Below are 116,628 nucleotides of genomic sequence, written 5' to 3' on the forward strand. Positions count from 1 at the left end.
CTGTCTTCCTTGCATATCGTGCAATCGTTGTTCATTTGCTTGAGTGAAAAGAACGAGGGGCAGTCAGGAAAGAAACCTAAAGATGTGCTCCAGATGAGCTTCACACACACCACAGCTGTACTAACAATGCTTTAAGCAACAGGGCAGCTCGTCGTTAACGCCAAGCACCACTCCGGAAGCGCTCTGTCAAACCCCCTCCTTCCTCTCTCCACCCCCAGCGGAGTCTGCATCCCATCATGCCTCCTTAAACTTCCTCAAATTCATCAGCTCGGGGTTATGAGGCCTGCAGCCTGAGTACCACATTCCAGGGACGTGATGCGAAACAGAGAATGCAATAAATTCCCCCTCTGATCTGGAATCCATTGTGTGTGTGTGTGTGTGTGTGTGTGTGTGTGTGTGTGTGTGTGTGTGTGTGTGTGTGTGTGTGTGTGTGTGTGTGTGTGTGTGTGTGTGTGTGTGTGTGTGTGTGTGTGTGTGTGTGTGTGTGTGTGTGTGTGTGTGTGTGTGTGTGTCTCTCAGTGTATCCACAAAGATGGAATCCATTGGGGGTGTGTGTGTGTGAGAGAGAGTGTCTCAGTGTATCCACAAAGATGGAATCCATTGGGGGTGTGTGTGTGTGAGAGAGAGTGTCTCAGTGTATCCACAAAGATGGAATCCATTGGGGGGGTGTGAACTCGTGTCTCAGTGTATCCGCAGAGCAAGATACGCAGGGGTGCCTGCAAAAAAAGCCTGCAAATACAGACAATTTGGAAAGAGAAAGGAATTTCAGGTATTTGCTTTGAAGGGGTACTCCAAGTTAAGGAGCCTCGAGTCTCTCTGGACCTGCTCTGGCTGTTTGGAGCGTAGGATATGCAAATAGATGGCTATATACTGTCTTACTCCATCAAATCAAATCTTATTTGTCACATGCGCCGAGTACAAGAAGTGTAATGCTTTCTTACAAGCCCTTAACAAACAATGCAGTTCAAGAAATAGAATTAAGAAAATATTGACTAAATAAACTAAAGTAAAAAATGTAATAAAAAGTAACACAGTAAAATAACAATACAGAGGCTATATACAGGGGATACCGGTACCGAGTCAATGTAAGAGGGTACAGGTTAGTTGAGGTAGTTTGTACATGTAAGTAGGGGTAAAGTGACTATGCATAGATAACCAACAGTGAGTAGCAGCAGTGTAAAAGCGAAGGGGGGGTGTCAGTGTAAATAGTCTGGGTGACCATTTCATTAATTGTTCAGCATTCTTATGGCTTGGGGTTAGAAGCTGTTAAGAAGCCTTTTGGACCTAGACTTGGTGCTCCGGTACCGCTTGCCGTGTGATAGCAGAGAGAACAGTCTATGACTTGGGTGACTGGAGTTTTGGGCAATTTTTTGGGGTGTTCCTCTGACACTGCCTAGTATCTAGGCCCTGGATGGCAGGAAGCTTGGCCCCAGTGATGTACTGGGCCATACGCACTACCCTCTGTAGCGCCTTATGGTCAGATGCCGAGCAGGTGTCATACCAGGCAGTGATGCAACCGGTCAGGATTCTCTTGATGGTGCAGCTATAGAACTTTTTGAGGATCTGGGGACCCATGCCAAATCTTTTCAGTATCCTGAGGGGGAAAAGGTGTTGTTGTGCCCTCTTCACGACTGTCTTGGTGTGTTTAGACCATGATAGTTTGTTGGTGATGTGGATACCAAGGAACTTGAAACTCTCGACCCGCTGCACTACAGCCCGTCGATGTGAATGGGGGCCTCTTCGGCCCTCCTTTTCTTGTAGCCCACAATCAGCTCCTTTGTCATGCTCACATTGAGGGAGAGGTTGTTGTCCTGGCAGTGTGACCTCCTCCCTATAGGCTGTCTCATTGTTGTGTCATCAGCAAACTTAATGATGGTGTTGGAGTTGTGCTTGGCCACGCAGTCACAGGTGAACAGGGAGTACAGGAGGGAACAAAGCACGAACCCCTGAGGGGCCCCGTGTTGTGGCAGATGTGTTGTTGCCTACCCTTACCACCTGGGGGCGGCCCGTCAGGAAGTCCAGGATCCAGTTGCAGAGGTAGGTGTTTAGTCCCAGGGTCCGTAGCTTAGTGATGAGCTTTGTGAGCACTATGGTGTTGAACGCTGAGCTGTAGTCAATGAACAGCATTCTCACATAGGTGTTCCTTTCGTCCAGGTGGGAAAGGGCAGTGTGGAGTGCAATAGAGCGGTATGCAAATCGGAGTGAGTCTAGGGTTTCTGGGATAATGGTGTTGATGTGAGTCATGACCAGCCTTTCAAATCATCATGACTACCAACATGAGTGCTATGGGGCGGTATTCATTTAGCCAAGTTAGCCTCGCTTTCTTGGGCACAGGGACTATGGTGGTCTGCTTGAAACATGTAGGTATTACAGAGTCGGTCAGGGAGAGGTTGAAAATGTCAGTGAAGACACTTGCCAGTTGGTCCGCGCATGCTCTGAGTACCCGTCCTGGTAATCCATCTGGCCCCGCGGCCTTGTGAATGTTGACCTGTTTAAAGGTAATGGTCACATCGGTTATGGATAGCGTGATCACACAGTCGTCTGGAACAGCTGGTGCTCTCATGCATGCTTCAGTGTTGCTTGCCTCGAAGTGAGCATAAACGGCATTTAGCTCGTCTGGTAGGCTCGCGTCATTGGGCAGCTCGTGGCTGGATTTCCCTTTCTAGTCCGTAATAGTTTGCAAGCCCTGCTACATATAACGAGCATCAGAGCCGGTGTAGTAGGATTGAATCGTAGTCCTGTATTGACGCCTTGCCTGTTTGATGGTTCAGCTGAGGGCATAGCGGGATTTATTATAAGTGTCCAGATTAGTGTCCCGCTTCTAGAAAGCGGTAGCTCTAGCCATTAGCTCGGTGCGGATGTTTCCTGTAATCCATGGCTTCTGGTTTGGATATGTACGTATGGTCACTGTGGGGACGACGTCATCGATGCGATTATTGATGAAGCCGGTGACTGAACAATGCCATTGGATGAATCCCAGAACATATTTGCCAAATTAGATTTGCCAAATGGAGGGGCGAGGGAGAGGTTTGTATGCATCTCTGGGTGTGGAGTAAAGGTGGTCTAGAGTTTTTTCTCCTCTGGTTCGACATGTGACATGCTGGTAGAAATGAGGTAAAACGGATTTAAGTTTGCCCACATTAAAGTCCCCAGCCACTAGTAGCGCCGCTTCTGGATGAGCATTTTATTTTTTGCTTATGGCCTTATACAGCTCGTTGAGTGCGGTCTTAGTGCCAGGATCGGTTTGTGGTGGTAGATAGACGGCAATGAAAAACATATATGAAAACCCTCTTGGCAGAGAGTGTGGTCTACAGCTTATCATGAGGTACTCTAAATCAGGCGAGCAATGCCTCGAGACCTCCTTAATATTAGACATCACACACTAGCTGTTATGGACAAATAGACATACACCACCACCTCTCATCTTACCAGACGTAGTAGCTTTTCTGTCCTGCCAATGCATGTAAAACCCAGCCAACTGTATATTATCAGTGTCGTTGTTCAGCCTCGACTCGGTAGTCTCGAATGGAGATCATCGAGTTTATTCTCAAGTGATTGCACGTTGGCCAATAGAACAGATGGTAGAGGCGGGTTACCCACTCGCCGACAAATTCTCACAAGGCAGCCCGATCTCCGCCCCCTGTATTTCCATGCGAATGATGGGGATTTGGACCTTGTCTCGTAGAAGCAGTATATCCTTTGCGTCGGACTCATTAAAGAAAAAATGTTTGTCCAGGTCGAGGTGAATAATTGCTGTTCTGATGCCCAGAAGCTCTTTTCGGACATAAGAGACGGTAGCAGTAACATTATGTAAAAATAAGTTATAAACAATGTGTAAAAACACACAAAATACCACCGTTGGATAGGAGCCCGTAAAACGGCAGCCATCTCCACTTTTGCCATTATAGTGTCCTAGGAGACAATGAATGAATCTCGAAGGCCCCCAGCAAAGTCTCCAGTGTTAAATCAACACCGACAGTGTTAAATTTAACATTGGGCCAGTGCCTATAAGGGTCCAAACTTTTCAGTGTTAAATTAACACTGTGCTTAATGGTGACGCTGTTACACTTTGTCAGTGTTAGGGACCTAACACTTTTAGTGTTATGCAATAACACCTCATAAAGTATTTTTAACCATTACACAAAGAAGTCCGTGTCGCAGTTCACTTAGTGATTAAGTGTCACGAATCCCACCGAAGGTGGCTCCCCTGCCTGCTCGGGCGGCGCTCGGCGGTCGTCGTCACCGACCTACTAGCCGCCGCTGATCCCTTTTTCCTTTTCATTTGGTATGTCTTATTGTTTGCACCTGTTCCTCATTTGGTCTTTTGATTTTGGTTATTTAAGCCTGGTTAGCCCGCCCAGTGTTGTGCGGGATTATTTTAGCGTCAGGTTGTACTTTTGTCGTTGGATGTGCTGGCGATTTATTACTTAATATTATATGCATGCTGTGCACCTGTTTTGGGCACTTGGCAATTTTCCCACGCCGTTTGTGTTGGCGTTGATCGTGTTGTTTTTTTGTTCAAATAAACACGAAGTTCCGTACCTCTGCTCTCTGCGCCTGACTCCTACCACCACTCCTAGCAACACTGTGACAGAATCCCGCACCAGCCATGCAGTCAGCAGGAGCAGCCTCCCCTCCTCTCCCATCGATGGAGGAACGGGTCCTTCACCATACCACCATCCTCCACCGAATCGGCTCAGCGATGGAGCAGATGATGGAAAGGATGGACCGATGGGAGAGGAGTGGCCTCCCTACCGCATCCCCAGCACCAAATCCCCCTCCACCATCTACCCCTCCACCGACGTCCGGACCCGGAGCCCTACGCCTGGCTCTCCCCAGGGAGTACGATGGAGCGGCGGCTGGGTGCCAGGGGTTCCTGCTACAGTTGGATTTGTACCTGGCTACCGTTCATCCAGCTCCCTCGGGAGAGGAGAGCGTAAGCGTCCTCGTCTCCTGCTTAACGGGACGTGCCCTGGAGTGGGCCAACGCAGTGTGGTATGGCCCAGACTCGGCAAGGGATCACTACCCCGAGTTCACCCGCCGTTTCCGGGCCGTGTTCGACCACCCAGCAGAAGGCCGGGCGGCGGGTGAACGGCTGTTCCACCTGCGTCAGGAGACGAGGAGCACACAGGACTTTGCTCTGGAGTTCCGGACCTTGGCTGCTGGAGCGGGGTGGAACGACAGGGCCCTGATGGACCACTATCGGTGTAGCCACCGGGAGGACGTCCGCCGTGAGCTAGCATGTCGGGACACTACCCTGTCACTAGATGAACTGATCGACATGTCCATTCGTCTCGACAATCTGCTGGCTGCGCGCGGGCGTCCAGACGGGGCCCTGTTGGTTCCACCTCCAGGTCCTCCAGCTCCCATACCTATGGAGCTAGGGGGGGCCGCGTCCAGGGGAACCGGAGGAGGAGGCTCCCCTTGTCCCCAGTGTGGTCGGAGAGGACACACTACCGACCGGTGCTGGGGGAGCTCCTCTGGGAATCGGGATGGCAGGCGGAGCACTCCTCGTCCATCTCAGGTGAGTAAGCACCAACCTCACCCAGAGCCCCCTGTTGGTCACATGTTCGTTTTAGTAACTTTCCCCTTGTTTTCTCCCTCTTTCCAGCATAAGGCGCTAGTCGATTCAGGCGCAGCTGGAAACTTTATGGATCGTGGGCTCGCATTAAGGCTAGGGATTCCCCTGGTGTCGTTGGACCAACCTTTCCCCGTGCACTCCTTAGATAGCCGACCATTAGGGTCAGGACTGGTCAGGGAGGCCACGGTGCCACTGGACATGGTAACGCAGGGGGATCATGGGGAACGGATTAGTCTCTTCCTCATTGATTCTCCTGCGTTTCCAGTGGTGCTGGGGATTCCCTGGCTGGCCAATCACAATCCCAATATTTCGTGGAGACAGGGGGCTCTCAGAGGGTGGTCAGAGGAGTGCTCAGGCAGGTGTAAGGGAGTTTCCATCGGTGCGACGACGGTGGAGAGTCCAGACCAGGTTTCCACAGTGCGCATTCCCTCAGAATATGCCGATTTGGCTATCGCCTTCTGTAAAAAGAGGGCGACCCGATTACCACCTCATCGACGAGGGGATTGCGTGATAAATCTCCAGGTAAACGCTGCACTTCCCAGGAGTCATGTGTACCCATTGTCACAGGAGGAGACGTTGGCTATGGAGACATATGTCACGGAATCTCTGAGACAGGGGTATATACGGCCCTCCATGTCACCCGTCTCCTCGAGTTTCTTTTTCGTGAAGAAAAAGGATGGAGGTTTGCGCCCGTGCATTGATTATCGAGGTCTAAATTCCATCACAGTAGGGTTCAGTTACCCACTACCTCTCATCGCTACGGCGGTGGAATCATTTCACGGCGCGCGTTTTTTCACGAAACTGGACCTCAGGAGCGCTTACAATCTGGTGCGTATCCGGGGAGGGGACGAGTGGAAAACCGCATTCAGTACCACATCGGGCCACTATGAGTACCTCGTCATGCCGTACGGGTTAAAGAATGCTCCAGCCGTCTTTCAATCCTTTGTTGACGAGATTCTCAGGGACCTGCACGGGCAGGGGGTGGTGGTGTATATTGACGACATCCTGATTTATTCCGCCACCCGCGCCGCGCATGTCTCCCTGGTGCGCAAGGTGCTTGGGCGACTGCTGGAGAATGACCTGTACGTCAAGGCTGAGAAATGTGAGTTTTTCAAACGAGCCGTTTCCTTCCTGGGGTATTGCATTTCCACCTCGGGGGTGGTGATGGAGGATGACCGCGTTAAAGCAGTGCGTAATTGGCCGACTCTGACCACGGTAAAGGAGGTGCAGCGGTTTTTAGGGTTTGCCAATTACTACCGGAGGTTTATCCGGGGCTTTGGTCAAGTTGCGGCTCCCATTACCTCACTGCTGAAGGGGGGTCCGGCGCGCTTGCGCTGGTCAGCAGAGGCGAACAGAGCGTTCAGTCGCCTGAAGGAGCTGTTTACCGTCGCTCCAGTGCTGGCTCATCCGGATCCCTCTTTGGCATTCATAGTGGAGATGGACGCGTCCGAGACTGGGGTGGGGGCCGTGCTATCACAGCGCTCGGGCACGCCACCCAAACTCCGCCCGTGCGCTTTCTTTTCTAGGAAGCTAGGGCCGGCGGAGCAGAACTATGACGTGGGGGACAGGGAGTTGTTAGCTGTGGTCAAGGCTCTGAATGTGTGGAGACATTGGCTTGAGGGGGCTAAGCACCCTTTCCTCATCTGGACTGACCACCGTAATCTCGAGTACATCCGGGCAGCTAGGAGACTGAATCCGCGTCAGGCAAGGTGGGCCATGTTCTTTACCCGTTTCCGGTTCACTATCTCTTATCGGCCAGGTTCACAGAACGCGAAGGCCGACGCACTGTCCCGCCTATATGACACCGAGGAGAGGGCCATCGATCCGGCTCCCATTCTTCCGGCGTCGTGTTTGGTAGCTCCGGTGGTATGGGAGCTGGACGCGGAGATCGAGCGGGCGTTACGGTCGGAACCTGCACCATCTCAGTGTCCGGCAGGTGTTCAGTACGTACCGCTTGGTCTCCGTGATCGATTGATTCGATGGGCCCATAATCTCCCCTCTTCGGGTCACCCTGGGATCGAGAGGACAGTGCGGAACCTGAGGGGAAAGTACTGGTGGCCCACCTTGGGTAAGGACGTGCGGTTTTATGTTTCCTCCTGCTCGGTGTGCGCTCAGAGCAAGGCTCCTCGACACCTGCCTAGAGGGAAATTACACCCCCTCCCCGTTCCACAGCGGCCGTGGTCACACTTGTCAGTGGACTTCCTCACTGACCTTCCCGTATCTCAGGGGAACACCACTATCCTGGTCGTTGTGGATCGGTTCTCGAAGTCCTGTCGTCTCATCCCGTTGCCCGGTCTCCCTACGGCTCTGCAGACTGCGGAGGCACTGTTTACCCATGTCTTCCGGCACTACGGGGTGCCCGAGGACATCGTTTCTGATCGGGGTCCCCAGTTCAAGTCCAGAGTTTGGAGGGCGTTCATGGAACGTTTGGGGGTCTCGGTCAGCCTGACCTCGGGTTTCCACCCCGAGAGTAATGGGCAGGTGGAGAGGGTGAACCAAGAGGTGGGTAGGTTTCTAAGGACGTATTGCCAGGACCGGCCCAGAGAATGGGCGAGATACGTGCCATTGGCAGAAATAGCCCAAAATTCTCTACGGCACTCATCAACCAACATGTCACCGTTCCAGTGCGTGTTGGGCTACCAGCCGGTCCTGGCTCCATGGCACCAGAGCCAGACCGAGGCTCCTGCGGTGGAGGATTGGCTGCAGCGCTCGAAGGACACCTGGAGAGCCGTCCAAGACGCACTCACAAAGGCGAGTGGACGGCAGAAGAAGAGCGCTGACCAGCACCGCAGTGAGACCCCTGTGTTTGCACCAGGGGATCGAGTCTGGCTCTCGGCTAGAAACCTGCCCCTCCGCTTGCCCTGCCGGAAGCTGGGCCCGCAGTGTGTAGGGCCGTTTAAAGTCCTGAGGAGGATAAACGAGGTGTGTTACCGGTTACAACTTCCATCTTACTATCGTATTAACCCCTCGTTTCATGTGTCTCTCCTCAGGCCGGTGGTGGCTGGTCCCATGCAGGAAGGTGAGGTGCCGGAGGTTCCTCCCCCCCGCTGGACATTGGGGGGTCCCCGGCGTATAGGATACGCGCCATTCTGGACTCCAGACTTCGGGGGGGGCCTACAGTACCTCGTCGACTGGGAGGGGTACGGCGCGGAGGAGAGGTGCTGGGTACCCAGGAGGGACATTTTGGACCCCCCACTACTGAGGGAGTTCCACCGCCTTCATGGGGATCGCCCTGCGCCTCGTCCTCCGGGTCGCCCTCGAGGTCGGTGGCGGCGCGCTGCGGGACCCGCGCGTCAGGAGGGGGGTACTGTCACGAATCCCACCGAAGGTGGCTCCCCTGCCTGCTCGGGCGGCGCTCGGCGGTCGTCGTCACCGACCTACTAGCCGCCGCTGATCCCTTTTTCATTTTCGTTTGGTATGTCTTATTGTTTGCACCTGTTCCTCATTTGGTCTTTTGATTTTGGTTATTTAAGCCTGGTTAGCCCGCCCAGTGTTGTGCGGGATTATTTTAGCGTCAGGTTGTACTTTTGTCGTTGGATGTGCTGGCGATTTATTACTTAATATTATATGCATGCTGTGCACCTGTTTTGGGCACTTGGCAATTTTCCCACGCCGTTTGTGTTGGCGTTGATCGTGTTGTTTTTTTGTTCAAATAAACACGAAGTTCCGTACCTCTGCTCTCTGCGCCTGACTCCTACCACCACTCCTAGCAACACTGTGACATTAAGGACATTACAATATTATTAGTCTTTAATGCCACATGTTCTGCCTTTACAAAGACTTCAGGACTGGCAGCGGATGTGTTTCAACTTTGACTTACAGTACATAACCATAGACCACTTATCGTCAGGTGGGGGTTGGAATGGTGTTGGTTCTGGCCTGGTCTTGGTGTTGGTGTTGTCTGGTCTGGTCTGGTCATTGATCTGCTCTGGTCCTGCAGGGGGAGGAAGGACAACCTCAGAGCGAGCAGACACACCTGGAAGCTCGTGAACCAAAGGTCAATGGAGGCACTCCCCAGTGGTCTGCTCGCTCCGAGCGTGGGTTGGTATCTTTAAAGGGCTTTATTCCTCCGTGCCCTGGTTGTGATGGTGTTCTCTGCATCTGGTCTGGCCTGGTGTCTCCTTCTGGTGAAACTGCTCTGGGTGGTTGGCGGTCAGCTGGTCCTTATCTGGTCAGTTGTGGCCTGAGGAAGGCAGATGGGGAGACAGAAAGCAGGGGAGGAGGCCTGCAGAATATGGTAATTGAAGACCACAATTCGGGCCGTTTCATGCTGTGGGTGTTCTCTGATATCAGGAAACGGCCATTGATACCAGCCATTGGTCACTTCCAGTGTTATGAGACACAGATTATTTGTTTACATAGTAGGTTAGGATAACTAACGTGGCAGGTTAGGATAAATAACATGTCAGGTTAGGTGACACATCACATCTACTGCATCTTGCCATCTTGATGTAATGTATCACTAGCCACTTTAAACAATGCCACTTTATATGTTTTCATACCCTACATTACTTATCTCAGATGTATATACTGTACTCTATACCATCTACTGCATCTTGCCTATGCCGTTCGGCCATCACTCATTCATATATTTTTATGTACATATTCTTATTCATTCCTTTACACTTATAAGGTAGTTGTTGTGAAATTGTTAGGTTATATTACTTGTTAGATATTACTGCATGGTCGGAACTAGAAGCACAAGCATTTCGCTATACTTGCATTAACACCTGCTAACCATGTGTATGTGACAAATAAATTTGATTTGATTTGATTAGCATGGCAGGTTAGGAGGCTGAGGTTAAGGTTAGGAAAAGGGTTCTAGTTTGGCTTAGCTACAATGCTACAGTTGTTAACAACTGTTGTCCCCGATGCGAAAGAAACAGCCACTGACCAATGGCGAGTATCAATGTGTGTGACTTGATATCAAGAAATGCCTATATCAGAAAACGCCCCCTAATTGCTGTCTGCAATTACATCCTTCTCAGGCTGCTGGCCAGGGGGTAGAGGGAGTAAAGGCTTGCCACGGCAGGGCTTCTACTCGCCTCAAGGCCTGCAGTCTGTCGTCTCCTCATCAGATAGCTGATCCGGTTCTGGATGCTGGGGGTCTGGGGTGGTCTGTGTACTGGGGAGTCCGGTCGGGCTGCATTCAAGCCACTGTTACATTCCTTCTTCCCCAGTCTTTCAGGTGTTAGGGTGCTCCGTGGACTAAGGGAACAAAACCAGCCGCAGTCAAGCCACTGTTACAAGCACTGTCCCCTAGCCTATCGAAATAAATGAAAAATAGAGACACAACTCCAAGAACTCCTCAGTGCAGGTGTGTGCGTAATGAAGCAAAACCAGAGTCCGACTTTTTATTCCCTTGCAACCTGCATTCAGATGTAGTAAAAGCTGAGTGACCTTAAACAAGCATCTGGCGAGATGGAAACAGTATATATCATAGTATCTGTACTGCGTTTGTCTCTACGGTAGGCTTATGTTAAAATGTCCACAGAAATGTTTTGTTCAGGTCAGTGATTCAAACAGATGTCCTCCCTCAGCTCATAAACAGAGATAAAGATACGTTAAAATACAAAAACATTATCTAAAAGACCAATGTATCAAAATAAATTACTTTTGCCAAGTAATGCACTTGATAAAAAGCAACATTGTGCTGCTTTGTTTGTGGATTTATCAAAGGCCTTTGATTCAAAATTGTTGCTAGCTAGACTTGTTGCTAGCTTGGTCTCAGTGAAGGGGCAGTAAATTGGTTTAGGAACTATCTTTCTGACAGAACACAACGTGTATATACTGACAATCACAAGTCTAGCTTTCTTGAGATAAATAGAGGTGTGCCCCAGGGTTCCATTTTAGCTCCTGTGTTGTTCTCAATTTTTATTAATGTTTTGGGAAATGGGATGCAACCAGCAAAGTTACATCTATATGCAGATGATACAGTTATATATTCATGTGCTCCTTCTCTGGTTCAGGCTGTTGAAGAGCTCCAGACTGCGTTTCAGTTACTGCAGGCCTCCCTTTATGGTCTCAAACTGGTCTTGAATGTACAAAAAACTAAATTCATGATCTTTACTAGAACTAGAACTCTGCCAGGGAACGTTAGCATTGTGACATCTGGTGGCTTATTCACTGAAAAAGTGTCATCATATAAATACCTAGGTGTTTGGTTGGACGACAAGTTATCCTTTAAAGTTCATATGGATAATCTTGTGACAAAGCTTAAATTGAAATTGGGTTTTTATTTTCGTAATAAGGCTTGCTTCCCGCTTATGGCTAGAAAGAAGCTTGTTCAGGCCACTTTTCTCTCTGTAATTGATTATGGTGACTTGTTGTATATGCATGCAGCCTCCTCGGTCTTACAGAGACTGGACTCTGTTTATCATGCAACCTCATCCGTCTTACAGAGACTGGACTCCTGTTTATCATGCATCCTTGCGCTTTATTACAAATGCCAAGTCACTCACCCACCATTGCACATTGTACCAAATGATAGGCTGGACCTCACTTTATATGAGCAGAAAGATACACATGTATGTTTTCATCTACGAAGCCCTTTTGGGTAAACTCCCTCTTTGCCTCTGTAGTCTGGTCTCCTTCACCACCAGCAGTTACCATACCTGGTCTGCTAGGTGGTTGCTACTCAAAGTCCCCAGGACATTCACAGTATTAGGCAAGACTGCCTTCTCTTCTTGTGCACCAGACGCATGGAATAGTCTACAATACATGCTTCATCTAGATATGTTAGTGCCAAAATATTGATTGGAGACTGTTACAGAAGAGTGCAAATGCTTTTTTTAGGCTGGATCATGTTGTTGTATTGTATTGTTGTATGTTTTAATTCTGTAATGTATTGATTGTTTCGGACTTCTTGGCCAGGTCTCCCTTGAAAAAGAGACTCTGGGTCTCAATGGGCTTTTCCTGGTTAAATAAAGGTAAAAAATAAATAAATAAATACATGTTTTTAATTAAATATAAATATATTTGGTAGTAGACCCCTTAACGACAACACATTTTTTTAAATACAATTTTTGTTAATTTAATAGACCCCATAGTGCCATCAGACTTCTGATACCAATGCAGTAAATGTGTGGTGATAGGGGGCCACAAAATTGTAAACAGCTATAAAAAACTGGAATAGTGTATTTCAAACACATGTAACACATCCTCTCATAAAGTGACAAACCATGAAATATAGGCAGAGAGCATACAGAATTAAGGGGTCATATAGACACTACTATCACCTGTCCTGTTGCATCACAATGGCACATGTGTGTTCAGTTATCACTGGCTTTATGTAACAATGGTAATACAACAACAAGGTTATAGCATTGTGTTGGATTCTGTGAGAGGGCAAAGATTCTGAGTTTGAGACAAAGGAATCTGGATCCAATCAGAGTTTCTAACTTCAGTCTGCCCTGCTCTCTCACAGGAAGGCCAGGCTTGAGGCCATTGCAGGGAAATCAAACCCATCCAGTTATAAATATCCCTGAACAATAGAAATAGCCAAGTTAAAGGTGAGTGGTTTGCCATTCTGCCTTCTACAGCAGGATTTATATTAGGTCAGAGGTTACACATGCACACAAACATAGGGTAAGCCCCCCCCCCCCACCACTCTGTTTGTAGCCTGAAGTGGACTTGGAATGGGAGGGGGGGTACTCTGTTTGCTGCGAAGCTATCTGCGTGTGGAATGTTGTATACATGACAAGACGCAAGGCTTTAGAAGCGAGAATATCTCTCCTCCTCATTCTCCCCCACCAACACAGAAGAATGTGTTCAAATGGAGTAAATATAAAACACAAGTGTCTCAGCAAAAACGTTCCTTACCAGCACCCCACATGGACTGTACTGCACTCCAGCCAGCCAGGACATCCATTTATGCTTCTCTCTTGATTTCTTCTGGCTGAGGCTGAATGAGCCAAGGTTCGAGTTGGCCTCTGACCAACGCATTGTATACCGGCATCATTTATAGAAGCAGACTCTGTCTAAAAATACCTCAATATCTGAAAACAGCATACATAAAGGAGAAGAGGTAGAAGTGAACGGTTAAGGAGGGCTCTCTTTTAATAGGTGAAAGGCCATAAGCTTGATGTGGCGAAGCCTAAAGGTTTGAATTATCTGCGCGCTACCGTATCCTCATCCATTTCCTGGCTAGCACACCCACTGTGCCCCCTTGGAGGAGTGTGTCATACTGGCCCAGTGATTAACAATGTCCCCCGATCCCCCTTCTATCCATGGACACCGGCCCAGTCCTTAACAATGTCCCCAGATCCCCCTTCTATCCATGGACACCGGCCCAGTGCTTAACAATGTCCCCCGATCGCCCTTCTATCCATGGACACCAGCCCAGTCCTTAACAATGTCCCCCTATCCCCCTTCTATCCATGGACACTGGCCCAGTGCTTAACAATGCCCTCTGATTTGCCACTGTCAAATTAACAGGATTGATCTGCTACCACTCTTTCATTCAACTTAAGGGTCATTTCATGCTTTGTATGGAAGGTTTTTTGCCTTTGGGTTATTAGCTCACACGTTGAAAACGCTCCAGCCACCTCTGTACCTGTAAAAGCAGAAAGGTGAAGACTTGCTTGTCTTTTTACAGCAACACTGGCATAAACAACATTGCCTCAATAAAATGTATTTTTATTTTATTATCTGCCACGTCTCTTAATTTCTTAAGAAGTGATAAAACATGTTTTTTTCCTTCTTTCGGTGCAGTTACTCTGAAGTCATAACGAGGACAATGTGACAGTCGTCCCTTAGCTCAGACAGCTCGGGTGAATGATTCAATTCTAATGAACCGTTATACAACAGCCGTACAGCGTGCCAGGGTCACATTTCATATGGCCTACATCACCCCTCTTTCCCTGCATGGAGACTGAGGAGAGTGTTGGCAAGGCACCATAGAGGAAAGGCTTGCAGCACAACACTATCACAGGCAAATCAAGCATCGAATGCTGGCACTTGTTCCACAATGACACCTCTATGACAGTTACCCCTGGAGATTGAGTGAGATGCAGCGAGACATTAAGCCAATGTGCGATCCTATTGTTAACCGTAAGTCTTAGATGTCGAAAACTGATAGCAGACTTGCTATTTCAGTACATTTTTATGACCCAATGGAGACAAATCCATCAGCAGCTGCAGATTGGAGACAAGAACACGGAGTCAAGACCCAAATATCTGGGAAATGTGACTCATTTGTGTCGCTTCTTGTCTTAGCACAATAAGTACTAAGTACACAGCAAATTGGCCAGTGTTGATTTTTCATTGTAACATTTCTAGTGTTGATTTTTCAGTGTTATATTTCTAGTGTTGATTCAGGAGTTAAATTAACTCTGTTGGAGGGAAATTAACACTTAGTGGTGTCGTACAATGTAGAAAATAGTAAAAATAAAGAAAAACCCTTGAATAAGTAGGTGTGTCCACACTTTTGACTGGTACTGAATATATATATATATATATATAATATATATATCACAGGAGGCTCATAAAAATGGCTCATAATAATGACCAGAATGGAGCAAATCCATTCCTCTCCAGCCATTACCACAAGCCTGTTCTCTCCAATTAAGGTGCCACCAACCTCCTGTGATATATATATACATTAGATTACAAAAACAAATAAAACATCACAAATCACTGAGAAAAACAGTTACATTGATCCCCAAATAAATCCCCAATCAATACTTTAAATTGTCCAAATGGCGCCAGAACATCAAGATTAAATGTATTATTCCAGCAATACGGTGCATTAAAACTAAAAGCAGATTTACCTAGCTCGGTTGAGACCCTAGGAACCTCAAGAGTTAACCAATCCTGTGAAAGGGTTAGGCCACTCAGGTGTCTATACTTCAACAGCAAAATTAGAAGTAGGGCCTTGTAAACAAGTAGGGCCTTGTATGAAGTAGGGCCTTGTAAACAAAAAGGGAGTAATGTAGAGCTCTACAGGGCTTTAGCGAAGACCAGACAACCTTTTGATACAGGATGCAGGGATGAGTATCAAAACCGTCACCTGTAACAAAGCTAAGGGCACTATGGTAGAGGGCAACCAAAGGTTTAAGAGTAGTAGCAGCTGCACTTTGATAAATAATACCACCATAATAAAGAACAGATAAAAAGGTTGACTGAATAATCTGCTTCCTAGTGTTTAGAGAAAGGTACGATCTCTTTCTGTAGAAAAAGCCAACATTAAATCTTAGCTTCTTAACTAGCTCATCTATGTATTTTTCAAACGTCAAATCCATATCAATCCAAATGCCTAAGAATTGTGGGAACACCATTCAATCTAATGAGTGAACATTAATCTGAAATATTTTTACGAGAGTCTAAAAACAAAATGCATGTAGTTTTGCCTATATTAAGCACAAGTTTTAAATCAGCAAGGGACTCTTACATAGCTATAAAATCTGACTGTAGTTTTGACACAGCCAGATCAACAGTCGGGGCAATAACATACTTTACATAGTAGTATCAACCACATATAGATGAAGTTTACCATTTTTAACAGATTGACCAATGGTGTTTATATATATATAGTGAAGAGAACAGGTCCCAAAACCGATCCATGTGGAACACATTTATATACTTCAAGAAATACTGACTTAACCCCATCTATCACTAAGATAATCATGAAACCAATAACAAGCGTCAGAGCTCAGGCCTATCGAGGACAACTTATTCAATAAACAGCATGATCAATAATGTCAAAAGCTTTTGACAGGTCCACAAACAAAGCAGCACATTTAATTGTAGTTTCCAAAGCATTGACAAGATCCACCCATTGCCCGATGACAGCTTTGCACATTCTTGGCATTGTCTCAACCAGCTTCATGAGGTAGTCATCTGGAATGCATTTCAATTAACAGGTTTGCCTTGTTAAAATTTTATTTGTGGAATTTCTTTCCTTCTTAATGCATTTGAGCCAATCAATTGTGTTGTGACAAGGTAGGGGTGGTATACAGAATATAGCCCTATTTGGTAAAAGACCAAGTCCATGTTATGGCAAGAACAGCTCAAATAAGCAAAGAGAAACAGCAGTTCGTAATTACTTTAAGACATGAAGGTCAGTCATGATGAAAATGGCTCTAATGAGGATCGCCACAGGAAAGGAAGACCCAGAGTTACCTCTGCTGCAGAGGATAAGTTCATTAAAGTTACCAGCCTCAGAAATTGCAGCCCAAATAAATGCTGGGATGCAGGATCGATAACCGTGGCATCCACCATCTCCTCATAAAGCCTCCTTGCTCCTTTATTCTCCAAAGGGGGGGATGGGAGGTCGGGGTAGAATGGGAAGAGCGGGTGAGATGGGAGGATAGTGGTGACTTCACTAGGGAGGGGTCTCTGCAGGTCAACCCTGGCCAGTCAGAGTGGCAACATGGTGGCGAGGCAGTGGCACAACGACCAGGCTGAGGAGTAGTAAAGGAAAAGGTCTTAGAGTTCGACCTATCCAGGACACACTGCAATGTCTCAATGTGCTTACTCTGGACCTCCAGCTCAGAAATACAGTACATTCCTCAAGAAATGGACAGTTTCCACATTGGAAATTTGGCCGGACAATAGTATCCCGGAAATGTGCTAAATAGGTGTAGCTCCTACATGGGATGAAACATTCACCGTAGTCTCTGAAGGTGGTTGCTGCCAATCTGGAAAAAGTCTGTTTCCCTGTATGGTGGAATGTGGTAGATGCTATTTTGGAAAAATTCTGTTACAGTTTTTGACAATTGCTTACACATGATTTCTGAAACTCTGGCTCCTTTTCTCTAGACTCTGCACACAAAACACCAAAACACACAACATGCAAAACATCACACACCTCTTGCAAAACCAAACACTTCATTCAAAACGATTTGAACTCTTCTCAAAGTTGTGTTTTTGCATCAAAACTCTACACACAAACCATCAAATGATTAGCTCTTATACACTCCACCGACACACAGATGTGATAAATGTAAAACACTACTAACTTGTGTCTTTTGCATGTTCAGTGTGCAGTGGAGTCCACGGCAGTTTGTCATATCAAATCAAATCAAATGTATTTATATAGTCCTTCTTACAACAGCTGATATCTCAAAGTGCTGTACAGAAACCCAGCCTAAAACCCCAAACAGCAAGCAATGCAGGTGTAGAAGCACGGTGGCTAGGAAAAACTCCCTAGAAAGGCCAAAACCTAGGAAGAAACCGAAAGAGGAACCAGGCTATGAGGGGTGGCCAGTCCTCTTCTGGCTGTGCCGGGTGGAGACTTTAACAGAACATGGTCAAGATGTTCAAATGTTCATAAATGACCAGCATGGTCAAATAATAATAATCACAGTAGTTGTCGAGGGTGCAACAGGTCAGCACCTCATGAGTAAATGCCAGTTGGCTTTTCATAGCCGATCATTGAGAGTATCTGTACCACTCCTGCTCTCTCTAGAGAGTTGAAAACAGCAGGTCTGGGACAGGTAGCACGTCCGGTGAATAGGTCAGGGTTCCATAGCCGCAGGCAGAACAGTTGAAATTGGAGCAGCAGCACGGCCAGGTGGACTAGGGATGTTAGAAGGAGCGGACCAAGATGCAGCATTTTCGTAGCTCTACATCTTTTTTTCAATCTAGAAACTGAATGCAGTACATCAATTACTTGAAACACCATAACAACAAACCGTGACGCAGGAGGAACAAACACTCTCACAAAATATAATCACCCACAAAACAGGTGGGACAAACATCAACTTAAATAGGACCTCCAATTAGAGACAACGACAACCGGCTGCCTCTAATTGGAGGTCATGCCAAACAAAAACCAACATAGAAATCCAAAACTAGAAACTGAACATAGAAATAGAAAAAGACACACACCCACTGTCACGCCCTGACCTACTCTACCATAGAAAATAACAACTTACTATGTATGGTCAGGATGTGACAGTACCCCCCCCTAAAAACCACAAAGGGAGGGTAGGGTGGGTGACCAATGTCTAAGGCGGCGGCTCTGGTTCCGGGCGTAGTACCCCCACCGCCCACTGATCTCCCCGCTTCTGTATGTCCGGAGGAACCAGACCATGGATCATCGCCGAGGCTTCGGACCGCCAACCGCCGCTGAAGACTCCGGGCCGCGGCCCACCGCTGGAGGCTCCGGGCCGAGGAGCGTCGCTGGAGGCTCCGGGCCGAGGGGCGTCGCTGGAGGCTCCGGACTGGGCAGGCGCACTGGAGGCCTGATGCGTGGGGCTGGCATAGGAGGCGCCAGACTAGTAACACGCACCTCAGGGCAAGTGCGAGGAGCAGGCACAGGACGTACTGGGCTATGGAGGCGCACTAAGGGCCGAGTGCTCACAGCAGGCACTGGCTGTACCGGGTTATGTATGCACACTGCAGGAAGAGTGCAAGGAGCATGAATCGGTCTCACCGGACTGGGGAGACGCACTAAGGACCGAGTGCTCACAGCAGGCACTGGCTGTACCGGGTTATGGATGCACACTGGAGGGAGAGTGCGAGGAGCAGGAATTGGTCTCACCGAACTGGGGAGATGCACTAAGGGCCGAGTGCTCACAGCAGGCACAGGCTGTACCGGGTTATGGATGCGCACTGGAGGGAGAGTGCGAGGAGCAGGAACAGGACACCCCGGACTGGGCAGGCGCACTGGAGGCCTGATGTGTGGGTCTGGCATAGGAGGCGCCAGACTAGTAACACACACCTCAGGGCAAGTGTGAGGAGCAGTCACAGGACGTACTGGGCAATGGAGGCGCACTGGAGGGAGAGTGCGAGGAGAAGGCACAGGATGCACTGGGCTGCGGATGTGCACTGGAGGTCTGGAGAGTATGGCTGGCACAACCCGCCCTGGCTGGATGCTCAACTCAGCTCGACAACTGCAGGGTGCGGGCACAGATCGCACCGGCCTGTGAATGCGCCCTGACGACACAGTGCACATCACGGCACAACCCGGTGCCTGCCCCTTTGCTTGCTCCCCACAGTAAACACGGGAAGCTGGCTCAGGGCTCCACCCTGACTCTGCCCAACTCCCCGTGTGCCCCTCCCCCCAATTTTTTGGGGGGGCTGCCTCTCGCACTTGCCTCTTCGTTGGTATCGTGCCTCCCCTCGTTTCCGCTCTGCTCTCGCTGCCTCCACCAGTTCCCATGAAAGGCAATCTCATCCCGCCTGGATCTCCTCCCATGTCCAGGATCCCTTGCCGTCTAATATCTAATATCTCCCCAAGTCCACTTTTCCTGCTGCTCCCTTCCACACTGCTTGGTCCTTCGGTGGTGGGTGATTCTGTCAGGGCTGTTAGAAGGAGCGGACCAAGATGCAGCGTTTTCGTTGTTCCACATCTTTATTTCAATCGTGAAACTGAATGCAGTACATACATTACTTGAAACACCAAAACAACAAACCGTGACGCAGGAGGAACAAACACACTCACAAAATATAATCACCCACAAAAACAGGTGGGACAAACATCAACTTAAATAGGACCTCCAATTAGAGTCAACGACAACTGGCTGCCTCTAATTGGAGGTCATGCCAAACAAAAACCAACATAGAAATCCAAATCTAGAAACTGAACATAGAAATAGAAAAAGACACACACCCCCTGTCACACCCTGACCTACTCTACCATAGAAAATAACAACTTACTATGGTCAGGACGTGACAATGCCAGGTAGTCCTGAGGCATGGTCCTAGGGCTCAGGTCCCCCGAGAGAGAGAAGGAAAGAAAGAGAGAATTAGAGAGAGCATACTTAAATTTACACAGGACACTGGAGAAATACTCCAGATATAACAGACTGACCCTAGCCCCCCGACACATAAACTACTGCAGCATAAATACTGGAGGCTGAGACAGGAGGGGTCAGGAGTCACTGTGGCCCCATCCGATGATACCCCCGGACAGGGCCAAACAGGCAGGATATAACCCCACCCACTTTGCCAAAGCACAGCCCCCACATCACTACAGGGATATTTTCAACCACCAACTTACCATCCTGAGACAAGGCCGAGAATATCCCACAAAGATCTCCGCCACGGCACAACCCAAGGGGGGTGCCAACCCAGACAGGAAGACCATGTCAGTGACTCAACCCACTCAAGTGACGTTCCCATCTTAGTGATGGCATGGAAGAGCACCCGTCAGCCAGTGACTCGGCCCCTGTAATAGGGTTAGAGGCAGAGAATCCCAGTGGAGAGAGGGGAACCGGCTAGGCAGAGACAGCAAGGGCGGTTCGTTGCTCCAGTGCCTTTCCGTTCGCCTTCACACTCCTGGGCCAGACTACACTCAATCATAGGACCTACTGAAGAGATGAGTCTTCAATAAAGACTTAAAGGTTGAGACCGAGTCTGCGTCTCTCACATGGGTAGGCAGACCATTCCATAAAAAGGAAGCTCTATAGGTGAAAGCCCTACCTCCAGCTGTTTGCTTAGAAATTCTAGGGACAATTAGGAGGCCTGCATCTTGTGACCGTAGCGTACGTGTAGGTATGTACGGCAGGACCAAATCAGAAAGATAGGTAGGAGCAAGCCCATGTAATGCTTTGTAGGTTAGCAGTAAAACCTTGAAATCAGCCTTTGCCTTAACAGGAAGCCAGTGTAGGGAGGCTAGCACTGGAGTAATATGATCAAATATTTTGGTTCTAGTCAGGATTCTAGCAGCCGTATTTAGCACTAACTGAAGTTTATTTAGTGCTTTATCCGGGTAGCCGGAAAGTAGAGCATTGCAGTAGTCTAATCAAGAAGTAACAAAAGCATGGATTAATTTTTCTGCATCAATTTTGGACAGAAAATGTCTGATCTTTGCAATGTTACGCAGGTGGAAAAAAGCTGTCCTTGAAACAATCTTGATATGTTCGTCAAAAGAGAGATCAGGGTCCAGAGTAACGCCGAGGTCCTTCACAGTTTTATTTGAGAGGACTTTACAACCATCAAGATTAATTGTCAGAATCAACAGAAGATCTCTTTGATTCTTGGGACCTAGAACAAGCATCTCTGTTTTGTCCGAGTTTAAAAGTAGAAAGTTTGCAGCCATCCACTTCCTTATGTCTGAAACACAGTCTTCCAGCGAGGGCAATTTTGGGGCTTCACCATGTTTTATTGAAATGTACAGCTGTGTGTCATCCACATAGCAGTGAAAGTTAAAGTTAAAATCATAGCACTCACACGTACATGTATGTGCACAAATATACACAGTATGTATGCATATTCAGTATATACAGTTGAAGTCGGAAGTTTTACATACCCCTTAGCCAAATACATTTAAACTGTTTTTCACAATTCCTGACATTTTAATCCTAGTAAAAATTCCCTGTCTTAGGTCAGTTAGGATCACCACTTTATTTTAAGAATGTGAAATGTCAGAATAATAGTAGAGAGAATGATTTATTTCAGCTTATATTTCTTTCATCACATTCCCAGTGGGTCAGAAGTTTACATACACTCAGTTAGTATTTGGTAGCATTGCCTTTAAATTGTTTAACTTGGGTCAAACGTTTCGGGTAGCCTTCCACAAGCTTCCCACAATAAGTTGGGTGAATTTTGGTCCATTCCTCCTGACAGAGCTGGTGTAACTGAGTCCGGTTTGTAGGCCTCCTTGCTCGCACACGCTTTTTCAGTTCTGCCCACAAGTTTTCTATAGGATTGAGGTCAGGGCTTTGTGATGGCCACTCCAATACCTTGACTTTGTTGTCCTTAAGCCATTTTGCCACAACTTTGGAAGTATGCTTGGGGTCATTGTCCATTTGGAAGACCTATTTGCGACCAAGCTTTAACTTCCTGACTGATGTCTTGAGATGTTGCTTCAATATGTCCACATAATTTTATTTCCTCATGATGCAATCTATTTTGTGTAGTGCACCAGTCCCTCCTGCAGCAAAGCACCCCCACAACATGATGCTGCCACCTCTGTGCTTCATGGTTGGGATGGTGTTCTTCGGCTTGCAAGCCTCCCCCTTTTTCCTCCAAACATAATGATGGTCATTAAGACCAAACAGTTCTATTTTTGTTTCATCAGACCAGAGGACATTTCTCCAAAAAGTAGAGACCTAAGACCGAAATTGCTTGTGTCAACTTGAGAAGTAGGCCAGTTAGCAAACTTTACCCAGCTAGGTTAGCAAAGAAAACATAAAGTCATTTAAAGTTGGCTAGCAATAAAGATTAGGCCTAGTTATAGTATTAATGTACAGTATATATATATTCTATCTATTAGATTAAACAGTAACACATAGACATAAATCGGCATTTAACAATTTCGATTACAGTTTTGATTAGTTAATAACAATTTTTTCAGCATATTACCCATAAGGCAGTGCAATCTACACCATATTTAAGGTATTATACTGTGCATTCTACAGTGTTTTACTGTTGAAATTACAGAAGAGTCTTACAGTGTAGGCTGAACACACAACAAAATCAAAGGTGTACCTTTAATTCGAAAAGTGTCCCACTGAACTGGTGTTAAAATAACACTTTTGAACGTGTTAAAGATTTTACTATGTTGCAGTGTTTCTCATTTAACTCTGGAAAGAGCCAAGAACTTGAGAGGAATGTATACACTACATGACCAAAAGTAGGTGGACACCTGCTCATCGAACATGGAGGCATTGTCATGCTGAAACAGGAAAGGGCCTTCCCCAAACTGTTGCCACAAAGTTGGAAGAACAGAATCGTCTAGAGTGCCATTGTATGCTGTAGCGTTCCTCCACTGGAACTAAGGGGCCTAGCCTGAACAATGGAAAACAGTCCATGGCCAATATTTCTCCTCCACCAAACTTTACAGTTGGCACTATGCATTCAGGCCGGTAGTGTTCTCCTGGCATCCGCCAAACCCAGATTTGTCTGTCAGACTACCAGATGGTGAAGCGCGTATGTACACTAGACACATTACATATACAAAAGTAGAGTCCGGAGTCCAATGGCGGCGAGCTTTACACAACTCCAGCAGACGCTTTCTATTGCGCATGTTGATCTCAGGCTTGTGTGCGGCTGCTCGGCCATGGAAACCCATTTCATAAATCTCCCGACAAACAGTTCTTGTGCTGACGTTGCTTCCAGAGGCAGTTTGGAACTCGGTAGTGAGTGTTGCAACCGAGGACAGACGATTTTTAAACGCTATGCGCTTCAGCAGTCCCGTTCTGTGAACTACCACTTCACTGCTTAGACGTTGTTGCTTAGACATTTCCACTTCATTAGACATTTCCACAGACATTAGACATTTCCACAGGCTTAGACATTTCCACAGACATTAGACATTTCCACTTCACAATAATAGCACTTACAGTTGATCGGGGCAGCACTAGAAGGGCAGAAATTTGACAAATTGACTTGTTGGAAAGGTGGTATCCTATGACGGTGCCACGTTGAAAGTCACTGAGCTCTTCATTAAGGCCATTCTACTGCCAATGTTTGACTAACATGTCAGCAACTGGCGTGGCTGAAATAGCTGAATCCACTCATTTGAAGGGGTGTCCACATACTTTTGCATATATAGTGTATCTTCCTCAATGAGGACAAGACTGAAGCTATACGCAAGAAGAGCAAAGAACTTATCCCAGCCATGAAAGCTGCCAGAGCGTGTGGGGACATCTGCTATGACAGGCTCATTGACCATCCTCCCTCCCAATAGCCTGGAAGGGATGAGAGAGCCAAGCCTATGGGTTTGTAGCTTCAACCACGCAGCACACACACACCCTTACACACACCAGTTGATTAATGGACTGCTGAATGTATATTTTTTTCTCTTGCTTTATTTGCTCTTTTCCATATTATGTCTATCTCTGATAAGCTACCCAAAAAGGGTTGAAAATAGTCCATATTAATATGTACCCTTAGAAATAAGGTTAATGAAATCAATAACTTGCTAACATCGGATAACATTCATGTATTAGCCATTTCTGAGTCTCACTTAGACAATTCATTTGATGATACAGCAGTAGCAATACAAGGATATAACATCTATAGAAGAGACAGGAATGCTTATGGGTGAGGTGTTGTTGAATATATTCAGACCTAGAGTGGCTTGCGAAAGTATTCACCACCTTTGGCATTTTTCCTATTTTGTTGCCTTACAACCTGGAAATAATATTGCTTTTTGGGGGGGTTGTATCATTTGATTTACACATTTGATTTACATGCCTACCACTTTAAAGATGCAAAATATGTTTTATTGTGAAACAAACAATATTGAAAACTTGAGCGTGCATGACTATTCACCCCCCCAAAGTAAATACTTTGTAGAGCCCCCTTTTGCAGCAATTACAGCTGCAAGTCTCTTGGGGTGTGTCTCTATACGCTAGGCACATCTAGCCACTGGGATTTTTGCCTATTCTTCAAGGCAAAACTGCTCCAGCTCCTTCAAGCTGGATGGGTTCCACTGGTGTACAGCAATCTCTAAGTCATACCACAGATTCTCAATTGGATTGAGGTCTGGGATTTGACCAGGCCATTCCAAGGCATTTAAATGTTTCCCCTTAAACCACCCGAGTGTTACTTTAGCAGTATGCTTAGGGTCATTGTCCTGCTGGAAGGTGAACCTCCATCCCATTCTCAAATCTCTGGAAGACTGAAACAGGTTTCCCTCAAGAATTTCCCTGTATTTAGCGTTATCCATCATTCCTTCAATTCTGACCAATTTCCCAGTCCCTCCCGATGAAAAACATCCCCACAGCATGATGCTGCCACCACCATGCTTCAATATGGGGATGGTGATCTCAGGGTGATGAGAGGTGTTGGGTTTGGGCCAGACAAAGCGTTTTCCTTGATGGCCATAAAGCTCAATTTTAGTCTCATCTCAACACCTACAGTGTAAAACACCACACTTGATTGAGAGTAAACTGGACTCACTTTCTTAGTGCTGATGCTGTTACACTTTCTCAGTGTAAGAAATTAACACCTCTAGTGTTACAGTAACTCATTCTGGGGTGTTGTTTTAACACTGTATGGTGTAAAGCCTAATATATATAGATATTTCCCAGGATGCCTTGCCTTTTCGAGTAAAACCTAGAGTTACCACCCAAGACTGTATTTGTTAGTGACAGAGACATGGTTGTTGAATTAAATCTCATTTGAGTCTCTGGCCTTCACCAAGTGAGGTTTTAGGCAAATCTAAACTGTTTAGGACAATACATATATAGTAAGGACGTACTTTGATGGCTTAGTTTTACCTGAACCACAGTGATGTTAGAGAAACTCTTTATTTACAGGCCACATCAGGCCTGCAAGTCACATTATGCTGGCATGCAAAGTGATATTTAATTCCTATAGGAATCCAGCCCAAGTTAGGATATCCTACAGTTGTAACAAAAAACAGAAGCGTTTCGGCCATCCAGGACCAGAATTGAACAGCCCTGTTATAGGGTAAGCATTTGAATAAGCCTCATGATGTGCTTAACATTTTTAAGTGTTACATTTCTAGTGTTGATTCAGGAGTTTAATTAACTCTGTAATAGTTAAACACTCAGTGGTGTAAAAGAATCCCAGTGTTGGTGTTAATAACCAAAGTTGAGTGTGAGAGTGTGATGTGTTAGTTTTACTCAATGGAGAGTAAAAACGTTCCCATCAAAACCACACCCATCATTATCACATTTCCCAGCATGCTCTACAGCAGTGGTTCCCAAACTTTTTATAGTCCCGTACCCCTTCAAACATTCAACCTCCAGCTGTGTACCCCCTCTAGCACCAGGGACAGTGCACTCTGAAATATTGTTTTTTGCCATCATTGTAAGCCTGCCACACACAAACTATACGATACATTTATTAAACATAAGAATGAATGTGAGTTTTTTTGTCACAACCCAGCTCGTGGGAAGAGACAAAGAGCTCTTATAGGACCAGGGCACAAATAATGATAATGATCGATAATTTTGCTCTTTATTTAGCCATCTTACATATAAAACCTTATTTGTTCATCAAAAATTGTGAATAACTCACCACAGGTTAATGAGAAGGGTGTGCTTAAAAGGATGCACATAACTCTGCAATGTTGTATTGGAGAGTCTCAGTCTTAAATGATTTTCCACACACAGTCTGTGCCTGTATTTTGTTTTCATGCTAGTGAGGGCTGAGAATCCACTCTCACATAGGTACGTGGTTGCAAAGGGCACCAGTGTCTTAACAGCACGATTTGCCAAGGCAGGATACTCTGAGCACAGCCCAATCCAGAAATCTGGCAGTGGCTTCTGATTAAATTCAATTTTCACAGAACTGCTTGTTCCAATTTTGATGAGGCTCTCTTGTTCAGATATCGGTAAGTGGACTGGAGGCAGGGCATGAAAGGGATAATGAATCTAGTTGTTCGTGTCATCCTTTTCGGGAAAGTACCTGTGTAATTTCGCACCCAGCTCACTCAGGTGCTTCGCTATATCACATTAGACATTGTCCGTAAACTTGAGTTCATTTGCACACAAAAAAACATACAATCATGGAAAGACCTGTGTGTTGTCCTTGTTAATGCAGACAGAGAAGAGCTGCAACTTCTTAAGTATAGCCTCAATTTTGTCCCCCGCACATTGAATATAGTTGCGGAGAGTCCCTGTAATCCTAGATTCAGATTATTCAGGCGTGTGAGAAACTAGCCATCATGCAAGCGGTCAGACAAGTGAAAATTATGGTCAGTAAAGAAAACAATAAGCTTGTTTCTCAATTTAAAAAAAGTGTCAATACTTTGCCCCTTGATAACCAGCGCACTTTCGTATGTTGTAAAAGCACTACATAGTCGCTGCCCATATCATTGCACAGTGCAGAATATACACAAGAGTTCAGGGGCCATGCTTAAACAAAGTTAACAACTTTCACTGTAGTGTCCAAAATATCTTTCAAGCTGTCAGGCATTCCCTTGGCAGCAAGAGCCTCTCAGTGGATGCTGCAGTGCACCCAAGTGGCGTCGGGAGAAACTGCTTGCACTCCACTATGTCTCCCTGTTATAGCTTTTGCACCATCAGTACTGATACCAACATGAGCAGCAGCTACGTTTAGCTACATACGGACCGTTAGTGGAATTCCCGCGAGAGAGTAACGGTTAATGTGATTGGATGTTAATTATTTCACTAGGCTACCTGTATTTGACATTGTGTTGTTATTTCACTGAACACTAGATGCTTTAATTTCATTTTTGGCACTGAAACGAGGCTACTCAGTCAAGAAAAAAAAACTCACCCAAATGTATAGCCCCGATGTGAAGATTTATATATATATATATACATACAGTGGGGGAATTTAATCCCCTGCTGATTTTGTACGTTTGCCCACTGACAAAAAGGATCAGTCTATAATTTTAATGGTAGGTTTATTTGAACAGTGAGAGACAGAATAAAAAATATCCAGAAAAATGCATGTCAAAAATGTTATAAATTGATTTGCATTTTAATGAGGGAAACAAGTGTTTGACCCCCTCTCAATCAGAAAGATTTCTGGCTCCCAGGTGTCTTTTATACAGGTAATGAGCTGAGATTAGGAGCACACTCTTAAAGGGAGTGCTCCTAACCTCAGCTTGTTACCTGTAAAAAAGACACCTGTCCACAGAAGCAATCAATCAATCAGATTCCAAACTCTCCACCATGGCCAAGACCAAAGAGCTCTCCAAGGATGTCAGGGACAAGATTGTAGACCTACACAAGGCTGGAATGGGCTACAAGACCATCGCCAAGCAGCTTGGTGAGAAGGTGACATTTGGTGCGATTATTCGCAAATTGAAGAAACACAAACGAACTGTCAATATCCCTCGGCCTGGGGCTCCATGCAAGATCTCACCTCGTGGAGTTGCAATGATCATGAGAACGGTGAGGAATCAGCCCAGAACTACACGGGAGGATCTTGTCAATGATCTCAAGGCAGCTGGGACCATAGTCACCAAGAAAACAATTAGTAACACACTACGCCGTGAAGGACTGAAATCCTGCAGCGCCCGCAAGGTCCCCCTGCTCAAGAATACATATGCATGCCCATCTGAAGTTTGCCAATGAACATCTGAATGACTCAGAGGACAACTGGTGAAAGTGTTGTGGTCAGACGAGACCAAAATGGAGCTCTTTGACATCAACTCAACTCACCGTGTTTGGAGGAGGAGGAATGCTGCCTATGACCCCAAGAACACCATCTCCACCGTCAAACATGGTGGAAATATTATGCTTTGGGGGTGTTTTTCTGCTAAGGGGACAGGACAACTTCACCCCATCAAAGGGACGATGGACGGGGCCATGTACCGTCAAATCTTGGGTGAGAACTTCCTTCCCTCAGCCAGGGCATTGAAAATGGGTTGTGGATGGGTATTCCAGCATGACAATGACCTTAAACACATGGCCAAGGCAACAAAGGAGTGGCTCAAGAAGAAGCACATTAAGGTCCTGGAGTGGCCTAGCCAGTCTCCAGACCTTAATCCCATAGAACATTTGTGGAGGGAGCTGAAGGTTCGAGTTGCCAAACGTCAGCCTCGAAACCTTAATGACTTAATGATCTGCAAAGAGGAGTGGGACAAAATCCCTCCTGAGATGTGTGCAAACCTGGTGGCCAACTACAAGAAATGTCTGACCTCTGTGATTGCCAACAAGGGTTTTGCCATCAAGTACTAAGTCATGTTTTGCAGAGGGGTCAAATACTTATTTCCCTCATTAAAATGCAAATAATTTTATAACATTTTTGACATGTGTTTTCTGGATTTTTTTGTTGTTATTCTGTCTCTCACTGTTCAAATAAACCTACTATTAAAATTATAGACTGATCATTTCTTTGTAAGTGAGCAAACGTACAAAATCAGCAGGGGATCAAATACTTTTTCCCCCCACTGTATATATATAAAAAAATATGTGAATCACATTTTTATTTGGCGTACCCCCGACAGCATTGAGTGTACCCGTACCCCAGTTTGGGAAAACCTGCTCTACTGCATTTAAACAAATTATTGTTACTCTAAACGTTTATGGAATTGTGTTAAGATGGTGATACCATGGATCATTTAGATATTTGATTTTGAATTTTAGGACCCCTTTAGGTATCTCCCCCCCCCCCACAATTATTTTTACAAAGTTATTTGATAAAATATAGAATTTGGCCTGTATTACTATAGCCCATAGAAATGCATTATATAACACATTAATAAAAAGCAAAAAAACTGTAAAAAATAAAATCTTAAGAAATAAGGTTTTGAAGTGTCTGTCCTATGTTTAGGAGATAAAAGAAGGCTCAGCAAATATTTTTGTTTTTTTTTGGACACATATTTAACCTCTTATTTTTGTTTGCGCAAAACTACCTCCATACTTCCATTTGCTTGTATGGGTTACCTTCAAACGAGTCTTGTGACACTTGTGGGGGTCGTAAAGCAAAATGGAGAACACCATTGTTTTCACGAGAGTCATAATAGTTTGTAGCTCAAATGGTCCGGACTCTACAGACAGAAGTTGGCACATCAGTGTTACTGACTTTAGACGAGTCCCGTAACACTTGTGCAAATTTTAAACTGTTCGGACGTTACATATGTTTTTGTGAGAAGACGGATTTTCGGGACGTCTCATGGTTTGACAAACACACTGTAAATCAACCACTTTCCTCCATACATGCGGGAGATGACATAGACAGATGTGGTCGATTGAGATAAAGCCCATGCAAAAAAAATGGATATCTCTAGTTAAAACTGACGGATTTTGATGGGGATTTTTTTTATTACGTGCGTCAATCAACACTAGGTAACACTGGCCAATTTGCTGTGTAGTTATGTAATCTGAAGTTATGGGCCAGTGTCGTACCACTTTTCATAGGTTTGTGTGTTCACACAATGTAATTTGCGTGCAGGGGGACAGATATACAGAGATGTACAAGGTTAATATGTAAAAAAATAAATGATTAATAAATAAACTAAAGGTTTAAAGGTTCTGTTTTGACTCAGGCTTGCCTCAAAAGTTTTCAATTACAGTGTTTGTACTCTTATGCAACTTTGCACATATGCTTTACTTTAAGAACACATTTTAGGCACGTCGGCCGGGTTGAGGGGTGGTAGTGGTGGTGTCTGAATTAGATAAGGTTTGTGGGGGGTAGAAGTGATAAATAGCAAAAGGCATGTGGCGTGTTGAATACCATGCTGCAGTTCAGAGGGTTGACAGCATCACAGTGAGCACCATTTATAAGAGACAGAGCTAAAAGACGTTGTTTACAATAATTGGTCATTCAATGACTAATGTTGCTCAGTTCGCTATTATGTTCTGCCAGGTTCATCATTTTTAATTGTCCCGCCAAAATTCTCTCAATTTGGGGTTTATGCTTTTGTAAAAAATATATATAAACACCACCATAGTGCGCAAACATGAAATTTAAAACATGTGTGCCTCACCACTTGATAGCAATAAACATTTTGATAAAAAGCAAAATAAACATTCCTGTTGCACCTGTGACTTTGTTTTGTGTAATTGAGAACAAATAAATGTAGTATGCTAAAAGTCCATATAATATATAGAAAATACATATTAATAAGATAGTTCACCCAAAAATGACAAAATGACAGCGGGTACATTTACATGCACACAATAATACGAAGATTCATATAATAGTTTGATTAAAACATTGACATACTTTGCAAGATGAACCATGTCCCTAATAATCCTGTTTACATGGACACATCTGAAATCAGGCTACCTGATGGGACTTTGAAAATGCAGAAAATCAGCAATCAATCAAAACGTACTATCACAGCAACTTTATTATTTTGGGGAAACATATTAGATTCTGAGTTTGAACATATATAACATTTTTATGTGAAAAATTTCTAGGATCCATACTTTCACGCTCTTCTCAATTTACATTAACAACATAGCTCAGACAGTAGGAAGCTCTCTCACCCATTTATATGCAGATGATACAGTCTCCCCGGATTTTGTGTTAAACACTACAACAAAGGTTTGTGTCCAACAAGCTTTCTCTGCCCTTAACCTTGTTCTGAACACCTCCAAAACAAAGGTCATGTGGTTTGGTAAGAAGAATGCCCCTCTCCCCACAGGTGTGATTACTACCTCTGAGGGTTTAGAGCTTTGAGGTAGTCACCTCATACAAGTAGTTGGGAGTATGGCTAGATGGTACACTGTCTGTCTCTTAGCACATAAGCAAGCTGCAGGCTAAGGTTAAATCTAGACTTCGTTTCCTCTATCATAATCGCTACTCTTTCAGCCTAGTTGCCAATGAACCCTGATTCTGATGACCATCATATCCATGCCAGGTTATGGAGATGTAATTTATAGATCGGCCGGTAAGGGTGCTCTCGATCGTCTAGATGTTATTTACCATTCGGCCATCAGATTTACCACCAATGCTCCTTATAGGACACATAACTGCACTCTATTCTCCTCTGTAAACTGGTCATCTCTGTATGCCCGTCGCAAGACCCACTGGTTGATGATTATTTATAAAACCCTCTTTGACCTCACTCCCCCCTATCTGAGATATTTACTGCAGCCGTCATCCTCCACATACAACACCCGTTCTGCTAGTCACATTCTGTTAAAGGTCCCCAAAGCACACACCTCTCTGGGTCGCTCCTCTTTTCAGTTCGCTGCAGCTAGCGACTGGAACGAGCTGCAAAAAACACACAAACTGGACAGTTTTATCTCAATCTCGTCATTTAAAGACTCAATCATGGACACTCTTACTGACACTTGTGGCTGCTTTGCGTGATGTATTGTTGTCTCTACCTTCTTGCCCTTTGTGCTGTTGTCTGTGCCCTATAATGTTTGTACCATGTTTTGTGCTGCTACCATGTTGTGCTGCTGCCATGTTGTGTTGCTATGGTGTTGTTGTCATGTTGTGTTGCTGCCATGCTGTGCTGTTGTCTTAGGACTCTCTTTATGTAGTGTTGTGGTGTCTCTCTTGTCATGATGTTTGTTTTGTCCTACATTTTTTGTTTTAATCCCAGCCTCCGTCCCAGCTGGAAGCCTTTTGCCTTTTTGTAGGCAGCCATTGTAAATAAGAATTTGTTTTCAACCTACCCTCCTTAGTTAAATAAAGGTTAAATAAAAGATAAATAAATGTACGATTTTCCGAACTCACTTCACTCATGCAAAAGGCTTGCGCTGCTCGTGCTAGCACATGCACACATCAAATACACTGCTGGAACTCCGATTAAGGCGTTCCAATCTAGGTGTTTTAATCAGCTTATGCTTACTTTGATTATAGCCTTATGCTGATTAAGAAAATCAGAGTACGGTGAAACATAAAACAATCTCTAAGAGTTGCTGAAGAAGCTGGTAAGGCCAGATTTTTGATAACTGGCTTTGTCAGGTGGGTAAGTGTGTTCTCTTGACCTTTCCAAAAAGTCAATGGATCAGAATCCTATGGGGCACATGGTTCACTCAAGTATTTTGCGATTTCAACAGCAGCGTTGTTGGCGGCCATGAACATGGATTTACTACTGGAACGGTCAAGAGTATAGAGCGTGACTGTGTTGGAGGGGTTGCAGGTACGGTACCTCTGCATATCCAGAAGAGGGGTGAACTTTGCAAGGAGAAGATCCTTCATACTATTTGCCTCATCCCCAGAACACCAATCCACTTTGAAGCGTGGATCCAGGCATGTTGCCAACTGAAACACTCCATCACTTCGACAGCCGTTTTTCTCCGAGAGCTTCATGGTTTTAAGCATTTTGTTGTAGGGACATTTGCAAGGCATTTGTGAGGCGAGGACCTTTGGCACATGTTATGGAATTAGCTGCTGGTTACAACCTGGTCCCCTGGACCATTTCAGTGGCATCTGTAAAATGGCTCCAGAGTTTCACAAAGCTTTCAGATGTTTTTCCATGTCAGTGGCAGTGAGCTTGCATGAGTCATGGAGCCGACTGAGGACTTCTGGTGTAACTCTCAGAATTGACCTGAGCATCTTCAGCTAGCTATTCCATCTTGTCGCATTTTAAATCTTTAGTTTGTTGTGGGCCTCCAGTAGCTCTGTATGGTTTCGGACAATATTCTAGACACCTTGCCTAGCACTTGTCTAAATGAGCCAGCCTGCTCTGGGGCATCACAGACAACCAGTTGGATAGTGAGAGCAAAGCATGAACTACGTTCAGGTGGAAAGTTCTTCAGTTTGCCACATACAGACACAACTTCCAACTCAACATCATCATGAAAGAAAATGGGCCCAATTTAAGCACAAATGTAACAAAATAACACATTTAAAATGTTTTAGTGCATTATCCTTGTGCAGATGCCATCATCATCAGTCTCCTTTGATAAGATGGTGCCGACAGAGTAGGGCATTATCTTACGAGTTCCAACCCAACTTTGCTATTTAGTGGCTTTTTTCGTGTTTATCTTAATTTTTTTTGTACAGAAAGTTTGGTCCCGCTTTATTTGAAGTGCATCTTATGAAGGCTTTATAAAGCGTCTAAAGCACTGCATAAATGGATCACAAATCATCTATAACTGTATTTCATGCACTGTAAAATATAAATAGATGTGAAAAAATATATTGATGGTTATGTCATACATATGAATCTGTATAAAGCATAATATACGGTTATAGATTATTTGTGAATTGAAGCCTTCATAAGATGCATTTATATTAAAGCGGGACAGAAAGTTCATACCGCAAAGCACTTCTGGACATCAGATCGACAGTTACTAACCTCCATTTCGACTTCAAATACAACCCTTGTCAGTGATGTGTATTTATGGATGCCAAGGGAAGCCAGGCTTCCCCCAAAAATGTACCAATCATTTTTTTGGTTTAACATGAAATAATTTAACTTTTGTCTCTGTGTTTCATAATTTTCCTTCAATTCACAAGAGGCTGAATGTACAGTTGAAGTCGGAAGTTCACATACAATTAGGTTGGAGTCATTAAAACTCGTATTTCAACCACTCCACAAATGTCTTGTTAACAAACTATAGTTTTGGCAAGTCAGTTAGGACATCTACTTTGTGCATGACACAAGTCATTTTTACAACAATTGTTTACAGACAAATTATTTCACTTATAATTCACTGTATCACAATTCCAGCGGGTCAGAGGTTTACATACACTAAGTTGCCTTTACAGAGCTTGGAAAATTCCAGAAAATGATGTCATGGCTTTAGAAGCTTCTGATAGGCTAATTGACGTCATATGAGTCAATTGGAGGTGTACCTGTGGATGTATTTCAAGGCCTAACTTCAAACTCAGTGACTCTTTGCCTGACATCATGGGAAAATCAAAAGAAATCAGCCAAGACCTCCACAAGTCTGGTTCATCCTTAGGAGCAATTTCCAAATGCCTGAAGGTACCACGTTCATCTGTACAAACAATAGAACACAAGTATAAACACCATGGGACCACACAGCCGTCATACTGCTCAGGAAGGAGACGCGTTCTGTCTCATAGAGGGGAATGTACTTTGATGTGAAAAGTGTAAAAAAAATCCCAGAACAACAGCAAAGGACCTTGTGAAGATGCTGGAGGAAACAGATAAAATGAGTCCTATATCGACATAACCTGAAAGGCCGCTCAGCAAGGAAGAAGCCACTGCTACAAAACCGCCATAAAAAAGCCAGACTACGGTTTGCAACTGCACATGGGGACAAAGGTCATACTTTTTGGAGAAATGTCCTCTTGTCTGATGAAACAACAATAGAACTATTTGGCCATAATGGCCATCATTATGTTTGGAGGAAAAAGGGGGATGCTTGCAAGCAGAAGAACACCATCCCAACCGTGAAGCACGGGGGTGGCAGCATTATGTTGTGGGGGTGCTTTGCTGCAGGAGGGACTGATGCACTTCAAAAAATTATGGCATCATGAGGAAATGAAATGATGTTGATAAATTGAAGCAACATCTCAAGACATTAGTCAGGAAGTTAAAGCTTGGTCGCAAATTGGTCTTCCAAATGGACAATGACCCCAAGCACTCCAAAGTTGTGGCAAAATGGCTTAAGGACAACAAAGTCAAGGTATTGGAGTGGCCATCACAAAACCCTGACCTCAATCCTATAGAACATTTGTGGGCAGAACTAAAAAAGCATGTGCGAGCAAGAAGGCCTACATACCTGCCTGAATTACACCAGTTCTGTCAGGAGGAATGGGCCAAAATTCACCCAACTTATTGTGGGAAGCTTGTGGAAGGCTACCCGAAACGTTTGACATAAGTTAAACAATTTAAAGGCAATGCTATCAAATACTAATTGAGTGTATGTCAACTTCTGATTTTTACTAGAATTAAATGTCAGGAATCGTGAAAAACTGAGTTCAAATGTATTTGGTGTATGTAAACTTCCGTCTTCAACTGTATCTCACTGGAGAAAGCATCCACACACACACACACGCGCAAACACACACACACACAATCAGAAATCAGGTCCATGGACAGCCACATAATATTTAGATTGGGCCAAATTATTTTTGGTATATTTTAGTGATCACTGTATTAGACTAAGCAGAGGTGTATTGATGATGTTGAAATGTTGAAGTTGAAATGGTGCTGGAATAGTGGAGGCAGTCCTTATCAGTCTTGACACCACAGCAAAAATCCTCTGAATTTTTCTGACTTAATCACACAGACTAACTCTTGGTACCACTGGATGCGGAAGACAAAGACAAATCTGAATAGTTCAACCAATAGTTCAACCAATATGTTCTGAGTGGATGGTAACCATGCACAATAAAATCCACTGAAATGTCCTCCAAATCCTTATCGTTAATAAAATAAATCCTATTGAATCAGTCCTTATACCCCAGCAAAAATCTTTTCAGTTTTCTCACTTTCATTTATCTCCATGTCCAGCCTTTATATTTAGCTTCACAATGAGGTGTTTTACCATTTTCCTTTCAGGACAACCTTTGACCTTTCTTTGATCTTCTACATAGAATAACGCCATATGTTCTAACAACTCTTGTATAGCTTGTGAGCATCATAGAGCAAAACATGTTACATGTGCATATTCGTTAGTGTCTCAGCTTTTCATAGATAGCTTTTAGGGGTTTGTAATTCAAACCATTCTGACTCTACAGATGTTTTTGTAAAAAAAGACCCGGACCTGGGCCCCTTCGGGATCCGTCTTTGTCTCACAAACACAGCTCTATCTCAGCCCCCGTTAATCACACAGACTAACTCTTGGTACCACTGGATGCGGAAGACAAAGACAGATCTGATGGTACAACCCATACGTCTATAGCTAATACAGACAATGTTTAAAAGGGGGTAGAATTCCACAAAAATAATTTGCTTTGAAATATGGATGGATGTCCACCAACATTAGGTAATATTGTACCTGTTGGCAACCAGCATCGCTGACCATCTTTCTCAATTGTGGAACCTAGCAATTCCCCATAATTAACATAATTTGATTGCAACAACTGTTGATGCTGAGAATGCAACACAAACCGCTGGTGCAAATGCTCTTTTCAAGATGCTCCACCTTAATCACAACTACTTATACAGCAAGACTATACTTTCAGGGATCATTTCTATAGTTCTTTACTTGAGAACTGTGTGTTTAAAGTGGTAGGTCTCGCTATCCATGATGACTATTCAAGATATTCCCGTTCAGAGCATGAATCTGGTGGCTAGAAATGACTTTGTTCATTTTTCTTCCATCTTTGATGATCTTTCCTTGTTCTTCAATGAACATGGATGAAGGGAATATGTTCTGAGTGGATGTTAACCATGTACAATACAATCTACTGAAACATATCCCAAATACTTATAGTTAATAGTATAAATCCTATTGAATCAGTCCTGATACCCCAGCAAAAATCTTTTCAGTTATCTGACTTTCATTTATCTCCATGTCCAGCCCTTATATTTAGCTTCACAATGAGGTGTTTTACCATTTTCCTTTCAGGACAACCTTTGACCTTCCTTTGATCTTCTACATAGAATAACCCCATAACTTCTAACAACTCTTGTGTAGCTTGTGAGCGTCATAGAGCAAATCATGTCACATGTGCATGTTCGTTAGAGTCTCAGCTTTTCATAGATAGCTTTTAGGGGTTTGTAATTCAAACCATTCTGACTCTACAGATGTTTTTGTAAAAAAAAGCCCCGGGCCTGGGCCCATTTGAGATACGTCTTTGTCTCACGAACACAGGTCTATCTCAGCCCCCGTTAATCACACAGACTAACTCTTGGTACCACTGGATGCGGAAGACAAAGACAGATCTGATGTTACAACCCATACGTCTACAGCTAAAACAGACAATGTTTAAAAGGGGGTAGAATTCCACAAAAATAACTTGCTTTGAAATATGGATGGATGTCCACCAACATTAGGTCATACTTCACCTGTTGGCAACCAGCATCGTTGACCATCTTTCTCATTAGTGGAACATGGCAATTCTCCATAATTAACATAATTTGATTGCAACAACTGTTGATGCTGAGAATGCAACACAAACCGCTGGTGCAAATGCTCTTTTCAAGATGCTCCACCTTGATCACAACTACTTATACACTAAGGCTATACTTTCAGGGATCATTTCTATAGTTCTTTACTTGAGAAATGTGTGTCTAAAGTGGTAGGTCTCGCTATCCATGATGACGATTCAAGATATTCCCGTTCAGAGCATGAATCTGGTGGCTAGAAATGACTTTGCTCATTTATCTTCCACCTTTGATGATCTTTCCTTGTTCTTCAATGAACATGGATGAAGGGAATATGTTCTGAGTGGATGTTAACCATGTGCAATAAAATCTACTGAAACATATCCCATATACTTATCGTTAATAAAATAAATCTTATTGAATTAGTCCTGATACCCCAGCAAAAATCTTTTCAGTTATCTGACTTTCATTTATCTCCATGTCCAGCCCTTATATTTAGCTTCACAATGAGGTGTTTTACCATTTTCCTTTCAGGACAACCTTTGACCTTCCTTTGATCTTCTACATAGAATAACGCCATACCTTCTACAACTCTTGTGTAGCTTGTGAGCATCATAGAGCAAAACATGTTACATGTGCATATTCGTTAGTGTCTCAGCTTTTCATAGATAGCTTTTAGGGGTTTGTAATTCAAACCATTCTGACTCTACAGATGTTTTTGTAAAAAAAGACCCGGACCTGGGCCCCTTCGGGATCCGTCTTTGTCTCACGAACACAGGTCTATCTCAGCCCCCGTTAATCACACAGACTAACTCTTGGTACCACTGGATGTGGAAGACAAAGACAGATCTGATGGTACAACCCATACGTCTACAGCTAAAACAGACAATGTTTAAAAGGGGGTAGAATTCCACAAAAATAACTTGCTTTGAAATATGGATGGATGTCCACCAACATTAGGTCATACTTTACCTGTTGGCAACCAGCATCGCTGACCATCTTTCTCATTTGTGGAACATGGCAATTCTCCATAATTAACATAATTTGATTGCAACAACTGTTGATGCTGCGAATGCAACACAAACCGCTGGTGCAAATGCTCTTTTCAAGATGCTCCACCTTGATCACAACTGCTTATACACCAAGACTATACTTTCAGGGATCATTTCTATAGTTCGTTACTTGAGAAATGTGTGTCTAAATTGGTAGGTCTTGCTATCCATGATGACGATTCAAGATATTCCCGTTCAGAGCATGAATCTGGTGGCTCGAAATGACTTTACTCATTTTTCTTCCACCTTTGATGATCTTTCCTTGTTCTTCAATGAACATGGATGAAGGGAATATGTTCTGAGTGGATGTTAACCATGTACAATAAAATCTACTGAAACATGTCCCAAATGCTTATCGTTAATAAAATAAATCTTATTGAATCAGTCCTGATACCCCAGCAAAAATCTTTTCAGTTATCTGACTTTCATTTATCTCCATGTCCAGCCCTTATATTTAGCTTCACAATGAGGTGTTTTACCATTTTCCTTTCAGGACAACCTTTGACCTTCCTTTGATCTTCTACATAGAATAACGCCATACCTTCTACAACTCTTGTGTAGCTTGTGAGCATCATAGAGCAAAACATGTTACATGTGCATATTCGTTAGTGTCTCAGCTTTTCATAGATAGCTTTTAGGGGTTTGTAATTCAAACCATTCTGACTCTACAGATGTTTTTGTAAAAAAAGACCCGGACCTGGGCCCCTTCGGGATCCGTCTTTGTCTCACGAACACAGGTCTATCTCAGCCCCCGTTAATCACACAGACTAACTCTTGGTACCACTGGATGCGGAAGACAAAGACAGATCTGATGGTACAACCATACGTCTACAGCTAAAACAGACAATGTTTAAAAGGGGGTAGAATTCCACAAAAATAACTTGCTTTGAAATATGGATGGATGTCCACCAACATTAGGTCATACTTTACCTGTTGGCAACCAGCATCGTTGACCATCTTTCTCATTTGTGGAACATGGCAATTCTCCATAATTAACATAATTTGATTGCAACAACTGTTGATGCTGAGAATGCAACACAAACCGCTGGTGCAAATGCTCTTTTCAAGATGCTCCACCTTGATCACAACTACTTATACACTAAGGCTATACTTTCAGGGAGCATTTCTATAGTTTGTTACTTGAGAAATGTCTGTCTAAAGTGTTAGGTCTCGCTATCCATGATGACGATTCAAGATATTCCCGTTCAGAGCATGAATCTGGTGGCTAGAAGTGACTTTGCTCATTTTTCTTCTACCTTTGATGATCTTTCCTTGTTTTTCAATGAACATGGATGAAGGGAATATGTTTTGAGTGGATGTTAACCATGTACAATAAAATCACCTGAAACATCTCCCTAATACTTATCGTTAATAAAATAAATCCTATTGAATCAGTCCTGATACCCCATCAAGAATATTTTCAGTTATCTGACTTTTATTATCTTCATGTCCAGCCCTTATATTTAGCTTCACAATGAGGTGTTTTACCATTTTCCTTTCAGGACAACCTTTGACCTTCCTTTGATCTTCTACATAGAATAACCCCATAACTTCTAACAACTCTTGTGTAGCTTGTGAGCGTCATAGAGCAAATCATGTCACATGTGCATGTTCGTTAGAGTCTCAGCTTTTCATAGATAGCTTTTAGGGGTTTGTAATTCAAACCATTCTGACTCTACAGATGTTTTTGTAAAAAAAAGCCCCGGGCCTGGGCCCCTTTGAGATACGTCTTTGTCTCACGAACACAGGTCTATCTCAGCCCCCGTTAATCACACAGACTAACTCTTGGTACCACTGGATGCGGAAGACAAAGACAGATCTGATGGTACAACCCATACGTCTACAGCTAAAACAGACAATGTTTAAAAGGGGGTAGAATTCCACAAAAATAACTTGCTTTGAAATATGGATGGATGTCCACCAACATTAGGTCATACTTTACCTGTTGGCAACCAGCATCGCTGACCATCTTTCTCATTTGTGGAACATGGCAATTCTCCATAATTAACATAATTTGATTGCAACAACTGTTGATGCTGCGAATGCAACACAAACCGCTGGTGCAAATGCTCTTTTCAAGATGCTCCACCTTGATCACAACTACTTATACACTAAGGCTATACTTTCAGGGAGTCATTTCTATAGTTTGTTACTTGAGAAATGTCTGTCTAAAGTGTTAGGTCTCGCTATCCATGATGACGATTCAAGATATTCCCGTTCAGAGCATGAATCTGGTGGCTAGAAGTGAATTTGCTCATTTTTCTTCTACCTTTGATGATCTTTCCTTGTTCTTCAATGAACATGGATGAAGGGAATATGTTCTGAGTGGATGTTAACCATGTGCAATAAAATCTACTGAAACATATCCCAAATACTTATAGTTAATAGTATAAATCCTATTGAATCAGTCCTGATACCCTAGCAAAAATCTTTTCAGTTATCTGACTTTCATTTATCTCCATGTCCAGCCCTTATATTTAGCTTCACAATGAGGTGTTTTGCCATTTTCCTTTCAGGACAACCTTTGACCTTCCTTTGATCTTCTACATAGAATAACCCCATAACTTCTAACAACTCTTGTGTAGCTTGTGAGCGTCATAGAGCAAATCATGTCACATGTGCATGTTCGTTAGAGTCTCAGCTTTTCATAGATAGCTTTTAGGGGTTTGTAATTCAAACCATTCTGACTCTACAGATGTTTTTGTAAAAAAAAGCCCCGGGCCTGGGCCCCTTTGAGATACGTCTTTGTCTCACGAACACAGGTCTATCTCAGCCCCCGTTAATCACACAGACTAACTCTTGGTACCACTGGATGCGGAAGACAAAGACAGATCTGATGGTACAACCCATACGTCTACAGCTAAAACAGACAATGTTTAAAAGGGGGTAGAATTCCACAAAAATAACTTGCTTTGAAATATGGATGGATGTCCACCAACATTAGGTCATACTTTACCTGTTGGCAACCAGCATCGCTGACCATCTTTCTCATTTGTGGAACATGGCAATTCTCCATAATTAACATAATTTGATTGCAACAACTGTTGATGCTGCGAATGCAACACAAACCGCTGGTGCAAATGCTCTTTTCAAGATGCTCCACCTTGATCACAACTACTTATACACCAAGACTATACTTTCAGGGATCATTTCTATAGTTCGTCACTTGAGAAATGTGTGTCTAAAGTGGTAGGTCTTGCTATCCATGATGACGATTCAAGATATTCCCGTTCAGAGCATGAATCTGGTGGCTAGAAATGACTTTACTCATTTTTCTTCCACCTTTGATGATCTTTCCTTGTTCTTCAATGAACATGGATGAAGGGAGTATGTTCTGAGTGGATGTTAACCATGTACAATAAAATCTACTGAAACATATCCCAAATACTTATAGTTAATAGTGTAAATCCTATTGAATCAGTCCTGATACCCCAGCAAAAATCTTTTCAGTTATCTGACTTTCATTTATCTCCATGTCCAGCCCTTATATTTAGCTTCACAATGAGGTGTTTTACCATTTTCCTTTCAGGACAACCTTTGACCTTCCTTTGATCTTCTACATAGAATAACCCCATAACTTCTAACAACTCTTGTGTAGCTTGTGAGCGTCATAGAGCAAATCATGTCACATGTGCATATTCGTTAGTGTCTCAGCTTTTCATAGATAGCTTTTAGGGGTTTGTAATTCAAACCATTCTGACTCTACAGATGTTTTTGTAAAAAAAAGCCCCGGGCCTGGGCCCCTTTGAGATACGTCTTTGTCTCACGAACACAGGTCTATCTCAGCCCCCGTTAATCACACAGACTAACTCTTGGTACCACTGGATGCGGAAGACAAAGACAGATCTGATGGTACAACCCATACGTCTACAGCTAAAACAGACAATGTTGAAAAGGGGGTAGAATTCCACAAAAATAACTTGCTTTGAAATATGGATGGATGTCCACCAACATTAGGTCATACTTTACCTGTTGGCAACCAGCATCGCTGACCATCTTTCTCATTTGTGGAACATGGCAATTCTCCATAATTAACATAATTTGATTGCAACAACTGTTGATGCTGAGAATGCAACACAAACCGCTGGTGCAAATGCTCTTTTCAAGATGCTCCACCTTGATCACAACTACTTATACACTAAGGCTATACTTTCAGGGAGCATTTCTATAGTTTGTTACTTGAGAAATGTCTGTCTAAAGTGGTAGGTCTCGCTATCCATGATGACGATTCAAGATATTCCCGTTCAGAGCAGGAATCTGGTGGCTAGAAGTGACTTTGCTCATTTTTCTTCCACCTTTGATGATCTTTCCTTGTTTTTCAATGAACATGGATGAAGGGAATATGTTCTGAGTGGATGTTAACCATGTACAATAAAATCTACTGAAACATCTCCCAAATACTTATCGTTAATAAAATAAATCCTATTGAATCAGTCCTGATACCCCATCAAGAATATTTTCAGTTATCTGACTTTTATTATCTTCATGTCCAGCCCTTATATTTAGCTTCACAATGAGGTGTTTTACCATTTTCCTTTCAGGACAACCTTTGACCTTCCTTTGATCTTCTACATAGAATAACCCCATAACTTCTAACAACTCTTGTGTAGCTTGTGAGCGTCATAGAGCAAATCATGTCACATGTGCATGTTCGTTAGAGTCTCAGCTTTTCATAGATAGCTTTTAGGGGTTTGTAATTCAAACCATTCTGACTCTACAGATGTTTTTGTAAAAAAAAGCCCCGGGCCTGGGCCCCTTTGAGATACGTCTTTGTCTCACGAACACAGGTCTATCTCAGCCCCCGTTAATCACACAGACTAACTCTTGGTACCACTGGATGCGGAAGACAAAGACAGATCTGATGGTACAACCCATACGTCTACAGCTAAAACAGACAATGTTTAAAAGGGGGTAGAATTCCACAAAAATAACTTGCTTTGAAATATGGATGGATGTCCACCAACATTAGGTCATACTTTACCTGTTGGCAACCAGCATCGCTGACCATCTTTCTCATTTGTGGAACATGGCAATTCTCCATAATTAACATAATTTGATTGCAACAACTGTTGATGCTGCGAATGCAACACAAACCGCTGGTTCAAATGCTCTTTTCAAGATGCTCCACCTTGATCACAACTACTTATACACTAAGGCTATACTTTCAGGGATCATTTCTATAGTTCGTCACTTGAGGAATGTGTGTCTGAAGTGGTAGGTCTCGCTTTCCATGATGATGATTCAAGATATTCCCGTTCAGAGCATGAATCTGGTGTCTAGAAATGACTTTACTCATTTTTCTTCCACCTTTGATGATCTTTCCTTGTTCTTCAATGAACATGGATGAAGGGAGTATGTCCTTAGTGGATGTTAACCATGTACAATAAAATCTACTGAAACATGTCCCAAATGCTTATCGTTAATAAAATAAATCCTATTGAATCAGTCCTGATACCCCAGCAAAAATCTTTTCAGTTATCTGACTTTCATTTATCTTCATGTCCAGCCCTTATATTTAGCTTCACAATGAGGTGTTTTACCATTTTCCTTTCAGGATAACCTTTGACCTTCCTTTGATCTTCTACATAGAATAACCCCATAACTTCTAACAACTCTTGTGTAGCTTGTGAGCGTCATAGAGCAAATCATGTCACATGTGCATGTTCGTTAGAGTCTCAGCTTTTCATAGATAGCTTTTAGGGGTTTGTAATTCAAACCATTCTGACTCTACAGATGTTTTTGTAAAAAAAGCCCCGGGCCTGGGCCCATTTGAGATACGTCTTTGTCTCACGAACACAGGTCTATCTCAGCCCCCGTTAATCACACAGACTAACTCTTGGTACCACTGGATGCGGAAGACAAAGACAGATCTGATGTTACAACCCATACGTCTACAGCTAAAACAGACAATGTTTAAAAGGGGGTAGAATTCCACAAAAATAACTTGCTTTGAAATATGGATGGATGTCCACCAACATTAGGTCATACTTTACCTGTTGGCAACCAGCATCGTTGACCATCTTTCTCATTAGTGGAACATGGCAATTCTCCATAATTAACATAATTTGATTGCAACAACTGTTGATGCTGAGAATGCAACACAAACCGCTGGTGCAAATGCTCTTTTCAAGATGCTCCACCTTGATCACAACTACTTATACACTAAGGCTATACTTTCAGGGATCATTTCTATAGTTTGTTACTTGAGAAATGTGTGTCTAAAGTGGTAGGTCTCGCTATCCATGATGACGATTCAAGATATTCCCGTTCAGAGCATGAATCTGGTGGCTAGAAATGACTTTGCTCATTTATCTTCCACCTTTGATGATCTTTCCTTGTTCTTCAATGAACATGGATGAAGGGAATATGTTCTGAGTGGATGTTAACCATGTGCAATAAAATCTACTGAAACATATCCCAAATACTTATAGTTAATAGTATAAATCGTATTGAATCAGTCCTGATACCCCAGCAAAAATCTTTTCAGTTATCTGACTTTCATTTATCTCCATGTCCAGCCCTTATATTTAGCTTCACAATGAGGTGTTTTGCCATTTTCCTTTCAGGACAACCTTTGACCTTCCTTTGATCTTCTACATAGAATAACCCCATAACTTCTAACAACTCTTGTGTAGCTTGTGAGCGTCATAGAGCAAATCATGTCACATGTGCATGTTCGTTAGAGTCTCAGCTTTTCATAGATAGCTTTTAGGGGTTTGTAATTCAAACCATTCTGACTCTACAGATGTTTTTGTAAAAAAAAGCCCCGGGCCTGGGCCCCTTTGAGATACGTCTTTGTCTCACGAACACAGGTCTATCTCAGCCCCCGTTAATCACACAGACTAACTCTTGGTACCACTGGATGCGGAAGACAAAGACAGATCTGATGTTACAACCCATACGTCTACAGCTAAAACAGACAATGTTTAAAAGGGGGTAGAATTCCACAAAAATAACTTGCTTTGAAATATGGATGGATGTCCACCAACATTAGGTCATACTTTACCTGTTGGCAACCAGCATCGCTAACCATCTTTCTCATTTGTGGAACATGGCAATTCTCCATAATTAACATAATTTGATTGCAACAACTGTTGATGCTGAGAATGCAACACAAACCGCTGGTGCAAATGCTCTTTTCAAGATGCTTCACCTTGATCACAACTACTTATACACTAAGACTATACTTTCAGGGATCATTTCTATAGTTTGTCACTTGAGAAATGTGTGTCTAAAGTGGTAGGTCTCGCTATCCATGATGACGATTCAAGATATTCCCGTTCAGAGCATGAATCTGGTGGCTAGAAATGACTTTACTCATTTTTTTTTCCACCTTTGATGATCTTTCCTTGTTCTTCAATGAACATGGATGAAGGGAGTATGTTCTGAGTGGATGTTAACCATGTACAATAAAATCTACTGAAACATGTCCCAAATGCTTATCGTTAATAAAATAAATCCTATTGAATCAGTCCTGATACCCCAGCAAAAATCTTTTCAGTTATCTGACTTTCATTTATCTCCATGTCCAGCCCTTATATTTAGCTTCACAATGAGGTGTTTTACCATTTTCCTTTCAGGACAACCTTTGACCTTCCTTTGATCTTCTACATAGAATAACCCCATAACTTCTAACAACTCTTGTGTAGCTTGTGAGCATCATAGAGCAAAACATGTTACATGTGCATATTCGTTAGTGTCTCAGCTTTTCATAGATAGCTTTTAGGGGTTTGTAATTCAAACCATTCTGACTCTACAGATGTTTTTGTAAAAAAAGACCCGGACCTGGGCCCCTTTGAGATACGTCTTTGTCTCACGAACACAGGTCTATCTCAGCCCCCGTTAATCACACAGACTAACTCTTGGTACCACTGGATGCGGAAGACAAAGACAGATCTGATGGTACAACCCATACGTCGACAGCTAAAACAGACAATATTTAAAAGGGGGTAGAATTCCACAAAAATAACTTGCTTTGAAATATGGATGGATGTCCACCAACATTAGGTCATACTTTACCTGTTGGCAACCAGCATCGTTGACCATCTTTCTCATTTGTGGAACATGGCAATTCTCCATAATTAACATAATTTGATTGCAACAACTGTTGATGCTGAGAATGCAACACAAACCGCTGGTGCAAATGCTCTTTTCAAGATGCTTCACCTTGATCACAACTACTTATACACTAAGACTATACTTTCAGGGGTCATTTCTATAGTTTGTGCCTTGAGAAATGTGTGTCTAAAGTGGTAGGTCTCGCTATCCATGATGACGATTCAAGATATTCCCGTTCAGAGCATGAATCTGGTGGCTAGAAATGACTTTGCTCATTTTTCTTCCACCTTTGATGATCTTTCCTTGTTCTTCAATGAACATGGATGAAGGGAATATGTTCTGAGTGGATGTTAACCATGTACAATAAAATCTACTGAAACATATCCCAAATACTTATAGTTAATAGTATAAATCCTATTGAATCAGTCCTGATACCCCAGCAAAAATCTTTTCAGTTATCTGACTTTCATTTATCTCCATGTCCAGCCCTTATATTTAGCTTCACAATGAGGTGTTTTACCATTTTCCTTTCAGGACAACCTTTGACCTTCCTTTGATCTTCTACATAGAATAACCCCATAACTTCTAACAACTCTTGTGTAGCTTGTGAGCGTCATAGAGCAAATCATGTCACATGTGCATGTTCGTTAGAGTCTCAGCTTTTCATAGATAGCTTTTAGGGGTTTGTAATTCAAACCATTCTGACTCTACAGATGTTTTTGTAAAAAAAAGCCCCGGGCCTGGGCCCCTTTGAGATATGTCTTTGTCTCACGAACACAGGTCTATCTCAGCCCCCGTTAATCACACAGACTAACTCTTGGTACCACTGGATGCGGAAGACAAAGACAGATCTGATGGTACAACCCATACGTCTACAGCTAAAACAGACAATGTTTAAAAGGGGGTAGAATTCCACAAAAATAACTTGCTTTGAAATATGGATGGATGTCCACCAACATTAGGTCATATTTTACCTGTTGGCAACCAGCATCGCTGACCATCTTTCTCATTTGTGGAACATGGCAATTCTCCATAATTAACATAATTTGATTGCAACAACTGTTGATGCTGAGAATGCAACACAAACCGCTGGTGCAAATGCTCTTTTCAAGATGCTCCACCTTGATCACAACTACTTATACACCAAGACTATACTTTCAGGGATCATTTCTATAGTTTGTTACTTGAGAAATGTGTGTCTAAAGTGGTAGGTCTCGCTATCCATGATGACGATTCAAGATATTCCCGTTCAGAGCATGAATCTGGTGGCTAGAAATGACTTTACTCATTTTTCTTCCACCTTTGATGATCTTTCCTTGTTCTTCAATGAACATGGATGAAGGGAGTATGTTCTGAGTGGATGTTAACCATGTACAATAAAATCTACTGAAACATGTCCCAAATGCTTATCGTTAATAAAATAAATCCTATTGAATCAGTCCTGATACCCCATCAAGAATATTTTCAGTTATCTGACTTTTATTATCTCCATGTCCAGCCCTTATATTTAGCTTCACAATGAGGTGTTTTACCATTTTCCTTTCAGGACAACCTTTGACCTTCCTTTGATCTTCTACATAGAATAACCCCATACCTTCTAACAACTCTTGTGTAGCTTGTGAGCATCATAGAGCAAATCATGTCACATGTGCATATTCGTTAGTGTCTCAGCTTTTCATAGATAGCTTTTAGGGGTTTGTAATTCAAACCATTCTGACTCTACAGATGTTTTTGTAAAAAAAAGACCCGGACCTGGGCCCCTTTGAGATACGTCTTTGTCTCACGAACACAGGTCTATCTCAGCCCCCGTTAATCACACAGACTAACTCTTGGTACCACTGGATGCGGAAGACAAAGACAGATCTGATGGTACAACCCATACGTCTACAGCTAAAACAGACAATGTTTAAAAGGGGGTAGAATTCCACAAAAATAACTTGCTTTGAAATATGGATGGATGTCCACCAACATTAGGTCATACTTTACCTGTTGGCAACCAGCATCGTTGACCATCTTTCTCATTTGTGGAACATGGCAATTCTCCATAATTAACATAATTTGATTGCAACAACTGTTGATGCTGAGAATGCAACACAAACCGCTGGTGCAAATGCTCTTTTCAAGATGCTTCACCTTGATCACAACTACTTATACACTAGGACTATACTTTCAGGGGTCATTTCTATAGTTTGTGCCTTGAGAAATGTCTGTCTAAAGTGGTAGGTCTCGCTATCCATGATGACGATTCAAGATATTCCCGTTCAGAGCATGAATCTGGTGGCTAGAAATGACTTTGCTCATTTTTCTTCCACCTTTGATGATCTTTCCTTGTTCTTCAATGAACATGGATGAAGGGAATATGTTCTGAGTGGATGTTAACCATGTACAAAAAAATCTACTGAAACATATCCCAAATACTTATAGTTAATAGTATAAATCCTATTGAATCAGTCCTGATACCCCAGCAAAAATCTTTTCAGTTATCTGACTTTCATTTATCTCCATGTCCAGCCCTTATATTTAGCTTCACAATGAGGTGTTTTACCATTTTCCTTTCAGGACAACCTTTGACCTTCCTTTGATCTTCTACATAGAATAACCCCATAACTTCTAACAACTCTTGTGTAGCTTGTGAGCGTCATAGAGCAAATCATGTCACATGTGCATGTTCGTTAGAGTCTCAGCTTTTCATAGATAGCTTTTAGGGGTTTGTAATTCAAACCATTCTGACTCTACAGATGTTTTTGTAAAAAAAAGCCCCGGGCCTGGGCCCCTTTGAGATACGTCTTTGTCTCACGAACACAGGTCTATCTCAGCCCCCGTTAATCACACAGACTAACTCTTGGTACCACTGGATGCGGAAGACAAAGACAGATCTGATGGTACAACCCATACGTCTACAGCTAAAACAGACAATGTTTAAAAGGGGGTAGAATTCCACAAAAATAACTTGCTTTGAAATATGGATGGATGTCCACCAACATTAGGTCATACTTTACCTGTTGGCAACCAGCATCGTTGACCATCTTTCTCATTTGTGGAACATGGCAATTCTCCATAATTAACATAATTTGATTGCAACAACTGTTGATGCTGAGAATGCAACACAAACCGCTGGTGCAAATGCTCTTTTCAAGATGCTCCACCTTGATCACAACTACTTATACACCAAGACTATACTTTCAGGGATCGTTTCTATAGTTTGTTACTTGAGAAATGTGTGTCTAAAGTGGTAGGTCTCGCTATCCATGATGACGATTCAAGATATTCCCGTTCAGAGCATGAATCTGGTGGCTAGAAATGACTTTACTCATTTTTCTTCCACCTTTGATGATCTTTCCTTGTTCTTCAATGAACATGGATGAAGGGAGTATGTTCTGAGTGGATGTTAACCATGTACAATAAAATCTACTGAAACATATCCCAAATACTTATAGTTAATAGTATAAATCCTATTGAATCAGTCCTGATACCCCAGCAAAAATCTTTTCAGTTATCTGACTTTCATTTATCTCCATGTCCAGCCCTTATATTTAGCTTCACAATGAGGTGTTTTACCATTTTCCTTTCAGGACAACCTTTGACCTTCCTTTGATCTTCTACATAGAATAACCCCATAACTTCTAACAACTCTTGTGTAGCTTGTGAGCGTCATAGAGCAAATCATGTCACATGTGCATGTTCGTTAGAGTCTCAGCTTTTCATAGATAGCTTTTAGGGGTTTGTAATTCAAACCATTCTGACTCTACAGATGTTTTTGTAAAAAAAAGCCCCGGGCCTGGGCCCCTTTGAGATACGTCTTTGTCTCACGAACACAGGTCTATCTCAGCCCCCGTTAATCACACAGACTAACTCTTGGTACCACTGGATGCGGAAGACAAAGACAGATCTGATGGTACAACCCATACGTCTACAGCTAAAACAGACAATGTTTAAAAGGGGGTAGAATTCCACAAAAATAACTTGCTTTGAAATATGGATGGATGTCCACCAACATTAGGTCATACTTTACCTGTTGGCAACCAGCATCGTTGACCATCTTTCTCATTTGTGGAACATGGCAATTCTCCATAATTAACATAATTTGATTGCAACAACTGTTGATGCTGAGAATGCAACACAAACCGCTGGTGCAAATGCTCTTTTCAAGATGCTTCACCTTGATCACAACTACTTATACACTAGGACTATACTTTCAGGGGTCATTTCTATAGTTTGTGCCTTGAGAAATGTCTGTCTAAAGTGGTAGGTCTCGCTATCCATGATGACGATTCAAGATATTCCCGTTCAGAGCATGAATCTGGTGGCTAGAAATGACTTTGCTCATTTTTCTTCCACCTTTGATGATCTTTCCTTGTTCTTCAATGAACATGGATGAAGGGAATATGTTCTGAGTGGATGTTAACCATGTACAAAAAAATCTACTGAAACATATCCCAAATACTTATAGTTAATAGTATAAATCCTATTGAATCAGTCCTGATACCCCAGCAAAAATATTTTCAGTTATCTGACTTTCATTTATCTCCATGTCCAGCCCTTATATTTAGCTTCACAATGAGGTGTTTTACCATTTTCCTTTCAGGACAACCTTTGACCTTCCTTTGATCTTCTACATAGAATAACCCCATAACTTCTAACAACTCTTGTGTAGCTTGTGAGCGTCATAGAGCAAATCATGTCACATGTGCATATTCGTTAGTGTCTCAGCTTTTCATAGATAGCTTTTAGGGGTTTGTAATTCAAACCATTCTGACTCTACAGATGTTTTTGTAAAAAAAAGCCCCGGGCCTGGGCCCCTTTGAGATATGTCTTTGTCTCACGAACACAGGTCTATCTCAGCCCCCGTTAATCACACAGACTAACTCTTGGTACCACTGGATGCGGAAGACAAAGACAGATCTGATGGTACAACCCATACGTCTACAGCTAAAACAGACAATGTTTAAAAGGGGGTAGAATTCCACAAAAATAACTTGCTTTGAAATATGGATGGATGTCCACCAACATTAGGTCATACTTTACCTGTTGGCAACCAGCATCGCTGACCATCTTTCTCATTTGTGGAACATGGCAATTCTCCATAATTAACATAATTTGATTGCAACAACTGTTGATGCTGCGAATGCAACACAAACCGCTGGTGCAAATGCTCTTTTCAAGATGCTCCACCTTGATCACAACTACTTATACACCAAGACTATACTTTCAGGGATCATTTCTATAGTTTGTGACTTGAGAAATGTGTGTCTAAAGTGGTAGGTCTTGCTATCCATGATGACGATTCAAGATATTCCCGTTCAGAGCATGAATCTGGTGGCTAGAAGTGACTTTACTCATTTTTCTTCCACCTTTGATGATCTTTCCTTGTTCTTCAATGAACATGGATGAAGGGAGTATGTTCTGAGTGGATGTTAACCATGTACAATAAAATCTACTGAAACATATCCCAAATACTTATAGTTAATAGTATAAATCCTATTGAATCAGTCCTGATACCCCAGCAAAAATCTTTTCAGTTATCTGACTTTCATTTATCTCCATGTCCAGCCCTTATATTTAGCTTCACAATGAGGTGTTTTACCATTTTCCTTTCAGGACAACCTTTGACCTTCCTTTGATCTTCTACATAGAATAACCCCATAACTTCTAACAACTCTTGTGTAGCTTGTGAGCGTCATAGAGCAAATCATGTCACATGTGCATATTCGTTAGTGTCTCAGCTTTTCATAGATAGCTTTTAGGGGTTTGTAATTCAAACCATTCTGACTCTACAGATGTTTTTGTAAAAAAAAGCCCCGGGCCTGGGCCCCTTTGAGATATGTCTTTGTCTCACGAACACAGGTCTATCTCAGCCCCCGTTAATCACACAGACTAACTCTTGGTACCACTGGATGCGGAAGACAAAGACAGATCTGATGGTACAACCCATACGTCTACAGCTAAAACAGACAATGTTTAAAAGGGGGTAGAATTCCACAAAAATAACTTGCTTTGAAATATGGATGGATGTCCACCAACATTAGGTCATACTTTACCTGTTGGCAACCAGCATCGTTGACCATCTTTCTCATTTGTGGAACATGGCAATTCTCCATAATTAACATAATTTGATTGCAACAACTGTTGATGCTGAGAATGCAACACAAACCGCTGGTGCAAATGCTCTTTTCAAGATGCTTCACCTTGATCACAACTACTTATACACTAAGACTATACTTTCAGGGGTCATTTCTATAGTTTGTGACTTGAGAAATGTGTGTCTAAAGTGGTAGGTCTCGCTATCCATGATGACGATTCAAGATATTCCCGTTCAGAGCATGAATCTGGTGGCTAGAAATGACTTTACTCATTTTTCTTCCACCTTTGATGATCTTTCCTTGTTCTTCAATGAACATGGATGAAGGGAATATGTTCTGAGTGGATGTTAACCATGTACAATAAAATCTACTGAAACATATCCCAAATACTTATAGTTAATAGTATAAATCCTATTGAATCAGTCCTGATACCCCAGCAAAAATCTTTTCAGTTATCTGACTTTCATTTATCTCCATGTCCAGCCCTTATATTTAGCTTCACAATGAGGTGTTTTACCAGTTTTCCTTTCAGGACAACCTTTGACCTTCCTTTGATCTTCTACATAGATTAACCCCATAACTTCTAACAACTCTTGTGTAGCTTGTGAGCGTCATAGAGCAAATCATGTCACATGTGCATAGTTCGTTAGAGTCTCAGCTTTTCATAGATAGCTTTTAGGGGTTTGTAATTCAAACCATTCTGACTCTACAGATGTTTTTGTAAAAAAAAGCCCCGGGCCTGGGCCCCTTTGAGATACGTCTTTGTCTCACGAACACAGGTCTATCTCAGCCCCCGTTAATCACACAGACTAACTCTTGGTACCACTGGATGCGGAAGACAAAGACAGATCTGATGGTACAACCCATACGTCTACAGCTAAAACAGACAATGTTTAAAAGGGGGTAGAATTCCACAAAAATAACTTGCTTTGAAATATGGATGGATGTCCACCAACATTAGGTCATACTTTACCTGTTGGCAACCAGCATCGCTAACCATCTTTCTCATTTGTGGAACATGGCAATTCTCCATAATTAACATAATTTGATTGCAACAACTGTTGATGCTGCGAATGCAACACAAACCGCTGGTGCAAATGCTCTTTTCAAGATGCTCCACCTTGATCACAACTACTTATACACCAAGACTATACTTTCAGGGATCATTTCTATAGTTTGTTACTTGAGAAATGTGTGTCTAAAGTGGTAGGTCTCGCTATCCATGATGACGATTCAAGATATTCCCGTTCAGAGCATGAATCTGGTGGCTAGAAATGACTTTACTCATTTTTCTTCCACCTTTGATGATCTTTCCTTGTTCTTCAATGAACATGGATGAAGGGAGTATGTTCTGAGTGGATGTTAACCATGTACAATAAAATCTACTGAAACATATCCCAAATACTTATAGTTAATAGTATAAATCCTATTGAATCAGTCCTGATACCCCAGCAAAAATCTTTTCAGTTATCTGACTTTCATTTATCTCCATGTCCAGCCCTTATATTTAGCTTCACAATGAGGTGTTTTACCATTTTCCTTTCAGGACAACCTTTGACCTTCCTTTGATCTTCTACATAGAATAACCCCATAACTTCTAACAACTCTTGTGTAGCTTGTGAGCGTCATAGAGCAAATCATGTCACATGTGCATATTCGTTAGTGTCTCAGCTTTTCATAGATAGCTTTTAGGGGTTTGTAATTCAAACCATTCTGACTCTACAGATGTTTTTGTAAAAAAAAGCCCCGGGCCTGGGCCCCTTTGAGATACGTCTTTGTCTCACGAACACAGGTCTATCTCAGCCCCCGTTAATCACACAGACTAACTCTTGGTACCACTGGATGCGGAAGACAAAGACAGATCTGATGGTACAACCCATACGTCTACAGCTAAAACAGACAATGTTTAAAAGGGGGTAGAATTCCACAAAAATAACTTGCTTTGAAATATGGATGGATGTCCACCAACATTAGGTCATACTTTACCTGTTGGCAACCAGCATCGCTGACCATCTTTCTCATTTGTGGAACATGGCAATTCTCCATAATTAACATAATTTGATTGCAACAACTGTTGATGCTGAGAATGCAACACAAACCGCTGGTGCAAATGCTCTTTTCAAGATGCTTCACCTTGATCACAACTACTTATACACTAGGACTATACTTTCAGGGGTCATTTCTATAGTTTGTGACTTGAGAAATGTCTGTCTAAAGTGGTAGGTCTCGCTATCCATGATGACGATTCAAGATATTCCCGTTCAGAGCATGAATCTGGTGGCTAGAAATGACTTTGCTCATTTTTCTTCCACCTTTGATGATCTTTCCTTGTTCTTCAATGAACATGGATGAAGGGAATATGTTCTGAGTGGATGTTAACCATGTACAATAAAATCTACTGAAACATATCCCAAATACTTATAGTTAATAAATAAATCCTATTGAATCAGTCCTGATACCCCAGCAAAAATCTTTTCAGTTATCTGACTTTTATTATCTTCATGTCCAGCCCTTATATTTAGCTTCACAATGAGGTGTTTTACCATTTTCCTTTCAGGACAACCTTTGACCTTCCTTTGATCTTCTACATAGAATAACCCCATAACTTCTAACAACTCTTGTGTAGCTTGTGAGCATCATAGAGCAAAACATGTTACATGTGCATATTCGTTAGTGTCTCAGCTTTTCATAGATAGCTTTTAGGGGTTTGTAATTCAAACCATTCTGACTCTACAGATGTTTTTGTAAAAAAAAAACCTGTGCCTCGGCCCTTTTGTTATACGTCTTTGTCTCACAAACATAGCTCTATCTCAGCCCCCGTTAATCACACAGACTAACTCTTGGTACCACTGGATGCGGAAGACAAAGACAGATCTGATGGTACAACCCATACGTCTACAGCTAAAACAGACAATGTTTAAAAGGGGGTAGAATTCCACAAAAATAACTTGCTTTGAAATATGGATGGATGTCCACCAACATTAGGTCATACTTTACCTGTTGGCAACCAGCATCGCTGACCATCTTTCTCATTTGTGGAACATGGCAATTCTCCATAATTAACATAATTTGATTGCAACAACTGTTGATGCTGAGAATGCAACACAAACCGCTGGTGCAAATGCTCTTTTCAAGATGCTCCACCTTGATCACAACTACTTATACAATAAGGCTATACTTTCAGGGGTCATTTCTATAGTTTGTGACTTGAGAAATGTCTGTCTAAAGTGGTAGGTCTCGCTATCCATGATGACGATTCAAGATATTCCCGTTCAGAGCATGAATCTGGTGGCTAGAAATGACTTTGCTCATTTTTCTTCCACCTTTGATGATCTTTCCTTGTTCTTCAATGAACATGGATGAAGGGAATATGTTCTGAGTGGATGTTAACCATGTGCAATAAAATCTACTGAAACATATCCCAAATACTTATAGTTAATAAATAAATACTATTGAATCAGTCCTGATACCCCAGCAAAAATCTTTTCAGTTATCTGACTTTCATTTATCTCCATGTCCAGCCCTTATATTTAGCTTCACAATGAGGTGTTTTACCATTTTCCTTTCAGGACAACCTTTGACCTTCCTTTGATCTTCTACATAGAATAACCCCATAACTTCTAACAACTCTTGTGTAGCTTGTGAGCGTCATAGAGCAAATCATGTCACATGTGCATGTTCGTTAGAGTCTCAGCTTTTCATAGATAGCTTTTAGGGGTTTGTAATTCAAACCATTCTGACTCTACAGATGTTTTTGTAAAAAAAAGCCCCGGGCCTGGGCCCCTTTGAGATACGTCTTTGTCTCACGAACACAGGTCTATCTCAGCCCCCGTTAATCACACAGACTAACTCTTGGTACCACTGGATGCGGAAGACAAAGACAGATCTGATGGTACAACCCATACGTCTACAGCTAAAACAGACAATGTTTAAAAGGGGGTAGAATTCCACAAAAATAACTTGCTTTGAAATATGGATGGATGTCCACCAACATTAGGTCATACTTTACCTGTTGGCAACCAGCATCGCTGACCATCTTTCTCATTTGTGGAACATGGCAATTCTCCACAATTAACATAATTTGATTGCAACAACTGTTGATGCTGAGAATGCAACACAAACCGCTGGTGCAAATGCTCTTTTCAAGATGCTTCCACCTTGATCACAACTACTTATACACTAAGACTATACTTTCAGGGGTCATTTCTATAGTTTGTGCCTTGAGAAATGTCTGTCTAAAGTGGTAGGTCTCGCTATCCATGATGACGATTCAAGATATTCCCGTTCAGAGCATGAATCTGGTGGCTAGAAATGACTTTGCTCATTTTTCTTCCACCTTTGATGATCTTTCCTTGTTCTTCAATGAACATGGATGAAGGGAATATGTTCTGAGTGGATGTTAACCATGTACAATAAAATCTACTGAAACATATCCCAAATACTTATAGTTAATAAGTATAAATCCTATTGAATCAGTCCTGATACCCCAGCAAAAATCTTTTCAGTTATCTGACTTTCATTTATCTCCATGTCCAGCCCTTATATTTAGCTTCACAATGAGGTGTTTTACCATTTTCCTTTCAGGACAACCTTTGACCTTCCTTTGATCTTCTACATAGAATAACCCCATAACTTCTAACAACTCTTGTGTAGCTTGTGAGCGTCATAGAGCAAATCATGTCACATGTGCATATTCGTTAGTGTCTCAGCTTTTCATAGATAGCTTTTAGGGGTTTGTAATTCAAACCATTCTGACTCTACAGATGTTTTTGTAAAAAAAAGCCCCGGGCCTGGGCCCCTTTGAGATATGTCTTTGTCTCACGAACACAGGTCTATCTCAGCCCCCGTTAATCACACAGACTAACTCTTGGTACCACTGGATGCGGAAGACAAAGACAGATCTGATGGTACAACCCATACGTCTACAGCTAAAACAGACAATGTTTAAAAGGGGGTAGAATTCCACAAAAATAACTTGCTTTGAAATATGGATGGATGTCCACCAACATTAGGTCATACTTTACCTGTTGGCAACCAGCATCGCTGACCATCTTTCTCATTTGTGGAACATGGCAATTCTCCATAATTAACATAATTTGATTGCAACAACTGTTGATGCTGAGAATGCAACACAAACCGCTGGTGCAAATGCTCTTTTCAAGATGCTCCACCTTGATCACAACTACTTATACATCAAGACTATACTTTCAGGGGTCATTTCTATAGTTTGTTACTTGAGAAATGTGTGTCTAAAGTGGTAGGTCTCGCTATCCATGATGACGATTCAAGATATTCCCGTTCAGAGCATGAATCTGGTGGCTAGAAATGACTTTGCTCATTTTTCTTCCACCTTTGATGATCTTTCCTTGTTCTTCAATGAACATGGATGAAGGGAATATGTTCTGAGTGGATGTTAACCATGTACAATAAAATCTACTGAAACATGTCCCAAATGCTTATCGTTAATAAAATAAATCCTATAGAATCAGTCCTGATACCCCAGCAAAAATCTTTTCAGTAATCTGACTTTCATTTAATCTCCATGTCCAGCCCTTATATTTAGCTTCACAATGAGGTGTTTTACCATTTTCCTTTCAGGACAACCTTTGACCTTTCCTTTGATCTTCTACATAGAATAACCCCATAACTTCTAACAACTCTTGTGTAGCTTGTGAGCATCATAGAGCAAAACATGTTACATGTGCATATTCGTTAGTGTCTCAGCTTTTCATAGATAGCTTTTAGGGGTTTGTAATTCAAACCATTCTGACTCTACAGATGTTTTTGTAAAAAAAGACCCTGACCTGGGCCCCTTCGGGATCCGTCTTTGTCTCACAAACACAGCTCTATCTCAGCCCCCGTTAATCACACAGACTAACTCTTGATTCCACTGGATGCGGAAGACTAAGACAGATCTGATGGTACAACCCATACGTCTATAGCTAAAACAGACAATGTTTAAAAGGGGGTAGAATTCCACAAAAATAACTTGCTTTGAAATATGGATGGATGTCCACCAACAGGTCATATTTTACCTGTTGGCAACCAGCATCGCTAACCATCTTTCTCATTTGTGGAACATGGCAATTCTCCATAATTAACATAATTTGATTGCAACAACTGTTGATTCTTTGAATGCAACACAAACCGCTGGTGCAAATGCTCTTTTCAAGATGCTCCACCTTGATCACAACTACTTATACATCAAGACTATACTTTCAGGGGTCATTTCTATAGTTTGTTACTTGAGAAATGTCTGTCTAAAGTGGTAGGTCTCGCTATCCATGATGACGATTCAAGATATTCCCGTTCAGAGCATGAATCTGGTGGCTAGAAATGACTTTGCTCATTTTTCTTCCACCTTTGATGATCTTTCCTTGTTCTTCAATGAACATGGATGAAGGGAATATGTTCTGAGTGGATGTTAACCATGTACAATAAAAAGTACTGAAATGTCTCCCAAAAACTTATCGTTAATAAAATAAATCCTATTGAATCAGTCCTGATACCCCAGCAAAAATCTTTTCAGTTATCTGACTTTCATTTATCTCCATGTCCAGCCCTTATATTTAGCTTCACAATGAGGTGTTTTACCATTTTCCTTTCAGGACAACCTTTGACCTTCCTTTGATCTTCTACATAGAATAACCCCATAACTTCTAACAACTCTTGTGTAGCTTGTGAGCGTCATAGAGCAAATCATGTCACATGTGCATGTTCGTTAGAGTCTCAGCTTTTCATAGATAGCTTTTAGGGGTTTGTAATTCAAACCATTCTGACTCTACAGATGTTTTTGTAAAAAAAAGACCCGGGCCTGGGCCCCTTTGAGATACGTCTTTGTCTCACAAACACAGCTCTATCTCAGCCCCCGTTAATCACACAGACTAACTCTTGGTACCACTGGATGCGGAAGACAAAGACAGATCTGATGGTACAACCCATACGTCTACAGCTAAAACAGACAATGTTTAAAAGGGGGTAGAATTCCACAAAAATAACTTGCTTTGAAATATGGATGGATGTCCACCAACATTAGGTCATATTTTACCTGTTGGCAATCAGCATCGCTGACCATCTTTCTCATTTGTGGAACCTAGCCATTCCCCATAATTAACATAATTTGATTGCAACAACTGTTGATGCTGAGAATGCAACACAAACCGCTGGTGCAAATGCTCTTTTCAAGATGCTCCACCTTGATCACAACTACTTATACATCAAGACTATACTTTCAGGGGTCATTTCTATAGTTTGTTACTTGAGAAATGTGTGTCTGAAGTGGTAGGTCTCGCTATCCATGATGACGATTCAAGATATTCCTGTTCAGAGCATGAATCTGGTGGCTAGAAGTGACTTTGCTCATTTTTCTTCCACCTTTGATGATCTTTCCTTGTTCTTCAATGAACATGGATGAAGGGAATATGTTCTGAGTGGATGTTAACCATGTACAATAAAAAGTACTGAAATGTCTCCCAAATACTTATCGTTAATAAAATAAATTCTATAGAATCAGTCCTGATACCCCAGCAAAAATCTTTTCAGTAATCTGACTTTCATTTAATCTCCATGTCCAGCCCTTATATTTAGCTTCACAATGAGGTGTTTTACCATTTTCCTTTCAGGACAACCTTTGACCTTTCTTTGATCTTCTACATAGAATAACGCCATACCTTCTAACAACTCTTGTGTAGCTTGTGAGCATCATAGAGCAAAACATGTTACATGTGCATATTAGTTAGTGTCTCAGCTTTTCATAGATAGCTTTTAGGGGTTTGTAATTCAAACCATTCTGACTCTACAGATGTTTTTGTAAAAAAAGACCCGGACCTGGGCCCCTTCGGGATCCGTCTTTGTCTCACAAACACAGCTCTATCTCAGCCCCCGTTAATCACACAGACTAACTCTTGATACCACTGGATGCGGAAGACAAGACAGATCTGATGGTACAACCCATACGTCTATAGCTAAAACAGACAATGTTTAAAAGGGGGTAGAATTCCACAAAAATAACTTGCTTTGAAATATGGATGGATGTCCACCAACATTAGGTCATACTTTACCTGTTGGCAACCAGCATCGCTGACCATCTTTCTCATTTGTGGAACCTAGCAATTCTCCATAATTAACATAATTTGATTGCAACAACTGTTGATGCTGAGAATGCAACACAACCCGCTGGTGCAAATGCTCTTTTCAAGATGCTCCACCTTGATCACAACTACTTATACATCAAGACTATACTTTCAGGGGTCATTTCTATAGTTTGTTACTTGAGAAATGTCTGTCTAAAGTGGTAGGTCTCGCTATCCATGATGACGATTCAAGATATTCCCGTTCAGAGCATGAATCTGGTGGCTAGAAATGACTTTGCTCATTTTTCTTCCACCTTTGATGATCTTTCCTTGTTCTTCAATGAACATGGATGAAGGGAATATGTTCTGAGTGGATGTTCGCCATGTACAATAAAAAGTACTGAAATGTCTCCCAAATACTTATCGTTAATAAAATAAATCCTATTGAATCAGTCCTGATACCGCAGCAAAAATCTTTTCAGTAATCTGACTTTCATTTATCTCCATGTCCAGCCTTTATATTTAGCTTCACAATGAGGTGTTTTAACATTTTCCTTTCAGGACAACCTTTGACCTTTCTTTGATCTTCTACATAGAATAACGCCATACCTTCTAACAACTCTTGTGTAGCTTGTGAGCGTCATAGAGCAAATCATGTCACATGTGCATGTTCGTTAGAGTCTCAGCTTTTCATAGATAGCTTTTAGGGGTTTGTAATTCAAACCATTCTGACTCTACAGATGTTTTTGTAAAAAAAAGACCCGGGCCTGGGCCCCTTTGAGATACGTCTTTGTCTCACAAACACAGCTCTATCTCAGCCCCCGTTAATCACACAGACTAACTCTTGGTACCACTGGATGCGGAAGACAAAGACAGATCTGATGGTACAACCCATACGTCTATAGCTAAAACAGACAATGTTTAAAAGGGGGTAGAATTCCACAAAAATAACTTGCTTTGAAATATGGATGGATGTCCACCAACATTAGGTCATATTTTACCTGTTGGCAACCAGCATCGCTGACCATCTTTCTCATTTGTGGAACCTAGCAATTCTCCATAATTAACATAATTTGATTGCAACAACTGTTGATGCTGAGAATGCAACACAAACCGCTGGTGCAAATGCTCTTTTCAAGATGCTCCACCTTGATCACAACTACTTATACATCAAGACTATACTTTCAGGGGTCATTTCTATAGTTTGTTACTTGAGAAATGTGTGTCTAAAGTGGTAGGTCTCGCTATCCATGATGACGATTCAAGATATTCCTGTTCAGAGCATGAATCTGGGGGCTAGAAGTGACTTTGCTTATTTTTCTTCCACCTTTGATGATCTTTCCTTGTTCTTCAATGAACATGGATGAAGGGAATATGTTCTGAGTGGATGTTAACCATGTACAATAAAAGTACTGAAATGTCTCCCAAATACTTATCGTTAATAAAATAAATTCTATAGAATCAGTCCTGATACCCCAGCAAAAATCTTTTCAGTAATCTGACTTTCTTTAATCTCCATGTCCAGCCCTCATATTTAGCTTCACAATGAGGTGTTTTACCATTTTCCTTTCAGGACAACCTTTGACCTTTCTTTGATCTTCTACATAGAATAACGCCATACCTTCTAACAACTCTTGTGTAGCCTGTGAGCATCATAGAGCAAAACATGTTACATGTGCATATTAGTTAGTGTCTCAGCTTTTCATAGATAGCTTTTAGGGGTTTGTAATTCAAACCATTCTGACTCTACAGATGTTTTTGTAAAAAAAGACCCTGACCTGGGCCCCTTCGGGATCCGTCTTTGTCTCACAAACACAGCTCTATCTCAGTCCCCGTTAATCACACAGACTAACTCTTGGTACCACTGGATGCGGAAGACTAAGACAGATCTGATGGTACAACCCATACGTCTATAGCTAAAACAGACAATGTTTAAAAGGGGGTAGAATTCCACAAAAATAACTTGCTTTGAAATATGGATGGATGTCCACCAACATTAGGTCATATTTTACCTGTTGGCAACCAGCATCGCTGACCATCTTTCTCATTTGTGGAACCTAGCAATTCCCCATAATTAACATAATTTGATTGCAACAACTGTTGATGCTGAGAATGCAACACAAACCGCTGGTGCAAATGCTCTTTTCAAGATGCTCCACCTTGATCACAACTACTTATACATCAAGACTATACTTTCAGGGGTCATTTCTATAGTTTGTTACTTGAGAAATGTGTGTCTGAAGTGGTAGGTCTCGCTATCCATGATGACGATTCAAGATATTCCTGTTCAGAGCATGAATCTGGTGGCTAGAAATGACTTTGCTCATTTTTCTTCCACCTTTGATGATCTTTCCTTGTTCTTCAATGAACATGGATGAAGGGAATATGTTCTGAGTGGATGTTAACCATGTACAATAAAAAGTACTGAAATGTCTCCCAAATACTTATCGTTAATAAAAAAAATTCTATAGAATCAGTCCTGATACCCCAGCAAAAATCTTTTCAGTAATCTGACTTTCTTTAATCTCCATGTCCAGCCTTATATTTAGCTTCACAATGAGGTGTTTTACCATTTTCCTTTCAGGACAACCTTTGACCTTTCTTTGATCGTCTACATAGAATAACGCCATACCTTCTAACAACTCTTGTGTAGCTTGTGAGCGTCATAGAGCAAATCATGTCACATGTGCATATTCGTTAGAGTCTCAGCTTTTCATAGATAGCTTTTAGGGGTTTGTAATTCAAACCATTCTGACTCTACAGATGTTTTTGTAAAAAAAGACCCGGACCTGGGCCCCTTCGGGATCCGTCTTTGTCTCACAAACACAGCTCTATCTCAGCCCCCGTTAATCACACAGACTAACTCTTGATTCCACTGGATGCGGAAGACTAAGACAGATCTGATGGTACAACCCATACGTCTATAGCTAAAACAGAGAATGTTTAAAAGGGGGTAGAATTCCACAAAAATAACTTGCTTTGAAATATGGATGGATGTCCACCGACATTAGGTCATATTTTACCTGTTGGCAACCAGCATCGCTGACCATCTTTCTCATTTGTGGAACCTAGCAATTCCCCATAATTAACATAATTTGATTGCAACAACTGTTGATGCTGAGAATGCAACACAAACCGCTGGTGCAAATGCTCTTCTCAAGATGCTCCACCTTGATCACAACTACTTATACATCAAGACTATACTTTCAGGGGTCATTTCTATAGTTTGTTACTTGAGAAATGTGTGTCTAAAGTGGTAGGTCTCGCTATCCATGATGACGATTCAAGATATTCCCGTTCAGAGCATGAATCTGGTGGCTAGAAATGACTTTGCTCATTTTTCTTCCACCTTTGATGATCTTTCCTTGTTCTTCAATGAACATGGATGAAGGGAATATGTTCTGAGTGGATGTTAACCATGTACAATAAAAAGTACTGAAATGTCTCCCAAATACTTATCGTTAATAAAATAAATTCTATTGAATCAGTCCTGATACCCCAGCAAAAATCTTTTCATTAATCTGACTTTCTTTATCTCAATGTCCAGCCCTTATATTTAGCTTCACAATGAGGTGTTTTACCATTTTCCTTTCAGGACAACCTTTGACCTTTCTTTGATCTTCTACATAGAATAACACCATACCTTCTAACAACTCTTGTGTAGCTTGTGAGCATCATAGAGCAAAACATGTTACATGTGCATATTCGTTAGTGTCTCAGCTTTTCATAGATAGCTTTTAGGGGTTTGTAATTCAAACCATTCTGACTCTACAGATGTTTTTGTAAAAAAAGACCCGGACCTGGGCCCCTTCGGGATCCGTCTTTGTCTCACAAACACAGCTCTATCTCAGCCCCCGTTAATCACACAGACTAACTCTTGATACCACTGGATGCGGAAGACAAAGACAGATCTGATGGTACAACCCATACGTCTATAGCTAAAACAGACAATGTTTAAAAGGGGGTAGAATTCCACAAAAATAACTTGCTTTGAAATATGGATGGATGTCCACCAACATTAGGTCATATTTTACCTGTTGGCAACCAGCATCGCTGACCATCTTTCTCATTTGTGGAACCTAGCAATTCCCCATAATTAACATAATTTGATTGCAACAACTGTTGATGCTGAGAATGCAACACAAACCGCTGGTGCAAATGCTCTTTTCAAGATGCTCCACCTTGATCACAACTACTTATACATCAAGACTATACGTTTCAGGGGTAATATTTATAGTTTGTTACTTGAGAAATGTCTGTCTAAAGTGGTAGGTCTCGCTATCCATGATGACGATTCAAGATATTCCCGTTCAGAGCATGAATCTGGTGGCTAGAAATGACTTTGCTCATTTTTCTTCCACCTTTGATGATCTTTCCTTGTTCTTCAATGAACATGGATGAAGGGAATATGTTCTGAGTGGATGTTAACCATGTACAATAAAAAGTACTGAAATGTCCCCCAAATACTTATCGTTAATAAAAAAAAATCTTTTGAATCAGTCCTGATACCCCAGCAAAAATCTTTTAAGTAATCTGACTTTCTTTATCTCCATGTCCAGCCTTTATATTTAGCTTCACAATGAGGTGTTTTACCATTTTCCTTTCAGGACAACCTTTGACCTTTCTTTGATCTTCTACATAGAATAACGCCATGCCTTCTAATAACTCTTGTGTAGCTTGTGAGCGTCATAGAGCAAATCATGTCACATGTGCATGTTCGTTAGAGTCTCAGCTTTTCATAGATAGCTTTTAGGGGTTTGTAATTCAAACCATTCTGACTCTACAGATGTTTTTGTAAAAAAAGACCCGGACCTGGGCCCCTTCGGGATCCGTCTTTGTCTCACAAACACAGCTCTATCTCAGCCCCCGTTAATCACACAGACTAACTCTTGATACCACTGGATGCGGAAGACAAAGACAGATCTGATGGTACAACCCATACGTCTATAGCTAAAACAGACAATGTTTAAAAGGGGGTAGAATTCCACAAAAATAACTTGCTTTGAAATATGGATGGATGTCCACCAACATTAGGTCATATTTTACCTGTTGGCAACCAGCATCGCTGACCATCTTTCTCATTTGTGGAACCTAGCAATTCTCCATAATTAACATAATTTGATTGCAACAACTGTTGATGCTGAGAATGCAACACAAACCGCTGGTGCAAATGCTCTTTTCAAGATGCTCCACCTTGATCACAACTACTTATACATCAAGACTATACTTTCAGGGGTCATTTCTATAGTTTGTTACTTGAGAAATGTCTGTCTAAAGTGGTAGGTCTCGCTATCCATGATGACGATTCAAGATATTCCCGTTCAGAGCATGAATCTGGTGGCTAGAAGTGACTTTGCTCATTTTTCTTCCACCTTTGATGATCTTTCCTTGTTCTTCAAAGAACATGGATGAAGGGAATATGTTCTGAGTGGATGTTAACCATGTACAATAAAAGTACTGAAATGTCTCCCAAATACTTTTCGTTAATAAAATAAATTCTATAGAATCAGTCCTGATACCCCAGCAAAAATCTTTTCAGTAATCTGACTTTCTTTAATCTCCATGTCCAGCCCTCATATTTAGCTTCACAATGAGGTGTTTTACCATTTTCCTTTCAGGACAACCTTTGACCTTTCTTTGACCTTCTACATAGAATAACGCCATACCTTCTAACAACTCTTGTGTAGCCTGTGAGCATCATAGAGCAAAACATGTTACATGTGCATATTAGTTAGTGTCTCAGCTTTTCATAGATAGCTTTTAGGGGTTTGTAATTCAAACCATTCTGACTCTACAGATGTTTTTGTAAAAAAAGACCCTGACCTGGGCCCCTTCGGGATCCGTCTTTGTCTCACAAACACAGCTCTATCTCAGTCCCCGTTAATCACACAGACTAACTCTTGGTACCACTGGATGCGGAAGACTAAGACAGATCTGATGGTACAACCCATACGTCTATAGCTAAAACAGGCAATGTTTAAAAGGGGGTAGAATTCCACAAAAATAACTTGCTTTGAAATATGGATGGATGTCCACCAACATTAGGTCATATTTTACCTGTTGGCAACCAGCATCGCTGACCATCTTTCTCATTTGTGGAACCTAGCAATTCCCCATAATTAACATAATTTGATTGCAACAACTGTTGATGCTGAGAATGCAACACAAACCGCTGGTGCAAATGCTCTTTTCAAGATGCTCCACCTTGATCACAACTACTTATACATCAAGACTATACTTTCAGGGGTCATTTCTATAGTTTGTTACTTGAGAAATGTGTGTCTGAAGTGGTAGGTCTCGCTATCCATGATGACGATTCAAGATATTCCTGTTCAGAGCATGAATCTGGTGGCTAGAAATGACTTTGCTCATTTTTCTTCTACCTTTGATGATCTTTCCTTGTTCTTCAATGAACATGGATGAAGGGAATATGTTCTGAGTGGATGTTAACCATGTACAATAAAAAGTACTGAAATGTCCCCCAAATACTTATCGTTAATAAAAAAAAATCTTTTGAATCAGTCCTGATACCCCAGCAAAAATCTTTTAAGTAATCTGACTTTCTTTTATCTCCATGTCCAGCCTTTATATTTAGCTTCACAATGAGGTGTTTTACCATTTTCCTTTCAGGACAACCTTTGACCTTTCTTTGATCGTCTACATAGAATAACGCCATACCATCTAACAACTCTTGTGTAGCTTGTGAGCGTCATAGAGCAAATCATGTCACATGTGCATGTTCGTTAGAGTCTCAGCTTTTCATAGATAGCTTTTAGGGGTTTGTAATTCAAACCATTCTGACTCTACAGATGTTTTTGTAAAAAAAGACCCGGACCTGGGCCCCTTCGGGATCCGTCTTTGTCTCACAAACACAGCTCTATCTCAGCCCCCGTTAATCACACAGACTAACTCTTGATACCACTGGATGCGGACGACAAAGACAGATCTGATGGTACAACCCATACGTCTATAGCTAAAACAGACAATGTTTAAAAGGGGGTAGAATTCCACAAAAATAACTTGCTTTGAAATATGGATGGATGTCCACCGACATTAGGTCATATTTTACCTGTTGGCAACCAGCATCGCTGACCATCTTTCTCATTTGTGGAACCTAGCAATTCCCCATAATTAACATAATTTGATTGCAACAACTGTTGATGCTGAGAATGCAACACAAACCGCTGGTGCAAATGCTCTTCTCAAGATGCTCCACCTTGATCACAACTACTTATACATCAAGACTATACTTTCAGGGTTCATTTCTATAGTTTGTTACTTGAGAAATGTCTGTCTAAAGTGGTAGGTCTCGCTATCCATGATGACGATTCAAGATATTCCCGTTCAGAGCATGAATCTGGTGGCTTGAAATGACTTTGCTCATTTTTCTTCCACCTTTGATGATCTTTCCTTGTTCTTCAATGAACATGGATGAAGGGAATATGTTCTGAGTGGATGTTAACCATGTACAATAAAAAGTACTGAAAAGTCTCCGAAATACTTATCGTTAATAAAATAAATTCTATTGAATCAGTCCTGATACCCCAGCAAAAATCTTTTCAGTTATCTGACTTTCTTTTATCTCCATGTCCAGCCCTTATATTTAGCTTCACAATGAGGTGTTTTACCATTTTCCTTTCAGGACAACCTTTGACCTTTCTTTGATCTTCTACATAGAATAACACCATACCCTCTATCAACTCTTGTGTAGCTTGTGAGCATCATAGAGCAAAACATGTTACATGTGCATATTCGTTAGTGTCTCAGCTTTTCATAGATAGCTTTTAGGGGTTTGTAATTCAAACCATTCTGACTCTACAGATGTTTTTGTAAAAAACGACCCGGACCTGGGCCCCTTCGGGATCCGTCTTTGTCTCACAAACACAGCTCTATCTCAGCCCCCGTTAATCACACAGACTAACTCTTGATACCACTGGATGCGGAAGACAAAGACAGATCTGATGGTACAACCCATACGTCTATAGCTAAAACAGACAATGTTTAAAAGGGGGTAGAATTCCACAAAAATAACTTGCTTTGAAATATGGATGGATGTCCACCAACATTAGGTCATACTTTACCTGTTGGCAACCAGCATCGCTGACCATCTTTCTCATTTGTGGAACCTAGCAATTCCCCATAATTAACATAATTTGATTGCAACAACTGTTGATGCTGAGAATGCAACACAAACCGCTGGTGCAAATGCTCTTTTCAAGATGCTCCACCTTGATCACAACTACTTATACATCAAGACTATAGTTTCAGGGGTAATATTTATAGTTTGTTACTTGAGAAATGTGTCTCTAAAGTGGTAGGTCTCGCTATCCATGATGACGATTCAAGATATTCCCGTTCAGAGCATGAATCTGGTGGCTTGAAATGACTTTGCTCATTTTTCTTCCACCTTTGATGATCTTTCCTTGTTCTTCAATGAACATGGATGAAGGGAATATGTTCTGAGTGGATGTTAACCATGTACAATAAAAAGTACTGAAATGTCTCCGAAATACTTATCGTTAATAAAATAAATTCTATTGAATCAGTCCTGATACCCCAGCAAAAATCTTTTCAGTAATCTGACTTTCTTTTATCTCCATGTCCAGCCTTTATATTTAGCTTCACAATGAGGTGTTTTACCATTTTCCTTTCAGGACAACCTTTGACCTTTCTTTGATCTTCTACATAGAATAACGCCATGCCTTCTAATAACTCTTGTGTAGCTTGTGAGCATCATAGAGCAAAACATGTTACATGTGCATATTCGTTAGTGTCTCAGCTTTTCATAGATAGCTTTTAGGGGTTTGTAATTCAAACCATTCTGACTCTACAGATGTTTTTGTAAAAAAAGACCTGGAACTGGGCCCCTTCGGGATCCGTCTTTGTCTCACAAACACAGCTCTATCTCAGCCCCCGTTAATCACACAGACTAACTCTTGATACCACTGGATGCGGAAGACAAAGACAGATCTGATGGTACAACCCATACGTCTATAGCTAAAACAGACAATGTTTAAAAGGGGGTAGAATTCCACAAAAATAACTTGCTTTGAAATATGGATGGATGTCCACCAACACTAGGTCATATTTTACCTGTTGGCAACCAGCATCGCTGACCATCTTTCTCATTTGTGGAACCTAGCAATTCCCCATAATTAACATAATTTGATTGCAACAACTGTTGATGCTGAGAATGCAACACAAACCGCTGGTGCAAATGCTCTTTTCAAGTTGCTCCACCTTGATCACAACTACTTATACAGCAAGACTATACTTTCAGGGATCATTTCTATAGTTCGTTACTTGATAAATGTGTGTCTGAAGTGGTAGGTCTCGCTATCCATGACGACGACTCAAAATATTCCCGTTCAGAGCATGAATCTGGTGGCTTGAAATGACTTTGCTCATTTTTCTTCCACCTTTGATGATCTTTCCTTGTTCTTCAATGAACATGGATGAAGGGAATATGTTCTGAGTGGATGTTAACCATGTACAATAAAAAGTACTGAAATGTCTCCGAAATACTTATCGTTAATAAAATAAATTCTATTGAATCAGTCCTGATACCCCAGCAAAAATCTTTTCAGTAATCTGACTTTCTTTAATCTCCATGTCCAGCCCTCATATTTAGCTTCACAATGAGGTGTTTTACCATTTTCCTTTCAGGACAACCTTTGACCTTTCTTTGACCTTCTACATAGAATAACGCCATACCTTCTAACAACTCTTGTGTAGCCTGTGAGCATCATAGAGCAAAACATGTTACATGTGCATATTAGTTAGTGTCTCAGCTTTTCATAGATAGCTTTTAGGGGTTTGTAATTCAAACCATTCTGACTCTACAGATGTTTTTGTAAAAAAAGACCCTGACCTGGGCCCCTTCGGGATCCGTCTTTGTCTCACAAACACAGCTCTATCTCAGTCCCCATTAATCACACAGACTAACTCTTGGTACCACTGGATGCGGAAGACTAAGACAGATCTGATGGTACAACCCATACGTCTATAGCTAAAACAGGCAATGTTTAAAAGGGGGTAGAATTCCACAAAAATAACTTGCTTTGAAATATGGATGGATGTCCACCAACATTAGGTCATATTTTACCTGTTGGCAACCAGCATCGCTGACCATCTTTCTCATTTGTGGAACCTAGCAATTCCCCATAATTAACATAATTTGATTGCAACAACTGTTGATGCTGAGAATGCAACACAAACCGCTGGTGCAAATGCTCTTTTCAAGATGCTCCACCTTGATCACAACTACTTATACATCAAGACTATACTTTCAGGGGTCATTTCTATAGTTTGTTACTTGAGAAATGTGTGTCTGAAGTGGTAGGTCTCGCTATCCATGATGACGATTCAAGATATTCCTGTTCAGAGCATGAATCTGGTGGCTAGAAATGACTTTGCTCATTTTTCTTCTACCTTTGATGATCTTTCCTTGTTCTTCAATGAACATGGATGAAGGAAATATGTTCTGAGTGGATGTTAACCATGTACAATAAAAAGTACTGAAATGTCCCCCAAATACTTATCGTTAATAAAAAAAAATCTTTTGAATCAGTCCTGATACCCCAGCAAAAATCTTTTAAGTAATCTGACTTTCTTTTATCTCCATGTCCAGCCTTTATATTTAGCTTCACAATGAGGTGTTTTACCATTTTCCTTTCAGGACAACCTTTGACCTTTCTTTGATCTTCTACATAGAATAACGCCATGCCTTCTAATAACTCTTGTGTAGCTTGTGAGCGTCATAGAGCAAATCATGTCACATGTGCATGTTCGTTAGAGTCTCAGCTTTTCATAGATAGCTTTTAGGGGTTTGTAATTCAAACCATTCTGACTCTACAGATGTTTTTGTAAAAAAAGACCCGGACCTGGGCCCCTTCGGGATCCGTCTTTGTCTCACAAACACAGCTCTATCTCAGCCCCCGTTAATCACACAGACTAACTCTTGATACCACTGGATGCGGAAGACAAAGACAGATCTGATGGTACAACCCATACGTCTATAGCTAAAACAGACAATGTTTAAAAGGGGGTAGAATTCCACAAAAATAACTTGCTTTGAAATATGGATGGATGTCCACCAACATTAGGTCATATTTTACCTGTTGGCAACCAGCATCGCTGACCATCTTTCTCATTTGTGGAACCTAGCAATTCTCCATAATTAACACAATTTGATTGCAACAACTGTTGATGCTGAGAATGCAACACAACCCGCTGGTGCAAATGCTCTTTTCAAGATGCTCCACCTTGATCACAACTACTTATACATCAAGACTATACTTTCAGGGGTCATTTCTATAGTTTGTTACTTGAGAAATGTCTGTCTAAAGTGGTAGGTCTCGCTATCCATGATGACGATTCAAGATATTCCCGTTCAGAGCATGAATCTGGTGGCTAGAAGTGACTTTGCTCATTTTTCTTCCACCTTTGATGATCTTTCCTTGTTCTTCAATGAACATGGATGAAGGGAATATGTTCTGAGTGGATGTTAACCATGTACAATAAAAGTACTGAAATGTCTCCCAAATACTTTTCGTTAATAAAATAAATTCTATAGAATCAGTCCTGATACCCCAGCAAAAATCTTTTCAGTAATCTGACTTTCTTTAATCTCCATGTCCAGCCCTCATATTTAGCTTCACAATGAGGTGTTTTACCATTTTCCTTTCAGGACAACCTTTGACCTTTCTTTGACCTTCTACATAGAATAACGCCATACCTTCTAACAACTCTTGTGTAGCCTGTGAGCATCATAGAGCAAAACATGTTACATGTGCATATTAGTTAGTGTCTCAGCTTTTCATAGATAGCTTTTAGGGGTTTGTAATTCAAACCATTCTGACTCTACAGATGTTTTTGTAAAAAAAGACCCTGACCTGGGCCCCTTCGGGATCCGTCTTTGTCTCACAAACACAGCTCTATCTCAGTCCCCGTTAATCACACAGACTAACTCTTGGTACCACTGGATGCGGAAGACTAAGACAGATCTGATGGTACAACCCATACGTCTATAGCTAAAACAGGCAATGTTTAAAAGGGGGTAGAATTCCACAAAAATAACTTGCTTTGAAATATGGATGGATGTCCACCAACATTAGGTCATATTTTACCTGTTGGCAACCAGCATCGCTGACCATCTTTCTCATTTGTGGAACCTAGCAATTCCCCATAATTAACATAATTTGATTGCAACAACTGTTGATGCTGAGAATGCAACACAAACCGCTGGTGCAAATGCTCTTTTCAAGATGCTCCACCTTGATCACAACTACTTATACATCAAGACTATACTTTCAGGGGTCATTTCTATAGTTTGTTACTTGAGAAATGTGTGTCTGAAGTGGTAGGTCTTGCTATCCATGATGACGATTCAAGATATTCCTGTTCAGAGCATGAATCTGGTGGCTAGAAATGACTTTGCTCATTTTTCTTCTACCTTTGATGATCTTTCCTTGTTCTTCAATGAACATGGATGAAGGGAATATGTTCTGAGTGGATGTTAACCATGTACAATAAAAAGTACTGAAATGTCCCCCAAATACTTATCGTTAATAAAAAAAAATCTTTTGAATCAGTCCTGATACCCCAGCAAAAATCTTTTAAGTAATCTGACTTTCTTTTATCTCCATGTCCAGCCTTTATATTTAGCTTCACAATGAGGTGTTTTACCATTTTCCTTTCAGGACAACCTTTGACCTTTCTTTGATCTTCTACATAGAATAACGCCATGCCTTCTAATAACTCTTGTGTAGCTTGTGAGCGTCATAGAGCAAATCATGTCACATGTGCATGTTCGTTAGAGTCTCAGCTTTTCATAGATAGCTTTTAGGGGTTTGTAATTCAAACCATTCTGACTCTACAGATGTTTTTGTAAAAAAAGACCCGGACCTGGGCCCCTTAGGGATCCGTCTTTGTCTCACAAACACAGCTCTATCTCAGCCCCCGTTAATCACACAGACTAACTCTTGATACCACTGGATGCGGAAGACAAAGACAGATCTGATGGTACAACCCATACGTCTATAGCTAAAACAGACAATGTTTAAAAGGGGGTAGAATTCCACAAAAATAACTTGCTTTGAAATATGGATGGATGTCCACCAACATTAGGTCATATTTTACCTGTTGGCAACCAGCATCGCTGACCATCTTTCTCATTTGTGGAACCTAGCAATTCTCCATAATTAACATAATTTGATTGCAACAACTGTTGATGCTGAGAATGCAACACAACCCGCTGGTGCAAATGCTCTTTTCAAGATGCTCCACCTTGATCACAACTACTTATACATCAAGACTATACTTTCAGGGGTCATTTCTATAGTTTGTTACTTGAGAAATGTGTGTCTAAAGTGATAGGTTTCGCTATCCATGATGACGATTCAAGATATTCCCGTTCAGAGCATGAATCTGGTGGCTAGAAATGACTTTGCTCATTTTTCTTCCACCTTTGATGATCTTTCCTTGTTCTTCAATGAACATGGATGAAGGGAATATGTTCTGAGTGGATGTTCGCCATGTACAATAAAATCAACTGAAATGTCTCCCAAAACCTTATCGTTAATAAAATAAATCCTATTGAATCAGTCCGGATACCGCAGCAAAAATCTTTTCAGTAATCTGACTTTCTTTAATCTCCATGTCCAGCCCTCATATTTAGCTTCACAATGAGGTGTTTTACCATTTTCCTTTCAGGACAACCTTTGACCTTTCTTTGACCTTCTACATAGAATAACGCCATACCTTCTAACAACTCTTGTGTAGCCTGTGAGCATCATAGAGCAAAACATGTTACATGTGCATATTAGTTAGTGTCTCAGCTTTTCATAGATAGCTTTTAGGGGTTTGTAATTCAAACCATTCTGACTCTACAGATGTTTTTGTAAAAAAAGACCCTGACCTGGGCCCCTTTGAGATACGTCTTTGTCTCACAAACACCGCTCTATCTCAGCCCCCGTTAATCACACAGACTAACTCTTGGTACCACTGGATGCGGAAGACTAAGACAGATCTGATGGTACAACCCATACGTCTATAGCTAAAACAGACAATGTTTAAAAGGGGGTAGAATTCCACAAAAATAACTTGCTTTGAAATATGGATGGATGTCCACCAACATTAGGTCATATTTTACCTGTTGGCAACCAGCATCACTGACCATCTTTCTCATTTGTGGAACCTAGCAATTCTCCATAATTAACATAATTTGATCGCAACAACTGTTGATGCTGAGAATGCAACACAAACCGCTGGTGCAAATGCTCTTTTCAAGATGCTCCACCTTGATCACAACTACTTATACACCAAGACTATACTTCCAGGGATCATTTCTATAGTTCTTTACTTGAGAAATGTGTGTCTGAAGTGGTAGGTCTCGCTATCCATGATGATGATTCAAGATATTCCCATTCAGAGCATGAATCTGGTGGCTAGAAATGACTTTGCTCAATTTTCTTCCACCTTTGATGATCTTTCCTTGTTCTTCAATGAACATGGATGAAGGGAATATGTTCTGAGTGGATGTTAACCATGTACAATAAAAAGTACTGAAATGTCTCCCAAATTCTTATTGTTAATAAAATAAATTCTTTTGAATCAGTCCTGATACCCCAGCAAAAATCTTTTCAGTAATCTGACTTTCTTTTATCTCCATGTCCAGCCCTTATATTTAACTTCATAATGAGGTGTTTTACCATTTTCCTTTCAGGACAACCTATGACCTTCCTTTGATTTTCTACATAGAATAACCCAATACCTTCTAACAACTCTTGTGTAGCTTGTGAGCGTCATAGAGTAAAACATGTTACATGTGCATATTCGTTAGAGTCTCAGCTTTTCATAGATAGCTTTTAGGGGTTTGTAATTCAAACCATTCTGACTCTACAGATGTTTTTGTAAAAAAAGACCCGGACCTGGGCCCCTTCGGGATCCGTCTTTGTCTCACAAACACAGCTCTATCTCAGTCCCCGTTAATCACACAGACTAACTCTTGGTACCACTGGATGCGGAAGACAAAGACAGATCTGATGGTACAACCCATACGTCTATAGCTAAAACAGACAATGTTTAAAAGGGGTAGAATTGTTCTTCAATGAACATGAATGAAGACAAAACTTTCAGGGATAATTTTATTCGTTATTTACTGCGTTGACACAATGACTTATCAATGACCCAAAGCTAGATTAGATCAGTTAATCCCTACTGTTGTGTCGCAGAGTTGTCGTAATGCTTCAGCAAGTGTACATTATCCCGGGGATATTGGAATACCCAATGTGAGTGACCTAATTTATGTCGCTCTAACTGCCCTGAATGCCTCTGCTGATTCTACAGTTATTGTATGCTGTAATTATGTGCATATGAACCAGAGTTATACTGTTAGCCCTGAGGCGGTGTGAAGCTCACCCTGCACTAACATAATTTGGAACAGCATGTCTACTTCTGCTAGGCTTCCCAGTAAACCAATGAAAAGAATCAAACATTGGGGCGGCAGCGTAGCCTAGTGGTTAGAGCGTTGGACTAGTAACCGAAAGGTTGCAAGATTGATTCCCCGAGCTGACAAGGTACTAATCATTCGTTCTGCCCCTGAAGAAGGCAGTAAACCCACTATTCCTAGGCCGTCATTGAAAATAAGAATTTGTTCTTAACTGACTTGCCTAGTTCAATAAAGGTAAAGAAAAAATAAACATCTCAGAAAAGTGCTGAAAATAGCCCACATTAACATATGTAGCTTAAGAAACAAAGTTCATGACATCAATAACTTGCTAGTAACAGATGACATTCATAATTTCTGAAAATCACTTAGATAATACCTTTGATGATTCAGTGGTAGAAACACATGGTTATAACATCTACAGAAATGCCAATGGTGGAACTGTTGCCATTTATATTCAGAGCCACATTCCTGTAAATCTTAAAACGGTTCTCATGTTAAATACTGTTGAAGTAATATTGCTACAAGTTCATCTTCCTCACCTAAAGCCCATTCTTGTGGGAAGCGGCTATAGATCACCAAGTGCTAACAGTCAGTATCTGGATAACATGTGTGAAATGCTTGATAATGTATGTGATATTGACAGAGAGGTATATTTTCTGGGGGATTTAATATGGAGTTGCTTTCATAAAGCTTCCCACTCAAGAAATAGCTTCAAACTGTAACTAGTGCCTGCAACCTTGGTTCAGGTTATCAGTCAACCTACTGTACCAGGGTAGTTACAGGAATTAAATCATCAACATTTTTATTGATCACACCTTTACCAATGCTGCAGAAATTTGCTTTAAAGCAGTATCCAAATCCATTGGATGTAGTGATCACAACATAGTAGCCATATTTAGGAAAACCAAAGTTCCAAAGGCTGGGCCTAATATACTGTATAAGAGGTCATACAATAAGTTGTGTAGTGATTGCTATGTTGTTGATGTAAATAATATTTGTTGGTCTGTGGTGTGTAATGAGGAGCAACCAGACACTGCACTTGACATATTTATGAAATGTCTTATTCCAGTTACTAATAAGCATGCACCAATTAAGAAAATGACTGTAAAAGCGATGAAATCCCCATGGATTGTTGAGGAATTAAAAAATGGTATGGTTGAGAGGGATGAGGTAAAAGAATGGGATATAAGTCTGGCTGCACAACAGATTGGCAAACATACTGCAAATTTAGAAATCATGTGACTAAACTGAATAAAAAGAAAAATAAACTATATTATGAAACAAAGAAAAAAGATTTAAAGAATGATAGTTAATAAAAGCTTTGGAGAATCTTAAATGAAATTTTGGGCAAAAAGACAAACTCAGCTCCATCATTCATTGAATCAGATGGCTCATTCATCCCAAAAGCCACTGATATTGGCAATTACTTTAATGATTTTTTTCATTGGCAAGATTAGCAAACATAGGCATGACATGTGAGCAACAAATGCTGACACTACAAATCCAAATATAACTGATCAAATTATTTTGAATTCCATAAAGTGCATATGGAAGAGGTAAAAAAAAAGGTATTGTTGTCTATCAACAATGACAAGCCACTGGGGTCTGACAACTTGGATGGAAAATTACTGAGGATAATAGCGGTCGATATTGTCACTCCTATTTGCAATATTTTAAATCTAAGCCTACTAGAAAGTGTGTGCCCTCAGGCCTGGAGGGAAGCAAAAGTAATTCCACTACCCAAGAATAGTTAAGCCCCCTTCACTGGTTCAAATACCACCGACCAATGAACCTGTTACCAACTCTTAGTAAACTTTTGTAAAAAATGGTGTTTCACTAGATACAATGCTATTTTACTGTAAACAAATTGACAACAGACTTTCAGCACACTTATAGGGAAGGACATTCAACAAGCATGGCACTTACACAAATGATTGATGATTGGCTGAGAGAAATTGATGATAAAAAAATTGTTTTGTTAGACTTCAGTGCGGCTTTTGGCATCGATCATAGTCTGCTGATGGAAAAACGTATGTGCTATGGATTTACACCCACTGCTATATTGTGGATAAAGAGTTACCTGTAAAAGAACACAGAGGGTGTTATTTAATGGAGGCCTCTCCAACATAATCAAGGTAGAATCAGGAATTCCCCAGGGCAGCTATCTAGGCCTCTTATTTATTTTTAAACTAATGACATGCCACTGGCCCTGAGCAAAGCCAATGTGCCTATGTATGCGGATGACTCAACATTATACACGTCAGCTACCACAGCAAGTGAAATCACTGCAACACTTAACAAAGAGCTGCAGTTAGTTTCAGAATGGGTGTCAAGGAATAAGTCAGTCATAAATATTTAAAAAACAAAAAGCATTTTGTATTTGGGACAAATCATTCCCTAAACCTCAACTAAATCTTGTAATGAAGAAATAATGATGAAGATTTTAGATATTCCTTTCAGAGCGTGACTCGTGGCTAGGAGTGACTTTGCTCATTTTCGTTCCACCATTGACGACTGTTGCTTGTTCTTCAATGGGATTTGGATGAAGGGAATATGTTCTGAGTGGATGCTGATCATGTTAAAATAAATTAAAACAGCTGTTGACGGTGCAAATGCTCTTTTCAAGATGCTCCACCTTGATCACAACAGCTGCTCCACCAAGATGATACATTCTATGATCATTTCTATAGTTATTTACTTCAGAAATGTGTTTCTAAAGAGTTAGGTTTTGCTATCCATGATGAACATTGAGGATATTCCTTCCAATACATGGATGTGGTTAAAGTGGTAAACGAATCAAAATGTAATTTTATATTTTAGGTTCTTCAAAGTAGCCACCCTTTGACTTGATGACAGCGTTGCACATTTGGCATTCTCTCAACCAGCTCCACCTGGAGTGCTTTTCCAACAGTATTGAAGGAGTTCCCTCATAAACTGAGCATGTGTTGGCTGCTTTTCCTTCACTCTGCGGTTCAACTCATCCCAAACTATCTCAATTGGGTTGAGGTTGGGTGATTGTGGAGGCCAGGTCACCTGATGCAGCACTCCATAACTCTCCTTCTCAATCAAATAGCCCTTACACAGCCTGGAGGTGTGGTGGGTCATTATCCTGTTGAAAAACAAATGATAGTCCCAATAAGCGCAAACCAGATGGGATGGTGTATTGCTGCAAAATGATGTGGTAGCCATGCTGGTTAAGTGTGCCTTGAATTCTAAATAAATCACATACAGTGTCACCAGCAAAGTACCCCCACACCACCTCCTCCATGCTTCATGATGGGAATCACCTACTCTGCGTCTCACAAAGACATGACAGTTGGAACCAGAAATCTTTCATTTGGACTCATCAGACCAAAGGACATATTTCCACCGGTCTAACGTCCGTTGCTTGTGTTTCTTGCCCCAAGCAAATCTCATCTTATTACTGGTGTCATTTAGTAGTGGTTTCAGACCATGAAGGCCTGATTCACGCAGCCTCCTCTGAACAGTTGATGTTGAGAGTTGAGATGTGTCTGTTACTTAAACTGTGTGAAGCATTTATTTGGGCTGCAATTTCTGAGGCTGGTAACTCTAATGAACTTATCCTCTGCAGCAGAGGTAACTCTGGGTCTTCCTTTCCTGTGGTGGTCCTCATGAGAGCCAGTTTCATTATAGCGCTTGATGGTTTTTGCGACTGCACTTAAACAAACTTTCAAAGTTCTTGACATTTTCCTGATTGACTGACTTTCATGTAAAGTAATGATGGACTGTCGTTTCTCTTTGCTTATTTGAGCTGTTCTTGCCATAATATGGACGGTCTTTTACCAAATAGGGCTATCTTCTGTAAACCCCCCTACCTTGTCACAACACAACTGATTGGCTCAAACGCATTATGAAGGAAAGAAATTCCACAAATTGACTTTTAACAAGGCACATATGTTAATTGAAATGCATTTCAGGTGACTACCTTATGAAGCTGGTTGAGAGAATGCCAAGAGTGTGCAAAGCTGTCATCAAGTCAAAGGGTGGCTACTATTAAATATATTTTGATTTGTTTAACACTTTTTTGGTTATTATATGATTCCATATGTGTTATTTCATAGTTTTGATGTCTTCACTCTTGTTCTATAATGTAGAAAATAGTTAAAATAAAGAAAAGCCCTATAATGAGTAGGTGTGTCCAAACTTTTGACTGGTACTTTATGCCCACCAAAATGCAACTAAAATATTTTCAACAACTTTGGGCAACTTACTAGTGAACACATTGGCTTGCCTTAAATTTACACTGCTTTGTTCAACAGAAGAATTCTGGGATGGATTATTGTGGAGCACTTTGTGACAACTGCTTATGTACAAAGGTCTTTATAAATACATTTGATTGATTGATTAAGTAAATTGAATTTGTCATGCACAATACACCTTATTGAAATAAGCAATAGCATTTCTTTCTAAATTTCTTTCTTCTCCACATTGTAGAAACGAAGTGCATGCAATTTGGTTTCAAATCACTTTTATTTTGTGGAAACTGTGCAGACTGGCCATGCATCTCATTTGGCACGTTCACCGCTTCTTATCACCTGTTTAAAATACATCCACAGTGCATAATAGAGCACTTAACGTGCCGTTGTCATAACCACAGAAAATGAACTGCCTATTTTAAATTCTGAACATGTTGCAGTGAATGTTGTCTGAAAAAGCCTGACTAACTCTGAATCATAATCAATCTTAAATTACGTCAAGACTAGGGCTAATTCTAATAAAATGTGTATATATATAAATAAAAATATATATTTCTAAGACATTGCTTCAGATTAGACTTCAGATTACTAACTTCTGGACTATTTAGTCCTTGACTAATTAGATGAACTATGTGGCAGGTTGTTAAGACCTGAGGTTGGTTCTGGAAGCATGGGATGGACCACAAAATGATTCAAATGTTCTATGCATGAGTGCTCTGTGCAAGAGTGTTCTGTGCATGAGTGTTCTGTGCATGAGTGTTCTGTGCATGAGTGTTCTGTGCATGAGTTTTCTATGCATGAGTGTTCTATGCATGAGCACAGATTGGCTATCAAAACCAATGATTTTAATTGCAGTCAATAAAAAATGAGACCATCACAGTATGCTTCAGCAACCGAAAGCCAATCATCAGTTGGGTATCCCAAACGATTTATGGTTTAGCCCGGATTTAATCCCACTGGATTTGGATAATGAACCATTGAAAGGTCATTTCCGATTGAGCCGAAATACGCAGCGTTTATTTTTTATGTGGTCTCTGCAAATTCGTGAATATTGCCTTAAAAAAATCTATAGCAGACAAAGCACGATCGGATTAAATCCCGGCCTTACAATGACTTTTGCTGAGCAGTGATGAGTTTAAGTTTGTGCTGAATCCTAAAATAGGCCTATCATTGACATCTGGTTCTAAAAACTGGTATTGGAAATAGCTAGAATTAACATTCCTTGAATACTGCGAGAATGTGTAGGTGGGTAAAATAGTTGGGGTCAGGCCAAACCATTATCCCTCTGGCTCATAACCATTTCCTGATTCAGTGGCAATGAACTTCTAGTCAGAGCTCTGTCACATGTAACACAGAAGTTACCAGTTACAAGGCAGAAACAGTACAATTTGGGTTTTTTTGTGTGAAAACTGAGGACAATGAGTGGCCTGTAACAAAAGTGTTACTTATTTGGGTGTCAATATGAATGTCACTCTCATACTGTATATGGGGCGTTCCACGAAATTAGTGCTTTTGGCATCCCTTTGATATTTTAAGAGAAATTGTGCACCAATATGTCATTTTAAAAGCCTGCTATATTAAATTAAGTTCCCTTTACCACATAGAGAAGTCAATAAATCCGATTTTCAATATGAATAAAGACTTACTAAAGTGCCAAAATTCTGTATTTTGACATGTCCCTCTGTTAACCCACTTAACCCCCCAAAATACTTTGATTTCACCATAATTGTAAAGTCCTAGTTATTTTGTAGCTTTGACAGTCATTTCTGAAGATTTTAAGGTCAACCCTGTTACATAAACAGAACTCATGTTTTATTATGTTGAAACTATTACTTCTTAAATATTTCTTTCAAAAGAAACATTGAACGTCTAATAGTTAAATAGCGGTTGAGCTGGTTCTACCGTTTTTGGTCATTTTCTGTGGATTTGTGGTGGAACATTGAGAGGGTTGAGCATAACATGTCAACCCTGTTACCCACAGATAGACAGGATAGAAATGTTTCAACAATTTAAATGTTAAGCTTGCATTCAATTGCCACTCCCTGCTGCACACATAAGATGTTACCATTGCTGTATTAATAATCCTCCCTTGAAGTGTTTGACATGGGAGAGGGGACCACTCACTTTATGATCAAACTTCAGCAAAAGTGATTTTTGGTCATCCTACTTTGATCTGGTTTCATCCAAATATCATCTAATTTGATTAAAAACATGATTTTGACGGGACCATTTGACATTCGTGTTTTTTATGAAGTTGAAAATGTGCTCTTATGACAGAATGTAAACATTATAATGAACAAAAAGATTAACACAACAAGCAAATTATTTCATTGATTTTACTGAGTTACATGTCATATGAAGAAATTAGTAAATTAGGTCCTAATCTATGGATTTCACACGACTGGAAATACAGATGAAGGTCACATACATTTACATTTTAGTCATTTAGCAGACACTCTTATCCAGAGCGACTTACAGTAATGAATGCATACATTTCATTTCATGCATTTTTTTGTACTGCCCCCCCGTGGGAATCGAACCCACAACCCTGGCGTTGCACAGACCATGCTTACACACCATGCTCTACCAACTGAGCCACATACACCTTAGCCAAATACATTTAAACTCAGTTTTTCACAATTCCTGACATTTAATCCTAGTAAACATTCCCTGTTTTAGGCCAGTTAGGATCGCCACTTTATTTTAAGAATGTGAAATGTCAGAATAATAGTAGAGAGAATTATTGATTTCAGCTTTTATTTCTTTCATCACATTCCCAGTGGGTCAGAAGTTTACATACATGCTACCAAATTAGTATTTGGTAGCAATGCCTTTAAATTGTTTAACTTGGGTCAAACATTTTGGGTAGCCTTCCGCACGCTTCCCACAATAAATTGGGTGAATTTTGGCCTATTCCTCCTGACAGAGCTGGTGCAACTGAGTCAGGTTTGTAGGCCTCCTTGCTCAAACACGCTTTTTCAGTTCTGTCCACAAATTTTCTATTGGAATGAGGTCAGGGCTTTGTGATGGCCACTCCAATACCTTGACTTTGTTGTCCTTATGCCATTTTGCCACAACTTTGGAAGTATGCTTGAGGTCATTGTCCATTTGGAAGACCCATTGTGACCAACCTTTAACTTCCTGACTGATGTCTTGAGATGTTGCTTCAATATATCCACATAATTTTCCTTCCTCATGATTCTATTTTGTGAAGTGCACTAGTCCCTCCTGCAGCAAAGCACCTCCACAACATGATGTCGCTCTGGATAAGAGCGTCTGCTAAATTACGTAAATGTAAATGATGCTTCCACCCCCATGCTTCACGGTTGGGATGGTGTTCTTCGGCTTGCAAGCTTCCCCCTTTTTCCTCCAAACATAACGATGGTCATTATGGCCAAACAGTTCTATTTTTGTTTCATCAGACCAGAGGACATTTCTCCAAAAAGTACGATCTTTGTCCCCATGTGCAGTTGCAAACCGGAGTCTGGCTTTTTTACACCTCCAATTGACTCAAATTATGTCAATTAGCCTATCAGAAGCTTCTAAAGCCATTACATAATTTTCTGGAATTTTCCAAGCGGTTTAAAGGCACAGTCAACTTAGTGTATGTACATTTCTGACCCACTGGAATTGTAATACAGTGAGTTATAAGTGAAATAATCTGTCTGTAAACAATTGTTGGAAAAATGACTTGTGTCATGTACAAAGTAGATGTCCCAACCAACTTGCCAAAACTATAGTTTAACCAAAAATTTGTGGAGTGGTTGAAAAATGACTTTTAATGACTCCAACCTAAGTGTATTTAAACTTCCGACTTCAACTGTATGCATCTATTGGTCACATAAACTGTACCTTTAACAAAACGGGCCTCACAATAGGCCTCAGGGGCACGTCACAGTAATTTTATACATTCAAATTGTCATTGATAAAATGCAATTGTGTTCGTTGTCTGTAGCTTATGACTGCCCATATCATAACCCCACAGCCAGTATGGAGCACTCTGTTCACAACGTTGACATCAGCAAACCGCTTACCCACACGTCGACACACATGGTCTGCTGTTGTGAGGCCGGTTGGGCGTACTGCCAAATTCTCTAAAATGACATTGGAGGTGGCGTATGGTAAAAAAATTAACATTCACTTCTCTGGCAACAGCTCTGGTTGACGTTCCTGGAGTTAGCATTCCAATTGCATGCTCCCTCAAAACTTCAGACATCTGTGGCATTGTGTTGTGTGACAAAACTTCCCGTTTTAGAGTGGCCTTTAGTTTTCCCCAGCACAAGGTGCACCTGTGTAATGATCATGCCATTGTTACGTTCCCAAGCAAGAAGGGGGAACTAACAAAGAGTCAGTGACAACAACCAAAACAAACAGGTGGGGTTTTAGGGGGTGTATGTTGACTAGCAACTACAACTGGAACATAAAAGACATTCACCATGAGCACCCAATACATTTGCCAAAGAAGATGCAAACAAAAGAGAAACCCACACCAAACTTAAAGACAGGAAGACAAATAAATGTTTTTCTAGAAATCAAATAGGGCGCGCCAACTAAAGGCATTGACGTGCCCCATCTCTCAAGACATCAAGGTCACTGGGCAAGCCACTCCTAAATATCACCTGGGCCAGCACAGGTGAAAACCCTTCCCTCTAACGAGACAGCAACCAGCACAGGTGTAACACATACTAACTAACGAGGTGACACCAACCGGTGCACCCTACGTGCTAATGAGCTACACGTGCCAAAGTCCAACCTCAAAACATAAATGGAAAAACCAAAGCCTGTAACTCAGCTTCTTGATATGCCACTCCTGTCAGGTGAATGGATCATCTTGGCAAAGGAGAAAAGCTCACTAACAGGGATGTAAAGAAATTTGTGCACAGAATTTGAGAGAAATAAGGTTTTTGTGCATATCAAACATTTCTGGGATCTGTTATTTCAGCTCATGAAACATGGGACCAACACTTTGCATGTTGTGTTTATATTTTTGTTCACCGAAGAATTCGCTGAACAAATAACAGATGGTTGTCATGTGAAATCCATAGCTTAATGAATTTATTTCAAATGACTGATTTCCTTAAATGAACTGTTACTCAGTAGAATCGTTGCATGTTGCGTTTCTATTTTTGTTCTGTAATAGCTTTGCTACATTACATGGGCTTCATGAGCCTGACATGGTTCACCATGCACAGTCTGCTGGAGAGGATGGGTACAATAAAAGTTGTCACATAGACAAGCCCCTCCCACATTGACTGTCAATAAGGTATAAGTCCCTCCCACCCACCCCTATAAAGCCTCTCACGTTGACTGTGTACACTCAGACAAATAGGTAACTACAGCCTTAGAAAAAGCACCCACCCAGGAGAAACTGGAGAGATCTATGCAACTGGCAGCCTCCCAGTGAACCTCCCAGTGAAGTGAATTGTTTTGAGCCTGAGGTAAGTGAAATCTGCCATTTGAATTAGAGAATGTATATATTCTTTCTGACTTGTATCAGATCATTTTGGTTTTCTCTGAAGTCAAGGCAGGAATGTAGGGAGTGCTATCTTTGTTTTCTGTCTTTCTGCAGCAGTACAATTTTCTTATTATATTGTTATTACAGAAGAAGACTGAAGGAGATGACTCGTCACTCTCATCCATGTAGAATGTATGGTATTCCTAAGCACAGAGAAATTAGCCAATACTCAGAACTGTTTTTGTCCAGATATTATATTGGGCAAATTTAATGACCAGGGACTGAAGAGGGTCAGAGTTCACATAACCGGCTTTTTGGACCCTCTTATGTGAGCATGGTATAATCCAGGTATACTTTTGGAGCCAGGAGATCATTCTCACCTTTTCTCACAAGTAGATAAGACTATCTAAATATAAATAATGTTTTTTTTTCGTTCCATTCTTATTCACAGGCTCCAGCCAATATGAAAGTGCCTCTTCAAACCATCATCTGTGGGTGTGTTCTAGCCACAGTTCTACCGCTGGTGAAAGGCACCGTTCTACCGCTGGTGAAAGGCACCGTTCTACCGCTGGTGAAAGGCACCGTTCTACCGCTGGTGAAAGGCACCAAAGTTGACCTCAACACCAACATGAAAAAGAGGTCAGCTGATTGACAAATGATGAACGGTGGCCACCGTCTAATTCTATAAAGTGTACAGGATTATTGGATAGGATGTGTGTTCTGTCTTTGATGTGTCTAGGGGGAAGTATGTTATTTCTGCATTAACCATGCCTTCTCTTCTGTGGTAGATTTAGAGTCTGGTTACAGAGCCGCACAAGAGCAGATTTCCAAAGCAGCTCTGCAGTGGACTCAGGGATCCTCAGTGGACCAGGGCAGAGAGAGGAGACAGACCCCTCAGTATTTCATTCCAGGTGTTATTTCAATGATGATCACTCTGGTGTTTTAAAAAAAAAATGTTTTCACTAATATAAAAAGGTCACATTTGAATGTTTTTTGGTCAAGTTCATTTCAGTCAATCTTTAGAAATCTCTATCTCTACTCTAATCTCATTTTGATCTCTTTCTCTTTCAGGTCCAGAAGATCCATTGTGACCTCAGTGAAAAGACCAGGCTGTTCTCTGGGAACATGCAGCCTGCATGACCTGGCCCATCGGCTACACATCCTCAACAACAAGTTAAAGGTCAACAGAGCCCCGGAGGACAAGATCAGCTCACAGGGTTACGGTCGCCGCCGCAGGTCGCCACAGTCACTCCCACAGCGCTATGCAATGCTAAGTCTCCAAGCAGGCAGAGTGAGACTGGCCTGCAGCAGAGAGTGCAGCCAAGGACTCCACCTACAGGCCATCCCTCTCAGACAAACTTGAGATGGGCAGAGAACAGGAAGTGGAGTGTCGATCTAGCGAATGTCATGCACTTTTTTTATGTTTCGGGCTGGCTGAGATATTACTGAGGTCCTATTCCTGAGCATTCCTTTCCTGAGTGGGGAAAAGGATGGACAAGGTCAATGGAGCAGGAAACAAATTTCACGCCACTGGATGGAAGATAGAGGGGAGCAAGAAGGGGTGTGTGTGTGTGTGTGGGGGGGGGTCTAAAAATAGTGAGGTGTGTATATTCGTGTTGCAGTGACTTCTGCACTCTCAGAGCTGTGGAACTTGGCACGCTTCTGTCTCTTTCCCAGCTCAGGAGACTTTCTCTCACCCCTGTGGCGGCATAGAAAGAGTGGCTTGGTTGAACACTGTTGCCCCAAACCACACCCCTGGACTAGGGCTGGGACTAGAGGTTAATCCCTAGACCAGACTGGGGCTGGGACTAGAGGTTAATCCCTAGACCAGACTGGGGATGGGACTAGAGGTTAATCCCTAGACCAGACTGGGGCTGGGACTAGAGCTTAACCCTTGGACTAGGGCTGGGACAGGAGCCTAGCAGGAGAAGAGGACTTATAACATGCTCTTGACTGACTCATTTCACATATACCACCAATATCAGTTCAAAACAATATCAGTGGTGGTGAGAGAGACACTGTAACAAATATTTGGTCAATTAATTATGTATTGTGTACTCATAAAGGATGATCTACTTGAACTTGAGTTTATGTATATAGAGATAACTGCAATGTATATACACAGCAAATTGTTACCAAGTGTTGATTTTTTTCAGTGTAACATTTCTAGTGTTGATTCAGGTGTTAAAGTCACTCTGTAAGTGTTAACTTAATAACCAGTGTTAAAACAAAACCACACCCATCATTATCATATGTCCCAGCATGCTCTATTGCAGGTCGATTTTTAGAATTTGTTTGTTTCAATATCTATGTTTTTGCATGTACATTGATTGATGAATTAATCTTATGCTACTCAAATATAAATAATATACATTTGTCTAAACTAATCAAATCTGTTACTTGGACTTTTTTTACCCATTACTGAAATGGTGGTTTAAAACTATATTTGCCCAAGGGGCTGTAATTGGTCTTCAACAGGTTTGGGGGGCTGCACTGAAATACTGGTTCTATACTAAACTCAGCAAAAAAAGAATTGTCCCTTTTTCAGGACCCGGTCTTTCAAAGATAATTTGTAAAAATCCAAATAACTTCACAGATCTTCATTGTAAAGGGTTTAAACACTGTTTCCCATGCTTGTTCAATGAACCATAAACAATTAATGAACATGCACCTGTGGAACGGTTGCAAAGACACTAACAGCTTACAGACGGTAGGCAATTAAGGTCACAGTTATGAAAACTTAGGACAATAAAGAGGCTTTTCTACTGACTCTGAAAAACACCAAAAAGATGCCCAGGGTTAAGCTCAAGGGGTTAAGCTCTAGTCCAAGCCTTGTTGTCATTGCAGGAAATCTCAACACTGTGCGTTACAGGGAAGACATCCTTCTCCCTCATGTGGTACCCTTCCTGCAGGCTCATCCTGACATAACCCTCCACAGCATGACAATTCCACCAGCCATACTGCTCGTTGTGTGCGTGATTTCCTGCAAGAAAGGAGTGTCAGTGTTCCGCCATGGCCAGAAAAGAGCCCGGATCTCAATCCCATTGAGCACGTCTGGGACCTGTTGGATCGGAGGGTGAGGGCTAGGGCCATTCCCCCCAGAAATGTCTGGGAACTTGCAGGTGCCTTGGTGGAAGAGTGGGGTAAAATCTCACAGCAAGAACTGGCAAATCTGGTGCAGTCCATGAGGAGGAGATGCGCTGCAGTAATTAATGCAGCTGGTGGCCACACCAGATACTGACTGTTACTTTTGATTTTGACCCCCCTTTGTTCAGGGACACATTACTCCATTTCTGTTAGTCACGTGTCTGTGGAACTTGTTCAGTTTATGTCTCAGTTGTTGCATCTTGTTATGTTCATACAAATATTTACACATATTAAGTTTGCTGAAAATAAACGCAGTTGACAGTGAGCGGACGTTTCTTTTTTTGCTGAGTTTATGTATACACAAACGTGTGTGGCGCCCTTTCAAATTAGTAGATTCACCTTTTCAGCCACACCCACTCTGACAGGTGTATAAAATTGAGCACACTGCCATGAAATCTCCATAGACAAACAATGGCAGTAGAATGTCCTTACTGAAAAGCTCAGTTACTTTCAACATGGCACTGTCATAGAATGTCACCTTTCCAACAAGTCAGTTTGTCAAATTTATGTCCTTCTAGAGCTGCCTTGGTCAACTGTAAGTGCTGTGAATGTGAAGTGGAAACCTCTAGGAGCAACAATGGCTCAGCCGCAAAGCGGTAAGCCACACAAGCTCACAGAATGGGATTGCCGAGTGCTGAAGCGGGTAGCGCGTAAAAATCGTCTGTCCTCGGTTGCAACACTCACTACTGACTTTCAAACTGCCTCTGGAAGCAACATCAGCACAAGAGCTGTTCGTTAGGAGCTTCATGAAATGGGTTTCCATGGCCGAGCAGCCACAAACAAGCCAAAGGTCAACATGCGCAATGCCAAGCGTTGGATAGAGTGGTATAAAGTTCTCCGCCATTGGACTCTGGAGCAGTGGAAACGCGTTCTCTGGAGGGATGAATCACGCTTCACCATCTGGCAGTCCGACGGACGAATCTGGAATGAAATATTCGACGAGCATGTGTCCACATACTTTTGGTCACGTAATGTAGGTGGCTACCTCATTTGGAAAATTTCAGTTGAAACTTTACAAAGTGAGGTCTGGGTATATTTCAATATATAGACTGCAACGTTCACACATCATTACTATCAATAAAGTCAAGAAGTTTGTTTGAATTTCCTGTTTGATGTATGACATGACAACTGCGTCGGAGTTTTGGGCAACCCTTCCCCAGCTTTTGTTCCATGCTGGCTTAAGACCAAGCTAGCCAGTAACTAGCAGTGGTGTAAAGTACTTAACTAAAAATATTTTAAAGTACTACTTAAGTCGTTTTTTTGGGGATATCTGTACTTTACTTTACTATTTGTATTTTTTACTCCTTTTACTTCACTACATTCCTTAAGAAAATATTGTACTTTTTACCCCATTCATTGTCTTTGACACCCAAAAGTACTCGTTACATTTTGAATGCTCAGCAGGACAGGAAAATAGTCATTCACACACATATCAACCAACCATCCCTGGTCATCCCTACTGCCTCTGATCTGGTGGGCTCACTAAACTATCAACCAACCATCCCTGGTCATCCCTACTGCCTCTGATCTGGTGGGCTCACTAAACTATCAACCAACCATCCCTGGCCATCGCTACTGCCTCTGATCTGGTGGGCTCACTAAACTATCAACCAACCGTCCCTGGTCCTCCCTACTGCCTCTGATCTGGTGGGCTCACTAAACTATCAACCAACTATCCCTGGTCATCCCTACTGCCTCTGATCTGGTGGGCTCACTAAACTATCAACCAACCGTCCCTGGTCCTCCCTACTGCCTCTGATCTGGTGGGCTCACTAAACTATCAACCAACCATCCCTGGTCATCCCTACTGCCTCTGATCTGGTGGGCTCACTAAACTATCAACCAACCATCCCTGGTCCTCCCTACTGCCTCTGATCTGGCGGGCTCACTAAACTATCAACCAACCATCCCTGGCCATCCCTACTGCCTCTGATCTGGTGGGCTCACTAAACTATCAACCAACCATCCCTGGTCATCCCTACTGCCTCTGATCTGGTGGGCTCACTAAATTATCAACCAACCATCCCTGGTCATCCCTACTGCCTCTGATCTGGTGGACTCACTAAACAGAGAACATCCCTGGTCATCCCTACTGCCTCTGATCTGGTGGACTCACTAAACAGAGAACATCCCTGGTCATCCCTACTGCCTCTGATCTGGAGGACTCACTAAACAGAGAACATCCCTGGTCATCCATACTGCCTCTGATCTGGTGGACTCACTAAACTATCAACCAACCATCCCTGGTCATCCATACTGCCTCTGATCTGGAGGACTCACTAAACAGAGAACATCCCTGGTCATCCATACTGCCTCTGATCTGGTGGACTCACTAAACTATCAACCAACCATCCCTGGTCATCCATACTGCCTCTGATCTGGTGGGCTCACTAAACAGAGAACATCCCTGGTCATCCCTACTGCCTCTGATCTGGTGGACTCACTAAACAGAGAACATCCCTGGTCATCCCTACTGCCTCTGATCTGGTGGACTCACTAAACATACATGTTTCCTTTGTAAATGATGTCTGAGTGTTGGAGTGTGGGCCCGGTTGTCATAGAAAGTAATAAAAAAGGAAATTGTGCCATCTGGTTTGCTAAATGTAAGGAATATGATGTAGAGCATTTACTTTTACTCAAGTTTTACACTAAGGTACATTTCAAATCTGACACTCAAGTAGTATTTTACTGGGTTACTTTTACTTGAGTCTTTTTAGAGTAAGATATCTTTACTTTTACTCATGTATGACAATTGAGTACTTTTTACACCTCTGGTTACTAGATAACACCAGACAGATGAAAGGGGAAACATATATGTATCTTTGCCTTGGATGAATAGGGGAAACTTCTAATCATATTTGCTGACTCGCTGCAGTCAAATTTTGGCACCAGAAGACTAGCTACCTAGCTATGTAAACCACGCTCCTCTGTGAACACACCTTCTGCGATGTTGGTTACAAGACAGTACTAATTTAAATTAGGCAAGAGAATAAGACACTATCATTGGTGTAATAAATTTGTATTTTTGTGATGTCACAAAAAGCCCTTTATAATCCCGACTCCTGAATCCAAGTGTTTGAAATGGGAGAGGATATCAGTAACTTTATGATCAAACTTTATCAAAGTAGAAGCAACAGTCATTTTATATTTTGGTCATTTTACTTAGATCGGATTTCATCCAAATCCGGTAACAAAAAAAAAGCTTTTACTTGCTATGATTGTGAGATGTGGTTGTATAGTTGAATGAACTGACTGTTAGTCACTGCTCAATGAGCAGACACAATTGATAAACAATTGCAAAGAACACTGGGTATTTTTATTGGCTTTGTTTCGGGGGCGGAGCTCATTAGAATAATGCCCTGCATGTTTTGACTTCATATTCAAGCTGAAAATATTGACAATGCCACCAAATTAAAAATTATATGACTTTAGGTTTATGGATATTATAATGTTGCTTAGCTTCACATAAAAATATGTGAAAATGTAGCTATTGGCACAAATAATTAAACTGCAGTAGTACAGTGCAGAACTGATACAGTCATACAAGTTACAAAATCTTTTTTGTCCTATAGCAATCCTAATGAGAGCCTAAGTGAATACTGTATCTTATCATTAAAATGAAATACTTTACACAATAGGATATGTATTTCATAAGGCCTTATTTTGAGGGCCTAGTTTTACCCTAATAGAGTGACCTGAAACTCATAGTTTACAGACCACATCGGGCCTGCAAGTCACACTAAGCAACCTTGCAAAGTGATGTTTAATTCCTGTTGAAATCCAGTTAGAGTTGGTATAGCCAACATTTGGAATTCTTATTCATGCCTGACCTGCATTCAGAATGACTACCGGATTGGGAAGACTAAGACTACCTAAACCAGGGGTGTCAAACACTCCCCCCCTATCTGACTCCCCCTATCTGAGATAGCTACTGCAACCCTCGTCCTCCACATACAACACCCGTTCTGCCAGTCACATTCTGTTAAAGGTCCCCAAAGCACACACATCCCTGGGTCACTCCTCTTTTCAGTTCACTGCAGCTAGCGACTGGAACGAGCTGCAACAAACACTCAAACTGGACAGTTTTATCTCAATCTCAATCATGGACACCCTTACTGACAGTTGTGGCTGCTTTGTGTGATGTATTGTTGTCTCTATCTTCTTGCCCTTTGTGCTGTTGTCTGTGCCAGATAATGTTTGTGCCATGTTTAACTTATTTATTGAATTAAAAAATATATAATTCTATTGGTTTTTTATTATATTTTTTTTGTACCATGTTTTGTGCTGCTACCATGTTGGGCTGCTGCCATGTGTTGCTACCATCTTGTTGTTGTGTTGTGTTGCTACCATGCTGTGTTTTCATGTGTTGCTGCTATGCTATGTTGTTGTCTTAGGTCTCTCTTCATGTAGCGTTGAAGTGTCTCTCTTGTCGTAATGTGTAATTTTTAATGCCAGCCCCTGTCTCCGCAGGAGGCCTTTTGCCTTTTGGTAGGCCGTCATGGTAAATAAGAATTTGTTCTTAACTGACTTGCCTAGTTAAATGAAGGTTAAATAAAATAAAAAATAAAAACATACGGCCTGCAGGATCTGGCGTGCGAGGAGGTCCAAACAGGCCAGCGGGTGATTTGAGTAAAAACTCAATATACTTTCAAATGAATAAAAAAAATCTAAATGGTGTAGAAATGATAATTGAACTATATTCATACAGTTTCTTGACAGTCCAGCTCACTAATAATCACTGTGCACAATCAATGAACCTACATTCATAGAGTTTACCCAGCCAGCACAGTGGATCTGAGCCGATTCCGGCTGAGAGTCGGGGCACCCGGCTGAGAGTCAGACTCGGCCGACGTCATGTGGCCCGAGTCTGGGCAGCCTTCTGTAGTATTACTTATGACTAGGATTGAGCTCGGGCCGATTCCGTTGTGAGTTATCTGTCCCAAATGTATTACTTGGGGCTCGGGTCGATTCCAGTGTGAATTAACTGGCCCAAATGTATTACTTGGGGCTCGGGTCGATTCCAGTGTGAGTTATCTGTCCCAAATGTATTAATTGGGGCTCGGGCCGATTCCAGTGAGAGTATCTGTCCCAAATGTATATATTACTTGGAGTTCGGGCCGATTCCGGTGAGAGCTATCTGGCACAAATGTATTACTTTCATTATTTCTTTATTTCCTCATTGTTTCTGTGATCAAAAAATACAATTAACATTTAAATGAAATTCTTTAAGAGTCCTGTATAGTATTTTAGTATTTTGATACTTTGTGCAAGGCAATTGATAAGCATTAAAAACTTTGAGGATGGAGCTTCCCGAGTGGCACAGTGGTCTAAGACACTGCATCACAGTGCAAACTGTGTTTTTAGACTTCCTGGCAGTTTGACATGTGAGAAAAATAAATGTTTCACAAATTTTGAACATTTTTATCAGGGACAAATATTATGGGTGATGTTTTAGTCACTCAAAAGGCTTTTACATGGGAATCAGAATGACTGTTTGGGACCTTTAACACAGTGTTTCATGTTTTTTTTTAAACAATCAACTCTTACTTAATCTGCTTTGATTGATTATTAATATAGCTTAAAAAAAGAGTCCATATTTCTTACATAAGAACATCTGTAAGAACAAAAATGTTGCCAGTTTAATTGGAACTTGGCTGGGTTGGGTAGGTTACTTTCAAAATGTAATCCATTACTCCCTAACCCTGGAACTTGATCTAAGGAAAAGAGAGAGCATTCTGTGACATTCAGATAGAGACGTGACAGAGACTGTGATTTTAGTCAGTCAGCATAGTCGATCAATTGACACAGAACAGTGTGGTCACCACATGCCATTATGTTGTGAATTCTTTTTTTTAATTCTGGAATTAAAAATAAAATAAAACACAAAGGGCAATTAATTTGCCTTGAATTAATGTTGCCTTTTCAGAAAATAATAATGTGGATGAAATTAAGTTCCTGCTGGAAAAAAAGTTTATTCCCCATTGATATACTTTTAGCGTTCGCTTTAGCCTTGTGTCCCAGACGGTTTGCACTTTTGCCACTATTCTATCGATTCCATTGCGCTAGGCAAGTTCAATCAAGCCCAGCTAAAGTATTTGAAATGATGTCAAATGGTATTTGAACCAAGGTCGGATTTTTTAAACCTAGTTAGCACATCAGTTTGGGAGTACACTTACTAACTAGCACATTAGTTAGCAAATCAGTGGCCTTCTGAGTATCTGCGCTGAGATTGCAAGATCGGGAGTTTGATCCCTGGCCGAGTCATCCCAGACTGTAAAAATAGGACTGGTGCGTTTCTGCTTGACACTTAGCATTAAAGAGGTAGCCTGGGGGTAAGGCCCTGAGAAAGACAAGAGTTCTATGCTCTGTCCAAGGGGTGCTACAGAAACAGCAGATAGGCTCCTGTGAGCCGTTCCAGTTCGTGCAAAGCTACTTACTTTACTTGAGAGTGCACTGAAGGAAATAACACCATCTATGGTAGCAGTGTAGAGGAGCAATATTGTAACATAATCCATGTTTTTCGACCCACAAAATAATACTAGATCAAATTTAGAGATAAGGGGTATATTGTCTGGAAAAATAAGTCAAGGTGTTGGACTGAAACTGAATTTTCCTCATGATATTATCACCTAATGTTTTTAGAACAGTGTTTTCCATAACAAAGGAATAATTGAATTAAAGTCCCAGACGTTGTAATTAAATTATGTGAATGTATGTTAGAGCTATTTCAGGGCCTCTTTCAAAATGTGTTACTGCTTTATGCATTCTTACAGGAATGATCCTCCAAAATGCAAAGTATTCTTTCATATTTTTCACCTTGCTGAGTTTTCACAGATACTGAGAATGCTATTTACATAATTTTTGGTCATAAAAAAAGGTCAGTTTTGCATGTTGCACAATAACTTATGATTGATTAAACGAAATAAGTAGCCAAATCGTTTAAAAAAAAAATATGATAATAAAAACATTTGACAGTTCTCAAAAAATTAAACCACACCGGAAATGCACCTTCCCAAACATTGTTGTGTAGCTAGCTAACGTTAGCTTACTTGCCTTGAGTGTGCTGTCATGAATGAAATTGAAGCCTTATTCCACCACCTTAGCAGGGAAACTGTGAAGAAGGTAAGAATGAAGGGATCTAATATGTAACGTTAATAATGCTAACTAATGCCTGTATCTGCTTACTAGACAGTTGTAGCTGTAGCCTTCATTTACGTTCCAGTCATTGGCTGTAGCGAGACTGGCAGTAGCTAGTGTAGCTGGCCAGCAGTGTTAACACTGCTAGCTAACGTTTCTCAGCCTAAAGAGAGAATAATATTTACACCACTAGCCAGCTTACTGCTGTTAGATGTCAGTGGTTGCATGTACTTTTCTGGTGCACAGCCTATTAACGTCAACCACCACTGAGGGCTAACAATGCTAATAGCTAGCTACCATGTTGCTATGTGCTGACGCTAGCTAGCTAATTAACTATGTCGCTTGCAAGTTGCATAAGTTAAATTAAAAAATATATAAGAATTTAGCAGACGCTCTTATCCAGAGCGAATGCACACATGTTCGTACTGGTACCCCCTGGAAATCGAACCCACAACCCGGGCGTTGCAAGCGCCATGCTCTACCAACTGAGACACACGAATGTTTAAAACTAAAGGGAGGTTCAAATAGTGTTCCTTCTGCTGTGCACACGACATTGTTACTGGATGAGGAGGATAAAATATCGACCTCTGTTTTATGAATTTGGATTGTTGAACTGTCACTAAACTGCCACCCTCTCTCCTGTTATAAGCCAGGCTATTATGTGGCCTGATAAATCGGGCCCTGGATGCTCTCATCAGTAGTTTTGAAGATTGGACACAACAATGATATTATAAAGGACACTAACAAAAAGTGAGTGAGTACACAATACGCCTAATTGGTCAATGCCAGAGAAATAACAGTGGTTGTTCCTACACATTCTTTTTGGTTGGGCTAGAAACATGGGCACAATGTATGGCTAAATAGCCTATGTCCACAATTTGACCAAAGCCACTTTATTTTAACAGACACTCTTTTCCTTTCAGTCTTTTCTGTGCTTTCATATTCCCTCTTTCTCTCTGTTTTTTCCTGCAGGGCAGCATGTCTTCAGGTCACCGGCTGCGAGATGTAGAGCAACACCACCCCCTGCTGGATGGAGAGGAGGCTGCAGTGGGTTCCGCAGCAGGGGAGACGGAGCAGGTGTGGTTCATCCAGGACGGCTGTGGCATGGTCTGTGCCTTCATCACCTGGTTCCTGGTGCTCTACGCTGACTTTGTGGTCACCTTTGTCATGCTGCTGCCCTCCAAGAGCTTCTGGTACGCCGTGGTCAACGGCGTGGTCTTCAACTGCCTGGCCGTGCTGGCTCTCACCTCTCACCTGCGCACCATGCTCACCGACCCGGTGAGTGAACCAACCGCTGCAGGGTCGTGCTCATTAGGACAAAACGTAACAAAGGAGTGAAGATGCATTGTAATGTTGGGTGACTTGGAAAAGGGAGTGACTTTGAACGGAGTGCAAGACAGAGCATACAAGAAGTAAAAGAAGCAGTCAGAATGACGAAGGGTAAGTCTGAGGGTACGCTGATGCTCCTGGGCACAGAATAGGAACAATGTGTTGTCCTATTAGCAGTGAAAGAGCTGACTTATTAGTAGTTTCCTTTAAGTTTTGAATGAGTCTGTCCAAACATGTCATTCTGACTGTGGCCATTCTGTCCAACCGTGTGTCTTGTTTACAGGGAGCTGTGCCCAAAGGCAACGCCACCAAGAAATACATGGAGAGCCTGAACCTGAAACCAGGAGAGGTCATCTATAAGTGTTCCAAATGCTACAGCATCAAACCTGAGAGAGCCCACCACTGCAGGTGAGGAGGGGACACTTCTGTTGCTTTTATGTATTATTGTTATGCTTTATAGTATCTAAAGCGTTTTCCTGGCTGAGTCACTTGGCTAGGAAAAACCTCCTATTTAGGCCTACTGTATCTGTTGGGTCCTGTTCATTAGGCAAACTTTTGAAATAGAAAACAAAAAGGAACGTTTCTAATTGCAGAAGTCCAGGTAGTCCCTCCCGGTTTCAGCCCCCCCCTCCCCGTTTGGTGCCTAATGAACACGACCATGGTGTCGTTTCCCTCCCCTGTAGTATTTGTAAGCGCTGCATCCGTAAGATGGATCACCACTGTCCCTGGGTGAACAACTGTGTCGGAGAGAACAACCAGCGCTTCTTTGTCCTCTTCACTGTGAGTTCCGTCTCAGTTCCACCTTGAAGGTCATGTGCACAATGGAAATACTGAAATGCATCTGTAGTACATCGGTCCAATTAATCAACGTCAATTAATCAGACTTTGTTTTTGTTGCATTGCTGACATCCCTATTTTGTACTGTTGTGTAGTTTTGCATGGAAGCAATGGGTTTGACAGAATGATTAGTGTTTCATCTTTATTTGTGGTGCCTTATCATAAAGGCCTGTAAACCACATTGGTACTGAGTGCTTTTAGCTCTGGCCAGATAGAAGTATGATGATGTATGATGATGTATTATTAGGATAGGTTGTGATTTTATACACTACACTACTGTAGCTTTATGCCTGTGTGCATTGTCAATGCACAATGAATTACTATGAATGTTTTACCAACAATACCAGGATTGGGTAATAGTTCCCTCTCTCTTTGCAGATGTATATAGCGATGATCTCCACCCATGCTCTCGCCCTGAGTGGGTACCAGTTTGTAACCTGTGTCAAGGTCCAGTGGAGTGGTGAGTATCATTATATGATTGCAGATGAGTTTTATAAATATACTGTTCCCTGTTAAATAGAACTACTTTGACTGTAGGGTGCCCTGTTTAAAAACAGCTACATTGACTTCAATGTGCCCTGTTTAAAGGCACAATCAGGAATTTTTTTTTTTTACTCAATTGTGTGTTAACAAAAATATACAGCTTCAAAACTATCATTTTAATCTTGTGGACTATCATTATTTGTTTCTATAGCTCCGTCTATGAATTTGACAGGGGTTACATTTCTCCAGCCCCATCCCTCACCTTTTATAGCAATCTAATTGGCGGAGCTGTCATTTGTTGATTTTTAAAATTAATTATTATAATTTCAAATTAAGGATTGCAGCTGCAAATACAACTACATTGAGGTCAGTGTTAATGTTATTATCCTGAATGGTGTTTCTGCCCCTCCAGAGTGCAGTGACTTTTCCCCCCCGGTGACGGTGATGCTGATGATCTTCCTCTGCCTGGAGGGCCTCCTCTTCCTCACCTTCACCGCTGTCATGTTTGGCACTCAGGTCCACTCCATCTGCAACGACGAGACGGTGAGGAGGTTAATATAACACTATATGCCACTTACCAGACACTGTTGTAATCCTAAGAAACTTTCTGTGCAGTGAGTGGCTACATTTTCAGTTTGATTCCTGTGGGAATTGAACCCACAACCTTAGATATACAATGTACATTAGATGATTTAAGAATTGTTTCCATGTTATACATTACATTCTCAGGTCCAATCCATCTGCAACAAGATGACGAGGAGCGAAAACACATGGATAGAAAAATAATAGATAAACATTCAGTAGGGCAAAGGCATTACAGAACGCCATTCTACGTCGACTATTTCTATCAACAATGTAGAATGGATAAGATTCTCTATTCTGCATGATTGGGATTTGTTTTTAAATGTCCTGCGCCTCTGAACAAGCACGTGGCCATGCTAGTGAAGTCCCAGTGAGGGAAATGGGGCTTATTTACATATGAGACATCAGCCTCCTTCAGAAAACCTGTTGATAATGTAAGGAAGAAGAAACCTCGTTGTGGTGACATTGATGAGACTTGTGACCAATGACCGATGCTAATTTACCATTGTGGTTATTTGACCTCATTCGCTCTGCTTTATTGAATTCTCACCTGGTGTTGATGTTTACCACCTCTGTGTGTGTTTTTACCACAGGAGATTGAGCGTCTGAAGAACGAGAAGCCCACGTGGGAGAGGCAGGTTCGCTGGGAGGGCATGAGGAGCGTGTTTGGGGGCAAGCCGTCACTGCTGTGGATCAACCCGTTTGCCGGGCTCCGACTGCGCCGGCTACTCGCCACACGCTCCCGGAAAGCTGGCCCCGAGTTCTCTGTCTGACCTCTCACCTTATCAGCAGTTTCCTACTGTACTGTCTGAGACAATCTGTAGAACCTGACTCAGGAGCTGGCTTTGACATCAGGGTCCTGTTCATTTCAGGCACCAAACAGAAGAAAACGGACTCAAACAGGGAAGGTCCAATAAGAAACGCAAATGTTTGTTTTCTGTTGCAAAATGTTTTCCATCGTGTGCCCTAATGAACACAACCCAGCTACAAGGAAGACTCGAGTTCTATCCAACAGCATGGACAATGGTGCTTCTGAACGTCACGTCTGTATAGGTGACATGGATCAGGACTCAGACTATTGAGAGACCCATCGAAACCTGTTGAAAGATCAAATGAAGGGGCGCTGTAGTTCTTAAACAGACAGACTGAAACACTACATATTGCACAGTTACAGGAAGCCTACAGGGAGGAGGATTCACTTCATCTGTTTATTTATTGATTTCTTTTTAAACACACTCATTGTTGTGTTCTTCTCTTCCTGTCGCTCTGGGGGGGTGTGATTGAGTAAAGCCTGATTTATACCTTACCTACAGTACATGCACAATGCAAGATCGCAATTAGCTACTCAAAATGGCGATGTCGTGTACTTGTGTCGACTTACAAATTGCTGGAGTGCGCATGTCTGCGTATTTTCTCTACGCAACTAGCAGGATTGCCATTTTGCGTCACTAATTGTAAGTTTTGCATCCTATGTATAAAATGTAGCTAGCTGTACCTCTGGAAAAATGATGTGCTAGAATTGGTGTTAACCACTATATATATCCATTCATTTAAAAAAAAAAAAAACATTTTATGAATATATTGCTGGATATATTGCTTGAGAATCATGTTGTTTTTGCCTAAATGTCAGTTTACATTCTCTGGATTGCATTTTTTTTTTTTTTTATACCTTAAAAATACATGTTTACCGCTTGTAGGAGTTAGATGAGTTGGGGTGGGGATGGAGGAGTATGAAATATGAATAATTAATGGTTGCCAGCAAGATGATAGAGAAATACTAGAATCAGCTGTTTGGATTCTGCATGAGGCAATCGCATCAACTTTTAGTAATGTGTCTGACAAATTTGCTGTGACGTGGACAAGGAACTTGTTTCATTAGCCAAAAGTTAGCATTAAACCCTTGGTCATGGTTATTTTAATGGGAAGTATGCTATGATAATTTAACTGTGCTCTGATTTAAAGGTACACTTAGCGATGCACAAAGGAAACCGCAATATCGGTCCAATTTCCACAACTAACAGCGTTGAAGCTCAAGGCTAAACTTCTCTGCTGTTTTGTTCCTGTAGCTACCACGTTGTAGCATCGTGAAGAACACCCGTGGCCACATACTCTGACTTCCTCACAAGTATTCCACTACAGTACACTCCCCTATGTATACAGGGGACTTCCTGTCACGCTGATTGTAAGATGTATGATTCTGAAATTCTGATTAGCCATTATAATTGTATCTTTTTATTTGACATGAAAATGTTTTGAAGACGTGATGGACTGGATAAAGGAATTTATTAAGACTGAGTTTTTTTTTAATGTTCTGTTATGTACTTCTGTTATGAAACCTTTCAGTTTTTTCGCAGCTACATTTACTGTGCTCCCATTAAATCAACTTCATTTTTACCTCCTAAAATCCAGATCTATTTGTCCATATTACTGACTAGATAAGAGTGGGAGCCCACTATGCAGCACTTAGAACTGGTGGATGACTTGATGTGCACAGAAAGCTGTATGTGAAGCACTGGTCCCAATTCCCTCCTTTCCCCTTGGTTGTAACCCTTTAATGTTTGCAGATCTGTACGGTAGAAGCAATGTGGTGGAAGCTTCACCTCTACACTGCTGATACCTATCCAGACTATGCTACCTGGGGCGGCAGGTAGCCTAGTGGTTAGACCGTTGGACTAGTAACCGAAAAGTTGCAAGATTGAATCCCCGAGCTGCCCTTGAACAAGGTAGTTAACCCACTGTTCCTAGGCCGTCATTGAAAATAATTTGTTCTTAACTGACTTGCCTAGTTAAATAAAGGTCAAATAAAAAATGTAAATCAAAATTATTCAGATCTGCTAACATTAAAGGGTCAGGGCTGAAGCGAAGCCTCGAGATGGAATTGGGACTGGGTGTCTCGACACCATATGTGAAGGGATCTGGATTTTCCCATTTCTGAACTCCACCCATCATAGGGTGAAGTTGCCCTTAGATGCTGACCTTGGGCCAGTTTTGCATTTCCCCCACTAATGTTTAAGGTTAGGTCCTAGATCGTGATCCTAGATCTGTAACCAGGGTAAACTTCACCCCGGACCTATAGTAAAGAAAATGTACAAGTTGTAGTGAATAACTTCTTATCCCACGGGCCATATCCACACTGGCAGACAGTAGCTAACTGCACCTCCTCATTCCTATAAAAACTATTTTCTAGAAAACCAGCCATGTTATGTGGGACATCCGTAGTCGTGCTCCTGGCTCTATTGGGTTTGGGGGATCCCTTGGCGGACCCCCCATCCTGACCTACCAGCGGACCAGGACTTGTTCTGGGGAGTGGACCAGTGTGACTTTGCAGTCGTGCTGCGTGCCTCCGGACTGGAGTGCTTCTTGGTAAGATGCTATTATGGTAAGATGTTATTCCACAGTTTAGTAGTACAATAACAGGATATATATGTGTGTGTGTGTGTGTGTGTGTGTGTGTGTACAGTTGAAGTTAGAAGTTTACATACACTTATGTTGGAGTCATTAAAACTCGTTTTTCAACCAAATTTCTTGTTAACATACTATAGTTTTGGCAAGTCGGTTAGGACATCTACTTTGTGCATGACACAAGTCATTTTTCCAAAAATTATTTACAGAAAGATTATTTCACTTATAATTCACTGTATCACAATTCCAGTGGGTCAGAAGTTTACATACACTAAGTTGACTGTGCCTTTAAACAGCTTGGAAAATTCCAGAAAATGATGTCATGGCTTTAGAAGCTTCTGATAGGTTACTTGACATCATTTGAGTCAATTGGAGGTGTGCCTGTGGATGCACTTCAAGGCCTACCTTCAAACTCAGTGCCTCTATGCTATCATCATTGGGAAATCTAAAGAAATCAGCCAAGACCTCAGAAAAATAATTGTAGACCTCCACAAGTCTGGTTCATCCTTGGGAGCAATTTCCAAATGCCTGAAGGTACCATGTTCATCTGTACAAACAATAGTACACAAGTATAAACAGCCGTCATACCACTCAGGAAGGAGACGCATTCTGTCTCCTAGAGATGAAAGCTCACACTGTCACACTGAGCACGTGACAAACGTGACAGAGTCTGGAGACGCCGTGGAGAACGTTCTGCTGCCTGCAACATCCTCCAGCATGACCGGTTTGGCGGTGGGTCAGTCATGGTGTGGGGTGGCATTTCTTTGGGGGGCCGCACAGCCCTCCATGTGCTCGCCAGAGGTAGCCTGACTGCCATTAGGTACCGAGATGAGATCCTCAGACCCCTTGTGAGACCATATGCTGGTGCGGTTGGCCCTGGGTTCCTCCTAATGCAAGACAATGCTAGACCACATGTGGCTGGAGTGTGTCAGCAGTTCCTGCAAGAGGAAGGCATTGATGCTATGGACTGGCCCGCCCGTTCCCCAGACCTGAATCCAATTGAGCACATCTGGGACATCATGTCTCGCTCCATCCACCAATGCCACGTTGCACCACAGACTGTCCAGGAGTTGGCTGATGCTTTAGTCCAGGTCTGGGAGGAGATCCCTCAGGAGACCATGGTCTGAAAATGTATTAAAAGGCTTCTGGGTCAATATCACAAAGCAGTACCATTTGGACCATGAAACATTTTATATTTTTATTTCAGAATTTGTATTCTGTTTATGTTTTACTATACAAAGGAAATATTAAACTTGTAGGAAAACATGATGGCCAAGCTCCAGCACTTAGATAATTATAAACACATTTTCAGTGACTCAGCCATAAAATATGTCCACCCTGTTACTAACATGCACTTAACTGTCTTTAATTACTTTCATTGCAGTATTTTAATAATATTTACATTTTCATAAAGCTATTGTGTCCCCTTGTCAACCCTGTCAATTTGTTCTGATCAAATTGTAAAGAAGCAACGCACTAGCCTTGGCCATGGCTCTGAGTGTCCTTTTCAATCTCTCCATTTCTTCCTTTCTGCATGCTGCACTCTGTCACTGAGTTCAGCTATTGCCTTCTTCTTCCCTATCTCTTTATCTTTCCTCCATTTCTCGACTCTCTAGATACTCCTAAACATATTAGGAGTATTGTTTGTGATACTACAATTCCCTCAGCAAGATTATTTTGGTCAAATATCTATGGTGATATACAATGGGGGAAAGCATGGACAATTCCTAACAAATATTGTATCAATAACAAAGTAAAGGAAGTTTCATTTAAAATGTTACTTAGAATTTATCCTGTGAAACATGTTTTGGAAAGATTCAAGCTGAATATTGAATATAAATGTGATTTCTGTGGAATGGAGAAGGTGACCATTTTGCATTTGTTTTTTGCCTGTATTTATAGCAAAATGTTTTGGATTGACATACAGAATTTTGTTACAAAAAATTAGGACCGGTTGTACTATTTAATGGTTTTGATATAATGATTTATTTCAGAAATTCTGACATAGATAAAGTTGTAGGATATTTTATTCAACTGCTAATTATACTAGGTCAATTTCATATTCACAAATGCAAATGGTCTAATTCAAAACCTAACTTTTTTCACTTTTTAAATGAGTTTAAACAATATGGCACCACTTTAACTAAAATGAAAAACAAAAAGGCAATTAAAACTTGTATTATTAATGAATATGATTTGTTTGTTTAGGATTCCTGGCAATGTAAATAGTTTGTTTGTATGCTTGTTTGCATGTGACTATTCCTCTTTTGTTTGTTGATATTTGTTAATAAAAATAAAAATAAAAAAATAATAAAGTGCCTGTTACCACAATGTAATAGGGTGGACAACAACTTTGACGATGTACAGAAAATAGTCAATATTGATTTATCTTGAGGACAAAAAAATCACTTTTAGTGATATTGACCCTTAAAATGGGGGAAAAAAATCTGTTAACAGGGTTTAGTCCATTGTAGTTTTTATGGGAACGCCTCACCAATATCCAATGGTAGCGCCTGGCACGAAATGCGAAAAACCTTAAAAATTCTATAATTTCAATTTCTCAAACATGTGACTATTTTACACCATTTGAAAGGTAAGACTCTCCTTTATCTAACCACATTGTCCGATTTCAAAAAGGCTTTACAGCGAAAGCAAAACATTAGATTATGTCAGGAGAGTACCCAGACAGAAATAATCACACACCCATTTTTCAAGCAAGCATATATGTCACAAAAACCAAAACCACAGCTAAATGCAGCACTAACCTTTGATGATCTTCATCAGATGACACTCCTAGGACATTATGTTATACAATACATGCATGTTTTGTTCAATCAAGTTCATATTTATATCAAAAAACAGCTTTTTACATTAGCATGTTTTGTTCAGAACCAGCATACACACCGAACACTTCCGGTGAATTTACTAAATGGCTCACGATAAACGTTTACAAAAAACATAATTATTTTAAGAATTATAGATACAGAATTCCTTTATGCAATCGCGGTGTCAGATTTTAAAATAGCTTTTAGGTGAAAGCACATTTTGCAATATTCTGAGTAGATAGCCCGGCCATCACGGCTAGCTAATTTGACACCCACCAAGTTTGGCCTTCACCAAACTCAGATTTACTTATAGAAAAATTGGATTACCTTTGCTGTTCTTCGTCAGAATGCACTCCCAGGCCTTCTACTTCAACAACAAATGTTGTTTTGGTTCGAAATAATCCATAGTTATATCCAAATAGCTCCGTTTTGTTCGTGCGTTCAAGTCACTATCCGAAGGGTGACGCGCCGGCGCATTTAGTGACAAAAAAATGTCAAAATATTCCATTACCGTACTTCGAAGCATTACCGTACGCTGTTTAAAATAAAATTTTATGCAATTTTTTTCTCGTAAAATAGCGATAATATTCCAACCGCTAGACGTTGTATTTGTTCAAAGAGAGAAAGAAAAACATGGAGTCGTCTCATGCACGCGCACGCCAGTGTCATTGTTCCCAGAAGGACCACTCACAAAAACCCCTGCTGTTTTTCGCCCAGAGACTGCAGAGCTGTCATTCCACTTTCTGCCGACCTTCCTAGAACCAATGAAAGCCTTAGAAAATGTCACGTTACAGCAGAGATGCTGTATTTTTTATAGAGATGCCCTAGAAGGACAAGAAATGGTCAGACAGGGCACTTCCTGTATAGAATCTTCTCAGGTTTTAGCCTGCCATATGAGTTCTGTTATACTCACAGACACCATTTAAACAGTTTTAGAAACTTTAGAGTGTTTTCTATCCAAATCCACTAATTATATGCATATTCTAGTTTCTGGGCAGGAGTAGTAACCAGATTAAATCGGGTACGTTTTTTATCTGGCCGTGAAAATACTGCCCCCTATCCCAAACAGGTTAAGGAGCAGTTAAAATATGATTTGCAGCACATGGTTGTCCCATATGATGGTGAACAAGGTCTGTGTGTTTATGTGTCCTCTCCTAAAGGCTTGTTGGTGTCCAAAATTGACGAAGCTACGGGTCAAATCAACTTCATAGCTGTGAAGATGGGTATATTGTTCCTCCTTTGAATGCAGGTGCACGCGCGTGCACGAAGTGCATGACAAATGCATTTCCCCTTTGAAATGTTGTGGGAACATGGCATTTATTTATTTTAGGTTTCTATCAAATGTGCTTCAACAACTTCCACAACCCATTTGGCAGCATGTAGGTCTTTCTCAACTTTGGGTTGCACTACGAGGGTTCAGAAAGCCAACAGGAGGAGGAGGAGAAGAAAATGGCGGAAACCCAGAAAGACCTGAACAACACTCGGTCCAACATAGAGATAATGGGTTTATTTGGGATTGACTGTATGTCTGTCTCAAACTCATTTTACTGACCGCAATCATTGAACTGAATGCATGTAACGAAACCTTCGACAAAGTGTGAAAATGGTGGTAGCCTATGTTACCAAAAAGTAAACATGCCCAAACAACATAAAGTAAAAATATCTGTATATGTGAGATAATAAAGTAAGAAAATATACAGCAATGTAATATAGTATTAATGTATATATAATATAGTAATGTAAATATTATAGTGTTCATGTAAATATGAAATAAAGTTAACGTTACTCTCCAACCACTTTTAGGAGACATCGCGTGGGGGGCTACGTCTCCCACGTTTCAACATTAGAACTTTGGCAGTATGAGAAGAGGCGCTGTCTACTACCTCCTCTCCAACTCCAAATACTTCACCTGTTGGTCTGCGGACAGGATATGGTCATGGCGGGCTACCTGCATCTCTTCTTGCTCAAGATGGTCTTTAACACCAAGCCCCCTACTGAGGTACCAGAGAAAACTCACTGCTGACGCCCTGGATTCTCTTTAACTATCCAGAGCCCTCATGCTCCCTGGTTGGGATGAATTCCATTTCAATTCAGTCAACCATTAACAATTCCGTCAACAAGTGAACTGAAATTCCATTACATTCTGAAGTGACTGAATTCAAATGGAATTGATCCTGACCCTTTTGTGAATGTTAAGTTACTAATGGGATCTACACGCCTTATATCAATGTTGGAATTTATCAAAGTCTCACATTTGACAAAATTGTCATTACAGTGCATATATTTGGTGTAGATTTGAGTCTTTATTTCTGTGTTCTGAGTGATGGTCAACACATTACTATTGAGAAATTCTACATTTTATGTTTTACACAAGTGGGTTGTGTTCATTACGAGGCATGTTTAAATTGCACAATGAAAAACAAAAAAATTATCATATGGACAGGTCCAGGTAGTTCTCCCCATTTCGTGTCTAATGAACAAGACCGTGGTTAAACATTACCTGGGTGTGATACAGTATATAACTAGCTCAACAAAACAGTAGCTACCTCAAGCCTACCGTACAGTATGTAAGTGTGTGAATGCAGACCATGATAGGTGTGGTCCTCTGTTCCACACCCTTATGGGGCATTAGGGTGGCGGCCAAAAGACAGAGCCCCTGAAAGATCACAACCTGTTCCGAGGATCTGATTGCTTAGCCATCGTGGTGCCTGCCTCGGGACTAGAGTGCTTCTGGCACTTTGCACACCAGAGGAGGAGCTTCTACCTATCCTACATGGTAAGTACATTTACAGATACATAAATGTCATGTCAGAAGAGCAGTATTGTGCCAATAAGATGTGCTATAATCTTACCGTTTATATTTTTTAGACAAAGAATAGATGAACAAGCCATCATATAATACCCCAGGACCTTTGTGGAATCGGAATTGTATTGCCTGATCTAGTGTTCTCCTTGGACTTATCAGCTAGCTGGACATTTTACGCAACATAGAACTAGACTAACTGCATGGAAGGATAAACAAAAAACCTGGCTGTCTAATGTTGTACACTGTGCAGGTCCAGCGGGTGACGGGGCTAGCCAGTGACCATCTTTGTCACCATGTCCCCAGATCCAGTGGATGACAGGGCTAGCCAGTGACCATCTTTGTCACCCTCCATGTCCCCAGATCCAGCAGGTGACAGGGCTAGCCAGTGACCATCTTTGTCACCATGTCCCCAGATCCAGTGGATGACAGTCAGTGACCATCATCTCCCAGACAACACCATTGGTCAAATCAACTTCCAAACCAAAGTGACATTCCCCACTTGTCATGTTCACAAGTGTACATTGTTAATGATCCATTTTGCAGTTTAGATGTTCTTGGGGAACTAAAACCACTGGTGGGTTCGAGTCTGTCAACGGTGCTGAAGATATGCAGCAAGGGTGTAGAAAGACAGTCTTGTCCCTGCTCAAGAGGGTTCTGGACAACTCATGCATCACAACCATTGTCCAGTCGTACAAGCTGTGTCTTAAGCCATTGTTAAGGCTTACAGTTAGTTGGATCAAAATCTGTTCTATTGGGCAAAAAATACTAACCTGCTCTAGAAGGACAAGGTCACATATGTCATCGTGACAGCAGCGTAGCCTAGTGGTTAGTGTGTTGGACTAGTAACTGAACTGTTGCAAGTTCAAATCCCTGAGCTGACAAGCTACAAATCTGTCATTCTGCCCCTGAACAAGGCAGTTAACCCACTGCTCCTAGGCCGTCATTGAAAATAAGACAACTAATTACGCTTGCATGAGGAGAGGTGAAGATAATTACCTTCTCTCCAACATGGTGGTCTAACTGATTAGAGGCATTTTAGAAATTACATGTCCTAGTGCCCATTCTTACAGGTTAAAAACACAGCCATGTCAAGTTACTGGTATAGTACTGATGAGATTAAAGTACCAGAACAGCAATGAGTTGAGGCCACCAACTGTTCGTTTATTGAACCATTTGTCAGGACAGTGTCTTCCCACACAAGCAATAGAGAAGATGTATTTGTAGTCACATGGGCATTTAAACAAGGTTCCTTACAAACGCAAGCAAAATGTCAAGCGCCTAGACAACCCTGCCTTTTAAACTAACTCTTCAGTGTCACTTTTCTTCAACAGGAAAGTTAATGTCAATTTAACCAAACCCCAGTTGAGCATCCAAGAAACCCAATGTGAACTTGGTCTATAATGATACTACAGAGACCAAAAATAGTAGTCCACTACACAGACAAACCAAGAGAAGCATACAGCACATAACCATTACGTTGTTTATTTCTCTATAGCCTATTTAATGTCATGATTCAGGTAGAGCACGTCAACACAAGATACTACTGGATGGATATGGGGCCAAGGACAGCGTCGGCTTCCCACTGCACATCTGGGGAGAGAGAAGTCAACTGTAAGAGGACTAGAATTATCATAAACATAAGATGTATTGCCAATGTTTAAGAATGAGCAAAACAAAGTCCCTCAAGAGGCACAAACATCCACTGCCGCAGTGCAGTGCCACTGGACGGCGAGAGCAAGGTGGGGTTAATAGCCTTCCTCAAGGGCACAAGGATAGGAGTTCTCAGGATCTGAGCCCAGCAGCACTCAAGTTGCCAGATCATTTGTGTTGAGCCTCAAGGAAGCCGAAATGTTGAGCCAGTGAATTTGAAAACTCAAATCATACCAGCGTCGATGGAAATAGCTCTGGCCCGTCTCATGGTACAGGTGGCGTCACAGCAACCACACACCTGGTCATCCCCGTCTACAGACCTCCACCTGGGAGAAAAAAAAAAAAAAAGCTTTACCAGTATTTAGTAGACCGAAACTAGAAAGTGAAGTACAATCCTGCCAGTCCAGTAAGAAATGTCTGCTTCCATTGCAAAAGTGGACACACCCATCTCACAGAAGAAAAGTCACACTATACATTTACCCATTGACAAAGGAACAGGCCTTGCCCTCAGCATAAGTTGGGGAGGAAGCTGCAGTGGCCTTCAGGTGGCAGGTTATGTAGATCAGGTCCATTTTTTCATGGCTAGTTTTGCTGTTGCTTCCAGGACCAGCATACTGCTGTTTGAATATGAAGGTCTCCAGCTGGATCTGAAGCTTGTGGTCCTGTGAGCGAGGCAGGAACTGGGAACGAGAGCCTGTCAGCGCAGCATCAACTAGACACCTGAAGAACCAGAAACCATGTCAGAAGGATGTGCAGTGCACACCTTCCAGTTGCTCCTTTAATAGTAAAATGTGCAACTTCTATGGACCATTTCAGATAAATATTACTTCTATTCCTGGACAAAATATTATAGTCAATGGAGAACCTCAATAAGAGGTATTTGTCCAGAATTAGGCTCATCTGTTCAGGAAACTGGTTGTACACAGTCATAGTTTTTTAGGTGTGCACACCAGGGTTGGGGGTCAATTATTTGTAGTAAACTGAGGCCAATACTCCTCAATACTTGGAGAAAAGTGGAATTGGTATTTCAGTTTATATTTAGCAGACTCCTATCCAGTGCATTACACTAATGTAGCTAAAATGACAGTCTGCAAGCAGAAACCTCAATATAGCATCTCAGCTAAATCAGAGCTAATATGACAAGAACAAAAGTAGTGTTAATTTCAATTCAGGAATTAAACTGGATCCCAAACCTGGTACGCGCCACCTTTGAACAGTGCCCTCGCCGACTCACCCGTCATTCTCAATGAAGGAGTAACTGGGCTTAGAGTTAATGTCAGGCACCAGAGTGGCAACACAGCTTTCCACAAAGACCAGCAGAGGAACATGGTGGTACTGCAGGACAGAGGCTTCCATGTGAATCAGGTCACCTAGGAAGTACTGACTGGAGGGCCTCTCAATCTGCCAGTCATCTAGAAAGAAACAAAGTAATAAAAAAAAAAAGTATAATTTAATAGCATCTTAACAAAGACACCAGGTCACCTAGGAACAAAAAAATAGACTTTACATTACAATGTTACATAACATTGTGTCAGTCATTTCAGGGCTGCAGTAGATTGCTGCAAGTTGTGTGTAGCCTTCACCGGGACCAGCAAGTGTCAACCCAACACCAAGAGACCAAACCTCTTCGTGAGGTTGCTAGGTGTTGGTTGAGGGCGCTACCATACAGACACTAATAATAGTTGAGACATGGAACTACCCACCAGTCATGAGCTTGAGAGAAAAGTAGAGTTGCGCCTCAACTAATTTAGAGTCCGCAAAGAGGGTCCAGGTAGGCTTCAAGGCATTGCTGCTCACATTGAGTTTCCTGCAAGGGGAGAAATGGACATTAGTCATTGCAAAATTAACTCAAGTCCTGAGTGACGTCAGCCTACTTCTGATAAGTCAATGTCCATGCACCACAAGTCATCTGCTTGGAGAATTCTCACCTCTTGTAGTGGCACTCAATGCCTACAACAGCCTCAGTGGTCCTTACAATAGGTGTGTCACCAATATTGCTTGGTTTGTAGAGCAGGTGGAAGGTATAGATGAAGGCATCCTCTATCATCTGTAAAGTGGTAAAAAAAAATAAAAAAAATAAAAACTGTTTAAAGCAGTTGCTTTAAATGACTCCGCATTTCACTTCAAATCAGGTTTTATTTGTCACATACTTTAAAAGTGTAGACCAAATGAAACAATTAATTTAAAAATAATAAAAAGTCCAAGACTAGGCTTACTATGTGTCCAGGAAACCAGTCCTTAGATTTAAAATATTTTAACTGGGCATTTAGATTTGAACAAAGGCTACCTCCAGTTTGCTGCCGCATCCCTGCAGCTCAGACTCAAAGATCAGCCTCTGTGCTTCGACATCCTCCCCAGCTGCAGCACAGCCCCCCAGGGTGAGATGTGCTGGCTGGATGAGTTGGCCGTTTCCAAACAGATTCTGCTTGACCTCCACCTGGACCAGATTCTCCCCGCATTTGACCCCCACTGTGTTTGCAGGGACAGGCTGCTTCAGCTCAAAATTCTTCACTTCAGGCTTGGCCTCTAGCACTGAATCATGAGGAAACGTCCAGGTCAGCGGGGTTTCGAAGACTTGCTTTGACTGGAACACTGAATCCTGCTTCCTGGGTTGCAGCACTGCAGATCTCTGGTTCTGGAAGCCCCTGGGTTGCAGCTCTGCAGACTTTTGGAAGGCCCTGGGCTTCAGAGCTGCATGAGCCCAAGGAGTTGACGACACAGCATCCCAGAAACATACAAATGCAGCAACCACTGCCAAAAGCTTAATTAGCACCTGCTTTGATCCCATGGCTGCAAATATCAAATGCTGAATTTACAACATCTCTTTGGTGTCTAGGAAGAACCTTTTTAAGCCATCTGGTTGACCGTGAACCCGCCCCTTCATTAATTAGTGTAATCAACCTCAAGACTGTGCTCATTAAAAGGCCCTGTAGAATACTTAACAAACGCATCCTTCCCATAGAGCAGGGGTGGGCAACTCCAGTCCTCGGGGGCCTGATTGGTGTCACACTTTTTCTCCATCCCTAGCAAACACAGCTGATTAATCACATTACATTCTAAACTGAAGATCATGATTAGGTGATTATTGGAGGTGTGTTAGCTGGAGCTGGGGCAAAACTGTGACACCAATCAGGCCCTCAAGGACTGGAATTGCCCACCCCTGCCATAGAGAATGATAGAGGCCTCTTGTGGCCTAAAGGCCATGTCAGCATGGCCAGCGCCATTGAGGGCTTCCACCATTTTAATGTAGTCAACTGGGTGGGGACTTCCAACTTCATTGGCTGTTCATCAGGAGGGTTCAACCAATCGTAAAGAAGAAAATCACTTTAAAATGGCGATTGCCTCACTGGGGTGTGTTCAGTTTACTTCAACATTTGCTATGTTGAGTGACGGTTTGTATTGCTAAGTTGCGTGACAGCACTGAAAGACACTTTTTCCCAAAACGGTGCACACCGTTCTTGAACAGCCTTTGGGGTACGTTTGCACCCGTTTGGTAGATGTGGTGAGGTGGGGCCTGATCAATGTAGGTGTGACCATCTTACCTAGGCTACATCATTTTCTGTTTTTGTCTGTCAAAAGTACAACTTAAGTCAACTACTGTCGGACGGGTTGAATAAGTGAAAGACGGACCGTTAGTGTGTTTTTTGGAAGACAATTCGTGCTTTCAAGACAACTGGGAACTAAAAAAAACGTGGTCAAGTCATGACGTCAGTGATCTTTAGGTCAGGAAGTCGGAGTTCTAGAAAGATACCAGAGTTTCCGACTTGGAATCCCTTCTTCTTCTGTTTAACGGCGGTTGACATCCAATATGTTTCATTACCACCCCCAACTGAAGTATAGTATACAGTCGTGGCCAAAAGTTTTGAGAATGACACAAATATTAATTTCCACAAAGTTTGCTGCTTCAGTGTCTTTAGATATTTTTGTCAGATGTTACTATGGAATACTGAAGTATAATTACAAGCATTTCATAATGACAATTACATGAAGTTGATGCAAAGAGTCAATATTTGCAGTGTTGACCCTTCTTTTTCAAGACCTCTGCAATCCGCCCTGGCATGCTGTCAATTAACTTCTGGGCCACATCCTGACTGATGGCAGCCCATTCTTGCATAATCAATGCTTGGAGTTTGTCAGAATTTGTGGGTTTTTGTTTGTCCACCCGCCTCTTGAGGATTGACCACAAGTTCTCAATAGGATTAAGGTATGGGGAGTTTCCTGGTCATGGACCCAAAATATTAATGTTTTGTTCCCCGAGCCACTTAGTTATCACTTTTGCCTTATGGCAAGGTGCTCCATCATGCTGGAAAAGGCATTGTTCATCACCAAACTGTTCCTGGATGGTTGGGAGAAGTTGCTCTCGGAGGATGTGTTGTTACCATTCTTTATTCATGGCTGTGTTCTTAGGCATAATTGTGAGTTAGCCCACTCCCTTGGCTGAGAAGCAACCCCACACATGAATGGTCTCAGGATACTTTACTATTGGCATGACACAGGGCTGATGGTAGCACTCACCTTGTCTTCTCCGGACAAGCTTTTTTCCGGATGCCCCAAACAATTGGAAAGGGGATTCATCAGAGAAAATGACTTTACCCCAGTCCTCAGCAGTCCAATCCCTGTACCTTTTGCAGAATATCAGTCTGTCCCTGATGTTTTTCCTGGAAAGAAGTGGCTTCTTTGCTGCCCTTCTTGACACCAGGCCATCCTCCAAAAGTCTTTGCCTCATTGTGCGTGCAGATGCACACACACCTGCCTGCTGCCATTCCTGTACTGGTGGTGCCCCGATCCCGCAGCTGAATCAACTTTAGGAGACGGTCCTGGAGCTTGCTGGACTTTATTGGGTGCCCTGAAACATTCTTCACAACAATTGAATCGCTCTCCTTGAAGTTCTTGATGATCCGATAAATGGTTGATTTTAGGTGCAATCTTACTGGCAGCAATATCCTTGCCTGTGAAGCCCTTTTTGTGCAAAGCAATGTTGACGGCACTTGTTTCCTTGCAGGTAACCATGGTTGACAGAGGAAGAACAATGATTCCAAGCACCACCCTCCTTTTGAAGCTTCCAGTCTGTTATTCGAACTCAATCGGCATGACAGTGTGATCTCCAGACTTGTCCTCGTCAACACTCACACCTGTGTTAACGAGAGAATCACTGACATGATGTCAGCTGGTCCTTTTGTGGCAGGGCTGAAATGCAGTGGAAATGTTTTTCGGGGATTCAGTTCATTTGCATGGCAAAGAGGGACTTTGCACTTAATTGCAATTCATCTGATCACTCTTCATAACATTCTGGAGTATATGCAAATTGCCATCATACAAACTGAGGCAGCAGACTGTGAAAATTCATATTTGTGTCATTCTCAAAACTTTTGGCCACGACTGTACACGGAAATCCTTTCAAGAGCTCTGCAGTGAATTCAATGGGCCAAGATCCAGTTTGTTTTTATATCTTGAAATTAGACAGGGCATTTCCTCATTGACTTCCAAGGGGAGGTTTAGAGCTCAGCTGAATGAAGTTGAGAGCCTTCTTGCTACAGCACAGTCCATCAAAGACTACATCTCCTACATCTATAGACTCCTTTCTGAGAATGTGGACTCCTCCTTTACTCCTCTGAAGAGAATCTGGGAAAAGGACCTTTGACTATCAGTGATGAGTTATGGGAGGATGTTTGTGACAGGATATACTGCTCCTCCACTAATGTACTAATGAACGAATCTAATTACACATGTTATTATACTTCAGTGTCTCTGTCTTCAATCTATACATACTGCTGAACAGAACATATACAGTTTGATATGACCCAGTGTCTCTGTCTTCTTAATTTCCAGCAGGACTTTGTTCTTGATCCAGACAGAGAACATGAGTTTATGACATCACATACTGTGATCCAGACAGTGAACATGTGTTTATGATATCATATGCTGTGATCCGGGCAAGGAAACCTCTCGAACCAGCTAGGGCGTGGAAGCCCGACGAGCTGGCTAGGCATCCCCGGTTCCATCGATGGCGACCCAGAGCCGCTGCCACCATTCCAACCAGAACGCCAGTACTCCCCGATGCTTCGTATGTTAGGCTGCTGCATTGATTGTTTCTTGTCTTAGTTTCTGTTTGCTGACGCTGGGCTTGTCTCGTTATATGTCCATCATTTATTAAATGTTTACTCCCGTACCTGCTTCGTCTCTCCAGCATCATTCCGCGTGACACTCTCACTGTCAACTGCGTTTATTTTCAGCAAACTTAACATGTGT

General features: G+C 41.6%; 3 protein-coding genes, 39 non-coding genes and 2 pseudogenes across 45 annotated transcripts; 43 read left to right on the plus strand and 1 right to left on the minus strand.

Moving 5' to 3' along the window:
* The first annotated feature begins 36,915 nt into the window (after nucleotides 1–36,915).
* Nucleotides 36,916–37,131, plus strand: LOC115193096 (small nucleolar RNA U3). Its single transcript, XR_003878062.1, has one exon. It is a non-coding gene; the product is annotated as a small nucleolar RNA U3 (small nucleolar RNA).
* A 797-nt stretch (nucleotides 37,132–37,928) lies between these two features.
* Nucleotides 37,929–38,144, plus strand: LOC115193188 (small nucleolar RNA U3). Its single transcript, XR_003878144.1, has one exon. It is a non-coding gene; the product is annotated as a small nucleolar RNA U3 (small nucleolar RNA).
* Nucleotides 38,145–38,939: 795 nt separating this feature from the next.
* On the plus strand, nucleotides 38,940–39,155 carry LOC115193184 (small nucleolar RNA U3). Its single transcript, XR_003878141.1, has one exon. It is a non-coding gene; the product is annotated as a small nucleolar RNA U3 (small nucleolar RNA).
* A 794-nt stretch (nucleotides 39,156–39,949) lies between these two features.
* On the plus strand, nucleotides 39,950–40,165 carry LOC115193098 (small nucleolar RNA U3). Its single transcript, XR_003878064.1, has one exon. It is a non-coding gene; the product is annotated as a small nucleolar RNA U3 (small nucleolar RNA).
* A 796-nt stretch (nucleotides 40,166–40,961) lies between these two features.
* LOC115193191 (small nucleolar RNA U3) lies at nucleotides 40,962–41,178 on the plus strand. The gene has a single exon (XR_003878147.1). It is a non-coding gene; the product is annotated as a small nucleolar RNA U3 (small nucleolar RNA).
* A 797-nt stretch (nucleotides 41,179–41,975) lies between these two features.
* Nucleotides 41,976–42,191, plus strand: LOC115193182 (small nucleolar RNA U3). Its single transcript, XR_003878139.1, has one exon. It is a non-coding gene; the product is annotated as a small nucleolar RNA U3 (small nucleolar RNA).
* A 797-nt stretch (nucleotides 42,192–42,988) lies between these two features.
* Nucleotides 42,989–43,204, plus strand: LOC115193097 (small nucleolar RNA U3). Its single transcript, XR_003878063.1, has one exon. It is a non-coding gene; the product is annotated as a small nucleolar RNA U3 (small nucleolar RNA).
* A 796-nt stretch (nucleotides 43,205–44,000) lies between these two features.
* LOC115193100 (small nucleolar RNA U3) lies at nucleotides 44,001–44,216 on the plus strand. Its single transcript, XR_003878066.1, has one exon. It is a non-coding gene; the product is annotated as a small nucleolar RNA U3 (small nucleolar RNA).
* Nucleotides 44,217–45,012: 796 nt separating this feature from the next.
* LOC115193178 (small nucleolar RNA U3) lies at nucleotides 45,013–45,228 on the plus strand. The gene has a single exon (XR_003878135.1). It is a non-coding gene; the product is annotated as a small nucleolar RNA U3 (small nucleolar RNA).
* A 797-nt stretch (nucleotides 45,229–46,025) lies between these two features.
* On the plus strand, nucleotides 46,026–46,242 carry LOC115193177 (small nucleolar RNA U3). Its single transcript, XR_003878134.1, has one exon. It is a non-coding gene; the product is annotated as a small nucleolar RNA U3 (small nucleolar RNA).
* Nucleotides 46,243–47,038: 796 nt separating this feature from the next.
* LOC115193168 (small nucleolar RNA U3) lies at nucleotides 47,039–47,254 on the plus strand. The gene has a single exon (XR_003878126.1). It is a non-coding gene; the product is annotated as a small nucleolar RNA U3 (small nucleolar RNA).
* Nucleotides 47,255–48,051: 797 nt separating this feature from the next.
* Nucleotides 48,052–48,267, plus strand: LOC115193172 (small nucleolar RNA U3). Its single transcript, XR_003878129.1, has one exon. It is a non-coding gene; the product is annotated as a small nucleolar RNA U3 (small nucleolar RNA).
* Nucleotides 48,268–49,063: 796 nt separating this feature from the next.
* LOC115193174 (small nucleolar RNA U3) lies at nucleotides 49,064–49,279 on the plus strand. Its single transcript, XR_003878131.1, has one exon. It is a non-coding gene; the product is annotated as a small nucleolar RNA U3 (small nucleolar RNA).
* Nucleotides 49,280–50,076: 797 nt separating this feature from the next.
* Nucleotides 50,077–50,292, plus strand: LOC115193183 (small nucleolar RNA U3). The gene has a single exon (XR_003878140.1). It is a non-coding gene; the product is annotated as a small nucleolar RNA U3 (small nucleolar RNA).
* A 797-nt stretch (nucleotides 50,293–51,089) lies between these two features.
* Nucleotides 51,090–51,305, plus strand: LOC115193175 (small nucleolar RNA U3). Its single transcript, XR_003878132.1, has one exon. It is a non-coding gene; the product is annotated as a small nucleolar RNA U3 (small nucleolar RNA).
* A 797-nt stretch (nucleotides 51,306–52,102) lies between these two features.
* Nucleotides 52,103–52,318, plus strand: LOC115193176 (small nucleolar RNA U3). The gene has a single exon (XR_003878133.1). It is a non-coding gene; the product is annotated as a small nucleolar RNA U3 (small nucleolar RNA).
* Nucleotides 52,319–53,115: 797 nt separating this feature from the next.
* On the plus strand, nucleotides 53,116–53,331 carry LOC115193158 (small nucleolar RNA U3). The gene has a single exon (XR_003878116.1). It is a non-coding gene; the product is annotated as a small nucleolar RNA U3 (small nucleolar RNA).
* Nucleotides 53,332–54,130: 799 nt separating this feature from the next.
* Nucleotides 54,131–54,346, plus strand: LOC115193173 (small nucleolar RNA U3). Its single transcript, XR_003878130.1, has one exon. It is a non-coding gene; the product is annotated as a small nucleolar RNA U3 (small nucleolar RNA).
* Nucleotides 54,347–55,143: 797 nt separating this feature from the next.
* Nucleotides 55,144–55,359, plus strand: LOC115193163 (small nucleolar RNA U3). Its single transcript, XR_003878121.1, has one exon. It is a non-coding gene; the product is annotated as a small nucleolar RNA U3 (small nucleolar RNA).
* A 795-nt stretch (nucleotides 55,360–56,154) lies between these two features.
* Nucleotides 56,155–56,370, plus strand: LOC115193164 (small nucleolar RNA U3). Its single transcript, XR_003878122.1, has one exon. It is a non-coding gene; the product is annotated as a small nucleolar RNA U3 (small nucleolar RNA).
* Nucleotides 56,371–57,167: 797 nt separating this feature from the next.
* On the plus strand, nucleotides 57,168–57,383 carry LOC115193162 (small nucleolar RNA U3). The gene has a single exon (XR_003878120.1). It is a non-coding gene; the product is annotated as a small nucleolar RNA U3 (small nucleolar RNA).
* Nucleotides 57,384–58,181: 798 nt separating this feature from the next.
* On the plus strand, nucleotides 58,182–58,397 carry LOC115193166 (small nucleolar RNA U3). The gene has a single exon (XR_003878124.1). It is a non-coding gene; the product is annotated as a small nucleolar RNA U3 (small nucleolar RNA).
* A 795-nt stretch (nucleotides 58,398–59,192) lies between these two features.
* On the plus strand, nucleotides 59,193–59,408 carry LOC115193159 (small nucleolar RNA U3). Its single transcript, XR_003878117.1, has one exon. It is a non-coding gene; the product is annotated as a small nucleolar RNA U3 (small nucleolar RNA).
* A 797-nt stretch (nucleotides 59,409–60,205) lies between these two features.
* On the plus strand, nucleotides 60,206–60,421 carry LOC115193181 (small nucleolar RNA U3). The gene has a single exon (XR_003878138.1). It is a non-coding gene; the product is annotated as a small nucleolar RNA U3 (small nucleolar RNA).
* Nucleotides 60,422–61,217: 796 nt separating this feature from the next.
* Nucleotides 61,218–61,433, plus strand: LOC115193160 (small nucleolar RNA U3). The gene has a single exon (XR_003878118.1). It is a non-coding gene; the product is annotated as a small nucleolar RNA U3 (small nucleolar RNA).
* Nucleotides 61,434–62,230: 797 nt separating this feature from the next.
* LOC115193095 (small nucleolar RNA U3) lies at nucleotides 62,231–62,446 on the plus strand. Its single transcript, XR_003878061.1, has one exon. It is a non-coding gene; the product is annotated as a small nucleolar RNA U3 (small nucleolar RNA).
* A 795-nt stretch (nucleotides 62,447–63,241) lies between these two features.
* Nucleotides 63,242–63,457, plus strand: LOC115193179 (small nucleolar RNA U3). The gene has a single exon (XR_003878136.1). It is a non-coding gene; the product is annotated as a small nucleolar RNA U3 (small nucleolar RNA).
* Nucleotides 63,458–64,252: 795 nt separating this feature from the next.
* On the plus strand, nucleotides 64,253–64,468 carry LOC115193167 (small nucleolar RNA U3). Its single transcript, XR_003878125.1, has one exon. It is a non-coding gene; the product is annotated as a small nucleolar RNA U3 (small nucleolar RNA).
* A 795-nt stretch (nucleotides 64,469–65,263) lies between these two features.
* Nucleotides 65,264–65,480, plus strand: LOC115193101 (small nucleolar RNA U3). Its single transcript, XR_003878067.1, has one exon. It is a non-coding gene; the product is annotated as a small nucleolar RNA U3 (small nucleolar RNA).
* A 795-nt stretch (nucleotides 65,481–66,275) lies between these two features.
* Nucleotides 66,276–66,491, plus strand: LOC115193165 (small nucleolar RNA U3). Its single transcript, XR_003878123.1, has one exon. It is a non-coding gene; the product is annotated as a small nucleolar RNA U3 (small nucleolar RNA).
* Nucleotides 66,492–67,286: 795 nt separating this feature from the next.
* On the plus strand, nucleotides 67,287–67,502 carry LOC115193180 (small nucleolar RNA U3). Its single transcript, XR_003878137.1, has one exon. It is a non-coding gene; the product is annotated as a small nucleolar RNA U3 (small nucleolar RNA).
* A 796-nt stretch (nucleotides 67,503–68,298) lies between these two features.
* On the plus strand, nucleotides 68,299–68,514 carry LOC115193171 (small nucleolar RNA U3). The gene has a single exon (XR_003878128.1). It is a non-coding gene; the product is annotated as a small nucleolar RNA U3 (small nucleolar RNA).
* A 796-nt stretch (nucleotides 68,515–69,310) lies between these two features.
* Nucleotides 69,311–69,526, plus strand: LOC115193102 (small nucleolar RNA U3). The gene has a single exon (XR_003878068.1). It is a non-coding gene; the product is annotated as a small nucleolar RNA U3 (small nucleolar RNA).
* A 796-nt stretch (nucleotides 69,527–70,322) lies between these two features.
* Nucleotides 70,323–70,538, plus strand: LOC115193094 (small nucleolar RNA U3). Its single transcript, XR_003878060.1, has one exon. It is a non-coding gene; the product is annotated as a small nucleolar RNA U3 (small nucleolar RNA).
* Nucleotides 70,539–71,334: 796 nt separating this feature from the next.
* LOC115193190 (small nucleolar RNA U3) lies at nucleotides 71,335–71,550 on the plus strand. The gene has a single exon (XR_003878146.1). It is a non-coding gene; the product is annotated as a small nucleolar RNA U3 (small nucleolar RNA).
* A 796-nt stretch (nucleotides 71,551–72,346) lies between these two features.
* Nucleotides 72,347–72,562, plus strand: LOC115193169 (small nucleolar RNA U3). The gene has a single exon (XR_003878127.1). It is a non-coding gene; the product is annotated as a small nucleolar RNA U3 (small nucleolar RNA).
* A 795-nt stretch (nucleotides 72,563–73,357) lies between these two features.
* LOC115193187 (small nucleolar RNA U3) lies at nucleotides 73,358–73,573 on the plus strand. The gene has a single exon (XR_003878143.1). It is a non-coding gene; the product is annotated as a small nucleolar RNA U3 (small nucleolar RNA).
* A 796-nt stretch (nucleotides 73,574–74,369) lies between these two features.
* On the plus strand, nucleotides 74,370–74,585 carry LOC115193161 (small nucleolar RNA U3). Its single transcript, XR_003878119.1, has one exon. It is a non-coding gene; the product is annotated as a small nucleolar RNA U3 (small nucleolar RNA).
* Nucleotides 74,586–75,381: 796 nt separating this feature from the next.
* Nucleotides 75,382–75,597, plus strand: LOC115193189 (small nucleolar RNA U3). The gene has a single exon (XR_003878145.1). It is a non-coding gene; the product is annotated as a small nucleolar RNA U3 (small nucleolar RNA).
* A 3,294-nt stretch (nucleotides 75,598–78,891) lies between these two features.
* Nucleotides 78,892–79,073, plus strand: LOC115193103 (uncharacterized; annotated as a pseudogene).
* A 95-nt stretch (nucleotides 79,074–79,168) lies between these two features.
* LOC115193104 (uncharacterized) lies at nucleotides 79,169–79,283 on the plus strand (annotated as a pseudogene).
* A 6,762-nt stretch (nucleotides 79,284–86,045) lies between these two features.
* Nucleotides 86,046–88,759, plus strand: LOC115191560 (ADM). Its single transcript, XM_029749354.1, has 4 exons — nucleotides 86,046–86,164; nucleotides 86,633–86,820; nucleotides 86,970–87,092; nucleotides 87,253–88,759. Exons 2-4 carry the CDS (start codon nucleotides 86,645–86,647, stop codon nucleotides 87,542–87,544), a joined length of 591 nt encoding a protein of 196 aa, XP_029605214.1. The 5' UTR covers nucleotides 86,046–86,164; nucleotides 86,633–86,644; the 3' UTR covers nucleotides 87,545–88,759.
* A 7,548-nt stretch (nucleotides 88,760–96,307) lies between these two features.
* LOC115192815 (palmitoyltransferase ZDHHC7-like) lies at nucleotides 96,308–102,100 on the plus strand. 4 transcript variants are annotated; one of them, XM_029751687.1, is made up of 8 exons: nucleotides 96,308–96,450; nucleotides 97,115–97,215; nucleotides 97,438–97,743; nucleotides 98,078–98,202; nucleotides 98,388–98,574; nucleotides 99,010–99,091; nucleotides 99,527–99,665; nucleotides 100,290–100,432. In XM_029751687.1, exons 3-8 carry the CDS (start codon nucleotides 97,444–97,446, stop codon nucleotides 100,303–100,305), a joined length of 849 nt encoding a protein of 282 aa, XP_029607547.1. In that variant the 5' UTR covers nucleotides 96,308–96,450; nucleotides 97,115–97,215; nucleotides 97,438–97,443; the 3' UTR covers nucleotides 100,306–100,432. The 4 variants fall into 4 exon arrangements, with proteins under 4 accessions (XP_029607547.1, XP_029607544.1, XP_029607545.1 ...); XM_029751684.1 differs by having other exon boundaries at nucleotides 96,309–96,450; nucleotides 99,527–99,657; nucleotides 100,290–102,100; XM_029751685.1 differs by having other exon boundaries at nucleotides 96,309–96,450; nucleotides 97,119–97,215; nucleotides 99,527–99,657; nucleotides 100,290–102,100.
* An 8,086-nt stretch (nucleotides 102,101–110,186) lies between these two features.
* On the minus strand, nucleotides 110,187–113,185 carry LOC115191561 (zona pellucida sperm-binding protein 3-like). Its single transcript, XM_029749355.1, has 7 exons — nucleotides 112,667–113,185; nucleotides 112,308–112,426; nucleotides 112,083–112,186; nucleotides 111,614–111,791; nucleotides 110,860–111,099; nucleotides 110,614–110,705; nucleotides 110,187–110,319 (listed from the first exon to the last, which is right to left on the minus strand). Exons 1-7 carry the CDS (start codon nucleotides 113,165–113,167, stop codon nucleotides 110,270–110,272), a joined length of 1,284 nt encoding a protein of 427 aa, XP_029605215.1. The 5' UTR covers nucleotides 113,168–113,185; the 3' UTR covers nucleotides 110,187–110,269.
* Between the last annotated feature and the right edge of the window lie 3,443 nt (nucleotides 113,186–116,628).

This window comes from Salmo trutta, chromosome 4 (genome assembly GCF_901001165.1).
Source record: "Salmo trutta chromosome 4, fSalTru1.1, whole genome shotgun sequence".
NCBI lineage: Eukaryota > Metazoa > Chordata > Actinopteri > Salmoniformes > Salmonidae > Salmo > Salmo trutta.

Excerpts from the sequence above, each read along its gene's own strand:
- LOC115192815 (XM_029751684.1), top strand. The coding sequence starts at position 97,444 with ATGTCTTCAGGTCACCGGCTGCGAGATGTAGAGCAACACCACCCCCTG. Across the intron at positions 99,092-99,526 it reads TGTCAAGGTCCAGTGGAGTG|AGTGCAGTGACTTTTCCCCC; the intron begins GTGAGTATCATT and ends CTGCCCCTCCAG. Across the intron at positions 99,658-100,289 it reads CCATCTGCAACGACGAGACG|GAGATTGAGCGTCTGAAGAA; the intron begins GTGAGGAGGTTA and ends TTTTTACCACAG.
- LOC115191561 (XM_029749355.1), bottom strand. The coding sequence starts at position 113,167 with ATGGGATCAAAGCAGGTGCTAATTAAGCTTTTGGCAGTGGTTGCTGCA. Across the intron at positions 110,706-110,859 it reads GCCTGTTCCTTTGTCAATGG|GTGGAGGTCTGTAGACGGGG; the intron begins GTAAATGTATAG and ends TTTTTCTCCCAG. Across the intron at positions 110,320-110,613 it reads AGCTATTTCCATCGACGCTG|ATGTGCAGTGGGAAGCCGAC; the intron begins GTATGATTTGAG and ends CTCTCTCCCCAG.
- LOC115191560 (XM_029749354.1), top strand. The coding sequence starts at position 86,645 with ATGAAAGTGCCTCTTCAAACCATCATCTGTGGGTGTGTTCTAGCCACA. Across the intron at positions 86,821-86,969 it reads AACACCAACATGAAAAAGAG|ATTTAGAGTCTGGTTACAGA; the intron begins GTCAGCTGATTG and ends CTTCTGTGGTAG. Across the intron at positions 87,093-87,252 it reads CCCTCAGTATTTCATTCCAG|GTCCAGAAGATCCATTGTGA; the intron begins GTGTTATTTCAA and ends TTTCTCTTTCAG.